Source organism: Myotis myotis, unplaced genomic scaffold (genome assembly GCF_014108235.1).
Source record: "Myotis myotis isolate mMyoMyo1 unplaced genomic scaffold, mMyoMyo1.p scaffold_m19_p_2, whole genome shotgun sequence".
Lineage (NCBI taxonomy): Eukaryota > Metazoa > Chordata > Mammalia > Chiroptera > Vespertilionidae > Myotis > Myotis myotis.
The window spans coordinates 47,492,529-47,636,707 of NW_023416324.1; the positions used below are offsets into that span (position 1 = coordinate 47,492,529).

At 41.5% G+C, this 144,179-nt stretch overlaps 2 protein-coding genes and 1 non-coding gene across 6 annotated transcripts; 1 reads left to right on the top strand and 2 right to left on the bottom strand.

Annotated features, from left to right (window-relative positions):
* Positions 1-1,906: 1,906 nt before the first annotated feature.
* IL12RB2 (interleukin 12 receptor subunit beta 2) lies at positions 1,907-67,420 on the top strand. Its single transcript, XM_036349845.1, has 16 exons — positions 1,907-2,056; positions 4,069-4,177; positions 6,346-6,633; positions 9,657-9,771; positions 10,677-10,861; positions 12,087-12,229; positions 13,416-13,566; positions 22,820-22,899; positions 34,950-35,169; positions 43,953-44,153; positions 48,316-48,414; positions 48,506-48,664; positions 56,559-56,696; positions 59,260-59,350; positions 61,344-61,443; positions 66,097-67,420. Exons 2-16 carry the CDS (start codon positions 4,105-4,107, stop codon positions 66,631-66,633), a joined length of 2,580 nt encoding a protein of 859 aa, XP_036205738.1. The 5' UTR covers positions 1,907-2,056; positions 4,069-4,104; the 3' UTR covers positions 66,634-67,420.
* A 10,881-nt stretch (positions 67,421-78,301) lies between these two features.
* On the bottom strand, positions 78,302-91,797 carry SERBP1 (SERPINE1 mRNA binding protein 1). 4 transcript variants are annotated; one of them, XM_036349841.1, is made up of 8 exons: positions 91,360-91,797; positions 87,836-87,986; positions 87,084-87,224; positions 86,883-86,954; positions 86,169-86,288; positions 83,217-83,394; positions 80,538-80,711; positions 78,302-78,910 (listed from the first exon to the last, which is right to left on the bottom strand). In XM_036349841.1, the coding sequence occupies exons 1-8, from the start codon at positions 91,670-91,672 to the stop codon at positions 78,854-78,856; spliced, it is 1,206 nt and encodes a 401-aa protein (XP_036205734.1). In that variant the 5' UTR covers positions 91,673-91,797; the 3' UTR covers positions 78,302-78,853. The 4 variants fall into 4 exon arrangements, with proteins under 4 accessions (XP_036205734.1, XP_036205733.1, XP_036205737.1 ...); XM_036349840.1 differs by having other exon boundaries at positions 86,883-86,972; positions 91,360-91,796; XM_036349844.1 differs by having other exon boundaries at positions 86,169-86,243; positions 91,360-91,795.
* A 49,259-nt stretch (positions 91,798-141,056) lies between these two features.
* Positions 141,057-141,163, bottom strand: LOC118677786. Its single transcript, XR_004974512.1, has one exon. It is a non-coding gene; the product is annotated as a U6 spliceosomal RNA (small nuclear RNA).
* Positions 141,164-144,179: the final 3,016 nt, after the last annotated feature.

The window sequence follows — 144,179 nt, forward strand, 5'->3', positions numbered from 1 at the left end:
CCAGTTAAATATTTAAATGGAATTTCAAATTAAACACCAGTGGTTTCCCATAGTGTTGAGGGTAAAATGCATGCTCCCCTCCATGGCAAACAAGCCCATGGTAGATTTGCCTCCTGCCTTCTCCAATTCACTTCATACCAATCTCCCATAGTCACTTTCCCTAGCCACTGTGACCTTATTTCAGTGCTTCATCCACAGCAAGCTTGTTCCCCTGCCTCTGGCTCTGCAGTCACCATTTTCTCTGTCAGGAAAATTCTTCCCGAGCCTTCACTTGGCCTACCCCAGTCTCAGCTCCAGCCTCACCTGCTAGAAACATCTCATTGACCAGCTGCTTTTCTCCCCAGGCTCTCTCTCCCTTCAGCCTTGTGTTCTTTCTTCTGTCATTATCTGAATTTGTGATTTATCTCTTTGTCTTCTACCTTTCTACTCCAGGATGTTGGTTCCTATGGGAGCCAAAACTCTCTCTGTCTTCTTCTCCACTCTGTCCCAAACTCCGGGCACATAGAAACTTAATACATATTTGTTGAATGAATGAATGAATGAATGAATGAATGAATAAAAGGTGTCTGGGATAAGTAAGACTCAGCCAGTCTAAGAACAGAAGGATGAGTTGGCATGAGCTGTGCAGTTCAGTCTCACTAGAGAGCTGAATGTCAGCAGAGAGGCGTGGAAGACATGGCTGGTGGTAAAGACAGGAATTAGCTCACAGAGGCCATTGTAGGCCATGAACTTGTACTTTATGGTTTAGAGAGAGGGACACTGTCAGATTTCTATTTGGATCAGTGTTTCTCAAACATTTTTAATGCAGACCCAGAAGAACTACATTTTATATTATCTGCACATTGAGATCTATTCCTAGACTTCAGAAGCCACCATATTTCTTGGCTCTGGCCCCCTTTCTCCATCTTCAGAGCCAGCAGAGGTGGGGAGAGTACTTCTTGCATTGAAGCTCTCTGCCTCCTGCCTCAACTTTTATGAATTCATGCTCTTATGAGCCCATTTGGTCACCTCCTGGTCCTTAATTTTAAAGACATCTCCAAAATCCCTTTGTCATGTAACCTAATATATTCATGGGGCCTGGGGATTAGGGCAGTAGTCGGCAAACTCATTAGTCAACAGAGCCAAATATCAACAGTACAACGATTGAAATTTCTTTTGAGAGCCAAATTTTTTAAACTTAAACTATATAGGTAGGTACATTGTTATTAACTTAATTAGGGTACTCCTAAGCTGGCCTTTGCTAAAAACGTCCTCAATCTGAGGGGTTGACCTCAGCGAACGCCACTTCTTCAAAATAGACTTTCCCAGGCAGAAAACCGACTTCTGCGCATGGGCCACGAAGTTTCAATCGCACTGTACATGCGCGCCCGCACATGGTATTTTGTGGAAGAGCCACACTCAAGGGGCCAAAGAGCAGCATGTGGCTCGTGAGCCGAGGTTTGCCGACCCCTGGATTAGGGCATAGACATATTTTGTAGACCATTGTTCTGCCTGCCATAGGAATGTTTAGGGAGTTTTCTATAGCTTATATTCCTTGTCCCTCCCTCCCTCCCTCCTTTTCTCCCTCCCTCCCGTCTTTCTTTCAGGAACCATTTATTGAGTATTCTTTCCCAATGCTAAATGCTGGCATACAGCAGTGAGCAAGACAGTTAATGTTTCTGCTCTCATGGTGGCTTAAATTCAAACAAGTACTTACAAACAAGTAATGAAGTAAACAAACAAGGTGGTTATAGATTGTACCATGAAGGCAGTGAGTAGAAAGTAGCTAGCTGGGCAAGACCACTTTGGCTAGGTGGTCAGGGAGGGGCTCTCTGAGGAAGTGACACATGAGATGAGATCTGAAGAATGTAAGTCAGTCAGCCACTGAGAACAAGGGAAAGAAACTTCTAGCAGAGGAAATGGAAAGTGCAGAGTCCCCTGGGCAGCAAAAGGCATGTCTTGTTTAACGAACAGTCAGAAGGTCAGTGTGAATGGAGCAGAGTGAGCAGGGCAAAAACGTAAAGCAAATGGTGGTGGAGAGGTGAGGCCATGCAGTGGCTGAGAGATCCTGTGTGTGGTAAGGACTTTGAATTTTATTCTAAAGCATGGGGGACCCATTTAAGGGTTTTAAAAAGTGGTGGTGTAAGAGGTAACAGAATCTGATTTATGTTTTTATTTTATCTTATTTTTTATTATTATTTATTTTTTATTTCTTTTCTGATTTATGTTTTTAAAAGGTAGTCAGCTATGTGAAAATGACTTAGAAAGGGCAAGATGGAGTAGAGAGATACTTTAAGGGGCTACTTCAGTCATCTATGAGAGAGATGACAGTGGTTGGGATTAGAGTGAGGATGGTAGAAAAGGAGAGAAGTGAATGATCTGTGATATACTTTGGAGGTAAAATTGATAAGACTTAGTAATGGTTTGGTTGTAGGGGATGAAAAAGAGAATGGAATCAAGGATGACTTCTAAGTTTTTGAGCAACTTCAGGGATAAAAATGTTATTCGCTGAGATAGAAAAGGCTGGGGGAAGAACCAGTTTGGAGAAGGGAGCATGTTAATATTGAGTAGTCTGCTGGACATCCAGGAAGTGATTCCAAGGAAACAGACATGTGAGACTGGAGCTCAGGGAGAAGTAGAGTTGAAGATATGCATCTCAGAGTTGTTAGCATACAGATGATATCTAGAGCCAGGTGATCAGATGAGATCTCCCAGGAGAAAGTAGAAATGGTGAAAAAATAATGCATTAGGTGAGCTGAGATCTTCCAAGGATTAAATGTCTCAGGAGGAGACAGAATTGCAACCAGCAAAGACTATTGAAAAGATAGTGATATTCGCCCTAACTGGTTTGCTCAGTGGATAGAGTGTTGGCCTGCAGACTGAAAGGTCCCAGGTTTGATTCCAGTCAAGGGCATGTACCTTGGTTGTGGGCACATCTCCAGTAGGAGGTGTGCAGGAGGCAGCTGATCGATGTTTCTCTCTCTCATCGATGTTTCTAACTTTCTATCCCTCTCCCTTCCTCTCTGTAAAAAAGTAATAAAATATATTTTAAAAAACAGAAAAGATAGTGATATTATTTGGGGCTACCCTGAGTGTGACTAGGCATTAAAGGAGCAAGTAGGCATAGGGAAGCCCATTAGGGCAAGACTGTTGTTTCTAGCAGTTAACACTGTGGCTGGCATCATTGAATGAAGAAGTGAATTTTTCTGAGGCTCTATAGCATGCTCTGGCACGTTTCTAGGTATGGGGATAAGAAGTGAACATTTGGAATGGCTGTTTCCCGGTGGCCTGACATCAGGGAACTTTCCATCTTACTTTGTGAAAGCCCACTTTTAATAGAATTTAGATAATTTGCTAATGACTAGTAGAGCCATTCCTTAGATTTACATTTGGAAACAATCAGAAATCACCAGCTTGCATTTTCCAAACCATTCAAGATGAAAATACTCCATAAAATAGTAATATATGAACAAGCAAACACACAAGTAAAATTGAACTTTTATAGAAAACCTCAACAGCCCTCTTTAGAACCCATAGACTTTTTCTCCTACTGTCAAAGAGATCAATCTTTTACAAAGTTCCAAGCTGTGTGGGTGCGCGTGCGTGCGGGGTGGGGGGGGGGGTGGGGGGGGGGGGAGGGTGGGTGTTATGAGCTACTTTTAATCTCTTCCAGAAGTAGGTGACTAGGTCAGAAATTCTCATTAGTCTTGGAATTTCACACTATTGTGTTTGACTGTGATGAGGCAACATGTTTGGAAGAAAAAAAATGTGTAGGATTGAGGCTTAGAAAGTTAAGTGACTTGCCAATAGTCGCAAAGTATTTACACCCAGTTCTAAAGGACTCCAAAAGCCACGGCTCTTCTCCCACCCTTTGCTGACCCCAAGAAACTTAAATGACGTGGGGGTTAGAGATGACTAAGATTTTTCAATTTACTAGTTTTAAAGATACACTTCATTATTTAAAAAATAACAAGCAAAATCTTAACAATATGGAGAAAATTAAAAGGCCATTTTAAGCACTTCTAAATGATGTTGGTTCTGGTATTTTTTAAATGTCTTTAACATGAATGAATCTGTCTTCTTTTACAGGAAAAATATAGAGGTGTATTCCAGAGGTGACAGTTCATGGCACATATAGTTAGAACATGCTATTTGGCACTTATTTTTGTCATGTCGCCATTGGTTAAAGCAACAATAGGTAAGATATTCCTGTAATCTATCTGTGGAAGGATTTGTGGTTTAAATTCTCAGTTACAGATTAAAAATATGCACTTGTGGTAAATGTTCTGGTAGTTGGTCTTTTGTAGTCAATCTACCATGTAAGTGGATAATCTGGTTCTATGTATGTAACATGTATTTTATTTAATTTGTACTAATGATTAAAAGTTCAGTGATAACATTTCCTCTTGAAAATGGCTAGGTAGCCAAGCTCAGCATCATGAACGAATGTTTTACCTTATAATGTACGAGAGGCCCAGTACACAAAATTCGTGCATGGGGTGGGAGATCCCTCAGCCTGGCCTGCACCCTCTCCAATCCAGGACCCCCTGGGGGATGTCTGACTGCTTGTTTAGGCCCGATCCCTGCAGGATTGAGCCGAAACCGGCAATGGGACATCCATATCACAATCTGGGACCACTGGCAGCTCCTAACTGCTCACCTGCCTGTTTGCCTGATTGCTCCTAATCACTCTGCCTCCCTGCATGATCACCCCTAACCACTCTGCATGCCTGCCTGATGCTCCTAACTGCTTCCCTGCCTGCCTGATCGGCCCTAACTGCCTCTGCCTACCTGCCTGATCACCCCTAACCTCTCTGCCTCCCTGCCTGCTCACCCCTAACCATCTCTGCATGCCTGCCTGATCACCCCTTTTTGTTCCCCTGCCGGCTTGATGACCCCTAACTGCTCTCCTGCCTGCTTGATCGCCCCTAACTGCCTCTGCCTGCCTGCCTGCCTGATCACTCCTAACTGCTCTCCCCTGCTGGCCTGATCACCCCTAACTGTTCTCCCCTGCTGGCCTGATTGCCTCTAACTGCTCTCCCCTGCCAGCCTGATCACCTCTGCCCTGGCCCCCATCACCATGGCTTTGTCTGGAAGGACATCCGGAAGATGTCTGGAATCTATTAGTATAGATTCTAAAAGGGTATTTATGGTTGAAGTCAGCTATTTTCTAAAAGTGGTGGCTGGCATTTTCTTTGCTTCTTTCTATTGGGAGCTTATTTTTTACTTTCTGGCCTATTAGGATCAAAGAATATCAAACAAGCAGAAAACAAACATAACTAAGATAAGAGAAAGATGTAGTTTTAGTTCTGTAAATAGAAGTGAGAACTTTTTATTTTAAAAGAATTTTCAGTACTTCCTTTATTTGATTTAAATAACATGTTTTTTTTACATCAATTTCTATTTATGGTAGTTGATCCAAGAAATCTTACAATTACCTCCCCTGCCAAAAATAAAAGACTTTCAGTGAATATTTTATATCACATCTAAAAATTCAGGGCGAATCTATAATTCTGAGGGTTTTTTTTTAAATTGGCAATTACTAAGTACCACCAAAAACTGTTAATTCTGAATAGTTGTCATATTTATTTATACAAAAACTTCAGTAATAATAATGACCTCTCTTTTAAATAAGAGTTTAATGTGGTAACTGACATATAGTAAATAATATGGAGAACTCTTTTTTTCATATTAGCTGTATTGGGTAATGGTTCATCTAGCCCAAGGTCTTATATCTTAAAGGAATATCAAAATATGGCACTGTAAGACCTAATTTCTATCTTTGTTGCCAACTACAAATATACCAGAGCCCCTGAATATTTTCTGTTATAAAATAATGTTATAGATTACACATACTTTATACCACTAATATAATAAAAGAGGGAACTATTCCAAAATCTGTCCCTAAAGTTTGTAATAGCCTTTTAAAATTGTCTCTTTTTGGAATGAGTATTTAAGTAAGCATCATAAATCATAAATGGGAATGGAAACAAATGTGATTTATTCTGGGAAGTACTTTTTAGTAGTCTGGTGAATAATTTACATACAGAGAGATTGGCTTTTCCTGGAACTGTGTTCTTGAATGTTCTTCCAACCCTATTTTCTCACCACTTTCCTATTTATAGTTCTGGTTCTAATATTACTGTTTTGAGAGGAATGCATGTTTTAATTCAGTTAGACTTTAATATGGTGGCCTTCTGTTCTCATTGTGCATCACCAATACAGCCAGAGCAATGGAGGTTATTTATATTTCCAGGATTTGGTGGGGTTCATTTTGCCCTGCATTTGGGGAATTAATGAACCCTCCATTTTGGAATGGGTTGCTTATATGCCAACGAAAGTATTGCGTTTTGTGTCTCACAGCAGATGTGTGCAAGAGAGGAGATGTGACTGTGGAGCCTTCCCGTGTCCTCCCACTTGGATCTGCTGTCAACATGTCATGCTCTTTAAAGCCCAAGCAAGGCTGCTCTCCATATTCCAATTTTAACAAGTTAAGCCTCTACAAGTTTCACCAAAAAATAAAGTTCCAGCATGGCCACTCCCTCAGTTTGCAGGTCTCAGGTCTTCCTCTGGGCACAACAGTGTTTGTCTGCAAACTGGCCTGCGGCAGTAGTGAGGAGATCCAGATATGTGGGGCAGAGATCTCAGTTGGTGGTGAGCATTCCATTCTGAATTCCTAAAAATTGGTGATCGTTTGGTATTTGTCCTGTGTTAAGCAGAAAGCCCAGTATAGGACTGTGTTCTTTCTTCTCCCACCATGTGGATATATTTTATCTTGATAGAACATGAGCACCTCAATGTGAGAAGTCCAGAAATCTATGAAATTGGGGTCTCGTTTCGTAAGGCTCTATTTCCTCTCTCTCTTATTCCTTCCCTCCGTCCCTCTCCTCCCTCCCATTTCTGCCCATTAACACCATTTACCTGTTGTCCTTGGACGGCAATGGCAGGAAAATGGATCTCTGCAACCTTCATGCCTTCTTGACTTTGAGAATTTGTTCAAAACTACAACCTCCTGAAAAGAAGAAAGAGATGTCTCTTTGGACTTATGCAGCCCAGGCTGCCTACCCAAGGCTGAACACTTCTCCCCTCTCTAACTTTATGTACAAAAAATAGTTCTTCCACCCATAGTCACTCCTGACCACTGATCATCATACTTAGCAGAGGTTAAAAGAAAACTATCATTATATTTATCTTTCCTTGAAAATTGCCTAGGGTAAACCTGACATGCTAACACTCCCTAGGGGGAAAAGAGTTGGATAGTTCCAGGGAAGCAAGAGTAAGGGAGCCAGGAAAGTAGCAAAGCAAACACAAGGTGGTTAAGTTCCTGAGCTGGTCACAGAGGCATCAGAAAATACAGCTGGTTGCTTGGTCACTAGGAACATCCCCAGAAAGAGCATATGGAAATGCAATGACAGGAGAAAGAGAGAAGACTTTAAGTGTCTGCCTGTGGTCAGAGCATCAACTGCCCCTTACTGCTGGCTTACACAGCGGGTCCCTCCAGGCAGCTGCTGGGAATAAGAGCTAAGATGTCACAGTTGGCATCTGTAGCATGAGCCACAGTGCACAGAGTGAGCCAGCAGAAGACCTACCTGCAGCTTGCAGTCTGCAGCCTGCAGCCTTAAAGGCCCACCCAGACAAACCAGTGAGCATACATGGGTCCTGAGAGATCCTGTGGTGCTTTGTGCCCCTGTGGTTCCAGGGAAGGTCCAGAGTAGCAGGTGAGAGGCATGAAGAGAGTAGGAGCAGTTGCTACAGCAGGCTGACCAAATGCAAGGACAGGGTCTCCGTCATAAAAACAGTGATATAGACCTCAATAAGGCTCTTTCCTGCAAAGGTGAAGCCTCTTCTCTGTGACCTATAAAGATATGGTTGGTGCCAGGCAGTCTTCCTGGAGGGTCCCCAGAAGCATTGAGCGGAACACCAAGCAATGGCCAAACAAATCACTGGGGGACAAAGAGACATAAACTAGGCCCAGTGCTCCTCTTTCAGTTCAGTCTCCTGTCCCCACCCTAATGGATCATGTACTCTCAGCTCTGACAGCCTGTGGTGTCATAAGAGGAGCCTGGGCTTTGAATTCCAACCTTGCCACCAGCAATGTACCCTTCGGCAATTTCAATTCTCTGAGCCTCAGTTTCTCCCTCTGCATTATGGAGATACTACCACCTATCTCATAAGATGGTTTCAGTGATTAGATGACACCTTGTACGCAAAGTGCTTCATCTAGTACCAGGCACATAGGAGGTACATAGGTCATGAGTGCGGAGATTGCACATCTGTCCAGTTTTACTCTCTCCTTTCCCTTAAGAGAAAGCATAAGCATTGGTTATAGACAAAATGAAAATTTTTCTAAAAAACGCCAATGATCCTCACCTCCCTTGTCTTCAGAACTCCTGAATTTTTCACCCAAGTAACTTGCCATCTTACAGACTGACATTCCGTATTTGTATTAGACATTCCCAGCTGTGATGTCAGTTCCAGGAGTCCGCAGTGCTGCTGTGTTGTTGTTGTTTTTCTTTTTGGTGGCCTAACAATGGCCTTGGAAGTCGGTATCCTTGTCGATATCCTTAGCCACTTTGTTCCATTTCCTGTCTTTGCTCAGATACATTGGAGTGCTGCAAGTCCTTTTCATATTTTACTTTTCCATCCACAGCATGCATTTGTGACAGTCTGCAGCAGCAGCGGATCTAGGGAGGTGGGGAGGAGATCTGTCAGGTGCAGCTCAGTTGGGTGGTGCTGCCTGCCTGCCGGAATGTTGCTTGTGCAACGCGCTCAAGGCGTAACCACACCATGAAATGGCTGCTCTTTGAGCAAGTTTAACACCTTTGAGGTCAAGGACTGACTGGAAGCAACACCTTTTTCTGAATATAGCTAGTCATTCCAAGAAAAGACACAGTGAATGTTGGTTTCACCGAGTGTAGTAAGAGTAACCCTACCTAGTGAGAGAGTAAGCAGCCTAGCCCATGGAAACTACTCAGTGTCTATTTAAATAATTAATTTATAAATGTCCATGAAGTATGTACTCCAAGTAAAGCTGCAGAAATTAGATTTAGGTGGTACAGCTCAGAAGGACATGAGTAGGGCCAATGGATAGCAATGTCTTGGCAGTACATTTCAGTTCAATGGAGAAAAAGAGCCCCCGATTTGTAAAGATTTGTCATATTAAGTGGACTTTATTCTGGAAAGGTAAACTCATCGTCACTGGGGCCATGGAGGTAGCATTGGGTATTCACCTGCCAGGGAGAATAGTAAAATGTGGTGAAAGGCTTGGACATAAGTCAGCCACTCCTAGGCTGGAGCCCTGCTTCTGCCACTTCATAGATTTGTAATCTTTGGCAAGATACTTAACCTCTAAGTCTTAGTTTCCTCTTCAATGAAGCGAGGATAATAATAGTGTAGCTGCTGTGACGTCTACTTGAGAAAAACCGCACATAAAACACTTAGCATAGGACTTGGCATATAGTGTTTGCTCATAGCCACTATTATTACTATTGTTAGTAGAAGAAATTCATGCCTCGGAGGCAAATTTGAACTTGATGGGATCTAACATAGCTACCAGCTTGTCTGGGATGGGATATAGAGAGAAAGTATTGTTATCTTGTTGACAAATAATAACAATGTGATTGAATTATCACTTGTGTGGCATTTCAAATATATGGCTTTGCTCTTTATTTTTAAAGTTGTTCCAGAACAGCCTCAAAACTTATCATGCACACAGAAGGGAGAACGTGGGACTGTGGCCTGCACCTGGGACAGAGGACGAGACACCCACCTACCTACTGCGTATACTTTACAGTGAGTGAGAGACTGTTCTTGCAGGTTTTTGGGGGTCTCTGTATGACATTGAGAAATACCTAATAGTTCTAGTTTAACCGGTGAGAAGAAGCAGTAGACAGCTCTAGGTCATTAGATGTTTTTTTAAAAAATGCTAGCGTTCATAAATGAAAACTGGTTCATTCATCTACAGTGTGGGAACTGATGCATGGGTATGAGGTCTAACTCAGAGCTCTCTTCAGGGCATCCAAGGCCAATTTTTTGCACATTCTTCCCTGCTCTAGGAGGGTTAAACTGGCTGCCTTATATACCTTTTCTCGCAGACTCTTGTGGTCATGATATATAAATAGGCTCTTCCTTGTGGAGCTTTCCATCAGCCTGGGAGAGTTTCTTTTCGAAGCACCTTGACCTGCACGAGCGCTCCACAGAGAGAGTCTGGGAGTTTCTGTTTCTTGCAGTTGATTCCATAATCCCATCCAAAGATCCCGCTGGGTTGCACTGTGCCTAAGTGAGCAGCAGATGGGGAAAGGAAGTGGGCCCCAGGGTTCTGGTCTGTACTAGAAACTGGCACTTCTGTGCAGTAAATGCCAAGGTGGACCATGGATCCTTTGGATCTGACCTAAGGAACCAAGACATCAGAAAGGGTTTGGGGAATTCGGGTAGTGTAGGGATGCTTACTCATCTCTATGAATGTCAAAAAAAAAAAAAAAAAAATCTCAGTCCTACCAAACAAAGGGAGAGGGGGAACTATGGTCCTATTTATGATCATAGAATACAAACATTTCCATAGTGTACCCTCTAGTAATAAGACTGACCCTAAAAATATGTCTAGAATTTTAAATATTTGAAAGTTTCGTTCTTTTGTGTTAAAAGGGGGAAGTAGCACATAACGTATCCTGCTAAACACAGATGTCTCTTATTCACAGGTTAAATGGACCAAAAAATTTAACTTGGCAGAAGACATGTAATGATTATTACTGTGACCATTTGGACCTTGGAATCAACCTATCCCTGGAATCACCTGAATCCAGTTACACAGCCAGGGTTACTACCATCAGTGATCTTGGAAATGCTTCTTCATTTCCATCCACATTCACATTCTTGGACATAGGTACATTTTATTTCACTTTTTATAGGTGTCATACGTTGGCACATGAACATTATTTCAAAAATCACTTGAATGTCCTATATGTGATTGTTTCAAAAGAGGCAGTGGTTGATGGAAAGTGACCAACAGGCATAGGCATAGGATAAACATTACTTTGATGCAGGTAAAAGGGTGCATGATCCTGGAGCTATATAGAGATGGTTGTATAAAAGTCAACATTATTCTCTATATTGGACAAACAGGAGCCCCTGGTTTCAATCCCACGAAGGCACCAGCTGTCTGAGAGAGGGTCCTGTGAGGTTATCTCAAGAAGCTCAGTGTAGGCCATTCTTGGTAGAGATGTCTTTTTACCCCCATGGCTGTTCCACTCTTCTGAGTTAGGCTACATGTAGGCCTGCAGCTCTGGAGCAGCTGGTGCAAACTATAAATAAAATGGATCAAGGTTTATGTGCACCTCGCTCTGTGAGTACTTACCTCTGCTCCTCTCTGCGTGGTTGCTGGAATGAGCTAGTCCCAGCACATTTCTGAGCAAATATAATTGGCCCAGATGAATCAAAGACCAATCCCAGGCATTCCCAGATTCTGCCCATCCCAGGTAGAACTGGGTTTCTGGCCTGCCTGAAGTCCCAGCCTCACACTATGTGTTTCTCTTCTCTCTTCCCACAGCACCTCTTTGCATACACACTGCTAACTATAAGTCTGAACATAGGCATTTAATATGCATTTTCCTACCACACTTCTCCCCATCTACTTTGCATCTCTTTACATAGGTATCTCTAAGCCACCTTCTTCCCTCTTATTCTTTTCTTCTGTTCCCCTGTTCTTATATCCCCTTCTGGTGACTTTTCTACCAACATTTCTTCTCTTCCTGAGGGGATCACCTCTAACCACCTCTAACTCAGCATTGGGACTCTCAGATTTGGCACATTGTTTGTTTTTTTTAAATCATTGAATTCAGTGGAATCAACACTATCGTTGCTGTCGGTGGTAGTTTATTTGGTAAAAATGAGGGCAGATTAAGAGGAATTATTTTAAAGATTTAGAAGTGAATCAAACTTTTTCTTCTTTCTAAAAGCCAGGGACTTCTCTCTTGTTTATTTCACCAAATTGGGTGGTCATGCATCTTAGAGATGAATTTTGTTCAACTCTTTATAGCTCATGTGAATACATAAGACAACTTCTGATTGTGGAGCCTGAATCACACCTTTCTGTTTATCCTGTTTACCAGTGAGGCCTCTTCCTCCGTGGGACATCAGAATCAAATGTGCAAATGATTCTGTGAGCAGGTGTACTCTTCAGTGGAGAGATGAGGGGATGGTGCTGTTTAATCGACTCAGATATCGGCCCAGTAACAGCAGGTCCTGGAATATGGTAATGGTTTTTGGAGTGAAAGGGGAAAACAGGGAGGGGTTCTTGATATTACTGCACAGACCTCTGTCTTTTCATACCAGCGAAATATGTAGTTTAAAGTATATACTTGAGTTATACCAGAAAGCCAGATATACCTCTATTTATCAAGAAATATCTTGAATTCTGATCACTGATTTTTTAAGTGGCAAGCTTCTGTAGACCAGTATTAATTTTCTATATTTTGTGTCTAGTAAAGGGCTCATTTCTCCTTGAGTATTTTTTTTTTAACCCCTGCCCTATTATTACTTTTTAGTAATTTTTTAACATATTAGAAACAGAAATATTAGGGTCTGTCCACAGAAGTTTATGTGGAATTTAATATTCCAAAGTTAAAGCCCCACACTTTGATATATTAGGCATTATTTTTTTTTTTACAATAAAAAGTATAGGATTATAATTTCTTCCAGTATTTTTATAAACTATAATGTCTTTTTTAAAATATATTTTTATTGATTTCAGAGAGGAAGGGAAAGGGAGAAAGAGATAAAAAAAAAAACCAAACATTAATGATGAGAGGGAATCATTGATTGGCTGCCTCCTTCACACCCCCTACTGGGGATCAAGCGCTCAACCCAGCATGTGCCCTTGACAGAAATTGAACCCAGGACCCTTCAGTCTGCAGGCCAACACTCTATCCACTGAGCCAAACCAGCTAGATCTAAACTATAATGTCTTATAATGACAAAGGATCAGTTTCATATACAGCTGATATTCAAGAGAGGTACAGTAACTAAATTTCTTAAATATTTTTATATAATTAAAGTTTTCTGTTTGAACCCAGTTCTATGTCTTTATAAGTATTAAAATATGCATCACATTCTAATTGTGATCAAATGTAGAAAATTCTCCAAGGCCTTTATGAAAATTGGTAGTTTTCAACTTATACTTCCTTTTCAGCTAGTTTTAGGAATCCTCTTGGAACTTACATAGATAGGTTCTTAATATCAGGAGATATTTTTGTTTTGTTTATTCTAAAACAGTATTATTTCAGTGTATTCAATAACCCAGCCATTGATATATCTTCTCATTGAATGACAGATCTGAAAAAAAAAAATGAGTTACCTGGTCTAGTTTTTTACCTTTTTGTTAAAATTCTTTAAATTAATAGAGTATTAATATGCACTTTAAAAATCTTGTCTGTTTGAAGGTTAATACTACAAATGCCAAAGGAAGACATGATTTATTGGATCTGAAACCATTCACAGATTATGAATTTCAGGTTTCCTCTAAACTACATCTTTATAAAGGCAGTTGGAGTGACTGGAGTGAATCATTGAGAATGCAAACGCCAGAAGAAGGTATGTGTCAAAAAAACAAAAAACAAAAAAAACAAAACAGGAATGCGGTGGGGTGGGGGCAGAGAGAAAGGATGGAGGGAAAGAAGAAGATGCAATGATTTCCTTGGAATAGAGTCGCTAAAGTACTGATACTGAGTCAAAGAGTATGATTGCATTAATTAACAAGTTAATTTCCACATGAACTTAAGTTCTGAAACTGTCAGAGAGATCTGTTTATATTGCTAGGAAATATTTAACATTAGGTAAGTCCTACTCCTGTTTGGCACATGTCATGTTGGTGACAAGCTTAAGCCTCAGTAATCTTTGGTTATAACTTCCTATTTTTATTGCACTTATTATTTTTTTACTTACCATCTCAGTAATTCTCTCTCTCTTAAGTTACAGAGCTAAACCAGTAATTAATTTCATTCTTTCATAGTTAAACCTTGATTCAGTTTACTGTTTGGATTCTATGAAAATGAATTTGGCTCTGTGAGCCACTAAAAGCTTGAAAGAAGGAGGATTCTGGACACATAATATTTTAAAGTAAAATTTAACATCCAGCCATCTTTCTCCTTCAAATACTGCAGCATTGTCCTTCTTCCAGGCTTTGACTCCCTGCTCAGATGAGTGCCAGTAGACTGTCCATAGCTATGAAAAGGATATCAAATGTATTTTGCAGTCTTATGGGCTTTTATATTTGGTAATCATTGGGAAGGTAATTTTACTGAAATATAATAAAAATATTTTTATTAGGGCAAAAATGCTTATATGAGCATTATTTCAGTAATTAACAAATCTTGGGAAACAAAAGAAATAGCCACCTGAATATTAGTATTCAAAAGCTCTCAATTAGTTATATAGCATGGACTTTTCATAATTTGTGTACATTTGGCTCAGGAAAAATTATTAGCATATAATACACTGCTTTATTATCTTGCGGTTTTGTAATATTAATACTTACTTGTGGAAACTTACGGATCTGTGTGCATATGAACTAACCTTGTGATTAAGTTACATTCATTTTCTGTGAGCTAGTAATGGCTTTTGGTAATTGATGACACTTATCAATGATTCTTCAATGACATTCAAGCACCTAAAGGACCTATTAATAAAATATAATTCTTGAGATAATTGTATATTCTTCCCCTCTTCTTGTATGAATCGCATTACTTCTATTTTAAAAAAATGTTTAAAAATGAAATCATTCAACAAGTTAGAATTTATTTCCTCTCATTTCATAATAAAAATCTCGTAAATTAAATCTCGTTGAGCCACTTGCTGTCTGCTTAAATGCTTGCCATTTTCATAATCCAGAGCTTATTTTTATTATCCTTGCATTACACATAGTCAATGAATTTTTTAGAAGTACTTCATGGAGTTGATTTTATTTATACACAGTACAGATAAAATTCTTGAAAATGGGCCATATTTTCTAAGTTCAAGGTAGTAAATATTTGTTATATTACATGAGTCTAAACTATAAACAAGGGAAACTCTGGGTTTGTGAATTCTTGTCATTCTTACTCACCTTTGGTAATGACCTGTTAAAAGGGTTTTCTTTTCTTGTGTTTATATGTTGAATTAAAAACCCTTCAAGGTAGGACAGTAGTAACTTTCTCATGTCTTATCAAATAAACCACTATCATAACAATGAGTGCAGCAACTTGTTATGGTTAAGAATTTGTGGATGGTTGTGAATTGAACCAAGAAAGCTGGCTCTTTCAGAGTAATTGCAGGCATTCATAAAGAGAGAAACCTATACTCTGAGATATACCACGGTTACCAAGCTCTGTTGGCTTCCTTTCAATGTCTGAATCTCCCTTTTTGGTGTTTGATCTTTCTGTGGGTTGTTGTAGGATTTCTTTTCTCTTACTCTAAGCTGCATGGTTTTCACCTTTTACCACTATTTCTGTCATCAGTTTCTTTATGAAACACCAACTGATGTAAACCTAAAAGGTGTGAAATTTTTTTAACACGCCTTCCTTTTAACCCTTTAAATATAGACTCATATGTAACTTGGCATTTAAAAAAATTACTAGTAAGCTTTTTTTTTAAATGTCACTCTAAAACCAAATAATACTTTGCTACCAAAACTGAGAGCAAAATGTTGTCTCCTGGTGGATTGGGCACAGTTATTTATATCATATCAGCAGGAAATTAGGTCGTTATTTACTCCGTATGGCCTTTTCCTATGTCATTCAATTTAACTCCAGTAATGGTCCTCCATGAGAAACACTTTTCAAATGACCACTAAGTAAGGTGTAGGAGGAAAGAAACCACTTTCTGTGTCCCACAATCATCCATTAAAGGCAGGATTGATACTGGGAATTGAGCAACCATATTTTGTGTCTAGTGGAAAAACACTTTGAATTTGGGCTGCATGGTGTCCAGACAGGCCTGAGAATAATATGCTCAAGCTCCGGGGGGAAGTGATCCCTCACCACTCAGAACACCCAGGAGGAATTTTATATCATTTTCATGTCACTGAAAATGATTTTTTTTATATTAAATCTTTATTGTTCAGGTTATTACAGTTGTTCCTCCGTTTTCCCCCCATAGCTCCCCTCCACCCGGTTCCCACCCCACCCTCCGCCCTCACCGCCCCCCACTGTCCTCATCCATAGGTGCACGATTTTTGTCCAGTCTCTTCCCGCATCCCCCACACCCCTTCCCCCCCTCACCCCCAAGAATAGTCAGTCCACTCTCTTTCTATGCCCCTGACTCTATTATAATCACCAGTTTATTCTGGTCATCAGATTATTTATTCACTTGATTTTTAGATTCACTTGTTGATAGATGTGTATTTGTTGTTCATAATTTGTATCTTTACCTTTTTCTTCTTCCTCCTCTTCTTAAAGGATACCTTTTAGCATTTCATATAATATTGGTTTGGTGGTGATGAACTCCTTTAGCTTTTCCTTATCTGTGAAGCTCTTTATCTGACCTTCAATTCTGAATGATAGCTTTGCTGGATAAAGTAATCTTGGTTGTAGGTTCTTGGTATTCATCACTTTGAATATTTCTTGCCACTCCCTTCTGGCCTGCAAAGTTTCTGTTGAGAAATCAGCTGACAGTCGTATGGGTACTCCCTTGTAGGTAACTGACTGTCTTTCTCTTGCTGCTTTTAAGATTCTCTCCTTGTCTCTTGCTCTTGGCATTTTAATTATGATGTGTCTGGGTGTGGTCCTCTTTGGATTTCTTTTGTTTGGGGTTCTCTGGGCTTCCTGGACTTGTAAGTCTATTTCTTTCACCAGGTAGGGGAAGTTTTCTGTCATTATTTCTTCAAATAGGTTTTCAATATCTTGCTCTCTCTCTTCTTCTGGCACCCCTATAATTCTGATGTTGGTACACTTGAAGCTGTCCCAGAGGCTCCTTACACTATCTTCGTATTTTTGGATTCTTTTTTTTCATTTTGCTTTTCCGGTTGGGTGTTTTTTGCTTCTTCGTATTTCAAATCGTTGACTTGATTCTTACGATCCTCTAGTCTGCTGTTGGAACTCTGCATAATATCCTTTATTTCAGTCAGTGTATGCTTAATTTCTTGTTGGTCCTTTTTCATAACCTCGAGGGTTTCACTAGATTTCTTGAGGGTCTCACTACATTTATCGGCAGTCTCACCAGTCTTTTTGAGGGGCTTACTACATTTATCGGCGGTTTCTAGAAAGTTCTTGAGAGACCTTAAAAGTGTGGTTTTGAACTCTATATCCAGTCATTTGCTTTCCTCCATTTCTGTCATTTGTGATCTGTTTCTTTGTCTCCACATTTTTTATGCTTCCCTGTGTTGGTAGAGTGGCTTTGTGTGCTAAGTGTCCTATAGGGCCCAGTGGCTCAGCCTCCCCAATTACCTGAGGTGGACACTCTTGGTGCACCCCTTTGTGGGCTGTGTGCACAGTCTTGTTGTAGTTAAGCCTTAATTGTTGTAGGTATCACTGGGAGGACTTGACCTCCAGGCCAACTGGCTGTGAGAGTCAGCTGTGTCTACGGTGGGAGAACTTCTGTGCTGAAGACACCCTTATGAGGCAAGACTTGCTTCAATGGGGCTTTGGTGCTCACTGAGTCTGCCCCCTGAGTGTGTCCCTTATAGATCTGAGGAGTTGTAATTGGATGGTCCCACTCTGACCACTGGGTACACTGGCTCTTGGATCTAAGGAGGTGTTAATTTAGCCTCTGCCTGAGGCTACCCAGCAGGAGCTATGAAGAGATTTGCAGATTCCCCTTCCTTGTTTGGGGTTTGGAGGTGCCCAAATGAGGCCCAGCTGTGAAGCAATGCAAGCTGCTGTGGGGCCTTGGGCCTCCTCTTGGAAGTTCTGGGTCTGTCTAGCCCAGCTTCAGTTTGTTAGGTAATTTTCAGATTGCACAGGGCCAGGGCATTCATATGCAAGAGTCTCTGCTGCAGCTTGGGTGGGGCGGGGTCTCAGGGAATCAACAGGGCAGAGCAAGAAGCTATGGCTGATCCTCAGATCTGCCCTAAGGGGCCCCGCGTCTCAGTGTCCCGGTAATTGCTGCAAGCACCTTTGAGAGAAAGCCGCCCTCGAGTTCCAAGTTCTGCCTGCTGCCAGACAGTCCAGTTTCTCCCTGTATGAGTCTGGGTCCCCAGAGACTCACCCGGAACTGGAGTTCAGAGCAGTCAGGGGCCTGTTACTCCCTCCCGATTTAAAAAGACAGCCACATCCTCAGTTGCCAGCCCTTGCTGCATGCGCCTCCGTACCTCTGCACTTCCGCACCTCCTCTGAGTCTCAGTGTGCTTTTCTCTTTTCTTCTAGTTGTAGAATTTACACTCAGCCAGCCTTCCTGTGGTTCTGGATGATGTCCGTTTTGTCTTTTAGTTGTATTTTTGAATTTGTTGTGGGAGGCAGCAATTTCTGGTGTTTACCTATGCCGCCATCTTGGTTTCTCCCTGAAAATTATTTTTTAAAATTTGTTTTCAACCATTTAAAAATATAAAAACCATTATTATTAGTTCACAGGCTGTACAAAACAGGGAATGTGCCAGATTTGGTCCATGGGCCATAGTTTGCTGAGTCCTAAACTAGCTAAACTTGAAAGTTTCATACTTGTGCCTTCTTGCTTAAAACTTGAGGAAATGAGAATGAATGGCTTTTTACCATCTAAAGCAGTGATGGCGAACCTTTTGCATTTGGCGTGTCAGCATTTTGAAAAACCTTAACTTAACTCTGGTGCCGTGTCACATATAGAAATTTTTTGATACTTGCAACCATAGTAAAACAAAGACATATTTTTGATATTAATTTTATATATTTAAATTCCATTTAACAAAGAAAAATCAACCAAAAAACTGAGTTCGCGTGTCACCTCTGACACGTGTGTCCTAGGTTTGCCATCACTGTTCCTAAAGGACTTACGTGCAAACATTTTCATTAGAAAGAAAATGTTTTGTTTGAGATCCAATGCCAGTCCCTACCCTTTTGTCTTCTTTTGGTCTCCTTTAAGCCCAACATGTACCCTGGAAGAAGTGAATGCAGGCACAGCAGATGATAACATCTGAAGGCAAGAACCTATCACTGAGAATTTGTTTAATCAAGTAGGCACTTGTACGTTCTATTTGAATTGAATTGTTTGAAACTAAATTTTAGATAAATGAGAGAAATGTAGCACAGCCTAACGAGGGGACATCGTGAAACCAAGGCAGTGAATGACTTCTCTCTCTTGCCCTGCTTAGAAAATGACTGGGATCAAAAAAATTTTGTGCATTTCACTTAGTCCACTACCTGAAAGTTGAGATATGTCTTTTCTGTATTTACTGTTTGTCAAATTCTCTGTTTTCACTGTTCCTGATTCTTCTCTTCACTGCTTGCTAAAACCTCTGTGGTCGAACTGCTTTCCACCCGATTCAGTTGCTATTGTCCCCAGCCCTGCACTACCTTGGCTTCAGAGATAGATGCTGAGCTGAGAGGAACAATGGCTTGGCTCTGATTTGGTTGCCACACATACAGTTTCATAGAACCCTAGAATCCTGGGATTTAAGAGTTGAAAGAATCCTTGAGGTCATTTAAGTCATTTAGGCCAATCTCCTGCTTAATTTAGGATCTTTCTTTTTATTTCATATTGGTGACTCTAGTTAACCCTACTATTTTCCCCTTTATATTGGAGCTAGTTTTATCTCAGGAAAGCTGACTTCCATTTCACAATATTTGTATATTAATCATTTGTACCCATTTGGTTTTTTTTTAAAGATTAATCTAATAATTGTTTACAATCATTTGTTTGTTGATTGATGATTGATTGATTTCAAAGAGAAAGGAAGAGGGAGAGAGAGCTAGAAACATCAAAAATGAGAGAGAATCATTGATTGGCTGCCTCCTGCACACCCCCCACTGGGGATCAAGCCTGCAACCTGGGCAGGTACCCTGACCGGCAATCGAACTCGGGACCCTTCAGTCCACAGGTTGACACTCTATCCACTGAGCCAAACCAGCCAGGGCTGTACCCATTTGTTTTGAAATCACTTTGATATATGGGCCTTTGACTTTCCTCTTCCCACCTGCCTATAATATCTTTAATATGTCTTTTGCTAGATGACACTGTGGTTAGAATTTTAAGTGATTTTGTGAAAGTTGACTATCAGAGATTCTCTTTAATATTAGCCCTTACATTGCATTAAACAGTAGTGGTTTGACACCCTTGGTCATGAAATTCTACACTTTGAAATTCATATAGATTCAACTAATGATTTCTCTCCCATAGTGACTTACACTGCAGGTGGCCACCATTAAAATTTCAGTTTCACTTGCAATTTCTCCTTTGAAGAGACTATGATTCTAGAATTTGGGTTTTGGCTCTGTAATAATATGGAAGGTTGTAGATCTTTAATGAGGCAATGAGTTTTCCTTTAAATTTCTTACCAATATGTAATTAACTGAAGACATTTAGTGCTTCGGTACAAGTCAGTTGGCTTTGCCACTGAGCACACCCAAGTGACCATATCCTGATTATGTGTCAATGTCCAGATTACCTGATTTGTGAAGTGTTTATATCTTTGCTCCACATAATGAGCTGTAATGGAAGAGCAGGGTCTTTGAGGACCTAGGCTCAGCTCTCAATTTTGTCATTTACCAGCTCTATGTCTTTCGTAAATCATTTAACCTTTGTCAGTTGTAAAATATGCGTAATCACAAGCACCCCCTGCAATGTGTAGGATTCAGTGAGATAATGTATATAAAGTGTCCAAATATTACCTGGCACATAGTAATTTAATACATGTCAGGTTCTCTTTTCTTCTGTTGCCTGTTCATTTTTCTCTTTGTGCATCTGGGCTAGCAGGAATAAAAGTCCTGGCTTGATTCCTGGGTTATTCTTTATAACCCTAAAGCATTGAGAGTTTCAGGATGTCTTATGCATATATTTCGTTTTTTAAAAAAATATATTTTATTGATTTTTTACAGAGAGTAAGGGAAAGGAATAGAGAGTTAGAAACATTGATGAGAGAGAAACATCGATGAGCTGCCTCCTGCACACTCCCTACTGGGGATGTGCCCGCAACCAAGGTACACGCCCTTGACCGGAATCGAACCTGGGACCCTTCAGTCCACAGGCCGACGCTCTATCCACTGATCCACTGAGCCAAACCAGTCAGGGCTTATGCATGTATTTCTTACTGCTAAGTCCTCACTGGTGGAAAGAGGGGGAAAGTAAAAGAAGTGAATGTTTAGAAGAAAATAAAACAGAAAGAAAAGAGGGCAAGAGAGGCAGGAAAAGGAAGTGACAAAGGAAGAGAATAAAACATGAAAGAGGCACACCTACTGGGGAATGGAAGTGTTGTAGAGAAATCATCAGCCTTCTCAGAACCAGGCCACTGCATGGTGCAGAGTGACGATCACAGGCTCTGAAATAAAACAGACCTGTGTTCAAAGCCCGGCTTCTCTGCTGATTAGTTCTGGGACCTTGAACAACTCCTTTACCTCTCAGCACTTTAGTTTTCAAATGAAGAAAAAAACATCAGCTAAGTTTTATGAGTGTTTACCATGTATCAGCACTCCTCTGTGCATTTAAATTCTCCAACAGCCCATGTGGTGTGCAGAATTGTGATCCTCACTTGACAGATGAGGAGCTGGCTTAAGGACATAGTTAACATGTGTTCAAGGTCACAGAGCTGGGATTTGCCTGTAGATGATCTGGCTCTGGAGCTAACACTTTAACTGCTGCCCTGAAGCTACCCACTTCGCGGTGGTGAGGAGGACATGAGATCTAACTGTGGATGGGCCCACCCAGGATCTGCCCCTAGTATGTGCCGGTGCCTGTGCTCCCTTCCTTTCTCTCTTTCTCTTCTCTTCCTGGCTGCTTGTCTTCTGTTATCCAGATGGAACTTAATTTTCTGGAAATTTCCATCTGGTTAAAAGGAACCTGCTACTCCAGAAGGAACCCTATGGTAGCCTCACCTCAGGTACACTCTAAGTGTCACTGTTAAACAAGTGAGGTTGGTCCACTTACACACACACACACACACACACACACACACACACACACACACCCTCCCTCTCTAATACACAGGAGTTGATTATTTCGTTTCTTTTCAAGCATGTTTGATTAACTTTCTCACATTAAATTAGGTCATATTTGACCATTGTCTTATAGATTGGTAGATATTTCTTCTATTAGTTCAGCCTGTGTTTTAGCATCAAGTAGATAATATTGCCTGCTTTGTTCATTCATCATGTAACAAAGAGTTATTGAGAGCCTATTACATTCTAAGTATGGTGCTAGGTAGGAGAAATATTAGAATACATGAGATAGGCCTTCCTTTCAAGTAGATCTTTGTCTAATAGTCATAAAACCAATTAATTATACTACAGCATTAGGTCAGGAATGGAGATTAACACAAAATTTATTATTTGTATTTTGTACTTTTACAGGGTTAAAAAATGTGTTCGTTACAATTTCTGTCTTTGTTTTTTGGCTGATAATTCCTTATGCATTCCAATAAAAAAGAAATAACCACACATGTTTTGAGTTATTTTATTAATATATATTTTAAGAGTAAGTTAGGAATCTAATTTCCTCTGCATTATTTTATTTTACTTTATTTTATTTTATTTTATTTTTTAAGGTAATTGTGAGGTTTCTATGGCCAAAGATATACATGCTCATTGTTTAACAAAAGAAGAAGAAAAATACTGGGGCACAAGAAAATTGAAAGTATCTTATAATCCTACTCTCCCAGAATCATTTATAAAATAAGCCATTGACTTTTAAAGGTTTTATAATGTATGTACATTTATATATATGAAAATATGTTCTTTCCCTTTCAAATCAGAGCCTATGGGGACATTAGATGTCTGGTACATCAGACAGAACACTGACTACAGGAGACAACAGATTTCTCTTTTCTGGAAGGTAAGTTTTCAATGTCAACTTAAAATTCAAGGGAATTGCCTATTTGTGTTTTTTTGTTTTATTTGGTTCTTATTGAGCTATAAATAACATATAAAGAGGATTCTATATTTGAACAGTATGTTTCAGGATGGAAAAAGGCCCTTTTCACACAGTGAGGCTTCAGAGACTTTGTTGGTGCTCATTATCTCAACCACATCTTCATGGTACTCAACTCAGTGTCATTTACTTCTGCCAGATAAGGGTGGGAGCTCTGACTCCACACAATCTCATCTTTTCCTCATCCACTTCTTCATCTTTTCCTCATCAAGGTCCCTTTCACCCCTATGCATGCCCACCCTCGGACCCTACTACATCATCTCTTCTGGCTCTTGCCCCCTCTATCACCTTTCTCTCCTGCATACAGTGTGCCCAGCAGTGACCAGGCCACCAGACTTATGCACTTTTGGGGAAATTAAAGCTGGAAATCTGTGGATGTGGATATTTAGGACTATATTTTCTATAGTCATTGAAAAGGGAGAGGGAAAGCTGCCCTACCTCAGGAACACAAATAATAGCGGAAAATAATAGGATCAGGGAGGGAAAGCAGCTTTCCTCAGGAATAGTAGTAGAACAGCAGGACGTAGGGTAACCTTCCAGAAGACATGTGGCTAATGTTATACAGATGTCAAAGTTCCTCAGGGTGCTGAAAGCTGGCGCTGGCGCTTCATGTAGTCCTTACCCAAACCCTGTGAGGTAGGTGCTAGGCATCCCCACTTCACAAATATAAAAATGGGGGGTCAGAGAGGGGAAGTCCTTCCTAAAGTCACCCAGCTACTGAGTGCAGAGCTTGGATTAAAACCTGATCCAGAACACTTTCTGCTACATCCTGACTCTTTCTTTGTTGAAAGAAAATGCTCTTTGAATTGAGCTACTAATTAGCATGCTCATAATAAGAGGTGTTCAGGTGCACTGTACTCTTCCTTTTTTCCCCCAAACCTCCCCCAGATAAGGGTAAATAAACAGTTTTGGAATTATGAAGCTGGTGAGCACAAAACCAGAAAGGGTCAGAGTAAGGAATAAAAGGTCCCCTGATGGAGTTAGCATGATCGATCTGGAGAGTTGCAATCTTCTTCAGATTTAAGGAATGAGCCAGGCAATCAATAAGCTCTTTATCCCTCTTTTCTGTCCTCTCTCTCTCTCTCTCTCTCTCTCTCTCTCTCTCTCTCTCTCTCTCTCTCTCACACACACACACACACACACACACACACACACACACACACACAATGTCTGGTAGAAGAGGGGACTACTATAAATAGCATGGTGAGTCATAATCAAGCTCTTAACTTTGAAACTAAAACCAAAGCTTAAAATTCATTTTAAAATAAAGCCATTTTGTACTAGCAAGACAATTCTCAAAGCAAGACGTTTAGAGCAGCCATATCTGTGCCTATGATAGGAGAACCCAGCTCAGTTCTTGGCTCGTGGTTTTCATTTTCACAAGTAAATGACTGGTTAAACCCAAAATTCCTCTTCCCATAAAGATTTCTCCTCCCAAAAGGTCTTCAACATACATATGCAAATTCTTCTCTGCTTCTCGTTCTGATCTTGCCCCTAATCCTCACAAAGTAGAGGTTATAAAATGAGGCTTTGGAATTCAAAGGGACTTTAATCCTCTCCCAGTCCACCCTTCCTCTCACGGACATTGCTCCCGTGTTAGCCGGGGCAGACAGATGTCTCTCTGGGACCTCCGACAGGGAGCATTCCACTCTGTCTGCAGTCCATGCCAGGGTAGGCATTTCCTACTGTCAGAAAATCTTCCTGTAGGTGGGGCCAGAACTGTAGATGCTTGGACTGGAACTGGCTGGAATAAGAAATCAAAAATGCAAACACTGGGAGCTTCTGTAACTTGACTGTGGCAGTGACAGGGCACCCACAAAGCCTTCACTGGCCATGCAGTCTGAGAGGCTCCTTGGAAAGTTGGGTCTAGTCCTCAGTCTTGTAGGGCCATTCCCAGCTAAGTCCTTTTGTGCCAAGTCCTGGGCAGCTTCCAGGGCCCCAAATAGACCACTCACCTGAGGGTGGGAATAAAACACTGGCCAGAGTCACGAAGGTGAGCAGGCCTGCTTTGGACCACAGAACCGCCGAGTCACAGGCTCTGGCGTCAAAGGGAATTTAGCCAGCATGCAGTCCCACCACCCATTTTACAAATGTGGGAATAGCCGTGGCCGGTTTGGCTCAGTGGATAGAGCGTCGGCCTACAGACGGAAGGGTCCCGGGTTCGATTCTGGTCAAGGGCTCATACCTCGGTTGCAGGCTCCTCCTTGGCCTGGGCCCTGTTTCTCAGACATCAGTGTTTCTCTGTCTTTCCCTCTCTCTTCCACTCTCTCTAAAATCAGTGGAAAAATATCTTCGGGTGAGGATAAACACACACACACACACACCACACACCACCACCTCGCACCCCCCCCCACACACACACACACCACCACCTCGCGCACCCCCCCCCCTCACACACACACACACACACACGCACGCACAAACCAAACAAACAAAAAACTGGGGGGGAATGCGGGAACAGCTCTAGGGAGGTGAAATGATTTCCAATGAGAGGGCCTATGGTGCTTGTTCCAGGGAGCCTTTCCCGGGCAGAAACCACTGCCCCTTCTGTCTGGACCACTCCTGTCCCACTCGTCCCACCGGGGACTCCTCATGCGCCCTCAGGCAGGCTTGGGAATTGACCGGGTGGCGCCGCAACACAGGGGACTCAGACTAGAAAGAAACGCTGCAGCCAGACCAGGTGCTTTGTGGTGGGGCCCAAATTAGACTTCACTGAGGAAAGGAAGCACAGACATGCAGGCGGTGGGTTGGTTTTTTTTAACTGTGATTAATACTGGGAAACCCAATGAGGGGACACCCCACCACGGCAGCGGGGGGTTTTCGGGTGTTGGAACCAAAGGAAGCCCCAAGTAAAACCCCATTGGTCTGTGAACAAAGTGAGAGCACGTTTCTCTTGCAGTTGGGGAAATGTGAGGTGACCTTTCATTTTTGCAGGATGTTTACATTAGAGGAGAACAGCCAGGTGTTGAATGGGCACAGTCCCTGTGAGTGTGGGTGTGAATGTATGTGAGTGTGAGTAGAGGTGGGTGTGTATGTGAGTGATGTGGGTGCATGTGTGTTATATACGTGTGTGAGTACAAAGGGTATGTGTGAATGTGTGTATGAGTGCGTGTGAGTCTTTCATACGTGTGAGGGATATGAGTGGGGATGTGGGCGTGGGTATGTCTATATGAATATGTGTGTAAGTGCATGTATGTGAAGGTCTTAGTCCATTTAAGCTGCTATAACAAAATACCATAGACTGAGTGACTTATAACAACATAAATCTATTTCTCAAAGTTCTGGAGTCTGGAAGTCCAAGGTCTGGGTGCTAGCATGGTCGGTGAAGGGTGTCCTCTGGGTTGCAGCTTTTCTGTTGTGTCCCCACAAGGTAGAAGGGGCTAGGGAGCTCTGTGGGGTCTCTTTGATAAAATCATTAATCCTATTCATGAGGGCTCTATCTTCATGACATAATCACCCTCCCAGAGGCCCCACCCCCTGACACTGTCACCTTGGCATTAGGATCCCAATTTGGGGGCACACAAACATTCGGACCATAGCAGTGAATAAGTGTGAGCGTGTGGAAGGTGTGCATGTGGGTCTGAGTGTGGGTGTGAATGTGTGTGAATTTCATCTATTTCTGTGTGAATGTGAGTGTGTGTGTGAGAGTGAAGGAGACCTTTGCTTTGTTGTTCTGGTTCCCACATAATTACTTATTTTCCCAGACCTTGGTTTCTCCTGAAAACCACATTTCTTCAAAAATATCCTGTACTATTTTTTGCCATAGTTATTTTTAAGAGAAAAAGTATTTTCTCTGTTGAAGCCAAAAAGTACCACCTAATCCATGGAATGCAATAAAAATACCAGGTATTGTTAAAACAAATGCAGTAACATTTAGAAACTCTTTCTCTGTCATAAGCAACCTGTTTTGTGTGAGAGGCCTTCACAGGAGGCTCTTAGCAATCCTGTCCCTCAGATTCCCTTTGTCATTCTCTGTGCAAAGTTTCATACTGTTTCCTTTGCTTAGATTAAGCATTTCAGTCTGTGAGTCCAATACACTGTTCTCCAAGTTAATACAACATGTATCCTTTAAGAAGAAAATTCACCTTTTAAAAAAATTATTAAACTGGAGTGACATTGGTCAACATGAACATATAAATCACCTTTAATATAGATATAGATATGGATATGGTTATAGATATGGATATGGATGTGGATGTGCATATGGTTATGGATATGGATATAGATATAGACAGATACATATGTAGATACAGATATAGATACATGTGTAGATATAGATAAGAGATAGGGGTATAGAGATACAGATAGGTAACGTCTGAAAAGATGATGGACAAAGCCACATTAACCTTTGTAGTTTCCTCTGTTACTTTCTTCAGAGACCTCTCACTATCTTGATCATAACAAATTAAAAACTTTCTGAAATTATGAGGCCATGAGTCTGGAAGAAAAATATCTGAGTGTATATGAAGCTGAATTCATTCCATTAATTCATTCAAACAAGTATATGAAAGCCAGTCGTTGGTACTGGACACTGCATGTTCTTCATGCCAGGGATATGGAAGTGAACAAGATCAATCCAGTCCTCATGTGCTTGACCTCACAGTCCAGCAGGAGGACAGGCAGAGGAGTGGGGATGATGATGCACTCAGGCATTTAGGAGGAGTTCAGGGTTCAGCTGGGGGCGTGATGGTTGGGCTCACACAGGAGAGCAGGGGAATGGATAAGGAGTCAGAGCAGACCTCTCAGAACATAATGCCTGGAAGAACGGGAGAGCCAGGACAAGAGGAAGCACATTCGTCAGGAGACCCTCTGGGGACCATGGATTCAGCATAGAAATGATGCATCTCTTCAGTGAAGGGCCATCCCATGGAAATATAAAGCGGGCCACAAATGCGAGCCAATCACGGGTAATTAATTTTTTTCTCATAGCCAGATTTTTTAAAAGAAAAAGATAGAAGTAGAATTAATTTAAAAAGATATTTAACCCAAATATATCTGGAATAGTTTCATTTCATTATGTAATCAATATTTTAAAGTTATTAATGAGCTATTTTACTTTTTCCCCTACTAAGTCATTGAAAACTGGTGTGTCTACTAAGCATCAGTCCAGTGCAATGGCTGAGGGTTCGCCTCCCCCAGTCAGCAGCAGCACACCCCATGCAGGCTGGCCACACTGCCAGGGCTCCATGCTTTCCTGCAGCAAAGGGCGCCCTCCTGTAATGGACGGTGCAGCTAGGGGGCTCTTTTTTAAAAATTGATTTGAGGGGAGTGGGGGGAGAGAGATGTTGTTGTTCTGCTCATTTATGCACTCTTTGGTTGTTTCCTGTATGTGTCCTGACCCAGGATTGAACTCGCAACTTTGGCCTCAGTACGAGGCTCTAACCAAATGCGCTACCCGGCGAGGGCCAGCTCGAGGGCTTTGATAAGCAACACTGAAGAGAGTGAGAGAGACTCCTGGTTACAAACGTGGGAAAATATTTGGTGTTTTTTATTCATTTGTTAAATGAAGCAATTCATTTTGATAAACAGCTGCCCTCAAACCACAGGAGGGGAGAGAACAACGAGCCCCAAACGCCAGCCTCAGAGGCTGGGGACCAGCGGCAGCTTCCTCAGTGCACTCGCTTTGTCTATTTCCCCTTGTGTCTCTCAGTATCATGTGAAGAACATCCCAACCTGTATCACATTGCACTGAAGGGATGGATGCTTTGGTCCGCTCCTAGGAAAGAGATTCAGTGAGAGTAGACTGTATTATTTGTAACCTGATTTATTTATTTATTTTAAATATATTTTTATTGATTTCAGAGAGGGAGAGAGAGATAGAAACATCAATGATGAGAGAGCGTCATTGATTGGCTGCCTCCTGCACGCCCCCTCCTGGGGACCAAGCCCACAATCCGGGCATGTGCCCTGACCAGGAATTGAACCATGACCTCCTGGTTCATAGGTAGCTGCTCAACCACGCTGATTTCTTGATGTAGGACAAAGGCCTGTTGTAAATCCCCAGAGAAGACTGGCTGCCAGGAGCCCGAGGGCTTATGTAATTATAGGATGTGTGCAATCTCAGAATCCATACTTAAATACAAAAGGCACCAGATGGGAGGATTTCAGTAATTTGTCACAATATTCAATTCTATCTCTTTCCTTTCCCCAAACCTGCCCCATCGCAGGCTGGCACAGCATTTCAGAAGACTGTTTTGAAAAGAATAGGTTGCTTTCTTTCTTTCTTTCTTTTTTCCAATGCAAATATCTTTACTCCTGCAGGAGGGTGCACGTGCACATGGTCTGGGAGCACACGCACACTGAGCGGGCAGTCGCTCCCTTTTTAATCCTGACGCACGTGACCTGTTCCTCAGCCCTGATTGGAGCGCAGGCGCACAGTCTCTCGTGATTGGCTAATTCAAAGGGAGGGGTTGACCTTTGCGGTTTCAAGATGGCGGCCCCCAGGGGAGCTGCAAGCCGTGAGGCCACAATGGAGGCTGCCTGAACTGTTCTTTGACAGAAAAGATGACTTGGTTATTCTCACAATTCCCCCCTTTTCTTTATTTAAACTCTTTCCTTCAAACTCGGCTGGCATTCATTGACTTTCCTGCTCCAGGAGGAGACTAATTTGCTGTTTGGCCCATGGGGTTTCAGTTAACCTTTGGATCATCCTTGGGAGGATGTCGCATCCCACCACTGTAGCTCCTAGTCGAAGGGGTGCATGTGGACACCATGGCGCCCTGCCACTGTCCACACCATCGCTCTGGTGGGTCGGAGCCGGGAGCCTCGACCCCGGGTTCCAGCTCACTCGTCACCAAAGCTGCCATGGCCTTAGCAGCGGGCGGCAAACTCACTAGCCAACAGAGCCAAATACCAACAGTGCAACGACTGAAATTTCTTTTGAGAGCCAAGTTTTTAAACTTAAACTATATAGGTAGGTACACTGTTATTACCTTAAGTAGGGTACTCCTAAGGCTCAGGAAGAGCCACACTCAAGGGCCAAAGAGCCGCATGTGGCTCGCGAGCCGCAGTTTGCCGACCACGGCCTTAGGGCCTCAGGGATGGTCCGCCTGACCGTGTTATCAGGGGTGAATGTACAGCACTGGCCCCAACATTACACATATTCCCCCCTTTCCTGCCAGAATCCCAGCCAAGGCCAACCTGGTCGCTTTCCCTGGCTTTCTAATCACACATATGAGACCAGCTGTAAAACAGGGATTTCTCGTTGGGTAGCAGAATGGCGTCAATGACAAAAATAAGAGAGTAGGTAGCAGAGAATGAACAGAAAATAGAAAACCCAGGTGGAAAGGGGAGTTAAAGTTCCACTCTTATGAAAGTTCCCATTATTTTTCTGTTTTTCTAGCTGCAAAACAGGATAGAAATTATGTGGGGTAGCTACCGTGAGCTGTGACTGGAATTAAATCGGTTCAGTGTAGCACAACACCTGGGCAGTGTCTGCCAAGTGCCAGCTGGCACCACAGCGGAGAAGAGCTCATCCTCTCGCCCGGCCAGTATGCTCAGTGGTTGGGTGCCATCCTGTGCACCAAAAGGCTGCCCATTTGACTCCAGGTCAGAGCACATGCCGAGGTGCAGGCTTGATCCCTGGTAGGGGGCGTGCAAGAGGCAGATGATTGATGTTTCTCTCCCTCTCTCTCCCTTCTCTGGAAAAAAAAAATCAATTTAAAAAATCTAAAAAAAAAAAAAGTTCATCTTCTAGCTAGAGCTATACTACCTGACTTCAAGTTCCAGCTTTACCACTTAATGGCTGTGTGTTCTTGAGCAAGGTGCTTAACCTCTCTGTGCCTTATTTTCCCCAAGAGTAAAGTAGATAGCCCTGGCCAGTTTGGCTCAGTGGATAGAGCACCAGCCTGTGGACTGAAGGGTTCCAGGTTCAGTTCTGGTCAGGCACATGCCTGGGTTGTGGGCTCGATCCCTCGTAGGAGGCAGCCAATCAATGATTCTCTCTCATCCTCTCTCTCTCGTTCTCCCTTCCTCTCTTATATGTTCTTTGTAATCAACTGTGTGACATTGGTGAGACTTCCTTTATAGAGCTCTGGTATAAGCCAAGTCAAGATGGCTTGTCTCTCCATAAATTGACAGAAGAGTCATATGACTATGATGGGGAAAGTGCCAATTATGGTGATTTTTATATTAGAGTAGGTGAGAGAAGGGAACTCACCCAGTATTTTTACACCTGCCATGTGCCAAGCACTTTTTGAAACAATTTACTTCCTTTAGCCCATCGAATCCTCCAAAACTCCTATGCTGTCCACAGAATTATCCTCATTTTACAGAGGAGAACATTGAGCCTCAAGGAAGTAAAATAACTTGTCCAAGGTCACATAGCTGCTATGTGGTGGGGCAAGAAGGCAAAGGGTCTGCCCAAAGCAAACAAAAAAAGTCTTCCCAGAAGTTTTTATTTTTAAGTCCTAAGGAGAAATAATTTATCAATTCAGAGAAACACCCTTCCTCTAATGTACTTGAAAACAAAACAAAAAATAAGGGCCCTGAATTTGGACATGTGTTAGGTTTTGTCCGCTCATGGGTTATGTTCATCGAGCCGTTTTTGATGCTGAAAGCCTTTTCAGGCAGCAGAACTCTCAGAATAGGTTTATGAGGGCGCTGTTCACTCTGCTTCTCAGTCAAAAAGGCTAAGTTTACTAGTTAAAGCATTTCCCACTGGACAGAGCAGGAAGAAGCTGCAGGAGAGGGGCACTAGGACAGCGTTTCCTTTTTTAGCTTACTCTTACCAATAGGAGAGTGACAATGGCAACACTGAAGTGAGACCAGCTTTGGCGCTGCCCAAAAGGGTACGAGAAGTACCAGGTCTTCCAGACACTCTCAGGGATGCCAGGAATGGTCCAGACATCCCTTCCTCTCCCACAGCCACCAGGGGGCGCACTAAACTCTCACGTTTCTGTGGGGACTACTTTTCTGTGGGGAGTCAGTTTCTTAACCATTCGGAGCTTCAGCACCCTCATAGGAACTAAATGCAACAACAGGTGTAAGCTCTTGCCTCATGGTATGGCCCATAAATGATAGTTTCTCCCTTATCACTCACCCAAACAAACTAATACTGAAATAAAAAGAAGTTCATCTGGAAAGACCCAGCTGGCTCCTCAGGTAGTAGTTCTTCTGGGTTCCCAGCTGGTCCCCTTGTGACTCAGGGCCACTGTCTCTGGGGGGGAAAGAATTCTGGATCCCCACCTCCCCCAAATTGCTGACCTCATTCCACTGCTGATGCTCCACAACCTCACAGTTAGAGACGCTGCTTTGCAACTTTAGGGCAGACGGGTGGCTGGGGATTCCAGCTCTGACACATGGCGGCCCATACTTACAGTTCATCACTCAGACTCACCTGTGTGGAGCAGACGTCAGAGTGGACAGGTCACTAGTCTAGAAGCCAGGAGCCCTGGATTCCACACTCTCCTCCTCCATTGATCTCTTGAGTGGCCTTGAGTAAGTCACTTCCTCGCCCTGGGGCTTAGCTTCCCCATTGACAAAAGGAAATGTTGAATTAATTGTGAATCTGTGGAATCCCTTCCTGTTCTGTTGTTCTGTGATGATATTCCATTCCATCGGGGCCACGTGTGACTTAAGGGTGATGGATGGCATCCATTTTTTGCAAATTTTACGTTGCTATTAAAAAAACCTCAACTAATTATCCTGTTTTAAGCTGCTGCTAGCCCAGCTGGATAAATACTTGTTTTCCATTGGCTCACTGAATTTTTTGTTTCCAAGACCCTGTCAGACAAGTTAGGCTCGGTTTTTAATTTGGTTAAGGAAGCCAGTTACCCGAGAGAGATTAACCTTTATCCCCAAACTTGAGCTTCACATTTTATAAAAGCACAACTCACGAAATACATATTTATTTGTCTAATTACCTCAACCCCGCCCTCACCTGCTCACTGATCTTTTCCACTCTAAGATATGGGGTATGGAAGAAAAATGCCAAGTATGGTCCAGGCCCTTTACTGCCCTCTGGGAACCGTCACTCCTTTTCCAGACTCGCACCTCTGGTCACTGGATCACTGTGATCAGCTAGATTTTCCCAGCGATCACTGGGCAAGTTCAGTAGATCCAAGATTACTTGACATTTCCCCCCGTCTTTCAGCATTCTACCATAGCACTCTGAATGAGAGTGTTGCGGTGTCTGTGCAGGACAATGAGAGAGACGATAAAGGCTGGTTTGCAAGGTGTTTTTTCCAATTAAGGCTCTGTTTGCTTAGTTGTCAGGGTGGGACGGAAGCCTCTGTGTCCGTGGCAAGAATGGAGAGCTTGGTGAACTTGGCTAACTATGGGGATGCTGTAGGGTGGGGTAATAATCATATCTCTGGACCTCAGAGGAAACAGATAGTGAAGGACAGAATGAGAGATACTTGAGGGAATGGTCTTCCCTAGCCAGCTTTTGCCTTAATTTACCCTGTTTCTTTACTCTCTTTCTTTCTCTTATGACAAAGGGTATGTTTATGAATAAGTTTAGAACACCATAATTTCTAAAGCATTCACTTATTTTAATTCACACAACAGGCCTATGGGAACAGCTGTGGCAGACATTTGGAATGATGGACATTTTCTTGGTTCTTGCCCAAACACAAAGATGTCTTCTAGGGAGAGGCTGGACGTGCACCCCAACGAGCCCTCAGCAACATGGTATTTACCTGGTGCACAGACCATGGTTTAAGATCCAGTCTCAGGCCTTGTGGATCCAGAGAGGCACCTAGGACAGGACCTGCATTAACCACGCTCTCAGAGACTAAAATATAATAAAAAGCTGCATGTTCATGATGAATTTATAGTGAAAAATTCAGCTGTTGGGCAAACCAGAAGGCTTGAGTCAGCAGATAGGAATATTCTTTCTCAGTATGCTAATTATTTTGGAAACCAAATTATAATCAGAAGGGCAATTTATTCACTTAAAGTGAAAAACACAAATTTTAACTGAACCAGATGTTCATGCTAGCCAAGTCTCTCCTGACAGATAAACTACAAATTATTAGAAGATTGCTTAGGGAGTGGAGAATCAGAGAAAGGGGCATTTGACAATTTTAAGGTGTGTCTTTCAGCAGCTTGAGGCCACCCTGCACCCCATGGGAGGAATAGCCTTGCCAAGAAAACTGTAATGCTTACGTCTGCTGAGCTAAGCCTTCCTCTCCATGCAGTAGGCATGGACGGGCACTGCCAGTGCTGACCTTGGCGGCTCTCCGCTCTCATTGCTTCTGTTTCTCATGGTCCTTGTCCAAACAGGGCTACAATACAAATAATTAGCTTTCTGCTTACTTTCTGGGATTGCTCCCAAGTGATCTCAGTTGGAATTTTTGCAGTTCCAAAAACTCATTGGGTACACATTTAAAAAGAGTGTCTTCATCTCCTAGCACAGACGGCTCATCCAATTCATCCAATGGGTTTTACTAGTTTAGCTCTTGAAAATCTTGTTTTTTATTTCATGAGCAGCATTGTGCTTTCTATTTAAAAAGGTGTGTGTGTGTGTGTGTGTGTGTGTGTGTGTGTGTGTGTGTGAGAGAGAGAGAGAGAGAGAGAGAGAGAGAGAGAGAGAGAGAGAGAGAGAGACAAAATTAGAAATGGAGATTCAGAGGAGCTGAGTGTCTTGCCCTGAGTCACATAGCTGGTGATCGGTAGAGCTAGAACTCAAATCCAGATCTTCCCAGTTTAGATCCTGCTCCTGTTCCATTGAATGCAATTGAGTTTTCTACTGGTAGGAAGTTTCATTTTGAAGCAAGCAAGAAAAATCAATGTTCTGTTAAGAATTAGCTTTAAAAAATGTTAAGTGATATTTTTCTCTAAATGGTGGGGGTGGGCAGCAGCATAAAGTGTGCAGTTGAGGAGCTGAGAAGATATAAATAAAAAGGTCACTCAGATGTAGCCATCTGCTTCAGGGGACCATGAGGTCCAGCCATAGAGCATCCAACGACCTTGTCTGAGGCTACACAGTAAGTGGATGCGTTTTGTTGCAGAATCTGAGTGTATCAGAGGCAAGAGGAAAAATCCTCCACTATCAGGTGACTTTGCTGGAGGTGGCTGGGGAGAAAGCCACACTACAGAACATCACAGAACATACCTCCTGGACCTGGGTCATTCCCAGAACTGAGAACTGGGCTGTGGCTGTGTCTGCAGCTAACTCAAAAGGCAGTTCCCTGCCCACTCGTATTAACATAACAGACCTGTGTGGGACAGGTAAGTACCAACTTTTCTTTAATATTGCCTGTGGGAAACCATGTCTTACTCACCTCTTATCTTCCTCAGGCTCAGTTCAGGGCCTGGTGTGGGTAGCCCTGGAATTTAGACTTCTGAATCAACAGCTTTCAAAGGTTGTCTTTTTCACTTAGACTAGGAGTGGCCGTGGACAAGTGAGTTAACACTCTGGGCTTCAATTCCCCCGTCTTTAAAGTGGGGATTACATCATCCACTTTGCAGGTCATTGTAAGATTAAACACAGAGACTAGTACATAGCAGGTGCTTAATAAGTGTTAGTTAAGGAAATATTAGTTGCATTAAGTTGAACATGAATATCTGGCTAATTTTTCCAGAAGCAAGAATAATATAGGCTGTCAAATTCTAGAAGAAAATATTTTACCCCTATAATCAAAACATATTTTAAAACCAATCGTATTAAAATGAAATTCTGGCTGTAATGAAACTATAGTAAAAAAAAAATTTATGTTATAGTTCTTTATATCACAAATTTAGGTGTGATCCCAATGATCTAATTGAAAACCTCCCAACTAGCTATACACATTTCATAGTTGCATTCTCTGAAAACTAACTTCTTTGGGTAAAAACCTATAATTAGTATTAAAAAAAAAGGTAAAAAAAGAAAGAAAAAGAGGGGGGATAAAAAGGATGCTAATGCTATTTCTCAGGGCCTTTTTCCAAAACTGCCTGATAGAATAAAACTCTAATAAGATCCTTGCTTAAAATTCAATGTAACAATTTTATCTATATGTGAGTCTAGCAATCATCATTTTGAAGAAGGGTCTACCAAAACATGATTATTTTATGTATACTATTAAATCTGTGTTATATAACTTTTCAGTCACATACCTATAAATATAGAGACAATAGAGTAATAAAAATAAGTAGAAGAAAATACAAGTAAATATTGATAACCTTGGATTGGTATATGAGTTAGAAATTGCTCTTAGGAGTAAAGGGTTGCTCTTAGCAGAGGCCTGAGCACAGTGATTTATTTATTCTCACACATTAAAGAAGTCAGAAGTAGCCAGCCTTCTCCAGGACTGGTGTGGCAGCTTTGTGACATCATCAGGACTCCAGCCTCCTCCTTCTGTTCCTTCTGCCAAGTTGGCTTTCGTCCTCAAGATGGATGAACTCCTGAACTTCAAGACGGTTGCCCAGAGTTCTAGCCATTTCCATCCAGGCAGCAGGAGAGATGGAAGAGAGGAAGGCACACCCCTCTCCCTTGAGGAGCTTTGCCCCAAGTCACACACAACATACTTGCAGCCATTGACTCTAATTGGTCACCAGGCCACACCCAGCTCAGAGGAGGCTCAGAAGTGTATTTCAGGCCGCAGTGTTGCCTCGCTAAAGAAGATGAAGGCGGGTGGGTATTTGATAGGCCGATGGTAATCTTGCTCACGTGTATTAGGTACCTAAGGCAGAAACCTGATGGAAGAGATGGATTAACTATGGGGAAAAAAGCTTAAACTTTCTGCATAGTGAAATTTAAAAAGTTGAAAACACCAAAAATAAAACTTTAAAAATACGAGTAGCAATTTTTCTCAGAGTAACATAATAAAACCATGTTCCCATTTTCAGATCTAACAAATGTTAACAGTTGGCCAGATTTTCTTTTCTATTTTAAAAACATTATTTATTTATTTCAATTACAATTTACTTTCAATATTATTTTGTACTAGTTTCAGATGTATAAATAGAAACTTAAGAAAAGTATATATCACATTTTTTACAAAAAGAGGATTATCTGTCTAACTTTTTAAAAAATGTATTTTTATTGATTTCAGAAAGGAAGGGAGATGCAGAGAGAGACAAAAACATCAGTGATGAGAGGGAATCATTGATTGGCTGCCTTCTGCATGCTCAACACTGGGGATCGAGCTGAAACCCGGGCATAGGCCCTGACCAGGAATCCAACTGTGATCTCATGGTTCATAGGTTGAAGCTCAACCACTGAGTCATGCCAGCTGGGCCTATCCAACCTTTTAAAATAAGAAAGCAGGGATATGAACAAGCAACTCAAATAATAAATATAAAAAGAATAATAATGATATAAAAATATGTTCAGTCTAATTACTAATCAATGAGATGCAAATTTTAAAAAACCATGAGAAACCAAATCAGACTAAGAGTAAAAAATTAGTATAATCCACACTGGTGAATGATTAAAGTATTCTTGTACCCTGCTAGTGGGTGTGTACACTGGCATACCTTTCTTTCTAAAGAACAATTTGGCCAAATGTAATAAACTTTAAAGATAAACATATCTTTTGACCAAGAAATTTTAGCATTATAAATGTATCCTCAGCAAATAGTAAGTGCTTAAAATAAATAGGCAAAAATATGTTTGTTGAAAAAAAAAAATAGTGAAACAGTACAAATAACCTAAATGTAAAATAATAGAAAATGAACTGGGTTAATATATCCCGACTCTCACTGGCACTGATTTCATGCTAGCATTAAAGTGATGTTGTAGCTATGTTTTTATTGCCATGGAAAGATGCACATAATAAGTACAATGGTGGGCTTCCAATAGTGTATATGGGATAATGTCATTTAAAATATGTATTTACATGAATATACATTTTTCACAAGTTAAAAACATTTAGTGGGATATAATGGAAATGTTAATAGAGATCATCATTGCATCATGGGATTGCAGGTGATTTTTCTTCCCTTTTGCTTGTTATACTTTTTAATTTTTTTTCTTCGATGAGTAAGGACTACATATGTAACTTTTTAAAGTGAATTCTGTGGAAGAAGAGCTCATACCATTGTTTATATCCTGTTGTTGTTAAAATGCAGTATGTCAGAATACCTTACTTCTTCAGACCTCACTGCAGAGGAGCCTTGGGGTTATAAACCTCATGAATTTTCTGGGCCCATTCCAGACTCTTTATTTAGATTTGATAACAACTTCTCAAAATGACACATTCTTTATTTTAGAGTTGGCCTCTACTTTATTCATCCAGTAGTCCTTTATTGAGCATATACTATCTAAGTCAACTGGACTCCAGCAGTAGGTTAAAAGATAAGATCCTCCAGTTATATTTACTCAGGTGGAAGGGCAGACATATAAACGAGTGAACTGTAGTGCAGTATAGTAAGTGTGAGGCTAGTGGTATGCACAGGTAGCTCTAGGAACCGAGAAAAGCCCAAGTATGGGGCTTGGAGAGGAGGCAACATGGGAACAGGGTATGGAGAGACCACTTGGTACTAGCCAGGTGAAGGGATGCAGGTGTGCGGGCATGAGGGTTTGTTTTAAAGAGGGATCCGAATGAGCATATAAGTAAAAAACAATAACAAACAAACAAACAAACAAAAACAGAATCAGGGGTAGGGAAGAGTTGAAAATAAAGGGGATAATTGATGGAAGGAAGACCCTGGGAGCTGGAAGTTGATGGAACCCAGTAACAAAAGCAGTTAAAGGAACATTACTTCCTCTCAGAATGGACAGGTGTTAAATAAGGATGAGGCTCAGTAAAGATGAGCATGCCGAGAAGGTAAGGAATGACACTGAAGTAGTTCTCTACAACTGAGCTGTCTCTAAGAAGGTCTCAGAAGGTGGAAACCTTGGATTCTCAAGAGTCTTTACCACTCCTAAGACCACACCTGACCCTTCAATGCAAAGTTGTGCATCTCAGAGTGGCCAGAGGACAGATTGGCAAATTACGTAATCCCATTCTTGATGGCTCTTGTCTCACACATATTCTGAATAATCTGTAGAAATATTGTACCATAATTTTGTGTGTCCCTCTCGTTCAGAATGTGTTCACACTACTCACAATAGGTAGAATTATGTTGATTTTGAGAAAAGTAGGGACAATTTTATTATCAAAGGCACCTGCCATCGCATTGCATATCAAGAAGCACTAGAACATTTTTGTTGATTTATCATGAAAATTGAATGTGTGCCAAACCCACAGTCAACAAGTAAAACATATTTCACACCAGTCCTTGTGCTCAAGAATTATTGAAACTTTGGGAAGAATCAAAAGCCAGTAGAGTCATAAACAGGCTCATACAGCTGTCAAAGACTTAGGCCCCAGGAGGGGAAGTAATTAAGCCAAGATCATCCAATTAGTGGCAGAGCTGGACAGAAAAACCAGGCCACCTGTCTCTTTCCAAATATCTCATGAACTTCATAACTCTATTCGGAAGCTCTCAGTGGAAATGGGGATGGGAAGTTGAATGATTGAGGCTAAAGGAATAGTGTGAAGGGTCACAGAGAGGAAGTGAGGTGTGAGGCAAGATCTGAAGGAGAGAACAAGCCCTGGCAGCCCTCAGCGGGAGGACATCCAGGCTGGTTCCTGGCAAGTGTAGTGACTCAGAGGCAGGGCAATGCCAAGTTGATTTTTTTAGCTAATTCCAGAGAAAACAGTGGTCAGAAAGGCTCTGGCTGTGTTAGCCCATCACTGGCAAAGGGTCTTGTGAACCATAGGTGCTCAATAAATATTTACTGAATGAATGCATTTCATTAAAAAAAAAAAATTCCTGGCATAGGAAGTCAGATACGAAGGCAAGTGAAGATAAAGGAACCACAGCTGCGGAATTCCAGCTTGTAGAATTATGCAGGTTACAGGCTCTAACTACCACGCCCAGCCCTGAGGGTGCCAGGGGAGGCAGAGGCTGTGCGAAGGGGAATAGTGATGAAGGGAAGGGCGGAGGCAGCGCTGGAGGAAGCACTCCTTTTTCTTGCCGGTGTTGTTCTGAGATGATCATCGCCTGGGCATTTCTACTATAGGGCAGGGAAGTCCTGAGAGCAGGGCAGAGTGTCTTGTAAGGAGCCCTGGAACCTAGCCGGGGAGAGGAGTTGAGAGCAGAGAGTGCCTGTGAGCTGGCTGGCTCCTGAGATTTCTGGTGCCATCCACCCTGTGGGCCTGGCAGTTAAGAGAATCAGAGCCCCACTCCCCCATAAAGGGAAGTGCCAGACATAAAAGCACAGGTAAGTTCTGGAGGTGCCAGGGACACCTGAGGGGGGCCTGTGGACAGGTAGAGCTCAGTTGGCATCACTACAGGCCCTCTGACCTCGAGCTCTCCACCCTGAAAAGCTCCTCCTTCTTACCTACACTTACCTGTAGGAGCAGGAGCTACAGCTAAGCTTTCACTCCTCCTCCTACAGGAAGATGAAGGTCAAGGCTGTTGATCAATCCAAGAAAAATAAATCATGATCCCAAAGGAGAAAATTAGGAGAAATTGGAGGGGCACACGTTTGGGCGGGGGGGGGGGGGGATAGGGGAGGGGAGAAGGCAACAAATAGAACAACTTGTGCCATAGGAAATATAACGAATGCACCAGAAAGAACAAGAGTTTAGAATAAGCATAATAAGTGTCCTCAGGCAGGAAGAGAAGAGAGAATGATAGGAACAGGTGGTTGTGAAGAAGCCTGCAATAAAGAGGTTCGGAATGGAAAGTCTAATTGCTGAAATAAAGAGCTCAGCCAATGGGTTGAAGAGCAAAAAGGGCTCATTGGGAGACGAGCGAGTGAGTGGAAGATTGGGTAAGAAACTCTTCCAAAAGGCATCGGAAACGGGAAAGAAGATGAAAAACAAACAAACTTAAAACACTGAGAGCATTGAAAGGGAAATAGGATGACTGCCTAAAAGGAGTCCCAGTGAGAGAGAAAGTAAGTGAAAGGGAAAAAATTATTGAAAGTATTTATCAAGAATTTTACTGTAGCCCTAACGGGTTTGGCTCAGTGGATAGAACGTCGGCCTGCAGACTGAAGGGTCCCGAGTTCAATTCCAGCCAAGGGCATGTACTTTGGTTGCGGGTACATCCCCAGTAGGAGGTGTGCAGGAGGCAGCTGATCAATGTTTCTCTCTCATCGATGTTTCTAACTCTCTATCCCTCTCCCTTCCTCTCTATAAAAAATCAATAAAATATATATTTTCTAAAAAAGAATCTTACTGTATACTGATATGTACCACTCTGGTGCAGGATGTCGGTAGTAGGGGACGCTCTGTATGAGGGGCACTTGGAAAATCTCTGTACCTTCTGCTCATTTTGCTACAAACTTAAAACTCCTCTAAAAAATAGTCTATACTGTTAAGTGTCTGCAAAATGTAGTGCAGGATGACCAAGCAAGGTTAATCCTAGGAATCTAAAGATGGAGGAGTATCAGAAAAATGTATCAATGTAATTCATCACATTAATACTGAGAGAGAGAGAAAAAAGAGATATGTTCTTCCCAGATATAGAAAAGCATTTAGTTAGAAAAAGGTTTTAGTAATATATTATTTTTTAAAACCTATAGAGAAACTATGAATAAAATAAAACTTTCAGTGTTGTAAGACTTTCAACAAAAACATGCAGTAGTAAATATCATCTTAATAAAGATATGTAGGCACCTTCTCTTTAAAGTTAGCAACAACATAAAAACCAAAAAAATGAAATAAAAGATTTAATTTAAAGATTGGAAGGAAGAGATATTTTAAGTATGCAGCTAGTAAGATTATTATATGAAAAATTCAACATGGGCAATAGATAAATTATTAGAACTAATTAGAGAGTTTAGCAAATTTGTCAGAAATAAGAATAACACACACAAATTAATAGTAGAAAATAAGATGTCATTTACATAGCAAACTAAAAGTATCAAATGTCTAGGAATTAAACTAACAAAGAATCCATGAAAACTTTAAGGAGGACTTTTTAAAACTCCATTAAAAGATGTCAAAGGAGAGCTGAGTAATCTTCTAATGGAACGATTTAACATTGTAACAGCATCCGTTTTCCCTGAATTAAACTATATATTTAACTTAATTCCAGTAAAAACTACCAGCTGGAATTTTGGGGGACCCTAATAAAAGGAAGAATAACGTTTTATGTATAACCAAGAGTATTTTGGAAAAAGAACAGCAAAAGGAAGAGGGGAGTTTACCAACCAAATAGTCAGACATCACAAAGCCTGGTAATGAGAACAGTGTGTTCTGGTGACGAAGCTGACTAGACCCAGACCTAGTCATATATAGAACTTTTTGTATGTTAGGGATGGTGTCACATTTGAAAAAACTTACTGTGTGGGAAAAATAATAAAATTTAAAAAAATAATGATAATAATAAAATTTATTCCCTTAAAAGAAAAACTTTCAGCTAGATTTGGATAAAAAACAAACAAACTTGAGTGTTAAACGTAAAACCAAAAGTCAATAGGAGAAAATGTGGTTGAGTATTTTCATGACCCCTGGATGGAAGGATTTCATAAACAAGACTCAAAATGCACAAACCATACATAGGTTTACCTACAGCAAAGTAAGTATTCATGGGCAACAAACACATCATAAAGGTATCAGAGTCGAAAGACGAGAGTAAGATATTTTTAGAGTTGAAAACTGACAAGTGATTAAGATCTAGACTATGAAAGCTATTTCTGCAAATCAGACACAAGACAGGAAACTCAGAAAAAATTAGCAAAGTATATGAACAGGCAGTTCACATACGGGGAAAAAGTCAGATGCTTAGTAACATATGAAGAGAAGCTCAGTCTCATGAGAAACCGGAAAATGAAAACAAAACCACAGTTAAGTACCACTTTACACGTGCCAGACTGGCAAAAGTTAGGAAGCCAGAAAATACCAAGTGTGGACAGGCGGGGAAATGAGATCTCTCAAGCTTTTCTTTTTGGAGTGTCAACTGATTGGCTATTTTAGAGACCATTCTGGCCATCTTTATAAAGGGTGTCCCAAAATTCACGCAAGAAGTAATTTTGATAGAAAACACAGGTTTATAATTAAAAATTGTAATTTTTTTATTGATTCATAAAGTACACAGTATAGGGTTATATATGGAATAGCATATCGGGTAAATGGCCTCCACAGCTTTGCTGGCACATATGCACTCTTTTTTTTTTTTTTTTTTTAATATATTTTATTGATTTTTTACAGAGAGGAAGGGAGAGAGATAGAGAGTTAGAAACATCGATGAGAGAGAAACATCGATCAGCTGCCTCCTGCACATCTCCTACTGGGGATGTGCCCGCAACCCAGGTACATGCCCTTGACCGGAATCGAACCTGGGACCTTTCAGTCCGCAGGCCGACGCTCTATCCACTGAGCCAAACCGGTTTCGGCCATACGCACTCTTTTGTTGAAATTTTCCATGACCGTTTTTGCATAAATGTGGCTAAATTTCGATGAGGCTCATTTTCATCTTGATAGCTTGGTTAATCAACAAAATTGTCGCATTTGGGGTTCAGAAAATCCATGAGTGATTGTTGAGAAACAAATGCATCCACAACGTGTCACTGTTTGGTGCGGCTTTTGAGCTGTAGGCATCATCGGACCATTCTTCTTCGAAAATGCGCTGCTCAGGCAATAACAAAATGTTGTATGGGGTGGGGGGAGGGGTAGTTAGAAAAAACATTAGATTTACTCCCAACACAGTTCATGAAATAGCAACTCACAAACACAAAGCAGCACTAATTTCCAAGGATCCATATATATCTGAAGAGACACTTATATAAGCTGGATTAGAAGGATTCCTATTACATTCACTAGAGCAGGTACCATTGGGGACACAAAATGAAAAGTGAAGTGAAATATGAAGGGGAAATAATTCTATAAATAACTCTACACAGGGTCCTTGTCCAAGCTGTTGATGCCAGATCTCCACGAATTGAGAAGTACCATGAACTTAAATCTGTGAACCTGAAGACCTTAAAAAGAAATCAGTTCTTCTAAAACTTTGCTAGGATGAGTTGTTATGTTTTATATCTTTAACCACAGTGATTTTTGTTTTTGTCCCTCCCCACTTTCCCCATAAAGGGTTGCTGGCTCCTGGCCAGGTCTCTGCAAACTCAGAGGGCATGGACAGCATTATGGTGATCTGGGAGCCCCCCGGGGAAGCCGCCTCTGCTGTCCAAGAGTACGTGGTGGAATGGAGGGAGCTCCATCCGGGGCGCGGCACGCGGCCCCCTCTGAACTGGCTACGGACTTCCCCCTACAACGTGTCTGCTTTGATTTCAGGTACTTGATTGTTCACCTGCCTTCAGGAGGGTTTCTAAATTCACATTTGTTTGAGGTAATTGCAGGTGAGAACCCAAAACCCTGCCCTTCAATTACGAGTGGCTACATGAGAATGTGGGACAGTGATCACCTAGGGTCCTTCAGGACAGCACCCCAGAATACACCACAGCAGCTATAGAAGGCCAACCAACTGGTCGCCTAAAAGCTCTAGTATCTATGGAAAACCCACGTGCCTGACACGGTGCCATATAAGTGAATCAACCAAATGAGTGTGGCTGAGAGCTAAGTAGTAACCAGTCAGTGTGATGGGCAACTTACATTGGGGAGTTCATTTAAGTCTCAGAAATATCATGTGCAGCCCATTATATAGACCAGGATTCCAGGAAGTCTTTCATGCTCAGGTCTGCTGCCTATTTTTGTGATAATAAATTCAGAATTATCTATTTAATTGGTGTCTCTAATCCTCAAATTTTTCAAATCTGTCAGTGGTTACAATCAAGTGAAAGAAAGCATCTGAAGGCATATTGAGATGGTTGGACAAAACTTAGGCAATGTCCTTTTTAAGTGTAAGTTTAAGTACTAGTTCTACAGCCAGACTATCTAAATTTGAGTCCTGGCCCTGCCCCTTTCTAGGTTGGATAATCTAGGGAAAATTAATTTCTCTGTGCCTTGGTTTGCTTATCTATAATATGGGGATATCAATATTATCTACCTCATTGGGTTATTGTGAGGATTAACTAAATTAATATAAAGAAAATGTTTGGAACAGTGCCTAGCATTTTTTAAGTGCTTGATAATTTAGCTAGCTAGCATTATTATTATTATTATTATTATTATTATTATTATCATTATTATTATTATTTTACAGAGCTAAGATTTTAATAGATTTTCAAGCTCTAAATCCCATAACACTTCCATCACATCCTGACAATCATTGCACCTGCCCAGGAGGACACACATGCACTGCTTAAGGCAAAAAAATTTACACAGATGAAATAAACAGAGCACACTGCGTGATAATACATGAGCTGGTCCTTACCTGGGTGCCCTTCTTTATAGTCTAGCTGCTCAGATTTTTAGTGAGTTGTGTTCAATTGTCATCACTACACGTAAACAGAATGCTGCCCAGTGAGCCACAGAAGGTGAGCAAGTCCCTGGGATTCTGGAACTTTTAATGTGGAAACTACTTAGCACATGGAAGAGAATTCTAAATGAGGGTGGAGTGGTTTGATGGCTGCTGCTGGCTTTGACATACATGAAAAGGAGGATGCATTCTTTACTGTTTTGGAGGGCAAAACGGAGGCCTCTGCATGGAAATTATAAGAAGGCAGATGCCCGCTCTCTTTTGAGAAGGAACTTTCCTTACTTGTTATGGTCTCTCGCAGGACAAGTGATTGTCCCTGGAGTTGTCGCAGTAGCACCAGTTTACGTTGAGGGCTGCTTTGCCTATCAAATCAGATGAAACAGTGCCTAGAGCAGGTGCTTAGTGAGCTCTGAAGTGCTGCAAAATTGCAAATGCTTATTGTCAACTGAATTAGGATTTACCCCTGCAGGATAGTTTAAATCATATAGTCCCTACAGTTCCTTCCTTTTATGATTCTACACAAATACCATAAAGTAGATGAAAAGAGAGAATGGTTTCCATATTTAGGAAACTAAAGTGTTTTTAAGCATTTTAGAAATATTCATTTGAATTAGATCCATGTCCTGGTTGGTAAAATAACTTTAATAATGGTTTTCTTGCTACTTGAAAACACTTGGTGAGCTATTAGTTTGTATTGCTGTTACGTTATGAAAATAAACTCTTAAAAAATTAAGTAATTCACACCACGAAATCAGAGGGGTCCTCTCTCCTCAGTGAGATGACTCATGGCCTTCGCATCCTCAGCTTCTGGCTGGGGCTCTTGTTTATAGTGGGCCTGAAGACAGTCCAGCTCCAGGACTGTAGGTCGGTGAGACTAGGCGAGGGATCGTCAGTCCCGCCCTGTCTGCATAAAGATGGTTCAGGCCATACAGAGCCACACCTTTTACAATAGGTGGCCATCGCCATGTCCAGAAAACCTTCCCTGATTCCTAGGCTATTTCGGGCCCCCCTTCTGCATGCTCCCTCATTCTTCCTCTAGGTCAGTGGTCGGCAAACTGCGGCTCGCGAGCCACATGCGGCTCTTTGGCCCCTTGAGTGTGGCTCTTCCACAAAACACCACGTGCAGGCGCGCACGTACAGTACGATTGAAACTTCATGGCCCATGTGCAGAAGTCGGTATTTTGTGGAAGAGCCACACTCAAGGGGCCAAAGAGCCACATGTGGCTCACGAGCCGCGGTTTGCCGAGCCGCAGTTTGCCGACCCCTGCCCCATACTTAATAGGGGAAATTAGCTTTCTGCAGAAAATCCACCTAAAAGAGTATTTATAAACATGGACACCAGGTATATAGGTGTGCTTGCCAGTATGAGGAAATGAGCTGGTAGTTGGGGCCAGGATGAAGAAATAAAAATCTTAACATTGTGGGGAGCAGGGCTAAGGAATTTTCGAGGTGGAAAGCAGACATGATTAAGGAGTGTTTGTATAAGATTTAGCCAGTTCAACGGGAGTCCTCAAGATCAGAACCAGGGAACTAGCTTGCTAGGCCTCCACGCTTCACGGAAAAGGAAATGTCACCTGAGCTAAGGAGCCACATTTTCTTCCCTCCTCCACTAAGGGTAGGCTCTTCGCAAGCAGCAGCCCACAGCTTCTGTAGAGCCATTCCCAAGGCTTCTGCCTTAAACACAGTTTGCATGGCAAAATGTAACAAAAGCATTTGCCGGCTGAGCTCATCTCGAAATCCCATGCCTCTGTGTGGCACCGTGGTTGGTTGGCACCTTCCTCGACGAGTAGCAGAGCAGCCAGGCACTAGCCACTCTGAAATGAAATGTGATTCCATTCTCCACGGTGCCCTTGGGGCTCCTGGGTCTGGATGCCACCCACATATAATCTTTGGATTACAGGGCTGAGCTGACTGTGTCCCTACCTCCATCTCACTTAGTTCATGAATACAAATGGGAGCTCACCCGTGGCTTAGTCTTTTCTCTTCATGGTCATTCTGACAGAACTGGGGGTGTGTTCGAGCTTTATATGCTGCGTATTTGCTGGAATATTTAAAGGACAGCGAGTTTTCTTATAAAACACACAGTTTAGTAAATTATTCAGTGGAATTCTTCTTCCCCAAACAGGAAATGTTAAATCCTAATCAATCGCCCATGGTAGGGGACCAGATCTACCTATGGCAGGGCTTTAAACAGTAGGGGAGAGAGCTCTGGTTTTGACCACATGATACTGTCGTTACCTAGTAGGGATTCTCTCTCTTTTTCCTTTAAATTTTAATGGGGAATTTAAAGATATGTCATGGGCAGTAATACGAGAGGGGCCTTTTTCTTTATAACAAGTAGAAATCATGGAAATAAGGAGCTTGGGCAGGAAAGAGCAACTTGCCAATAAACTTTGTAGCTGATAGAAAACTGCAAAGGGTGGCAGTTTAAAAGCTCCGAAGGTGTATTAACATTCCCGGGAATCTTCCAAATCTTCCACGCTGCAAAGCAACTGAGATCTAATTGGATCATGGTTCGGGCAGGTAGGAAAGGAGCAATGGGTCGGATTGCACTGAGTGTGCCCTGGTTAACCACACCCAAACGTGTCACCCCAAGCTCCCCAGTCAGATCCTGATAAGCGTCTGTGGAATTGAAGAGCCTTCCAGGTTCTATGCCTGAAACACCCAGCCTCACTTTTTGATAAATGGCAAATGATTTATTTGCAGAAGTCAGTTGTTTTTTTTCCGGAAGGAAAGTTTTGTTTCAAAAGCGGTCTGTGTGGTTATATTTAAATCCTGGTTGAGACTGGGCTAGCTTTTGTCTCCTTAATCACGATGACCCTCAAAAGAAACTCAGGTTTGCTTAGTTGTTCACTATGAGGTAAACTTTGGAGTTGGGAGCCGTGGCTTCTAGGAGGCGGTTCCATAGCAAATAGGAGGCTGAGATTTTGTAACAGGTCATTCCTTTACCCTTGAGCCATCTTCACACTAAGAAAAGGCAAGAAATGCCTTGAATGCGTCTGTACAGATATGGAGGCGGCTCCTTTAGTGACTCACAGGTGATACCGCCCCTGTGATAAGAGCTCTCTTTCCTTGCAGAGAACATAAAACCTCACATCTGCTATGAAATCCGCGTGCACGCACTGTCAGGGCACCGGGGAGGATGCCACTCCATCTGGGCTGACTCTGCGCACAAAGGTGAGTCTTGGGAACCTTTGGCAACGTTTTGCTTTAGTTTCATGATTTGGATTTAGAGGGGTGACGACGCCTCCTGTGCTCTACTTTACAGCACCACTGAGTGGCCCCCACATTAATGCCATCACAGAGGAAAAGGGGCGCATTTTAATGTCGTGGGACGAAATTCCAGCCCAGGAACAAATGGGCTGCATCCTCCATTACAGGATATACTGGAAGGAACAGAGCTCCACTTCCCAACCTCGATTTTGTGGTACGTGTGAAAAAAGAATGCTGCAGGGCCTTCCTTGTTCAGATGCCAGGAGAACACAAGCACATGCATGTGCATACATACACAAAGTGCTAGTACCGTGCCTGGCACTTAGTAGATGCTCAATAAATATTGTGAAATTAACTGAAGGAAGGAAAAGACATCTAAACTTATAAGCACAGTTACTGGATATATGTTACTGGATATATGTTATGTGCCAAGCAAATTAAAGAAATGAAGATGATAGACCAGGCTCTCAAGGAGCTTATTCACATGGGGAGGTAGCATTTCAAAAAGCAATAAAGACACTTTAGTACTATTATATAGACCCTTAAGGTTTACAGGGAATGCATTTGGAGAACTTTTTGAGTTCCCATATTTGCAAATACCATTATAGCATACTATTTTATTCTCAAAATGGGTGAATTACAACTTAATTCCTTATGACCTATAATCTATCCTATCTAATAAAAGAGAAACATGGTAATTAGCGTATGACCACTACAGTTCCCATTGGCTAATCAGGGCAATATGCAAATTAACTGCCAGCCAAGATGGCAGCCGGCAGCCAGGCAGCTTAAAGCGAACATGAGGCTTGCTTGCTTCAGTGACAGAGGACTCCCACGTTCCCCGCCTGCCGCTGTAGGCCTCTGAGCTGCAACTCTAAGCAACTATGTTACAAATATAGAAGCTAAACAAAACCTCAGAAACCTGCTTTAGTCCGCTGGGCTTCAGCCAGCAGGATCGCAACATTGTTTCAAATACAGAAGGTAAACAAAGGCCAGAAACCTGCTTTCAGCAGCGGAGGCCTAAGAGCTGGAGCCAAGCCTCAAAGCTAAAGCTGGCCCAGAATAAAAAAAAAGAAAAGAAAAAAAGGAGTGGTTGGGAGCTTCAGTCACCCGCCAGCCTGAAAACAGCCATCAGCCCCTCACCCAGGCTGGCCAGGCACCCCAGTGGGGACCCCCTGATCCAGGACACCCTTCAGGGCAAACCAGCCAGCCCCCACCCGTGCACCAGGCCTCTATCCTATATAGTAAAAGGGTAATATGCCTCCCGGCACCAGGATCAGTGTGACAGAGGGCAGCGCCCAAACCCCCTGATCGCCCTGCAGCTCTGTGTGTGACAGGGGGCAGGGCCAGAACCTCCCTATCCGCCCTGCTCTGTTTGTGACAGGGGAAGGTGCCCCAACCCCCTGATCAGCCCTGCTCTGTGCCTGATAGGGGGGAGCTCCCCAACCCCCTGATTGCCCTGCAACTCTGTGTGTGACAGGGTGTGGCGCCCCAACCCCCTGATCGGCCCTGCTCTGTGTGTGATGGGGTAGAGCCATAACCTCCCCATCGGCCCTGCCCTGAGTGTGAGAATGGCGGCGCCCCAACCCCCTGATCGGCCCTGCTCTATGGGTGATGGAGGGTGGCGCCCCAACCCCCTGATCCGCCCTGCTCTGTGTGTGACAGGGGACAGGGCCCCAACCCCCTGATTGACCCTGCTCTGTGCGTGACAGGGTACGGAGCCCCAACCCCCCTGATGGGCCTTGCTCTGTACGTGACAGGGGGCAGTGCCCCAACCCCCTGATTGGCCCTGCTCTGTGCGTGACAGGGGGTGGCGCCGCAACCTCCCCATTGACCCTGCCTTGAGTGTGACAGGGGGCGGTGCCCCAACCCCCCAATCGGCCCTACCCTGAGCGTGACTGAGGGTGGCATCACAACCTCCTGATCTGCCCTGCTCTGTGCATGACAGGGGGCGGCGCCCCAACTCCCCAATCGGCCCTGCTCTGAGCCCGACCAGGGGCTGCACCTAGGGATTGAGCCTGCCCTCTGCCACCCAGGAGCAGGCCTAAACCAGCAGGTCGTTATCTCCCGAGGGGTCCCAGACTGCGAGAGGGCACAGGCCGGGCTGAGGGACCCCCCCTCCCCCCCGAGTGCACAAATTTTTGTGCACTGGGCCTCTAGTATATATATAAAAGGCTAATATGCTAAGTGTCTGACCCTCCGACTGGTCGCTATGATGCGCACTGACCACCAGGGGGCAGATGCTCAATGCAGGAGCTGCTGTGATGCGCACTGGCCATTTACAGAGAAATGGCACCACGGACCTGGCACTGACAAAACAACACTCGGCTTCCCCCAAGTGGGACACAGGCCCTGCCACCACCCCGGATCGACAGCCCACCAAATTGCAGCTGACACTGCTGAGACCCCATGGTGCAAAATGCGGCCCACAGCCCAGCTCAGCCTGGAAACAGTGGCTGTGGGTGCCGGGTAATGACATCACGTAGCAATGGCCAGCTACGTCTCCCTAGCGACTAGCCTCCTGGGAATTTCTTCAGCCCAGGAACCCAACTTGCTTTATAGCCAGGTGCAAACATTTTATAGTAGAAGTCCTGGAGTAGGTAGCTAGGAGACCTGGTGGAATCCTATTTTCTTTTCATGAGCCAGAAAATGGAGATTTACAAAGTTTAGAAACTTGACCTAACTGAAAAGAGGAAATGGTAGAACTTGAAAATGATTTCAGGGTTTCTCACTGTGCAGAATATAGTCAAACACTGCTATAGTTAAATATTTTACCCTTTGTTCTCCCTGCATGATCTACAATAATAGTCTGCTTCATGTTGATATTTACTGCTGTGTTGCTGACAATTACCTGAAAGAGAAGTTGAAGTGCTTCACTGGGCTGGAAAAAGTTTTCAGACATGGTCAGTTGTATGTTGCGTTCTCTTGAGACCAAAGAGCATGTGATGTTAAAGTTAAAGTTGTAAATACTTCATCACAAGGGAAATTAGTCAAGTACTCTGAAAGTGTTTTTACTCTTAATGTGGTATACAGGGAGATATTAGAATAAGTTTAATCAATTTATCAGTCATTGTTTTTATCAATGTTGTTTTTATATCATGTTTTTGTTTTCATGTCTTTATTGTTATATCATGTTATTATTTATTTCTTAATCAATTTATATATTATTTTCATGTACATTTTACTAATTCTTTTCACCTCTGACACTTCTATTATAGAGAAAGGGTGAATAGTGATATTAAAATATTTCTTCTAATTAATTTCCTTTCAATGTGCACTAATCTGTGCACTGGGCCACTAGTTATTCTATAAGACTAAAGCAATTAAAATAAATTCTGGCTGGAGTATAATCTTGAGTGACTTCATGGATCACTTATTTATAGCAGCTCCAAGGCACCTGCCAGACTTGATGTTCTAATTTTGATTTATTCTGGCTTGCCCTTCTCCTTATTTCAAAGGCAGCTTTCTTTCAGGAGAATTTATCATAAAGAAGCAACTTTTTTGTTCATTCATGAGAACTAGTCGGTCCACGAAGAATGTAACAGAGCCACCCTGAGATGTGGGTGCCAGGGTGCTGCCTGCAGGAGGGATTTTTACCTGGGAAACTTGAGCCGTCGGTCCTCTCTCTTGACTTTTCAAGACCTGGTGTTGCTTTTCTGAGTTAGGACTTTTGAAGCTAGTTAATTTTTATTATATAAGTAATACTTGCAAGTGATAAAAACATTTAAGTAGTTCAGTAAGACATAAAGTCAAAATTATCCCTTTCTTTATAAACTATTAGCAGTTCTTTGTATGCTCATCCAGAAAAAATTTTAAGCCTATCTATATATATAAAAGGCTAATATGCAAAGTGTCCCCTCGGGAGTTTGACCGGGAGAATGGGAGTTCGATCGCTCGCTATGATGTGTGCTGACCTCCGGGGGTGGCATGGAACATGGTGGGCGACCAGCAGCGGTGGGGCACTGAGGGAGCAAGGAAAGGAGGAGGCAGGGAGGCGGGGAACCTGATCAGCCCTGATGACCCGCCAGGCCTAAGGACCCTACCCATGCATGAATTTCGTGCACCCGGCCTCTAGTGTTTTGAATAATCATCTGTATTCTGATCTTTTTTGTTTGTTTTCATCTTTATTGTGGAAAGTATTACATACGTCCTCCTCCCCACCCCCCATTATCCTCTTCTAACCCACCCCCTATATTCTGATTTTCATTTTGCTTTTACTTCTCAATAATAAATACTGGAGATCTTTCCACATCAGTCCAGATGGATTTGCTTCATTCTTTTTAATAGCCCTCTAGTATACCACTATAAGACTTTACAGTCATTCACTTAACTAACCCACCATTGATAAACAGGATGTAGCATTGAACAGAACTACTTTCCACTGGGCCAGCCAGGGTCAGTTCTGAAAAACACCCCAGAACAGTGATGGCGAACCTATGACACGCATGTCAGAGGTGACACGGGAACTTATTTTTTTGGTTGATTTTTTTTTGTTAAATGGCATTTAAGTATATAAAATAAATATCAAAAATATAAGTCTTTGTTTTGCTATAGTTGCAAATATCAAAAAATTTCTACATGTGACACGGCACCAGAGTTAAGTTAGGGTTTTTCAAAATGCTGACACGCCGAGCTCAAAAGGTTCGCCATCACCACCCCAGAAGGTGATGAATCAATTGACCTCCTCCTGAGCCATTTTTAAAAATATATATTTTATTGATTTTTTTACAGAGAGGAAGGGAGAGGGATCGAGAGTTAGAAACACCGATGAGAGAGTGACATCGATTAGCTGCCTCCTGCACACCCCCTACTAGGGATGTGCCCACAACCAAGGTACATGCCCTTGACCGGAATTGAACCTGGGACCCTTCAGTCCACAGGCCGACTCTCTATCCACTGAGCCAAACCAGTCAGGGCCTCCTGAGCCATTCTGAACTCTTCATGTGGAAATTGCTCCCCTCCACCTTCCAATTTTCATTTTGGCAGAGTTTAAACCGAGAGGCCTATTTACAACCAGACATATGCATGGTCATTTGGTTCATAAAGCTGCTGTTGTAGATGTAGAAGAAAATACCTACTTTATTTTGCCACAAATCTGATGACTCTAAAGTCTATATAAGGGTATTTAAAAATACATCAAAAGGGAAGGAGGCCCAGATTCAAAGTCCTGTTTTATACCTGTTTAGGTTATACTAGTATTCCTTTTATTCATGAAGCACATATTGATGAGTAAGACCCATTCCCTGTCTCACAGAGTTCACAGTCTATTGAAGGAGATGGAAAAGCACACACAAAAAAATGATGTAACTGCTATGATCAGGGACTGACAACTGTCTATTGCAGGGGTCCTCAAACTTTTTAAACAGGGGTCCAGTTCACTGTCCCTCAGACCGTTGGAGGGTCGGATTATAGTTTAAAAAAAAAACTATGAACAAATTCCTATGCACACTGCACATATCTTATTTTGAAGTAAAAAAACAAAACGGGAACAAATACAATATTTGTATTTGTATGTGGCCCATGGGCCATAGTTTGAGGACCCCTGGTCTATTGCATTTGATAACCAGAAATCACAGGTGAATTCACAAGTGCAGCTTCTAGAGAGTGACAGAAGGCAGGAGGATGAAGGAAAAAGACACCAGGATGGAGGCACCACAACAGCAAGAGCAGGATGGAGACCGAGGGGGAGGGCGCTGTCTAATGTGTCTTGTGGCGCTGCCCACCACGCCCCAGACTGACAGACATGCAGGGTGCGGTCGGAGCACTGAGCCCTGCTGGGCAGGAGAGGAGAGGTGTGGACCTGGGCTGGGCCCCGGCATCTGCATGTTAGTGCAATCCCAGTGGAATATGGTGCGAGACTTCTCCTCGGGAAGTTGGTTGGTACCGCCATGTGCACCAGTGGCAGGTGCTCTTCTGTACTGGTGCACACACTATGCTTTGTTCTACTTGGTTATTTTTGCCCACAGACCCTAAGCATCATGAGGGCAGACACCATGGCTGTTTGCTTACCATTGTCTCCCCTGTTCTTACAAGACAGCCAGGCACACAGTAGGTGCTTAATAAAAACAGTATTTGTTGAATAACAAATGGGTGATCACCACCCTCCATGTTGTTAAATCAAGGTAGACCATTAGGGAAAAACTAATTTTCAGTAACAGTGCAGCTGTTTTGCCGGAGACCACTTGACCTTCTTACCCACTGCCTGTCAGATGATTGGCAACTATCACATCTTCCTAAACTGGTGCCTTTGTCTTTTAACCACCTGAGCTTAAAGTTTCAGAGGGCTAAGGATCTAATGGCCCTTTTATCTGTGCCTGAGATCACAGCCCAGACCCAGGCAGCAGAACCAGTATTTCCTGCATGATTTCTTTCTCCCATTACTCAACTCAACCTATTTTGCCAACCAAACTGCTAACACCATCCTCCTCCTTACTACTCCCCCATAGTTTCCTATTTTTCAAATATATTTATTTTTTAAATATACGTGTGTGTGTGTGTGTGTGTGTGTGTGTGTGTGTATAAACCTTTTGGCCCAGCACACCATTCAAATTTCTTCTCTTATGTTCCGACATCTTATTTCACTCCCAGAGCCAGGGATGCCCTCACACAATCCAATGGTTGACTCACTGATGCTCGCTGACGCTTTGCTGCAGCAAGATGAGCAGAAGATTGCTTCAAAATTAATTTTTTAATCCCCTGACTTAGGAAGAAGGAAAGAGCTTTTTTAGTTTGATCTCAAAGCTTAAGTCTGTGCAAGCAATTTCATCAGGTTAGAGTAGGCTTGGGAATTTTCCACAGGGTACTTTTTCTCAACAGGATGTAAAATGCAGAAATTGCTCTGATAGTCACAGCTCTTAAATGATCTGCTCCAACCTCAGCCCTTTGGGTGGAGTGGATATAATATTAAAGGGCTCCATCTTGCTGGGCACCCACAGTGAGCAGGAGTGGGGAGTGTAAGGGGTCTGTTTTCCTCATTGATGGTAAACTCTTTGAGGCAGATACAATGCCTTTGTATACTTGGTGCCTTTTCCAGAGCAGATGTTCAGTACATATCTGTGACTGTTGAAATAATTTCAGCAAATAGGGTCATGTGACTTGTCCTGGGCTTTGTGAGTTAGTAAATGTGATGTTGAGGCACAAAGTGCTGAGTTCTAGTCACCAGCACAGGGGCAAGTCTGCTGAGCAAGCCAGCAGGCTGCTCCTGCTCAAGTTCTGCCCTTCATTGTATGTCCCCCCACCCTAATCCCACCCAGAAGATCGCTGGAAAAGACCGCCTATTTACTGAAGGCTACCTATAAACAGCCTCAGTGCATTGCTCAAAAACAAAATCTCCCCTGCTGAGAATCTGCAGGGGTGTGGAGAGCATAGGGAACTGATGATTTAGGCTTAAACTGCCAAAATAAATCTAATCTTAAATACCGCTGCGCTAGGTTTTAAATTTTACATCACATTGTAGCAGATCATCATATTAAGCCTACGAAGCCTACTCAGTGGAAAATCAAAATTAATAAATGTTGCTTAAATATCTGTTTCATTAATTGCTAAACTTAGCTTTCTGAAAGGTTAATTGAAAACAATTTGTATATTGAGTTTCTTTCTCAAAGATTCTCGAATATGCCTGGTAAATGCCAGAAACGTTACAGGACATAAAAGGAGTTAAGCACTATGGCTCAGTTGGTTGAGTGTCGTCCATGCACCGAGGTCGCTGGTTTGATTCCTGGTTGCAGGCTCCATCCCCAGTGGGGGCATGCAGGAGGCAGCAGATCAATGATTTTCTCTCTCTCTCTCTCAAGTCAATAAAAACACTTTTTTAAAAAATAGAAGTTAACTACAACTAAGTAATTTAAAAGACAAAACGATAAGAATTCTTTCAAAAGATTTTGCCCCAGAAAAAATAATTACTACTTCTAATATCCTGGAAAGTGAGACCTCCATAAATGACTGCATGTAGGGCCTACTAAAGTGTTAAGTACTAATTAATTAAGACTATTTTAAAACAGAAATGTGCTTTTCTCTTTCAAATTAAATGAAGCATTAACTAATGAGTAAAAGCCCATATTCAAATATTCCCTTTAATCTGTACCTTGCTTCCTTTATCTTCCTCTCAGAAATTCCCTATCGCATCTCTGAAAATTCACATCCAATAGACAGTCTGCAGCCCAGAGTGAGATATGTCCTGTGGATGACAGCTCTGACAGCAGCTGGCGAAAGCCCCCAAGGAAATGAGAGGGAATTTTGTCTGCAAGGTAAGAACAACTTCAGAGGTGGAGAGTCCACCCTGGGTTCCCACACAGGTGTACAGTCCCACGGCCTTTGGCATGGAGATTATCAGATTTTCTTTAAGTTGCTCATAGCTTTCTTACTGCTACACCTTTGCACTTGTTTCCTATAACTGGACTGCCCTACCATGCTATTGTCTGCTTGGAGACAGTGTCTACTCAATCTTCAAAACTCAGTGGAAATGTTTCCTCCTCCAGGTAGCCTTCCCAAATGCACCTCCTATTTCCCTTATAATGTACTATATTTGACCCATATTCAAACTCCAAATCCAATGGGCAGGGACTGGTATCTGTTTATCTCTATCTTCAAGGTCTAGAATGGTGCCCACCACCTCGTACTACTTGTTCACTAAATATCTGTTTAATGAATAATGAGAATAATCTCAACAATAGCAATAGCAGCTATTGCATATCAGATAGTTATGTACTAGTCATGTGTTAAGTGCTTTTACACCATATTAGTATGCTGGGGCTCCTGTAACAAAGCACCATAAATTGGGGGTTGCTTAGACAATAGAAATTTATTTTCTCTCATTTCTGGACGCTGGAGGTCCAAGATCAAGGTATCAGCAGAGTTCATTTCTTCTGAAGGCTATGAAAGAATCCGTTTTATGCCTCTCGCCTGGAGTCTGGAGGCAATCTTTGGCATTCCTTGGCTTGTGGATCTCTGCCTTCATCTTCACGTTGAGGTTTCCTTGTGTGTCTGTGTTCAAACTTTCCCTTTTTATAAGGACGCCTGTCATATTGGATTAGAGGCATCCCTACTGCAGTCTGACCTCATCTTAACTAATTACACCTGCAACAACCCTATTTCCGAACGAGGTCACTTTTTGAGGTACTGGAGATTAGGACTTCAACATATGAATATTTGGTGTGGGAGAACACAATTCAACCTACGTAGCACATACTTTTGCTCATTTAATCTTGACCACAACCATGTAAAGTGCCTGTTTTACATGATTATACCTGGTCACACTACCAGGCACTCAATATGAAATAAATAAAGGAATGAGGGATTAGGATGCCTTTTACAAATGTAAGGTACAGAAATATTACCCAAGGTCACAGAGGTGGTAAATGGCAGAACTACAAATCAAACTCAGATTTGAGTTACTTAAGGTTGAATATGTAAAGTGACCCAGCTATCCTGTGCTTCCACAAGCTAAGTTACATTGTTCTCTCTAGCATCACTAGTTTGCATTTGCCCCAAGAGTAAAACACACTGTTCTTGCTTTCTGACAGGGAGTATCCAGTTGGTTATTCAGGACTTTGTTGTTCTATGCCAGGTACTTCTCCACTGGGAAAATTAAAAACCCATCTTTTCATCTCCCAGTGACCCCCATGAAAGTTAACTGTGAGCAGTTAACTAGATGAAGAGCTCAGCATCATTCTACTTGTGGTGCTCCAGACCGTCCCATCTGCCCAGGAAGGAAGGCAGATGCTGAAGAAATGTCAGATTGGGCTGGTTGTATGGGGTGGTAACAAGGCTGCCTGTGATAACTCCCCCATTCAGCCCTGGTAATACACCTCTCTCACTGAACCTAGCAGGTCTCTGGTCCCTACTTCCCCTGCTCACTCTCCCTCCCAGCCTGTCCTTCATTCCATCAGAAGAATCTCTCTGCAAGACCCCTAGTGCTGACATTCCACCTCTTGCTGCAACCCATCAGTGGTTCCCCAAGGGCTGCAAGCTAGGATTCAAACTGTTCTGTTACCAGGACCTGCATGACTTGGTCCTACTCACTCATCTAGCTTCATCCTCTGCCTCATACTCATTTATACTCCAAAACAGGACCAGACAACCTTAGTCCCCTGAAAGTGCTAAGCTGTTTCATCCTCCCATGGCTTTGCATAGCTCTCGGTCTAGTCTGCGCTTCCCTAACTTGTCTGCTTAGCCAACTCCTGTCCATCCAACTCTGCACTTTTAACATCATGCCTTTTGGGAAACCATCCTGAGCTTCATGTAGACATCATCACTCACCTTTTATGGATCAAGAACCTGAAGTCCACAGATCACATATCAGTCAGTAGAAGATACAGTACTAGAATCCAGAACAGTTCACAGCCAGTGCATTGTATATCAAGCTCTTTCCCCCCACCCATAGAGGAAGGAGCCCTTGTAGGGCTGGAGCTCCTCCCAGAACTACAGCATTGGCTCCCTGAGGCCCCTCCACTTCAGTGATTCTCAACCTTCTGGCCCTTTAAATACAGTTTCTCATGTTGTGACCCACCCATAAAATTATTTTTGTTGCTACTTCATAACTGTAATGTTGCTACTGTTATGAATCGTAATGTAAATATCTGATATGCAGGATGGTCTTAGGCGAATCCTGTGAAAAGGTCGTTCGACTGCCAAAGGGGTCTCGACCCACAGGTTGAGAACTGCTGTGACTTAAATGAATGGACAAAATGACTCGGCCTATTCCTGGGCCCAGCTACCCAGGAGCTGTGGTAGGGCCGAGTTTCCACTGTAGAGAGTATTTTGAAATGTTCACTGAAGATAACTCAATCACAGGGTTTGCTATCTTTTCAGGTAAAGCCAATTGGAGCACATTTGTGGCACCGAGCATTTGCACTGCTATCATCATGGTGGGCATTTTCTCAATACGTTACTTCCGGCAAAAGTGAGTTGGGTACACCTGCCAGTTTTGGTAACTGTCTTTTTAAATGATAATTGTTATCATTGCTATGAGTCCAAGAAATGGACACTCTTATACATTGCTGATGGCAGACTAAATTTATTTCTTTTTGGATTGGCAATATATATTAAATTTTAAAAAAATGTTCTATCACTGACCTAGCAATTTCTAACTAGAAATTTATTCTAAGTATATCATAAGGGTATGCTAGAGTATTGTTCATAAAAGGAAAATAATTTGAAACATAAAGACCCAATGACCTGGGATTAACGAAATCATGATATATCTCATGCTATCTAGCAATATTATGTGTCCATTAAAGATGTAGAAGAAAATGAAATCATGAATATTTGCTGTATTTTAAAAGCAGCTTGCAAAAGATGTACTTCCATTTTTTAAAAGCATAGTACATACATACACACAAAATATTATCAGTTATCATTAAATTTGGTTGTATATAAGATAAAAATCCAAAATAATATGACAAACTAGCTAACAGCTTCTCACCCAGGTAAGGGAAATAAACTCAGGTCAAGGGTTGGTGAATAGTTCCAATGCATCTTTCTGCTCCATTATCCTGACATTGGCTTCCATCCATTTCACCTCATGGTCCAATGGCTACAGGAATGATAGCCATCATGCCTGCTTTCTACAACTACAGGGAAAAAGAAGGTGCCTACACTTCCCTTTTAAGAAGACTTTACATGAAAAAGTCACACGGGATACTTTTGGTTAGATTTCATTGGCCAGAACTTGGTGAGGCAGGGAGGTTTAGAATTGTGGCCTTACAGCTGGGTTCATGGTTGTCCCAATACATTAAGGTGTTCTTCCTAAGGCAGAGAGAAAAACAAGTATTGGGCAGCAATTAACACTCTCTGCCCCAAGAATATACACCAAAATATTAATGGTGGTTATATCAGGGAATAAAATCATATTAGGTGGTTTTAGTTCTTTTATTTAGCTATACTTTCTAAAATTTCTTTAAACATACTATTTTATTGAAAGAATTTTTAAGGAGGTAGTTACTCAATACAAAGCTTTCTTCAGATGTTGTATAACGTAAGAGAAGAGGTAAAAATAAAACTACCTCAAAGTCATTCTGCCAGCTATTGAACTTGTCTGAAAGGCTTTACATTTATTGAAACCCTGTATGTGATAGGTACTTCAAAGCAGAACTCTCTTTAGGTAGATTTTGAAAAAGTTTAACTAAAAAAGAGTTAACTAGGATCACATGTATCCTCTTTAGGGAAATAGTATCAGTGAGGGGCAAAGCTTCTGCTGTTTAAAAAATGAAGGAAGGAAGGAGGGAGGGAGGGAGGGAGGGAAGGAAGGAAGGACTTTTTCCCTCCTACATCATAAAGGTGATATAAAATCATTTAAAAATTTTTAAAAAAACCTAGAGATGTAGAAAAAAAGACCCATATTTCCTCTGATCACCAAACACAAGTACTCTTTTAACAGTTTGAATGTTTCTCTACGGTATTTTTCTTGGCATTGTTTTGCATGGTCTATGTTTAAGTTATTTATATCATTAGTATCCTGTTTGTTTTCTTACTTTTAGCATAATTTACTTGTCATTACAAACTCTTTATAAACATTGTAGTCTCATGATTAGAAAACTCCCAAGAGTAGGGACCATGCCTTCTTGTTTGCTGTCCTACCCCAGCACTGTGCTGGTCATACCTGAGGGAATGTTTGTTGAATAAGTGCATGGCTGCATAGTGACAGCTAAACATTACACTGAGCAAAAGTGCCATCATTTATTTAGCAAACCCCACGTGACTGCATTGTGACTCTATCACCTATCCAAACTTCACAAAAAACTAGTCCATCCTTAGATGATGCATCATCTTTCTCCTTCAGTGTTTACATTTCACTTATTTGCATACCCCTGCACTGAAATCACTGTGCTAAGAACCCGTGCTTCCATGTCACGTGTACTCACTCAACCTCATGTCAGTGTTTTCTGTATCTATAGGGTATTTGTTCTCCTGTCAGCCCTCAGACCTCAGTGGTGTAACAGAGAAATTCCAGACCCAGCGAACAGCACTTGGGCCAAGAACTATCTCATTATGGAGGTAAGGTATAAAGCCTCAGTGGTCAGTTGATGGGGTTCCAGACATGAGCATATCTAAGTTTCCCATTGTAGTTAGGAGGAAACCTGGGTACTTGGAACCCATGAATAAACTGAAGTCATTCACACTAGGTTACCATCTGAGTCATTACTGCCCTGACGGGAGTTTTCTGAAGGTTATGACCTCGACTCAGGCTCATCGCTTTTCACTCCTCTCTATGCCTATGTTCCCCTCCTCCACCTTAACTTACTTTAAAAGAAATTTAAAAAGCAAGTATTTTTAAATTTGCTTACCCCTAGCCTGACACTGACTCATTCAAATTTGAGATTTGAAGCTTTACCATGATGTTTGTTCCCAGCCCCGTCTGAGCATAGAACAGATAGAACCCAGACTATTTTGGTTTTAGCAGGAAGCCAGTAAGTCATCCCACTGTGTATGGAAAGGGTTTTAGAGGAGAGGTTGCTCAGCTGGCAGATGAGAGAGGAAGCAAAGGGAGGCGCTGCTGTGCAGTCTGAGGAGGTGAGAACAGCTCACAGTGGGCCAGATGGTCCATCTCTGGTGGAAGGTCTGGAAGCTTAAGACATCTGAATGTGGAGCAAGACTGTGCATTTATGGAAAGCAGAGGGGAGGAAAGCGGTATGCAAATATTCTTCCCAAGCCCAGGTTGTTGGCAGCCCCACACTCCCTTTCTCACACCTTATAGCCCTTCTCCTCCAAGATTCTTCTCTTCAGATGCCCAGTGTATTCTATTAACCACACCCTTCCTCAGGCCAGAAGCCAATGGTACAAGCCACTGCTTGGGGAAAGAGCTGGTCTCAGCCATGTCTGCCCCAATAGGATTTCAGTCCCTGCAGTTTAGTGCCTTTGAGATAAGGCTGGGATGCAACCCCCTCCTCTGCCCCTTACTATGTGGATAACCCTTGGGCAACTTGCCTAACATCTGAGCCCTAGTTTTACCCTCTGTGATGTAGGAATTGATGTAGTATCTCCCGTGTATACTGTTACGAGGATTAAGAAAAGTAAAGATTATTCTTAATGTAAAGCACATGGTTTAAACAAAACAAAGATCGATCACTTTCTTCCCAGGAAGACTCATACTTGATGTTTCTTCTGCCTGTTTAGGGGTTTTATCACTGTTAAGTTATCATAGCAAGAACAGTAATAATAGTAGCTTATGTATACTTTTAAATTTTATGTATATATTTTTCATATATTACATATCTGCATGATATATAATTATAGGGTATATAATTATATTGTTTATATACACACATATGTTACTTTACATATACCAGGCACTTTGAAAAAAACATTTTTCATGTGTTAACATATAATCCATACAATAGCTTTATGAAGGTGTGCTATTATCCTCATTTTTTAGATGAGGAAACTGAGGCACAGAGGACTAAGTAACTTGCCCAACGTTAGTCAGCTAGTAGATGGTGGATCCCAAGTCCACATAAGAGCAGGATGTGCCACCCACCACTATACCGTTCCTTCTGAAGGATCTGTAAGCACTGGGTACGAGGGGTCTTTCTCAAAGCCAGCGCCTCTGAGCCGAACAGATTGAGAGGCCCTCACTTAGCGGCAATACTGTGATGACCTGTGGCATGCACTCTGTAAGGATGCCGCTGCCAGCATTAGAGGGGATTCAAGGACTAGGAGCTGAACCAGCTTAGCTTTAAGATCACTTTCTTCCAATGCTGAGATACCACTGTCTCATCTCCTAAAAGCCTGGAATAGCATGGTGGGAAGCAGCTCCGGTCAGTCACCGACACCTGGCTTCCGAGCTGGTAGCTTTGGGGGTGTGGGCATGACAAGAGCCCATAAAAAGCATACAAGAAATGCTAAGAAAGACACACAAAGGGTTAGAGAAAATAACACAGAAAAAGGGTAACAGAAATTGCCACACACATACCCAAAGTCATATAGTATAAATATGTTCATTAGAGCACTATAAATAGAAGCCAAAAATTGGGCATAATGTAAGCTGCCACTAGGAGGACAGGTTGAATATTTTGAGTATATTCATACAGCAGGATATTATACAATTATTTTTTAAAAAAAGATATGTGTCTAAAAATCTCTAAGATATTTAAAAGTAAAAAAAAAAAGTTTGCAACAGTTTCTAAAGTGGGTTTTTATTTGCATAAAAAAGAGAGAGATTTTATACACACAGCCCTCCACACGCTCACAGATATTTCTGCAAGCCTACATGTAAAATTGCTAACTGGAGTGGCCTTTGGGGAAGGGGTTGGAGATATGAGGGCGACTTAATTTTCATCATAAGTTTGCTTTGAATTTTTAAAATTTCTTACAAAACTATATATCTTTTGTAAAAATAACTGGTAAATTAGAAAACTGTAAAAATTTAGCTTGGACATGGAATCTGTAATGAAGGCCTTGAGACAGCCTTAGACCCTGTGTCGCTTGACCTCTGAAGTGAGTAGTCTGGCGTTAAAGACCCAAACTGCTCTCCTGGTGACAGACCAAATCCAGACCAGATCACTCTGGCATTTGGCAGATTTGGCAGATGTCAGAACAACAATAGTCTTACAACTCCAACAAAACGTTTTCTGTTCTCAGGCCCTATGTGCCCCTACCATTTCTTAACATGTGGCTAAAAAAACATGTATCTTAAAGCTCTGGAGGAAAAAGCCAACCCATAAAGGGGATCACTGGAATGCTAATCCATTTTGAGCTTGTAAAATCTTAAAATAGTGTCCATGAGGCACAGGAGCTAATGGTGGTGTAAAAGGCCCTGCCCCAGGACTGTCCGCCACAGGGCCTGCTTTATCAAAGAAACAGCTCTATCAACACTGCCCAAGCTTTTAGGAAGGCAGGTGAACACCTCACCTTGTGATAGGAGCCATTTCCACACCCTGAGCCACCAGCCATGTTCCAAGCCACACCCACACACCAGCACCACTGTGGGCAGGTATCCAGAAAATAGAAACATACACATACCCTCCAGCTTGTGGGCCTTGGCAGAAGTCTGTCCTGAGACAGCACCATCGTTCACTTTTTAGAAACTTTTCATGCTCCAGGCAAGGCAAGGGACATCAGAGCCAATCCAGACCCAATCACTCTTGACATCTGACAGATGAGGGGATCAAAGGCCACAGAGGTTGTTTTCCCAAGCGGTAAGGTGTCAAGACTTGGGACTAGTCCTGAGGGTTTGCGCTGTCCCAAGGCTATCTTTTATCACCTTATGCCTCCCTTAAGACATGGTCCCTGTTTACAAATGGCTTTGACATGCTTAGACATGTTTCTAAAGAGTGACATTATAAAGCACCATGTGCCAATAACCTAACAAGAGGTTGCTTCCCTACTGTAGTTCAGTGGAGGCAGCAGTCATTAGGGGCTTCAAGAAAGGGGAATGTACCTGGCTGGTGTGGTTCTGTGGTTGAGCATCAACCTATGAACCAGCAGGTCACGGTTCGTTTCCTGGTTGCAGACTCGATCCCTGGTCGGGGGTGTGCAGGAGGCAGCTGATCAAGGATTCTCTCTCATCATTCATGTTTCCACCCCTCTCTCCCTATCCCTTCCTCTCTGAAATCAATAAAAACATTTGAAAAAAGAAAAACAGAAAGAGGAAGGTGTCAAGCAGGGGATGGTACCATAAACAGAAGCCGTTCGAGGTTGGCAGTGGAAGCAAAAGTGTGGCATAGAGAGAGAGAAAAAAACTGTGTTTAATAAGACTAGGATGGTGTGCCTGGAATAATTTCTGAACAAAAACATGGGGAGCGGAGGAAGGAATCTGATGGATAAGGTCAGGGCTGGAGCTTTACTCCATATGGAAGTCCAAGCCCTGAAAGGCTCCGGAGCTTTGCTTGATCAGTCAGCGTGAAGGTGGTTTCCAGGATGCAAGGAGAGCCCAATGAAGCCCCTTACAATAAATGCTAATAAAGTGCTGGGACTTGGAATCAGGGATCAGCAGCAAGTTTGGAAAGGAGAGATAAGACATTGAAGAGTTGGTAACCAATGTGCTGTTGAGAAGGTAAGCAAGAGAAAGTTAGTTACAGGGGGAAAAGAATGAAAATCTCTTCCAAAAGTTATTCTAGAAGGGTCATTCATTAGAGTAGAACTGATAAAGATATTACCTAAAACCTTTCAGTAGTTGTATCAAAACCCAAACTCCTTAGCATCCCTGAAAAGCCCTCTATGTGACCTCCTCCTAATTCTGAAGCCTCAGTTTGCCTGTCATAACAACTAGCAGGTTCCAGAATAGACCAGTCCTCTTGCTCACAACCTATCTGAAAAAATCCTCTGCTTCTCAGGATTCAGTTCTGGTCTGACCCTTTTGTAGTTTTCCCTGCCTCCTCCCCCAGACAGAGGCAAGCTCAGCCTTTCCTTTGCACGCAGTATGCCTCTATCCCAGAGGAAAAGCAGTGAGTGCAGTTTGACTCACCAGAAACAGTCTGGTTGAAGGTGGAGCAGGGCGGTGAATCACTTATTGGCTGGGGGTGGAGAGGACCCCAGGACTCCTGCTGTCTTCCTCCCTGACAATGTGAACTGCTTTCTTACCTCGCAAAGGGCCCGGTGTCCACCTTGAGCTGACTAGGTATTGCTGGCCGAGGCCTTTTGGAACCTGGAGAAGTCAGTTGTCCAGGCTACTCACTTAGCATAGCCCTGAGTTTCTTCCTCCCATCTCAGGAGGTGCAGCTGCCCGTGGAGAGGCTCCTGACAGATGGGCCCGCTCCGAAAGAACCCGAGCCCCTGGTCATCAGCGAAGTCTTGCATCAAGTGACCCCAGTCTTCAGACAGCTCCTTCGTGCCAACTGGCCAGAGAAGGGAAAAGGAGACCAAGGTCACTATACCTCTGAGGAAACAAGGTACAGTGCCTCGAGATTACCACCTCCAAGAGCTCTCACGGCAGAGACAGGGCAGCTAGTGGATCTGTACAAGGTGCTGGGGAGCAGGAGCCCCAACTCAAAGCCAGGAAACCCAGCAAGCCCCTCGCGGGTCCTCCCAGGGGACTACCTTCCCACCCAGGAGGGCTACTTACCCTCCAACATAGATTACCTCCCTGCACACGGGGCTCCTGGAACTGAGCCCCCGGAAGAACTGGAGCCTCAGCACATCTCCCTTTCTGTGTTCCCCTCAAGTACCCTGCAACCACTCCCCTTCTCCTGTGGTGAGAAGCTGACTTTGGATCGGTTAAAGATGGGGTGCGGTCCCCTCATGCTTTGAGTGAAGCTTGAAACTTGGAAAGTTGAAGTGCTCCCAACCAGCGCAGCAGGCCCATCGACCCAGCCCTCTGCTCACTGTCATCACCTCTGGTGCTACCATTAGGTCTGGTTGCAGCTAGAGGGCAGTCAAGCCGGCTCAGGGTGATCTCAGGAACTGCGAGTTGGCTGCAACCCAGATACTTCACCTTGCCTTCTCTGGAGGCTTGATATTACATCGTTCACTGCGTGGACCTACAGACTCCAGACTAAGTTCCCACAACTTCCTTGGCTTTGCTGCAGAGTGGAAACCAAAGCTCTTACTGGCAATGGCATATAGTCCTGAGGACTGTTCACACAACTGTTTAAAAATCAGCTACTACATACCAGGTCTTATGTCTCACCAGCCTAACTGCACTGTTCAGTACTGGCTGTTGACTCTTTGGGATGTGCCAAATATGACTGAAGAACTGAATTTTGGTTGTAATTATGTCACACATGGCTAATGGCTACTGTATTCAGCACAACTACAGATAATGGACACATTGGTGAGAAATACAGGGGGAGCCTTCAAAACAGATCAGCCTAGTTTTGCAATTGACATAAAAGACCCTGGTAAACACCAGTATAAAAGGATTTCCAAGATGGTTCTGACTGTCCTTATTTGTGGAGGCCTAAGAATGCATTTTTCCCCCTAGCTTTGCTAGTTTGGTTTGTTTTGCCTTCATCATGCAGTGAATCCAGAGCAGCCTGATGGTGGGAAAGCTAATGTACACCCACCTTAGGACCTGAGCAAACAGCCTCCCCTCTAACATCAGGTGTCTTAAAAGGGAGTGGGCTGCCACACTCCCGTCATCTTTCCTGCTTTCCTTTTTGGGAGAAACTGCACTGGTCCTCAGAGTTCTTTTCCTCAGCACAAATTCGGAACATGAGCCATACTTTACTGTTAGATCTGTGGCCCTGGCCTGTCACCTCCCCTTACCCATCACTGCCTCTATGCAGTCACTGTAGGCATTTCTATTAAGCTGGTGGTCCAATTGCTGATAGTAACTTTTAGGTCCAAGACTTCTTTTTCTTAAATCTCTGTCAAGCATGGGACCTACCTGCTACCCCCATCCCACCCATTGGAACTGAGGCATGTGTCCCTCAGAGCCTCAGCAATTGAAGTAACAAACACTGGTCTGTTTGTTCATGTTGTTAGACATGTCTAACTCTTCACCCATGCTCTTGCCATTCCAGACTTAACGTATTTTCTCCCAGGCTTTTCCTTCCTTACATCTCTGTTCAATTCTCTTTAGCCGCTGTGTGTAGTTCCTTGCATCTCAGCAGCTCCATAATTGGCTGGCTTGCACCCAGGATGTGGTGCCTCATTTGGCAATGGGCCAAGACAAGGATACCTCCTTCCTTACATGGCAGCCAATCTATCACCTCTTAACAATGGAAGCCAACTTTTCTTTCTTGCAATACTTGTTTTACAATCCTTGATCTCCTTGTGATTACCTTTCCATCTTAAGTCACTCTGCCCTTCTCCACTTGGTCCCAAAGATAACTAGCTCCCAGTCTTCCTTACACCCTCATTCCCCCTGCCCCCCCCCCCCCCCCCCCACACACACACACATCCTTTCTGTTCCCTTAAAACCCCAGGGGATAATGCAGTCCTCATTTGTTTTCCTAAAAAAGTAAAAATAAATATTAAACAGGGAGACTTCTCGGACTCCTAAAGGCTTCTCCTTCTAAGGATGCAGAGGCCTCCTCAGTGCTCCCCTAGCATGATGCCTATACAGTCTACTTCCTCTGGACTGTAAATAACTTGAAGGTGGGAACATGCAATCTTCTCCAGCACCATACCAGGTACAGGATAGGCTATCAATAAAGAGATGTCACCGGCCACACTTTCATTGTGTTCCTTCTGTCCCAGCAGCCAGTCTAGCTGCGTGTGCTTCCTCTTTATTGGGACAACTGAGTTTGCATTTGTTGATCCCCAATGCCTCCTCTGCCCTGCTGTCCACTGGCAGTACTGCTGTTACACATGTAGCAGAATTTAAAAACATATCTGAGGAAGACACTGGCTGCTCACATCGCCAGAGAAAATGTCCTCTTCCCATGAATGACAGAGGACGGGTAACCCTGTTCTGTCCTTGCACTAAGTAGTTTCACACACCCCCTTTCTGCCCACACAAAATCTCAAGTCAGGTTGCTTAATTTACCAGGACTAGGTGGAGCTCACCAAGATCCATACAACCAGTTTCATTCCTCAAGAAAATCAGCAATGATTTAAATCCTCACTCCCAATATACATCCAAAGCCAATCCAGGAATTTCTGCTCTATTCAAACACATTAAATTTCTCTGTTTTCTGTGACTGAAATATTATAAAGTCCAAGTTCAAACATACTGGATACATGGGACTCTCCACCAATCCTTGTGCAGAAATCCAACTCTGAATTGTTCCTTGAAAGGGGCCTTTCCTAGGAGGCAGAGATTCTATTTCCTGGGCTTGTCTTAAACAAACTAGTGCTATCTAGTTCTTTTCTTTTACTGTCTTTCCCCTCCACCCTGTCCCAATTTCCCAGTTTCCATTAATAGCCTACAGCTGCAAGTCGCCAATGCCTGAGGCCAGTGAAAAGGCGCCAAGCTAGGCATTCTACTCCGGTGTGTCCATTTGATTCTCGGTCTCTCTGAAACTTCTCCCTTCACATGACACACTGATCGTGTAGGAGCCCTGCTTCTCTCTTTCTAATGTGCAGGACTCATGGGTGTTCCCATTACCCAAGCTTTGGGACAGGTCAGTCCTCAAACTACTCTCTAGAACAGGAGTGGAGAATGTCCAGCCCCATGGGCTGTTTAAGGCCCAGGAAATCATTTGATCTGGCCCTACCCAGGCATTAAGGGTAAGTTAAATGTTTGACCAAATATAGTAGGTCAATCTTTAAGTTGATAATTTTGCTTGGCCTCCAAACGGTATTATAAATATCCAAATAGCCCTTGGCAGAAAAAGGTTCCCCACCCCTGCTCTAGAAAGGTCTCTTCTTTTCCCCGCCCCCCCCCCCCAAAAAAAAGATAATTCAATCAATTGGCTAATGGACAACTAAAGAAACAAGTCATATCTTTACATCAGCCTATTCTGGAATAAATTTCCAATTAAAAATTTGCAAAATCCCCACACCAAGTTAGCAAAAAATATTTGCAACATGTGCCAAAAATAACACATTCTTACAGATCATTTTGAAAAAAGCTAATACTTCAAAGAAAATAGATTAACAGAAAACATTAAATGCTCAACAAGCATTAAGAAAACAATTACCTGCAATCAAATAAATGAAAATTGAACACCACTTTTCACTTACCAAATTAGCAAAATGTAAGGAATAACCAGAAACTGGGTGTTTGTAACCAGGTATGCTAGCTAGCTTCTTTCTGGAGGCTGGGCAGTATTTTTTTTAATGCTTTTATTCATTTCAGAGACAGGAAGGGAGAGGGGAGAAAAATATCAATGAAAATCGATTGACTGCTTCTTGCACACCCCCTACTGGGGATTGAGCCTGCAACCCAGGCATGTGCCCTGACCTCCTGGTTTATCAGTCGATGTTTAACCAGACACAAAGGCCAGGCTGGGCAATATTTTTTAAAATTTGAATACACAACTCCACTCCTACAAATGTAGACTAAAGAACAGATTTTATCAATAACAAATTGAATAAGACTTATCACAGCATTGATTAAACCAGAAGGGCCTGTTAGTAGGAACTTGGCTAAATCATCTATACAAAACCATTACCCCTATTTCATTATGCTCTGAATAAGAAAAAATGCTAACTAAACTAAAATGCCTCAATTTCTATGGTGCACGAGCCCCTAACCCTCTGAAATGCCTGAAATTGGAATGGATCTTAGAATTGAAAAGCATACTATGCAATCTTTCAAAAAGTGTAACAATATTTGACATAGAAATGGTCAGCTACAAAAAAATGAACAGAATGATCACATCATCTTTATAAATCAATGCAAAAGTTTTTGAAATATACACAAAAATGGTAATAGTGGTTTCTAGCCATAGATTTTTAAATCACACTTCTACATTCTTTTCATTAAATACTCCTTACTCTGGTAATTGGATTTCCCCCCAAAGACCTGACACAAGGGGTCGAGACACTACCAACCATTTTCTTTATGATCTGTATCTCTTTCATCCTCCACCTGACACCTTCACTGACCTTTAGCTCGCCTGTCAGTTGGTAGAAAATTCATTATGACACCCTAGGTGAGAGTGGGGATTGGGGACGTTAAGGTAATAACTGAAGCAATGCATCTTTGAAATACAAAGTTTATATAACAAGCCAAATATTGCCAAATTCCCACTCAACATATAACACAGTATATTCGTTCCTTGGTATCCTCTGTGGTTTGGTTCAGGACCACCCCTGTTCAGATACCAACATTGTTGAATGCTCAAGTCCCTTGTACAATGTCAGCAACAATGTATTTTTTTTTTTTTTTTGGAATACTTTTAATCCTCAGTTGAATCTGTGGATCTGGAACCATGGATAGAGAGGATCATATTCAGTGCATGCTGTTTTTAAGATATGTAACTCAGTTCTCACCATGGCTGGTTTAAGGTAGACCACTATTAAGAAAAAGAAACTGAAACACAATTAGCGAAAGTCACACTAGTACCTAATACAGGACAGTCTAGTTTCAGGGCATAACTTTTAGCTATACAGTTCTTCCTATGCAAATGACTGCTCTACAAACTTACATCAATTGGGGTTAAAACTGATGCCATCTTTGGAGCTGTTTTTACTAAATAACCAAAACCTGGCATTTCCATACTTCCAAAGTCCTAGATCACTCTTGGTTCCTAAGAAATCTACCTTAAAAACAAACAAACAAAACCACACAGGTAAATTTTTAAGTTGACAAACCTGGTACTCCTGAATTTGTTCATTTATCTACCCAGCTAATCTAAATCCTACAAGGCACAGGTAGGCAAAGAAAGGAGAGAACACTCCCAAGAAAATCCAATTATATTAAGAAAATTATAAATGGAAATTTCAAGCTATAAATATCATTAAGCCTTTTAAGTAGAAAAGTAACCAGAGAAATTGTGCTCTTTAGTTATAATAGCTATAACCCCATTGGATTTGGCTACTGCTTTTTTCCCAACACGAAGGCTATTATTTCCTAAGCAAAAAGGAATTAGGACTACATAACTCAATTTTGTTGCTGGTATTATTAAAACATAAATGCCTGTCCTTTATGCTATGGTAACTGGCTGCACATGTTGTTAGTGGTCATTTACTTACAAGGGATTAAGTAGGTTCTGCTGAAATTTCAGTAACATCTCTAAGAAATATACAAACGCATTATTTGCTACAATGGGGTCCCTTTAAGTCAATTGGGGCCACTTTTCAAATTCCACAACTTTAAGGTATTCCATAAAACCCTGGCCTTGTCTAGGAAAGAGAATGTAGGCAAGGTTCAAAATAGCTTTTCCTCCCTTGCCAATTTCAGACATTTTACTACTTATAGGTCATAGGAGCCAAGGAAATACTGTAAAAGCTGTTATAAGATTCTCACAGAGAATAAGCTGTATTGAAAGGCCCTAAATTACCACTGGACAGGCAGGCCCACCCACAAACAAGAAATTTTCACTATATTCAAAAGCTGCAAAAACATTAAAGAAAAATTTGTTCCTTTACTAAAGAAAATCACAATTCACTTGCTAAAATGGCTTACACATCTCCCTGCAAAGTAGGTGAGAATGTGGCCTGTGTTAACGCGAGGATAGTTCTTGTGCTGTACCAAGTCCAAAAGGCGCCCATACCCAGCCTTCACCAGTCAAAAATCCCTCCAGGTGAAAACAGGACACCGCAGGATTTCATTTAGAAACAAAAATCTCACTTTATTCCAACACAGAGAGTAAAAGACCATTTGCCTTCTTTTCTCAACACTGTAGAAAATAAAATCTTCTCTCCTGTGGTTCTTCTTCTCATACTTGTGCTGCAGCTCCAGATTCCTCTGCATTCCTACATACACTTCCTTTAGTTTACCCTCTCCTGTCTATGGCAGGGTAGCTCTCATTGCAACTGAGTTGTTTTTTTAAAACACCCACTTTAAAGTGTAATAACTTAGTAGCAAGTGATGATGTTGGAAAAAAGGGGGGGTGCACATTCATGCTCTCCTATAATCTGGAGGTGCTAGTTATGTTCCTCAATCAACAGTACAGGTTTGTTTGTTTTTTGTTCTTAATAAACATTACCATTTTTTCCTGAAGAGAATTTATTTCTCACATGCCAAGTATTTTCACTTAGCATTCATTACACAGCCTCCAAACCACTTCTCTGCTTCAGTCAGCATGACTTCCAATTCTACTTTTTGGCAAAAGGCAGGGAGGTCAGTCCAATTGTTAAAAACTGATATACTGGATTTTGTCGAGAAACAGTGACAAAGTGCCACTCAATCTTCAAAGAATACTGTAATGAACAAAATACAGTGGTCTGAGGTACACACTATACCTGCTAGGTATGTGATTTTTCTCCTATGCTAGTGACCAATGAACATGTCTTAAAAGTAGCTTTATCCAATCCAGTCTTCCCAAGCACTCCTCGGGAACTCCTAAACTATAGCATCTAAGTGAAGCCTTGTACATGTAAGGTTTGTGTACACAAGACCAAGTCGAAACCAAATTATTTGTAGTTTGTAAGAAAGGTTCTTCCTTTTTTACTGAGAAAAAAAAAACAACAGTGGAAGCTTCACTGGAAATTCAGAATTTCCAGGGAGAAGACAAACCAACTATCTTTGAAAAGCTATCTGCAAGTGTTTAGTTCAACTCACCAATTATTAAATCCTAAACATTTTCAGGCATAAAATTAGAAGGGGTAGAGGGGAATCTACCAACTTCTCTGATGTGTTTAAGTCATCAATTTCCAAAACAGCCCCTGGCAGTCTAAGCACAAAATGTCTAAATGCTGGCCTATTATTGTCAGAGTGTGGTTGCCAAACAAAGCAACATTTCACCATGGGTTATTACACCCAAGGCGTGAAACAAGGAATTCCAACATGCAAAGTTCCCCAAGTTCCTGACATTTAGCTAATAAAAAAATTTAATGCAATTTGACAAAATTCTATGCAGTCAAATGTCAAGAACCAAGTTCAGCTGGATCACTTTATACAGAACCATCATTCTAGATAGATAAAAATGCTATCTCTTCCAATTAGAGGTCTTTTAAAGTTCCTAAAGTCTGTTAAATCAACTATAACTGCGATTAGGTGATATAATAATGCCTAAAGATAAGCTATTTCCCATTTTCCCTACTCAGTTCACCAAATAACAGGTATCATAATCCTGAATATTAACCCTTCACTGTTCACATTTCCATACCAGTAATGCAGCTATTATAAGTAATCAAAACCACAGCAAGATCTATTCAGAGCAATTCTCATTACCTGATATGAATCCATTATCTAAATAGGTAAAAAAAATCCATAATCAAAATTCTCATAAACGTTATCACCAGTTATCTTTTGTCTTGAATGCACAAGGCTTAGAATAAACATACAATGCACCGGGAACTGCTACTCTCCCCCAAATGGGCAGCAAAAGGGACAAAGGTAACTGATTTAAAGCACTAAGTACCTAAAACTAACAATTTGGTAAATTATTTTCTAACTTGTATAGACCATTTCTCACCTTTTCTTTCCTTCCATTTAGAAGTGAACAACTGACTCGTTATTCAGTACAGAAGTCATCAATGGCACAAAATCTAAACTCTGCCCAAATGAATATCCTAATAAAGTACTCCTCAGAAGTCATTCATTCTTGTCCTAGCTCAACCTCTGAAGTTAACAGACATGATTTCTTACCCATTCAGAATTCTCATCTCATGGAAAAATTAATCACAATAGAAAGATTTCAGCACTGAGTGACAAGTGTCACTAAACATGAATCATGAAACTATAACCATGGCATTAAGCTTATTTTTATAGCAAATTTATACTTTCCTTAACAGCTTTTAGGGTAACATATTTAAGTTACAAACTACATCTTTTCTTAAAATAAGATCATCTTTACTAAGTGGCTACCGGATATTTTGGCCCTTATCCTGAGTATAGAAGAGGCAAAAAAAAAAAAAAAAATTGCTTGAAAATACTTCTGATTTCACAACTTCCCACAGGGTAGGATGATTTAATTTGTAGCTAAAAATGACACTTTTATTTAAAAGAACTCTTATATGTGCTGACCTAGGAGTGATAGCTTAGATCAGGATTCAGCAAACGTTTTCTGTTAAGGGCCAGAGAATATTTTAAGCTATGTGGGCTACATACATCTTTGTAGAATAGTTTTGTTTCTAACCCTTTCAAAACAAGCCACAGGCTGAAAATTTGCAGACCCCAGGCTTAGACATAGCACTTTATTTAAATGACACTTCCATACTATTACTTTTTTCTGTAGCCAAAATCTTGATGGCCATAATCATTTATCTTTATACCCGAATTACTTTCTGAAATTAAACTTCTAATTCTTTAGGACACAACCTTTCACTATATTCTTCTCAGACTGAAACAGACCTATTCCAATCATTTCTCATATAAACTTCCTATTTGCATAACTTCAAAATCAAGTAAGAGTCTCAAATGGAGAGAACATATCCAAGGTAAACCCAGGCCGAGCAAAAAGTAATTGAACCCAAATTTCTGAAAGCTGATAATCTATAGCTCAACTATAAAACCTGACAATTTTGCAAATGTTGTTAAATTTGGTCTGAAGCTTGATTAGCGATTTTACTGCTCTGTCACTAGATATACTCTGCAAAGTATAACGGTAATTAACTTCTAGGCTTTTTCCACTTAACTTGGAGATCTGGCTTTTATAAGGTTCAGACTCAATAAACACTTATTTACATGTTAATCTCAGCATAATTACAAATGTTTGGGTTAGAATCTATTTTCTAAGCCTCTATTTCAGTGGTTCTCAACCTTGGCTGCACATTAGAATCACCTAGGGATCTTTTTAAAATCCTGATTTCTGGCCCTCATCCTCCGGAAACTGTTTGTTATGGGGTGGGGCCACAACATTAGTAACAAAGAAACAGAATTTCCGGAGGATGAGGCCCAGAAATCAGGATTTCAAAGATTCCCAGGTGATTCTAATGTGCAGCCAAGGTTGAGAACCACTGCTCTATTTACTTTAAAAAATAGAATTACATGCACCTGAGAGCCAAGGATTTGTTATACCAGTTACTTAAATGTTGGGATAGATGTTCATAGTATTAGGTTCCAGCAGTTTCACATTTCTCTTTAATTTTTTTTAACCTTTAATACTCGTTGGTTCCTTCAACACAAAGCTAGTGCTCTTAAAGATTATTTTTGAAGTCCAATATATAATATTTAGACTTCATATGCAACTCCCTAAGAATATAAGATTTTTTCTATTTCAGTGCAATCATCACTAGCGATTAGAAAAATAACACATTCAGAATGATTACTTAATATACTCCCTCCAAACCCATACCAAAAAATAAGCCCCAAATATATTTAAACCCTGGAGATGATGTGTATGTCCTACTTCCACTTTTAAAAGTGAGTAAAGTTAACTATATGTATAATACCTAGCGACACATTTAAAAATCTTTCCTAACTCCACACAGGTCTCAAACAGTATTTAAATTAAGAAGAAATCATACTCCTATCATATCAATGCAAACTGAAAATATCTTAATAAATTCTGGCATTACTTCCAATTAAAAGCATCCATAAAAGTTCACTAAAACATTCAATCAGCCACAATTGTTATTTATGGATCTGTATCAAGGGATTTCTTTAGAGTATTATATCCAGTTTAATACTCCCTTCAAAAAACAGTGGTGCTCAGTATAACTAACCTCTGCATTCAAAATAGGATATGCTAAGAGAAATGCCAATGTAAAGTCAGTCCTTCAAATTCATTTTATAAGAATTCAACTTTCTAATTATAATACTCATTAAAATAGGCATCCCTCCCAGATAAACAAAATCTAAGCATAAGGTAAAAAATGAAATATGAGCATTATCTTTGGGGTGCACACACAGGCCAGAAAACACATGACGATAAATGGGTTCCTATTTGATTGTTTTTATGACTTTTAAGAAGTGAGCATGAAAATAAAATCTTTATTTTCAGTCATTACCCACCAATAAAAGAAAGTTAGGTTCACAGTTTTAGCTTGACACAAAGTGAACTAGGAGGCAAATTTACATCCATCAGATACAACTAATGGACTAACTTTTTAAAGTTCAGGCTATTGTGAAAGCTTGCAACATATCAGATATTGCTGTGTATTCTCTACTGACAAAATGCCAGCAATGGCTGACAGAGTGGAACTTGTGAAGTGTTAATAGCAGGTGTTTTCTTTATGTCGCTAGAAATCAAGAGGTTTATAAGCAGGTTGCAAGTCCAGAAATGAGTTCAGATGAAAAGTCCAAACACACTAACTTAGGAGGGATCAAGAGTCCATATGGACTAATTTAACACTTGCCTCTGGGTAGCAGTTATGTTGGTAAATATAAAATTATATTAGACATTAGCACCAGTACAGAACACACTCTGCATAAGATTCAAATCATCAGCACAAGTTATTCATCATTAAAAACCAATTACCTCCTTCCTAATAAGATGTCAAACTAGTAAGTAACTAGGTTAATAAATGTAATTCAAATGAATAACTTTTATACTGTACATCTCTTTTGGAAGTATATGGGGGAGCTAATCAGCAAACAGCAGACATTTTATGATTTTAAGATTTTCAATATTTTAAAAACTGGACATTACTACACATAGGTAGAAAATTACTGAAAATGAGTGACAAAAATTTTTTAAAGCTAAATAAAATTCCTTTTCTGCTTAAAAATAAATATGGCAGAAGGTTTTAAAAAAAATCCTAGAAAACCTGTTTATTGATCATTCTCTACATGTTTACTAAGTGTGCTGACACTCCCATTCAGTAATCCATTATTAACCTACTTTTCTAATATAGGAAGAGGTAAAAGATATTTTCTGTGGAACAGTCATTTATCAACTTAAGACCAAAGCTAACAGCAATGTAGGAAATTAGGCATCAATAAGATTTTTGGCTTATATTTCATGGGTGGTGCTGCTGTTCCAACCTTAGAAAGTAAAGCTGTCTGCTTTCCAAATTCCAAAAAGTAACACACTCCCACATCTTACCATACTAACCAGGCCCTTTGGTTTCTTTAGAACGGGAAGGGATAAAGGATCATTGATTATGGGTATATAATTTTGATTTGGAACCTTTCACAAACAAATCATATCGAGTGGCCAGAAGCAGTTTATGAATTAACCAAATCAACTTTGTTATACCCACCCTGTTGGAGGGTGAAAAGCCCAACACCCATAAAACTATTTCACCTGACAGGAGGTGTTTTTCAACAATAAGTAGTTTAAACAACTTTCTATTAGACCGTAAGGTGTCTAGTTTGGTTTTTGAAATGGGAAAGTCACACACTTTTAAATATAGTTGAAATTGTCAATCAATTATAAATTGAACTTAATGAACTATGCAGGAGCGAGGATTAATAAACCAATGTGCTTTGAATTTGTTCAAGTCTGATATTTCTGTATATAAAGATTTAGCATATAACAGCTATCATGAGACGTGAAAAAGGATTTTCCCCAGAAATAAAAATATTAAAACTAAGTTAAAATATGTAAAGTCATTAGTATTCCACATAGCATAAATTTTGACAATCAGAGTTTACATGTCCCAGTTGACCATATGTGTAAATGCAAAGCAGGTACTAAAACGGATATTATGTCCAATATTTAAAACCGGTCTGTAACTGGGGGAACATCTAAATCCTTAATTAAAAAACACAAATGAAGTGAAAGCTTTAAACTGGTACACATGTTCACACCTATATTTCAAGTTTGGAAATGCATATTTGCAAGCAGCAATACAAAATATCCATGAAGTAATGCATAATCTCTGAAAATTATGAAAACATCCCTGCTACCAATACATTTCTAAATACAAAACTGACTACCATATTTGTTACTTCTGTGTAGCGAGAGAAGTTCATTTTCAAAACAGATAAAATTCAGTCTGTAGGTGTGAATGGTATGAATGACAGTCTTTTTTTTTTCTTTTCTTTTTTTTTTTTTAATTTCTTAGACGGTTGGGATCCTTAAGCATGCAAAACCTCAGAGAAGTAGGGTCCACAAAGGAACCAGGGTTATCTTATGGCATCCAGTTAAGCCAGAGCTGGGAATGCCTCTGGGTCATCTACATCAGGAGCAGAAGCACTTGACTGAAAAAGAAACAAACCAAAATTAATAATGCTCAAACCCTGAAAATAAATTGCCAGTGTCTACATGTAGACAAGAACTCTAAAATACCTTGAAGTTAAAATACTAATTAAATACTCAAATGTGTCAAACCTTTTAAAGGCAAAATTATGGATCAGACTAGGTTCACAAATATTTGCAATGAGTCTTGCCCTAAATTTCTATCAAGATCTAGGAAAATTCCCTAGTAATAGCCTGGGTTATTTTATTTTTCTAATACTCATACAAGTGGATTCACATGGGATATGTGTGGAAATTCTTACTTTGTTAAGCATTTCTGTATTTTCTCCAATTGCTAAATAATAATGGCAGTAATGTGAAAGCAAACCGATTACAATTATTTAAGCAGCACATTCATCAATGTTAGAATGGGACCAAACTGCCAAATGCTATTTATAACGTACAAATAACAAAACAAAACAAAAGAGTATTGAAAAGGTCCACATACATAACATTGGCTTGAAAAACACCTGATATGAGGGGAAGAAACAGAAACAAAATATCACTACACTGGTACTGGTGACCATAAAATCTGTAATATTTAAATTGCCACTATAATCAAACACTGGCAGACCCAATCAAGCAAATGGGTCCTCCAATTTGTGTATCAGTTGTTCAAAATTCAGGACATTATGATTGCATCCTAGATAGACAATAAGAGACAATGAACTAACTAAAAGGTTTTCTCAAATAATTTAGTTTAATAATACCTAAACATTAAAAGCTTGAACTATGACATCAGACAGATCAGAGCTCAAATCTATCAATTACTAGGGCTTATATCAAAATATTTCATAAGAACTTGTTTTGTGTAGTACACTATATGCAAGGCATTGAACATGACAAAAATTAGGACAAAAATGAATCCCACCTCTTACGTAACAGTCTAGTTAAAAAAAAAAAAAAGAAAGAACTAAAAAGGTGTTCACTAGACCATCATCTAGTGAGTTTCACACAATAAACAATAGACACAAAGGTTATGTTAAACTGAGACCTAAAAAACCAGTGAAGGCAAAGGATATAGGTTGGCATTTCAGGTAGGCCCTGTCAAAGGCCAAGAGTTAACTTGGTTCCCTGTACTGAATTCCTCTTCTGTAAAATGAGGATGTCAACATAGTAACATGAATCAAATGACGCAGCACATAAAATGCCTAGCATAGCACCATGACCAGCACCTAATTAAGTGCTCAATAAAGTGTGGTAATTTAATTCTACTGGCACCACTATTTAGTCATTTAAACACTTTAAAAAATATATAACCAAAAATGTAGTTTCTTTAAAAAAAAATTCTTTTTTTTTACTTACTGATTTTAGAGAAGAGGAAGAGGGACGAATGGTGAGGGAGAGAAACAGATAAACACTGACTTGTTGTCCTACTTATTTATGCCATTCATTGGTTGATACTTGTATATGCCCTGACTGGGGACTGAACCCAAAACCTTGACATATTAGGACAACACTCTAATCAAGTACCCAGCCAGGGTCTACCTTTTTTCCTTCCAATATGTCCCCCAAAGGACTTTAAGCAGTGATTTACCAAAAGAGGTCCTTGAATTACTTAAAAGAACAAAATAAATCTTTAAAACTTACCTTGTCAGTCCTGCTGCCTCGGTTTGGCCGTCCTCCACGCCCACGGCCACCTCGTCCTCCCCTGCCACCACGTCCTGGGCGGCCAAGGTCTCCAAAATTGATCTCCAGCTGAGACGTGATATCATTTGCTGGCTTCCGGAAATGATGGTCCATAACCGAATCTTCAGCGTGAGCCTGAAAATTTAAGTAAAAGCCACTGGATGATTACTAAGAAAGTAATGCTGCAAATTTTGGAATGAGCTTTCTTCTGGGCCTAGCAGTTGATCATCAACCTATGAACCAGGAGGTCAAGGTTTCATTCCTGGCCAGTCAGGGCACATGCCCAGGTTGCAGCCTTGATCCCCCGTGGAGGAGGCAGCCGATTAATGATTTTCTCTCATCGCTGATATTTCTATCTCTATCTCCCTCTCTGAATTCAATAAAAGTATTATTTAAAAAAATTACAGGTGATATTGGCAAGTCTCAATTAAAGGTATCTAATCACAACCACTCAAGTGAGTGGGCCTCATCTCAAACCTAATGAATCATAATCTTTACCAGTACATTTAAAAGATGCCTTCAGATTAGGATTCCCATCAAGGAACCCCTGATAAAGACATGGATAGCATGTAAGGCTTCTATTATTAACACTAAATCTATAAGTTCTAAAGAAAACTTTATATTCTTCCAACCACAGATTAAGAAATTGTGTACAGACTTTTGTTCATACACTTTCATATGTTCTTTCATATAAACAGGAGAGCTACAGATTCAAGTGAATCACAACTTTACATAAGGGAACCTTGCAAAGCTGAACCCAAGTAAAACTACGCCTTAAACATATTAAAGGAACCATCTTAAAAATGAAAATGTCATGTTTGTGAAATCCAGATCCTTTGTATTTATGTAATAAGCTACATGACCAGGTCTGCAAAAACAACAACAAAACAAACAAAAAATATATTACAAGTGTCAATAACTACCCTTAAAGTACAAATAAATGTTATATTTGTATCCATGCTTTCATCCCTTTAATCATATAATACCAAATTAAGTGTCAGACCAACCTAAAGGCAATAGAAGTCTTTGTAAAGAAGCCTGAGAAGTAAGTCCAAAAAATTGCTAGCAAATTGAAGTCCATTATATATACTGTCTAACTTTTAAATGTTTGATATTGCAAAGCAATATCAATCTATTAAAGAGAAGCTTTTACAATTTTCTAGAGCACAGAAACAAAAAAAGTCCAAGTTGATATACTACTGAAACAATCTAAAAGGTTTTACTACAATATAAAGTCTGAATGTTGAGGGCATATCCCTAAACTTTGAGTAACTAGTAGGATAAATTGGCAAAGCATATGAATGTGTCTTAATAGTGAAAATGTATTAGTTTGTTATTCATAACCAATTTCACATTTTATAGTTTCAAAAATATCTAATCATATACATCACCTTGTATAATTATTTCTGAAAAGCACACTGGAAAATAATACTTAAAACTATGATACCTAACCTGGTCTATAAAATACATGAAGAGGATTCAGGATATTATTGCCTCACCTATAAAATTATATCATAATTTTGTATGTGTTTTGTTCTGGAGAAAAGTTCTATCAGGACCTCATAACAGTTACAAATAATTGTCTCAAAGGTGCCCAATAAATCTTTCTCATATTAACCTAAGTAGTTTAATAATTAGTTCAACAATCTCCCCAAGGAGAATTTTCAAAGTTCTTTAATCTGAAATCCTATTTGTTTTACCCAGATATACAACTATATCTGCAAGAACTATGAAAAAATAACCACATGTTCTGTTTTTCTGTATGACTTGACACTTAACAATGTCCTCATTTATACTATTTTTATAGACTCAGTTTTTAAAAAATACCTCTAAATCTAGAAAAATATTTAAAACTTTTCAACCTTTTTCATTTCAAAATGTTTCCAAGTTTGCTTCACAACTATTTTTTAAAGAAATTAAAATGTATTAAGATCTTATTGCATCTTTTTATTACAGGTTGGCTTCATAACATTTTAACTTTATGACTAAAATATCATACTTACACAAGCTCTAAAAGGATGTAGCAATGGGACATTCCTCTAAGAATGTTCCCCAAGGCTTAAGCAGAAGATGCCAAAGTAAAAGCCACCAACATATCTTTCTCATTAGTTTCCATGTTTTGTAAGTAAAGGAAACCTATAGATTAATTTTCTGGTCTTTACATCATTCCTCAATAAAGAAGGGTAGTACCATTTATTGAAGAGTCCTGACCATTAAATATGGCATACGCAATTTCAAGTATTAAATACTGTATAAAGGCACTCATTTTATTGTAGGTTAAGCCACATGAAAATGCCAATCTTTCAACCTAATACAAGTCCTTGAATTTAGGCATGATTTTTAAAACTCTGAAAAGACCGACTGTATTTATGAAATATAGTAATTGTAAGATATATATTGACTAACAGCTTTTGGGGATGGGGACTACCAGATTGAATATAACAATAAATAAAAGGACTAAATTTCTTAAAATATGCAGTTTATTTGGTAATGCAGTTTATTTTCCTTTTTGAACAATTTACCTAACCCAATGACACTATGCAAAGCTTTTCTTTTTTATAAAGATTATAAACAAAAATTATGTGTTGAATTGTCAAGACACACCTAAAAGTTTTCCAATACCATAAAAACTAATTTTACCTCTTCACTCTTTGACTTATGAAGAACAAATCCCTTCTTCCACTGACCATCAGCACCTTCATTTGGTTTTCGTATATTAAATTCTACTTTTGCCCGGTCCTTATTTTGAATAGCCTTCCACTCATCCAAAGTCATTTCTTTTGGACCCTCTTCCTTTACTTCTTCAACTTCGTTTTCCCTGTGAAAAGATGTTTAAGTTTTATACCTACTAGGTGGCTGACAAAAATTTGTATTACTTATAAGAAGTTAAATCTTGGTAAATCAATCTTTTAGGGAAAATTATCCAAGGGTGGAAGGATCATAATTTTTGTAACCCAATGGCTAACATTAATTTGGTAGACACCAGGTATTCAACGCTTGTTGTATTAGTGAAAGTATGGATAAGTAAGAAAAACACAATTCATCTTCATAAACTTTTAAATGCTCATCTATCAGTAATACAACCTGGAATTGGCTTTACCAAACATAAAGAGAAACATCAACTGGTTGCCTCCCATACACACCCCAATTGAGATTGAACCTGTGACCTAGGTATGTACCCTGACCAAAAATCAAACCCGCTACCTCCTTGGTGCATGGGATGATGCTCCAACCAAGCCTCCCCCCGCCGGGGCTAAAATACACATTTCGTAAAATAACACTACTTTCTCTTAAAACTGTACCGTTACAGAATTAAAATATTTGGCCTAACTTCTCCTAAAACATTTTTTTAATTTCCCACAATACATAACTCATGTTATCATCTAGAATGCCTGTGAACCACACTTCACATTCTAGAATATAAAAAGAACTGTTCCTCTATCCTTTATTTTAGGATAACGATGGCAAAACAAAAGAATCTTTAAAACCCAGGTTTATACAAATCCTAGATTCTATATATGCCAATTTTCAAACCAACCTGAGTGTGGGCGGGAGACTGAGGTTTCACTAGAAATGACTCTCCACAAAACACACTGGTTTCAATACTTAATAGTAAATTAGTTATTTCTAAATGTAATTCTTAGATTATAACTATTATATGAGTTTCCATTTTTGCAGAAAGAAAGCCTAGAAATCCATTATTTTAATCTAATATCAATTTCCAATTGTCACCAAACAAGTTGTTTGCTATTCTGGAAGCTCTGCTTTTTTCCAAAGATAGCAGATGATCAAGTTAGCCTCAGAGCTCAAATATCTCTCTCTTCTATGCTACTCTGTACTGTTTGACTAATCCTACCTTAAAATTTCAAGTTTACATTGAATTGATGAGATCTGGATATAAGGTCCAGCTGTCAGTTTACAGATGAGAAAGCTAAGAAAAAAAACTCCTAGTTACTCCTAAGTTGTGACAGAGCCAAGAATGTAATGTAACTCAGCACATTTTGTCACATGGAACCATGACACCTACCTTCAAAGATTATTGTAAGGATCAAGTGAGACAAAACAAATGCTCTGGAAACTATATATAAGGGAGTCAAAGTCAGCCAAGCACTGCTTTATAAATTTGTATTTCCATACACAAGATATAATACTATGTTCATATTCTCTCCACTCTGGAGACTGTTCTTAATACCATCATCATAATCATTAGACCAAATACCCTCAATTTCATTCCTGGGTCCTGAATTAAAGATCTGCTTCCAATACCCTATCAATAATGCATGATTTCCTTCTGGTAGACATTTATAATCTTTGCAGGTCACACTTACGGTGACTTAAATATGGACTCTTTATTAAAGGAAGAACGGTTGTATTGAGCATTGTGAAGTACTCAATATTACATGAGGCTCATTTATGCATCCACAATTTCATTGTTTACCAAATAAATTATTCTATATAGTTTCATATAAATGAATTTATCTAAGTTCAACACATCATTTAACACCATGTATTTTTTCTGTCTCCAATAATAGCAAATGTATTATTCCAATAAACCCATGGAATATGATACCCTAATCATTAGTAATAGTTCACTGTAAGAGCAATTCTTCCTTAAGAAAAAGCAAAGTTTAGAAAAGCATCTCCTCCGATTGATTTGAATATGCCCCAGTTAAGATTTAGACCTAAGTAATCTATAATGCAAGACTTTAAACCACAATACCATAAGAAATGACTGGCATATAATTTCTGCTTTGATTGATGGAAACTAGAGAAAGGCATTAAATTATTTCCACCAGCATAACTTGAAACTTTAAAACTCTCACCCTTGAATAAATAAAAACTTCAAAACCAGGTCTTCTACCTAAAAAGACTCTCACACAGACAATGAAAAAGATTAAGAAATCTAGTGAATAACATATTCTGGCATTTGCTCTCTTCATATATTTTAAAGCAAGTCAATAATGCTATGTTTCAAATCCAATGTTGATGGAAAATAAATTTCAAAGAGGTACAATTTTAAAGTCATGTTTCCTAGTTTTAAACTGTATCAAAATAAAACCTGCAGTTATAGATTCCAAAGTACTTTGAACTATGAGTTCTATATACAACTTCTCTTATTTCAACCATTTGGTCTAATTTTTAGTAACCCCCAATTTCAGATTCTAGTTCTCGTCTATTTGATGTCTCTGGACAGCTATCACTTGAATTATCCATTACTATTATCTCTATCAAGTAAGGTTAATTAGGTAAAATGCATAGCATCTTATTCTCTATTTTGAGGTTACAATAGTTAATTTTTGTGCTTGGGGCTTGCAGGTTTTACTATCTTCCCTTATTTTTTTTAAAACAGCAATGGTAGTTTTAAATAGAAATAACCATTTCCATTTTTCAAATCATTAGAGCCCAATATACCAATATATACATGTGTAAAACACTCCTCTATATAAACACTACTTGATTAATTGGGGTACCCTGAAAGTCTCTCCTGTTAAAAACCCATCAAGTAACAGAATTAAATCTATATGCTTTCTTAGTAAAAGTCCAAACTGATTTCAGTGACGGAGCATTACTACTATACATAAACCAACTTACTTATTTTCAGTGTCTGCAACTGGATGTTCTTCACCTTCTGGTGTTTCCTCAGTCACATTTGGTTGCTCCAAGTCACTGCAATTATAAGATATTTGTTTCTGAATGTATTTTGGGGACTCTCTAAGGAAAGAAAGAAAAAGAAAGGCATCTAGGTCCATTTACATGTAGCTGAAGGATTCATTATACAAAAATATTTTAAAATCCTCACATTCCCTGTGTCTTTTCCTACTAAATGTATACTCCAGTAGACCTTTAAGAGGAAATAATTTAAAAATGTATACTGATCCAAGTTATAGTATTTTACTCAAAAAGAAACAGGACGAAGTTAGTTTTAAAATAATGCCTCACTTGCTTTTCAAATTTTTCTAATAACCAGAAGGGTCAATAGCTACAAACTATTAAAGACATAGAAATAAGAATACCCAAACAACTTCAATGCAGGGTTTCAGAAAAAGCTATATATACATATGAAAAGAAAAACTGATATCACATATACTGAAATATGAAAAAATTGGTCACTTCATATAACTATAATCTAAACATATCCAACAAGAGGTTATCTTGTATGGAAGATATACAAGACATTTAGCTATAAGATAAGAGTTATTCCATTCTTGTCCCAGGGACAAATAATATTTAAGAGTTATGGACAAGCCTCTAGTAAGGTATAGGGTCAATTTTATTCAAATTATTTTAAAAAATCAGAATACCAACGTTAATTCATCTTTGACAGTTCCCCAGTTGTGAGATCCGCTACCTCCACGTTTGTCCTCGTGCTTCAGACCACTGTAATGTGAGAAAGAACTAACAAAACTGAGTTAACATAATACTCTTTAATTCTAGAAATTCAAAGTTTGTTTTATTAAAAAAAAGTAGACTCAAATATAATATAATAAAAACCAATATAAGACTTACGATCTATCACTTCCACTATGCCTATCAAATTCACGTTTGCCACGAGAGTCAAATCCATCTCCTCGGCCCATTCCGCGTCCACGTCCTCCTCGACCTCTTCCAAGACCACCACGGCCTCGGATAGGCCGGTCAATAATCGGTCTACAACAAATAAAGATTATATACATCCCAGGTTTTCAGAAAAAATAGGGAAATTCATTCAAAGACTCAAAATACAGGAATACGTTTCTTGGCTCATAAGCCAACAGTTATAAACACATGTTTTAGAAAATTCAAAACAGTCTATTTCTAATCACATAAAGGAAATAAAAACAACTAGGAAGCTACGCCCACAACAAGAACATTAATTTTACATTGTCTAAAACTCAGTAGTGCACATACTTTTTATTGTTGTTCATTTTACATAATAACCTAATAAAACTACTATTCATCAATACATTTAATAATTAAAATAAACAAATCTAACCTGCATAATGAATAATCTGCTTTGCTATAAACAATACAACTTTCCTGTTAACATCCCGGGATAGCAAGAAAAAGAAATTGTCTATCAATTCAACAAAATGTTTCACTACAAGGGATCTAAGGTTGAACACTAAAAACTGCTACTGAAATAACAATTCAGATGTTTCTTTGTAAAACTGATAAACATAACCAGCCACACTGCTACCTGGCAATTATTACCAATTTATAGCTTTGTGTTGAGACTCTATAAACTGACAAAACATGAAGAGGTTTGAAAAAAATCTTGCCTATCAACTGAAAATTCTCCTCCTTCACCCTTTTCTTCAAGTGGCTTTTCAAATCGTCTTTCACGAGGTGGTCGCCGTTCTGGTCTCCTATCAATTATTTTCCCTTCACCCTGAAGTTGTTGATCAGGTCTTCTTCCAACACGTCTTATTCCTAAAATGATAAATAACCAGCATAAGCAAATTATTTTTGCAACTCAAAAATTTTAGGCCTAGACTAAAAAAAAAAATGTTAATCTTCAGGTCCCCTAACTGGCACTTACTGCTGAAAAAGGCAAACACTGGGCATATCTAAAGTGGAACAAAGTACTTTAGAGAAACTCCTATTTTAAATAAACTTGTTTCAAACTTCTATCTAGTTTGCCAAGTCACTTTCACCCCCTAAAAGCATTCTCTGCAACTGACTTGGAAGTTACCTGGGTAGGTGGCCATTTCTCCACTCACTTTTTAAAATGCCAGTCTTACTTTAAAATTCTAAATTTAAATAAATTTTAGGCAAATGATACATTTTGGCTTTAAATACACCAACGATAACACCAGCAGCCATTCATAAATAACCAAGCAAATCCATACACATTCACATTCAACAGATAAGGACCCTAAAAAAAATTTTTTTTAAAGTAAAGGCCACACTTTTAGTTTACATAATCTGGAGGAGAAAAAAAACCTCAAGTGTAAAAAAAAAAAAAAAAAAAAAGACTGATAATTCTATGAAATTACAAAATTGAAAGGAAAACAACTAGCATCTAGAATTACATATCCAGTCTGAAATAGCTATTTAACCAGAAAAAAGTACCCCCTCTATTAGTTTTTACATGTTTTATACACACTACACCTGACAGAAAAACTGTTATGCAACCTCTAAAATACTCAATATTTTACTATTATGGATGGAGAACATTTCTTTTGGTTTGTTCTTACCAGTGCATTTACCCTGTTAGTATCTAATTCCAAGAGGCAACCAATATGCATTACTGGTGGCCTTAAGAATAAGTAGATTGATGGTTAAACTCAAGTCTGTAAAATTCAGGTATGCCATAATTCCCAAACCACAATTTCTGTCAAGGCCAAACAGCAGCCAAGGAACTGTTTTTTAACAAGATCTTAAGTTGATTTACCCTGGTTCTTTCTAAGAAAGTGGAACACAATTAAGATTCACCCAATTGTTCAGGTGCTTGTAAGTAGAGTAAAACAGTAAGTACCAAACTCTGATGAAATTTTAAAGTCCTTTCCACATAAACTCTCAGTGTAGGCACATTGTTAGATCTTACACCAAAGCATCTTAAATAAATTTCATCAGAGCTAAAGTGTATTGGGGTGGAGCTTGGAACCAGTCTTTATAATGATATCCAAGCCAAACACACCCAAATGAACAATGGCTTATTTCCCCACCCAATATTCAATATTAGGCTTACGGAATCTAAAAAACTTACCAAATATATTCAACCAATAGTCATCATTTAAAAATGCATGCTTCTCTTGATATATTTAGATGTACGTGCAAGCTCACTTGATTTTCACTAGATACCAGGCTTTTAATTAAAAACAAAAACATCACATTGGTCTATACTCAGTGATAGTCTGTAGTGTCAATTCTCAATTCTTCAAATGGAAAAAAGACTAGCTACAAAGCTAATTCTTATAATATGAACATTAAATATATATCTAGGGTAGTCTAGCACTATACCAGGACCTTTCTTCAAAAGCACAAACACAGGATCAGGCTAACTATCCTTCCCCAATGCCCACAACATCAACTGACAGCAGGATCTCAAAATGAGTTTTTTCATTCAACATTTTCCCTTTATTTATAAATGTTTTATGCAATTTAAAGTTAGGAGTGCTCTGAAATACTGATCTAAGGAAAATGTTGGTAGCTAATATGGGAGATTTCCCGAAGACCACTGAATTATAAATTTATGAAGCAATTCCCTACCTTTGTAACTTAAAATACTAGTTTCCAAGTAAGAGCTTATTTCAAAGGTGGGCTTTATGATCAAAACAACTGAGGGATTTCAAACATGCTTCATCCTTTGAACATTCAAAATGGGTGAACACACCTACCTTGCACATTTTAGATTTACGATTCAGACTCAATTTTTTCATGTGCTTTCTTGGGATTATTCTGATCAAAGAGGTAAAGATGAGCAGTTTAAATAATTACACAAGCTAAATTAAACGATTTATTCAGTTGTGCTACAGGTTGCTGTCTCAGCTGACAAAACGGGTATTTGGCTTACTCGGTGTACACATGCTTTCTAATACTCCAACTTGTGCTTCCCCCAACCCATAATTTTAGTACAGGAATTCTTTTGTTTTATTCACCACTTAGTTCTTTATGTCAAAACCTCACAGTTCTAGTTAAAACACACACACACACCCTAAACCAAAATATAATACACGTGTTTAAATTTAAAAAAAGAAAATTAGTTGAATGTTGAGGAAGAATCCAACTTAAAGCTCATGAGAAACAACTCCTTTCCGGAGCACGTGGCAGCAAAGCGAGGTTTCAACGTTGACTGTAGAAAACCAACCAAGATCCGGAGCCTGGCTATTTGCTGTGGATCCCGTATGCTTTTCCTGGCCCCCAACTGTTTTTGCTCTTCCCAGTCACCACGAAAGACAAACACGGAATGCGTGAGAACGCAACAGCCAAGCTCGGGCCGCTCGGGCGAAGCGTCCGGCGTGACCTGGAAGCAGCAACCGCCCGCCGCCAATGAGACGCCGAGCACGCTTCCCGCACGTGTGGAGGGAACGCTGCACCCGAGAGCTCCCCGCGGCCGCCGGGCGAGCGTGACAGCCCGTGCGCTCCTCTCACCACGCGGCCGGCGCGGAGCCGCCCCACCTGAAGCGCGGGGGTCGGGTAGCGGAGAAAGGGTCGCGACCCCCCGGGGCTCCCTGCAAGAGCCACTCTCCATTCAGAAGCCCCGCGTCTGCGTCATCGAATGCAGCCCAAAGCCTCCCCTTCCCAACAGCTTCACTCGCTGCAGCCACTTACCAAGTTTAAAATAGTGGAGGGTGTGTGTGTTGGGGGACGGGGGGCTGGTACAAGAAGGCGCATGGGGCACCTAAGACAGGTAGCTCACGCCGCAGTACCCGACCCCCAGCTTCTCACTCACGGGGGCCCCCCGCACCGTCGTGGGACAAGATGGCAGGACAGCAGCCCAAGCCAGGCAACCGCACCTCAGAGCAGCAGAGAGCGAGCTCTGGGCGGGAGGGAACCGGGGACCCCACGCTTCCCGAGAGCCTCAGGCCAACACCCGCCGGCGGGCGGGATCCAGCGGGAAGGCGACAGCCGCCAGGACCCCGAGCAGGCTGACGGCGGCTCGCCTCCGGGACCCGCGGCGGGAACCTTGCAGGAGGTGTTTTGAACTCGAGGCTACCACGCTCGCAGGACCGGGCTCTGGTCATGTGGGGGCAACGGGAGGAAATCGGACGCAGAACCTCCCGCGGACGCTCGGAGCCCGAGGAGCTGCCCCGCTCCTTCCCTCACGCCGGGTCTTCCCCACCTTCCACCACAGACTCACCTTCTTTCTTAAGCGCCACGGGCGGCTGCGTCTCCTCTTTCTTGTCAGCCACGCCGGGGTTGGACGGCAGCGGGTTCTTGCGTTCTTTCTGGGACTCTTTACGCAGCTGTTTGCCTGCCGCATTGGAGTTGTTCTGGGCTGCGGCCTGAGCTGCGCTCTTAGCCCCAGGGCCCCCAACACCGCCCCCGCCGGCTTCTTTTTTCTTGTTCTCTGCTGCCTTCAACACCTCGAAGGGGTCCGATTCGTCGTCAAATAACTGGTCGAATCGGTTGGTGACCACGCAGCCGAAGCCTTCCTGTAAATGCCCAGGCATGATGGTGGCTCGGCGGCGCGTTCCTCCACGGATTGCAGCGGGCCGCGCCGAGCCAGGAGCGCCTGCTTCAGCTCTTCCCACAAGATGGCCGGGCCGAGAGAGGGGGGCCGTCTTCTCTTCCGGTGCCAGGCACACATCCGGGAGCGGCCGGCGCCGCAGGGCACTATGGGGTATGTAGGCCAGAGTGGCTTTTACCGAGACGGCTCCCGACACCGGGACTACGATTCCCAGAATGCACAGCGCGACAACTCTTCGCGCGCGCCTGGGAGGCCGGACTTCAGGGAGGGAGTGGAGCTTGCGAGGTGAGGGAGGGGAAATGCGGCGATGGGCGGAGTCCTGCCACCTGCTCTCGCCACCCTTAAACTCTCGAGTCTCGAGCTGTGCCGAAAACAGGAAAACGTGTCGGCGTGTTTTGCTCCCGAAAGTATTCTGTCTTTGGTTTTACTCCCCTAGTCTCCGGCCCAAGGCGTTATAACTTTCTCCACCTCTCCGGGAGGGTCAAGGTGACTCGCAGATCTTACAACTGGAGACTCGCAAACTTCCGGGGCCGGGGGGCGGGGGGGGGGGGGGGGGGGGGCGGGATTGCGGCGGTGCCTCGCCGGCCTCACCCAGACAGGACCCGACCTGTTTCAGTTCAAGTCCCTTGCTGCACAGTTGCTGGAGTCGCCCTCCTGTATCCCTAACAATGAATCGACAGTGTGTTTAACGTGACGCCGAATACGATTCTTCTCGCAGGGACGTGAGAGCAGAATAATTAAAAGGCCAACCATCACGTGGGAGTGTTGCGCGCCTTTCCTGGGTGAGAAATACGGTTTTGCGAGGGATGCTGTCATTGCTGTTAACTCCTTACAGGGCAGCAAAAGCTAGACACCGGGCAAGCCTCGAAAAGGCACTGTTTGCAGGAACACTTTCTAGAGTCAATCCAGTTGTCCACGAGTGTCCAGCGAGCCAAGGATTAGGTGTTCGTAAAAGGTGCTCAAGAAATAACATTTTGACAGCATCTGAGCGTGCGGTGTGCTGAGAGGTACAATGAGGAGAGGAAAATGCCAGCGACTGGTCACACTTACAGCATTCGTATTAGTTGAGACTATTGACGTCTGTTAAGGTAACTGAGTGTCAATGCCTATTCAAGCATATTTGGTAACACTGTAAGTGTTTAAGTATTTCATCATAGTTTTGAAACTTTTTTCCCATTAACACAAAATATAATAGAAAATGCACCTCTATGTCCCAGGTGCTGTGAATAACCTTCACCGGGACAGCTTTTTAGATAGGTGCTTTTCCCTTTTCACTGATGGTGAAACCATTTCAGAGGTGAAATGGCTTACCAAGTTCACACCTCTGTTCAAATGCCGGGAGTTAACGCTGGCTTCTAACTCCACTAGGAGACTGTTGACATCAACTCCTTAATCCGAACTCTGCCTTCTGATAGAAGTCAGTCCATTCTTAATTTCCAGTGTTTAGTAAGACTTAAATACCGTTGGCACATCAGGCAAAGTATGTAGCGTGGCTGAATGTGATCTTCCTAATTTCTGAGCAGATTTTAAATCAGTTCCCTACCAGGGAAAATAAAAGACAGAGTCACATTACAGGCATGTGGCAGCAAGCCTGGTGGTTTTCTTTTCTCTAAATCCAGCCCCCACTCCTCAAAGTCACCTATTTCTCTGTTGCCTGAGTCCCTGCCACACACACTCCCTTTTCACACACACCCCCATCCCCACCCCCTTCTACAAGCTCTGGCTCTTGTGGATCCAACCAAGATAAAAGACAAAGGAGTTTTTGACCACATTCTTCAAGCACCTTTGAAAGTAGCTTAAGTGCAATTTGGAAGATCTCCATGCTCTAAAAACATTTTCTCTTTACCAAGGGTTAGCTGCATCCTTGAGATATATGCTACAACTTACCTCTTTCTGGCCACTGCCACAATATTAAGAGCTAAAACTTGATGTTTCACTATGTGCTTGGTGTACTTTACATGTGTGACCTCACTTCATCCTCGCATCAACTCATTCATTTCTAAGGTGAGGAAAATGAAGGGACTAAGTAACTTACCTACTTCTGCCATAGTCTGGGGAGTGGGGCTGGCCTGTTTGTAGTCATTTTTATCCTATGTACAGATCCCTGGTTTCTCCAAATAGATTTTTATGAGCACCAAGCACTATTACAATAAGAATATTTAAAGATAAGCTACACATAGAGGAATTGTATGGCTATGAATTTATGAGGTTCACTTAATGCTCTTTAGAGAATTTACCTATTAATATAGCATGAAAATATGAGTAAAATTTGGAGGAAGAGGGAAAAACTTGTAAGCACTTTCAAATTCCTTCTCTCCCTTTCTTCTTTCCTGGAATTTTGGTTAATCCAGGAAATTTTTAAAGACCATTTTTAAAGTATACAAATAAAGCTCAAAATGGTAATTCTTTTACATCTCAAATCAATCATCTATAATAATAGAAGTGTAATATGCAAATTGACAAAACGGCCAAACAGCAGAACCATCATTCGGATAACCTTCTGGACGAAGCCGGGGCTGCGAGGGCCCAGGCAGCTGGGGCTGTGAGGGCCTATTCTTGCACGAATTTCGTACATCAGGCCTCTAATTATCTTATAAGTAACTATTTTCACTAAAGTTTCCATTCTGCTAAGAAGTTAAAATAGTTTTTAAAAATATTTAAATGTCCCTGCTACTTTCATTAGAAAATAATATTGCTGAATAAACCTAAGGGAGGAAGAAAGGAGACTTCATGGCAGACTGTTATTCAAATTAAAGGCATGCATTGTAAAATGACAAGTTATACCACTGATGAGAAATGTAGCAAGCTCTCTTTAGCAAGCTTAAATCACATATTGTTTTCTGAAAAATACACTTCACAGCCTTTACCTATAGCATGCTCTCAAAACAGTAAATGCTGAATACTATCCAAATATCTTGCTTAAATATCCAATATGTTTGCTTAATGGTTATGAAACTGAGCAACAATATTATACCTCCTAGCAACCCTCACTTCCCTTTAGGATGTTAATACTCAGTTTTCAACCACTTTACAACTTGTTTTCACCCATTTCTTAATAATCTCAATCCTCCATTACTGTTACTATATTATAATCATAATTACTAACAAGTATAATTTGAGCCTTTAGTATACACTTAACGCTGTGCTAAGTACCTTACATGCATTTTTTTCTTTAATTCTCAGAACAACAGTGTGAAGTAAGTAGTATTAGTATCTCTACTTCCCTTTTACAGATAGGAAGACTGAGATGAAGAACATCTCCCAAATTCACATTGCCTGAAAGAGTTCAGGTAGTCTGATCTCACAGCCTGGACACCCAACTATTATACTTGTGAGGAACATTCTATTGCTGCCACCTATAGCAATAGAAAACTATTATTCTGTTAAGACACTTTTGGGACACTAGATATAGACACCACATAAAATGTAAATAAGAGACTCTAATTTTTAATGTACTTTAAATACATTATGCATTTTTAAAATAAAAGCAATAAAGGTGGTTCTTCTTTTAAGATATATTTTATTGATTTCAGAGAGGAAGGGAGAGAGAGATAGAATCAGTGATGATAGAGACTCATTGATTGGCTGCCTCCTGCACGCCCCCCACTAGGGACAGCCTGCAACCCAGGCATGTGCCCTGACCAGGAATCGAACCTGTGACCTCCTGGTTCATACATAGGTTGATACTCAACCTTTGAGACACACCGGCCAGGCTAAAGGTGGTTCTTGTGAAGAAAGGGCATAACATCTATGTCTCAGGATAGAATGCTAAGTATAATCTTGCAAGTCGAGGCTCTTGCTAAAGTTAGAATATCAAAGCTAAATATAGAAATATTACACTTTCTATTTTGTCACCTCAAACTTACTTTGAAGGTCGTTCCTCTTGATTTTAAACTTCCCTTTTTTTCCTACATTGTACTCTTAAAAATAAAAACAGCTTTATTGAGATATAATTCACATGTCACATAATTTACCCATCTAAAGAGTACTATTCAAAGGTTTTTAGTCTATTCACAGAGTTGTACAATTATCACTACTATCTAATTTTAAAACATTTTTACCGCACACCCCCTCCCCACAAGGTAATCCATACTCATTAACAGTCATTCCTCATTCTCTCCCACACCAGTCCTAGGCATGCTATAATCTACTTTCTGTCTCATAGATTTGCCTATTTGGGCATTTCATATAAATGGAATCTTGTAGTACGTGGTCTTTTGTGACTAGCTTCTTTTACTCAGCATATTTTCTAGGTTCATCCATGTTGTAGCATGTAACAGTACTTCCTTTTTATGACTGAATAATTTTCCATTGTATGAAGAGACTATACTTTATTCATTCACCAATTAGTGGATATTTGGGTTAGTTCTGCTTTTTTTGGCTGTTATGATATTTGTTTGCAGGGATTGTGTAGACATACAAGTGTCTGTAGCAAATGAGCTGAGTTTGGGGTGGCAAATTGAAGGACAGATCCTGTAGTGAATACCAGGTAATTCCATCTGTGTGTGTTTTTAAGTTGCTTCCAGTTTGTTTGTTTTTTTTCAAAAAGAATCCCTCAACTAACATGGTAATAAGGTTTAAACTGAAACCAGGAAAATATTCTGTAATCAAAATTCTCATTTGTTATTCTAAAAGAGGCCAGCTCAGCACATTCTTGAAGTTTTAACCTGATAGTTTATGCATTGAGAGGGCAATGACATTTCTTCCTGATCCAATGGGAACTTAAACATCATTCTATTGCTCTTTTTTACTAAGAGAAACATTACCTCTATACTGCAACTGTTTTTGGCTTCTGTGAAGTGGATTAAAGGCAACAATACCCAACAAAGATGTTGGCAGAAGCTTTCTTCACGGTGGCATCATATTATTTACCAGGAGCTACCAGAGAGCTGAGACAGAACATGTCCAGGTAGTATTCCTAAAACTGAAAAATTAGAAGAGACCATTATAAGCACAATGCTCAGACATAATAGCACTGAATAAATGGTAACCATTATCTCAATAGCTTGAACCGATCAGAGGTACTACTTTTGATTGCTGGCTGGAATGTCTTAGGTTTCTGCTGCTCCCAGAGGAAACGGATTGTAAGAGTGAAGGAAATGGAGCCTCCATGGCTAGAGGTCACGTGTAGAATCTTTGGAGCACTGTGTGTATTGTATGTGTATGCCCGCGCAGAGATCTCAGATCAGGGAGAGATACCGGAGTGAGGGCTAAAAGGGCTAGCTGCCCACCACCCCCATTGGGAGTTTCTTCCTCTAGTAGAGATTTTAGCAATTGGGTATTTCTTTTAAATTTTAACCTGGGTCTGATTTCCTTGACATTGCACACAAAATTTTGCATATTACCAGGGTAGAAGCTACTTTCATCAGACTCCTGAAATATTTCAGAGCAAATCTACAAAAACAGAAGGTAGATTACTGGCTGCCTAGGGCTGTGGAGGGGCAGTTGAGAAGAATGAGCAGTGACTGCTAATGGGTATGGAGTTTCTTTTAGGGGCCAGTAAATTGTTCTAAAATTAGATTGTAGTTGTGGTGGTGGTTGTACAACTCTGTGAATATACTAAAAACAATACATTGAATTATAAACTTTAAATGGGTGAATTGATGGTATATGAATTATATCTCAATAAATAAAAAGCATCTTTGACAATCAAAGGACTAAGAACCATTGCTGTCTGGCATGAAACTTCGATCATGTTCTATTTTCCAATCCCAGGATACTCACAGCTATCATGTACTGAGTGCTTACTATGTTTCAGCCACTGTACTAGGTGCTCCACATGTATTCGTGTATTATTATATAACAAACCTTGAGGTAGGCTCCTGATATATGAGGATCTTTTCTATAAACATGAAACCAGTAAATGGTAGAGACTGGATTTGAATTCAGTTCCACTCAGCTCCCAAAACTCACATTCTTCCCATATGCCACCAGCGAAGTACCCATAATAGCTTTAAAGATACCTCTTTTCAGTGGCAATGTACTGCTTTTCCATTCTGCTCTATTCAGTCATTACATTCTAACAATTCTTCCTATTATCTCCCAAACATCTCCTCCCTGTATCCCCAGGGCTAGCACTCCAATGCAGGCCTTCATTTCTCTCTAGGAGTATCACTGTAACTGGTGGCCCTGACTTAAAATCTGGATCATGTGATTATATCACTCCTAGACTTGACAGCTTTTCATGGCTCCCCGTTATGTAATCTGGTGCCATCTTTCCAGCCTCCTTCCTCCTGTCTCCCACCCTATGTACTCTAACCCTCAAGCCATGCAGGACTACTCACTCTACACCATGCACATGCTCCATGTCCTTCATACACCTTACAATTCACATATCGTCCTAATAATTCCTTCTTGTCTACCAGGTCTTACTTTGAGTTCACTTCCTGTAAGGAGCCCTCTCTGACCCTCAAACACCATGACCTCATTCCCTCCATGTGTCTAATATTACTCATTTCTACCCCATTTGCAATACTTACCACGCTGAAATGTCATTGTTTGTTTATTTACCTCTTCTAGTAGTTTGTAAATATTTTGCAATGAGGGTGTTTTGTTTAGCACCTTCGCACCTCCCCCACCCTGGTGCTTAGCATGTAAATGGATCTATTGGAGGACTGTGCCTCTTATTTCCCAGTAGATTACAAGTCCTTTTATTTCCAGTGCTTAGCATATTTCTATTTTCTAAATATCTGTTTAACGATACTTTATACTTATTGAGCATATACTGTGTGCCAGGCACAGATCTAAGCTTTTAATACTCATTTAAAGCTCATAATAACTGTGTGAGATCAATGTTATCATTAACCCATTTTACATAAGGGAATTGAGGCACCAAAAATTTCAATAACAAGCTGTGTGACCTTGAGCAAGTAAATGGTAAAGTTACAATTCAAAGTCTGGTTCCAGTGTCTGCACTCTGACACTATGCCTTTTTGCCTGTGTGTGTGAGTGTCTGTCAAGTGAAGGAATAAAGAAATAGAATCCCTTCCAACCTCTAGGAATACAGCCCAGAAGCTCTGAACCTATTGAAGGAGGGAGGATAGAAAATGCATTAGGGACTGGAACAGACTTAATTTCTCATCGGCTTAGGTCATAGATTTCACTGGGGTCAGTTGAAGTACATACTGTGAGAACTTCAGGGACATTACAAGCAGCATAAGCAATTGTGAGTTGAGGGGTAGCAGAGCCTGGGCTTCATCTCCAGCTGTGTGAAACTGATTCCATTGGGATGATATGAAATAAAGCCTGCTCTCCACCTCCCATCAGTTACCCCATGCCTTGGTCAGTGTTTCTCAGTGGTTAGAGCATCGGCCCATGCACCGAAGGGTTGCGGATTCAATTCCTAGTCAAGGACACATACCTGGATTGCAGGTTTGATCCCTGGTCCTGGTTGGGGTGTGTGTGGGAGACAATCAATTGATGTGTCTCTCTCACATCAATGTTTATCTCTCTCCCTCACTCTCACTCTGTGTCTCTCTTCTCCCCTCCCTCCCTTTCCTCTCTCTCTAAAAAATTGATGGGACAAATATCCTCGGGTGAGGATTAACAAAAATCAAAATCTAACCATCACCCCATTTAATGGCCATGTGACCTGGGCTCATTTCTTAACCTCTCTAAGCCTGTTTCCTTATCTGTTAAATAGGGTTGTAATTTTTAGAGATCTTTTAGGATTTTGAAGATTCAATGAGTTCATACATGTAAAATACTTAAAGCAGAACAGAGAGTGCTAAAAAAAAAAAAAAAAAAGAAAAGAAAAAAGAAAAGAAAAGAAAGAAAGATGAGGGAAAAGTGGTTTCCTCTTGGGGAGGATCACTAAAGCCCAGTAATCATTTCAGTGGTTTGTAAAGAGCTACCAGCACCTTTTCTAAGTCAGTAGAAGAGGAAAGAAAAAGGATCCAAACTTAAGCCAATCCTGCTACTTTACATCAAGTTTAGAAATTAAATGTTTGGAAAGAGGCCATTGTAAATGTTTGTTAAAGGGAAATACTGAGGACACAATACAAATAAATAATCATCTTAGTGATTCTCCATGGCTCATTAAGAGGTTCCTAACCACATATTTATACTTAGAGAACCTCTCTTTTGAGGAATTTAAGTAGCTTTTAAAATTAGACAGAACCTTTATAGCTCAAGTAGATTTTGAATTCTGTTAATAAGTTTAAGGGCCCTGTTTCCTTCTTTCCCTCAATCATTTTTTTCCCTTTCCCCTGTAGCTACACATTTCCCCCACAAGTTTTTTGAAATGCATTTCCACTAGTAAAATCTCTGAGTTCCCTTTTGTTTATGTTGAGAGGAAATGGTTAAGAATTAAAGTAAAAGAAAAACAGAGAAATACTCAGTTCCTTTGGCTGCCTGCCAGGAAAAAAATGCCAAATGGCAGAGGCCTCGCTGAAAGCTACCCAGCCACAAACATGAGGGATTGACCCACCACAAGATAACAATCCTCCAAGGGAATTTATACCGGCAGCCTAAAAATTGGATGGCTTTAGAAACTTTCCTCAACAAGGTCTTACAACCAGACTTAGTAAAATATTAAGTTCTTAAGCTCCCAAATCAGTCACTAAACAAAGCCTCAGGTCACATGTAAAGGATTCAGATATGTTAATGCTTTAATCTATCTGGGAGGCTAGATAGCCAGTTGGTAAAGCACGTTGGGGTCAGAGAAACCTCAGTTTGGATCCTGGCTCACTGTTTACCACCTTGGTGAATTTGCACAAATTGCTTATTCTTACCAAATTACTATTTCTTCATCTTTAATATTAGGAATAAAACAGTAACCACCTCACAGGGTTGTAATGAGCATTAAATCAAAAGTTTCTAACACATTTAACCTGCTCAGTAAATGTTAATTACCGCCACTACTAATTTTGCCAGTCCTCAACAAGTGAGAACCAACACCTTATACTACACCTTCTAGTACAGAGGCTTCAGGACCATGCCATTCTTTGTTTACTTTCATTATGTCTATACCAGTAAATCACCCAGAGGATCTGGGTGGGTCTAAGAACTCAACTATGAGTGTTCAGGGCAAAGGAAATTTAAAAGGTAGTGACTTGAATCAAAGACAAGTGATATACTTATTAATAACTACCTATTTGAACACTTAATACATTATCCTACTTAATCATCACAATAGTCCCTATGTGAGTATCATTAGTCCTACTTTGTAAGTAGAGAAACTAAAGTATTCAGAGGTTTACCTATCTAATAAGTGTGGAATTGGTATTTATTACAGGATTATCAAACACCAAACCTTCTTCTCTTTCATCTCTAAGGTCTTAGATCTGAAGGCTTCAAGATTTAGCAATGTAATCTAGAAAAGCTTAATATTTTTATTCAACATGAATTGTGGCAAAAGGTAGTTCCTCCCAGCAGTCCTTACTCCACCTTAAGATCAGAATCCCTCATAAGCACACTTCTCATAAACACATGATTGGTTTGAAGAGATTCGGAGCAAGACCCATTTTAATCATATTAGAAAGACACCAAAAGACAGGGCTAATACCCAGAAGCTGTCTTTTCTATCCACATTCGGTAATGCCTACCAACAGGGTAGAGCTTGCAGGGAAGCCTGAGTGAGGCAGAGCACCCAAACAAAGCAATGCCGTGCCCCAAATAGCTCTGTGGTAGAGTGTATTTTTCCAAAGATGAACACAACAATATCTCATCCCACAGACGCTTCTGCAATGTGATCTTGCAACTCCCCACCAAGAGGTGGAGTCTGTTGCACTTACCCTTCAGTCTGGGCTGGTCTTAATGACTAGCTTGACCAATTGAATGTCGCAAGTGACAAGATATTCTGTGTGTTCTGAGGCGGGGTCATAAGAGGCATTTCAGCTTCTGCTTGTGACTGTTGGAGCACTAGCTCTTGAAATTCTCCGAGAAGCCCAGACCACACAGAGAAGTCATATGTGGGGACTGCAGGTGACATGTCAGTGGAGCTCCCAGTCAACAGCCAGCATCAGCTGCCAGCTTTGTGATGAGGCATGTTGGACATCCAGCTTAGTAAAAGTCTTCAGTTGACTGCAACCTCAGCCAAGACTAGCTTCATAATTTATAGGACCAAGTACAGTGATGGCGAACCTATGACACGCGTGTCAGAGGTGATTCGCGAACTCATTTTTTTGGTTGATTTTTCTTGTTAAATGGCATTTAAATATATAAAATAAATATCAAAAATATAAGTCTTTGTTTTACTATGGTTGTAAATATCAAAAAAATGTCTATATGTGACACGGCACCAGAGTTAAGTTAGGGTTTTTCAAAATGCTGACACGCTGAGCTCAAAAGGTTCGCCATCACTGACCTAGTATAAAATGAATATTTTGGGTTCCCTGTTTAAAAAGTATTAAGAAATTAAAGACAGCAACAGCAGGTATTGAATCAAGTGTGAGGTTCTTCTAAACAGCGGGCCCTGCGTGACCACACAGGTCACATGCCAGGAAGCCTGCCCTGACCATGGTAGACTCACTGCAAACAGTTGAGAGACCCCCCCAAGTGAGAACTTCCCAGCTGAGTCTAGTCGACCCACAGCACTATGAGACCCAATGATAAATTGTTATTTTAATTCACAAAGCCTTGGGGTGGTTATGCAGCAATAGAAAGTCAGAACAATTCCACAAAACAGCTGCAGGTAACCCTAACCAGAAAAGTGTTAAAGGCAGCAAGTCTATAAAAGGACCTACTGCTTGATTTTATACAATTAAACACATAAATCCCAGATCTAGGAGTAAGGCTTCCTTGGGGTCAGAGAGCTTTTTCTCATCTGGGCAGACCCTGGGAGAAAAAGGCAGTCAATACAGCTGCTTCAGTAACAACTAAGGGAAGAGGTAGCTCCTTTTAAAAAACACAAACAAGTCAAACAAAATATGCATGAAGTTGTATTCTATTAGATTTGTTGGAGTGATGGGAAGAAGTTAAAAATGAGGAAGCCAGCCCACTTTGGTCATCTTTCTGAGGTATCAGGGAGGATGAGAAAGTTTTCTGTAGATGTATAAATAGTTTGATTTTCTAAAAAGGTGAAGAACTTGAATTCTGCAAACTTAGTTACTTCAATATGCATCCTGGGTAGATTCTTGAAATAGCAGGTTAAAGGAATCATTTATGAATTACTAAGAAGAATTGACCAGTAGGATCCCACATTGATTCACTTGGAATAAGTCATGGTAGACAGAGGGCTTGGTACACAGTAGGTAATCAAGAATTAATCTTATTTTTTAAAGGAATTACCAGACATTTTATAAAGAATTCAAGGCATTTAGAAAAGCATTTCATGAATTCCCTGAAGAAAGAGAGAGAAATGTGGGCCACAGAATAGTGGAGTTAAGTCATTAACTTTATAGAAGTCAGAAGGAATAAACCACCTGACCTATCTAGGGTAGTGGAATAAGGCATGGGTTTTTTGGGTTTTTTAATTTTATTTTATTAATTTTTCACAGAGAGGAAGGGAGAGGGATAGAGAGTTAGAAACATCAACGAGAGAGAAACATTGATCAGCTGCCTCCTGCACACTCCCTACTGGGGTGACTGCAACCAAGGTACATGCCCTTCATGGGAGTCGAACCTGGGACCCTTGAGTCTGGAGTCCGATGCTCTATCCACTGAGCCAAATTGATGAGGGCAAGGCATGGGTTTTGATGCCATTGCTGCGCCATTTGCTAGCAATAAGACCTCGGGCAAATTACATAACTTCTCTCAACCTCTGCCTCCTTGCCTGCAGAGAGTAAATAACACATATGTGATAGGCGTGAAGTGGTTAATGAGAAAAACTCGCGTCAGTTGGCTACATTCAGCTCCCAGAGGACCAGAGCAGGTGGTTCCTCTGCCAGGGAGACAATTACAGTGAGAGGCAGGAAGCAACCAAAGAGGAAAAGGTTTTTGAGTGAGAGGAGAGTCTTCCAGGCAATACTTGGCTCAAAAGTCAGCCTTTTTTTCAATAGACTTTTTTTAGAGACTTAGGTTTCTAAGCCTGTCCTTTCACTATAGGACTGAGAAGGGTGGCTGACATTCTAGAGCAGTGGTTCTCAACCTTGGCTGCACATTAGAATCACCTGGGAATCTTTTTAAACTCCTGTTGTGGCCCCACCCATAACAAAGAAACAATTTCCGGAGGATGAGGCCCAGAAATCAGGATTTTTAAAAAGATTCCCAGGTGATTCTAATGTGCAGCCAAGGTTGCGAACCACTGGTTTAGAGCCTTCAGATGGATTTTAACTGGAGGGAGTATCATGGCTCCTGATATATGAGGATCTTTTCTATAACTATTAAGTACAGAATCAAAACATAAGAATAATATAAATCCAGCAAAAGAAATATATAGTGGAGGGAAACCCATGCTTGAAAGACCCAACTTTGGGCAGCTTCAGACACTGAGAGTTTTGTGCAGTTGGCAGATAAGCCTTAAAACATAAAAGTGAACAATTCAGGGACAGTCCAGAGGGCTGGACACAAGGCCTGGACCTCACATTCAAAGCCCCTCCAGACTTTTGCTGTTATCTCCAAAAAAGGTTATATAGTTGGCTGTCTTAGAAATACACTTCCAGACTTGAAAGAAGGTCATGCTCATTATACAGTTTTTAAAAATATATATTTTTATTGATTTCAGAGGGGAAGGGAGAGGAAGAGACAAACATCAATGATGAGAGAGAATCATTGACCAACTGCCTCCTGCACTCCATACTGGGGGTCAAGTCCACAACCCGGGCATGTGCTCCAACCGGGAATCAAACCATGACCTCCTGGTTCATAGGTCAATGCTCAACCACTGAGCCACGCTGGCCAGGCCATTATACAATTTTAAACATGCTTTTCAGGGCTGGACGATAATACCTATAATGTTTTATCAATTGATATTTGTAATAATATTAATAAGTTTAGTAAGATAATCCTGTAATTATTTTGTGCATAGCAAAAATACTGTATATTGCTTTTATCATATGTTACTAAAAACCTCTTAACATAAGCATGACAATTTTTGTAATCCTGTTTTAGCATTTTAAAAAAACATACCAAGATTCTCAAAAACCATGCATGGCCTGTGCTTCTCTCAGCCTCTGAGAGAGGCAGATGAAAGCCAGATGCAGAATCATGAGAGTGAAAGTAGATGATTCAGGCCCAACAGCACAGGAGCCCCTGGCTGAATTTCTCCAGAATCAGAGACAGGATTTGGCAATGCTGTTCTAGCTTTATGAGTTACCATTTGTGTGTTTGAAAGTACTTCCTCTATATACACTAGTTTTCACTTTTATAAAAGGGGAAGATGTTGGACTGAAAGATCTCTAAGATATTTTCTTTCTTTAACATTTTTTATGCAGCTATTAATACCCGAGTTGAGAAAGGTGATCCTCAATTCCTTATCCCAAACCTTTGGAACCACAGGTTTTCAGAATTCAGAACTTGTCAGATTTAAGCAAAATAATGTGTTTATTTAAGCAATCCTATCTAATAAAAGACAAAAAGGGTAATTGACTGTACCTTTGCTATCCTTCCCATTGGCTAATCAGGGCGATATGCAAATTAACTGCCAAGAAAGATGGTGGTTAACCACCAACAAAGATGGCGGTTAATTTGCATACGTAGGTGCCAAGCAACAGAGTGAAGACGGCTGGCCCCGGGCAGGAGCAGCGAGCGAAGGCTGGCATAGCGAGCGAAGAGCAAAGAGGGAAGCCCAACGCGCCGGCCTCCGCCACACCCCCAGGGCCAGCGTGCAGCTAGCAGCAAGGAGCTAAGCCCCTCGCCCTCCGTGCCGAACCCTCCCGGCGAAGAGAGATGGCCTGGGTTCCGGGCGCCAGAGGAAAACTGGTGACAGCAGCCAGGGGAAGGGGCCCCCAAGGGGCCCCAAACTGTGAGAGGGCACAGGCCGGGCTGAGGGACCCACCCGAGTGCACAAATTTTTGTGCGCCGGGCCTCTAGTATCCTATCTTCTAATAGACAAACATGCTAATTAACCATACCTTCGACATGCTTCCCATTGGCTAATCAGGGAGATATGCAAATTAACTGCCAACCAAGATGGCGGCCGGCAGCCAGGCAGCTGAAGCGAACAGGAGGCTTGCTTGCTCCAGTGATGGAGGAAGCCAAGGTTCCCTGCCTGCCACCACCCAGCTCTAAGCTGCACTCTAAGCAACTATGTTGCAATTATAGAAACTAAACAATCCCCAGAAACCTGCTTTCAGCCAGCCGGGCCTCAGGGCTGGAGTTGCAAGAGTGTTTCAATTATAGAAGCTAAACAAAGCCCAGATACCTGCTTTCAGCAGCTGAGGTCTCAGAGCTTGAGCCGAGCCTCAGAGCTAAAGCCGGCTCTCAGCTCCAGTGACATCCATAGAAGGTAAAGAAATCCCAGAATAAAAAAAAAAAAAAGAAAAAAAGGAGAGGTTGGGACCTTCAGTCACCTGCCAGCCTGAAAACGGCCCTCAGCCCCTCACCCAGACTGGCCAGGTACCCCAGTGAGAACCCCCACCCTGAAGGGGGTGTGACCAGCTGCAAACAGCCATCAGCCCATCATCCAGGCTGGCCAGGTACCCCAGTGGGGACCCAACCCTGAAGGGGGTGTGACCAGCTGCAAACAGCCATCATCCCCTCATCCAGGCTGGCCAGGCACCCAAGCATGATGCCCACCCTGATCCAGGACACCCTTCAGGGCAAACCAGCCGGCCCTCACCCATGCACCAGGCCTCTATCCTATATAGTAAAAGGGTAATATTCAAACTGACCCTAACAGCAGAAAGACTGGGAATGACTGGTCACTATGACACGCACTGACCACCAGGGGGCAGACGCTCAATGCAGGAGCTGCCCTCTGGTGATCAGGGCGCTCTCACATGGGGGAGCTCTGCTCAGCCACAAGCCAGGCTGATGGCTGCCAGTACAGCGGTGGTGGTGGGAGCCTCTCCTGCCTCCTCAGAAGCGCTAAGGATGTCCAGCTGCAGTTTAGGCCTGCTTCCCGCTGGCAAGTGGACATCCCCCAAGGGCTGCCGGGCTGCCAGAGGGATGTCTGATTGCCATATTAGGCCCAATCCCCCGGGGAGCGGGCCTAAGCCAGCAGGTGGTCATCCTCTGATGGGTCCCAGACTGAGAGAGGGCACAGGCCGGGCTGAGGGACTCCCCTCCCCGAGTGCACAAATTTTTGTGCACCGGGCCTCTAGTATATATATATATAACATATATAACACTTTGGTGGGGTATACAGCACACCTGTAATTAAACATTATTTCTTCAGAGAAAGATATGAATATTCACACTAAATGGAAAAGCCTATATAATAAAGAGGTAAAATGCAAATTAACCCTCACTCCCTCACAAGATAGCTGCCTACAACCAGGCCAGCAGGGGGGTTAGTGAGGGATGACCAAACCACTGAACAGCAGGCTGCGTGGGGTGACCAGGCCCACAGGGAGGTTATTGAGGGGTGACCAGTCCATCAGGGGGAGCAGTTGAGGGTGACCAGGCCGGCAGGGGGGCAGTTAGGGGTGACCAGATCAGCAGAGGAGGGAAGTTGGGGGCAATCAGGCTGGCAGGTGGGGCAGTTGGGGGCGATTAGGCTGGCAGGGGGGGCTGTGAGGGGTGACTAGGCCGGCGGGGGGGGGGCAGTTGTGGGCGACCCCCCAAGAGGTCCCGGATTGGAGAGGGTGCAGGCTGGGCTGAGGGGATCTCCTGCCCCCTCCCCCCTCCCCCCCCCCCCCCCCCTTCGTGCATCAATTTCATGCTCGGGCCTCTAGTAAAGACTATAAATAGACACATGGCATGTGAGCTCAGTTCAGGTTTTGCCACTAAATAAATTCAGGTCAGGTTAGGTCTTACCAGGAATGAGCTGCAAAACAAAACAAAACACCACCAACTTTTAGCTTTTAGAACTTCTCAAAAGATTTCTGACTTATGTAGTTAACCCCAGAACTACTCAAAGGTGCGTCTTCATATTAAATGAAATTGATACATATCTAAATATGTTTCAATAATTCTTAAAAAAACTTTAAATTGTTCATATTAGAATATACCTTGCCCTTTGCTTTTTCATCACTGATCATTTTTCTTTCAATTAAGGTCCCAAGGTAAAAGAAATCCTTCAGATATGGAAAAAGAAAGCTAACTGGTAATTGTGAAACTAGTTTTCCATATATAACAATATTATGTTATTTTAAAATATCAAAACACTAGTCTATTTTTGTTGGCTTTTAAAAAAAACTTTCAGGTTTTAAATCCTCTGTTTTGGTGATGTATCCTGAGAATTATACACTGCATTAAAATATTGAGTCAAACAAAGGTGCATGTTTAAAAAAAATGTTCTCACCATATTCCCTCCCCTGTTTAAAATCTCCCCCAACGTTTGTTAGCTTTGTTTTCAATTCCCTATGTTTGCAGAGAGATTGGCAGCTTTTCTTAAATGTATTAGGCATTTGTACTTTGCTCAGAACCTGTTTCTGTCTGAGGGTGTACATTTATAAGGAAAAGTGGGACATAGAGAGGGTGGGGAGGTGGGTAGGGAGTGGTACAGAAAGTGTGTAAGATGGTGGCCAAGGGAATGAGGGAGGAAGGAATTGAGAGAGGAGATGGGGAAGAAAGTAGAGAGAATGGGGGAGGAAACTGTCATATCCAATTCCAGTCCTGTTCCTGGAGCCTAACCACCTTTCCTTCCTCAGGACTGCCTTCCCTCAACACTCCTTCCCTTCTGTCTCCCAGATTAAGATCCATTTTCTCATAGCCTGACTACCATACTTCTAGGATAACATATTTTTAACCACGATCTTCTTTCCTAGGCATAAGCATCCTATCCGGAGAAAGTAAAGGCTCAAGGTTACAGAATGCCCAGCCCTGGCCCCTGGTCTTTCCCACATAGAATAGCATCCTAGGACCAAGTATAGAGGACAGTGAGAAAACATCTCAACCAAGTATGAAGGTACCAATCTTGTCATTTTGCATTGAGGTTATAGTCCCTGCAATCTTGAGAGTATCCATCATTTCAACAACTGGTATTTGTCATCAATTTCCTAGTAGAACAAACACGATTTTAGTCAGAAAAATCCAAGTGGGTTTACTCTAGTTTATGTCTTCACTAATCTATACAGATAAAGAACATGAGCTTTGAAGTCAGGCTGAGACAACTTACAGTAGATATTTAGCTTTCTTGAGAATCAGTTTTATCATCTGTAAACATGGATTTAAAATACCCACTGCCTGTAAATTGGTGTATAGAAGAGATAAAGAATGTAGCATTCCTAAAGCAACAGCAATGCATTTTAAATGCTTAATAAATGTTATTTCCCTTTTTCTCTTTATCGGAGCTTGTGGCTCCAGCACACTAATAGAGAGGACGTTGAAGGTAGACAAGAGAGGGGAGAGGTGTGGGGCCTCTGAAATGACAGGTCTTCTTAACTAGACCTAAAGAGAAAGTTGATTGATATATGTTTTTTTAGATATGAATGGTGTTAGAATGGGAAAAAGGAACAATTTACTAGAATCGAATTATTTTCCCCAGTTTATCTAACTCTTTAGACACATCCCTTTCCTTTATCTCATTTCTGTTGCCCTCATGACTCTTCTGGCAGAAAGGCATCACAGCAATAGAGTATCATCTTTGTGATCATCCCTGAGGGCAGTAGGGCATGAGGTCGATGGATAGTTAGCAATCACACTAAAATCAGATAGACTTTGTTTCTAGTTCCAGCTCTGCCATTTATTGTGGCCACAGGCAAATCTTGAAGTCTCTGTTTCATCATCAGCAAAATGGTATAATCTTATCTTATTCAAAGGATCACTAATTTGCTCACAAATATTTTTGAGCACTCATCCTTGTGCCAGGCACTGTCTTAGGTGTTGGGGATAGACAGATCATAAAACAATATCCTGCCCTTACAGACCTTGCATTCTATTGGGAGAGACAAGAGAATATACAAAGAAATGTAATTATGTCAGATGATGACTAGTCAGATGCTTGACTATGGAGAAAAATAGAGCCAGGTAAAAGGATTGGGGGAGAGGGAGCAGGTTACTCTTTTATACAGGGTGGTCTGAAGAGCCTCTCTAAGTAGGTGCCCTTTGAGTAGAGACTAAAGAAAGCAAGAGAGTGAAGAGCGTTCTAGGCCAGCGGTCTCCAACCAGTGGTCCGTGAGGTCCGAAAGGTTGGCGACCGTTGTTCTAGGCTATTGTAATATATGAATGACATAATGCAGATAAACTCTTAGCACAGTACCTGGAATACACTGGGCACTGTACTGCGGTATATATCTATATATATAAAAGGCTAATATGCAAAGTGTCCCCTCAGGAGTTCAACCAGGAGACCAGGGGTTCGATCACTCACTATGACATGTGCTGACCACCAAGGGGTGACGTAGAATGAAGAAGGGCCCCAGCCAGCAGCTGGAAGGCCCTGATCAGCCCTGATCGCCGGCCAGGCCTAGGGACTGTGCGAATTTCATGCACTGGGCCTCTAATATATATATATATTTATATTTATAATAGAGGCCCGGTGCACAAAAATTTGTGCACTTGGGGAGGGGGGCATCCCTCAGCCTGGCCTGTGCCCTCTCGCAGTCTGGGACCCCTCAGGGGATGACCACCTGCTGGCTTAGGCCCGCTCCCCGGGGGATTGGGCCTAATATGGCAATTAGACATCCCTCTGGCAGCCCGGCAGCCCTTGGGGGATGTCCACTTGCCAGCGGGGAGCAGGCCTAAACTGCAGCTGGACATCCTTAGCGCTTCTGAGGAGGCAGGAGAGGCTCCCACCACCACCGCTGTACTGGCAGCCATCAGCCTGGCTTGTGGCTGAGCAGAGCTCCCCCATGTGAGAGCGCCCTGATCACCAGAGGGCAGCTCCTGCATTGAGCGTCTGCCCCCTGGTGGTCAGTGCGTGTCATAGTGACCAGTCATTCCCAGTCTTTCTGCTGTTAGGGTCAGTTTGAATATTACCCTTTTACTATATAGGATAGAGGCCTGGTGCATGGGTGAGGGCCGGCTGGTTTGCCCTGAAGGGTGTCCTGGATCAGGGTGGGCATCATGCTTGGGTGCCTGGCCAGCCTGGATGAGGGGATGATGGCTGTTTGCAGCTGGTCACACCCCCTTCAGGGTGGGGGTCCCCACTGGGGTGCCTGGCCAGTCTGGGTGAGGGGCTGAGGGCCGTGTTCAGGCTGGCGGGCGACTGAAGCTCCCAGCCTCCCCTTTTTTTCTTTTCTTTTTTTATTCTGGGATTTATTTACCTTCTATAATTGAAACATTGTTGCCGTCACTGGTGCTCCCAGCTCTGAGGCCTCAGCTGCTGAAAGCAGGTATCCGGGGTTTGTTTAGCTTCTATAATTGAAACATTGTTGCTTCCAGAGCTCAGAGCCAGGCCGCAGCAGGTGGGGAACCTTGGCGTCCTCCATCACTGGAGCAAGCAAGCCTCATGTTCGCTTCAGCTGCATGGCTGCCGGCTGCCATCTTTGTTGGCAGTTAATTTCCATATCACCCTGATTAGCCAATGGGAAGGGTAGTGGAGGTATGGTTAATTACCCTTTTTGTCTTTTATTAGATAGGATATATATGTAAATATAATAAATATAATAAATATAATATTATATATATATATTTCAGAGAGGAAGGAGGAGAGAGAGAGAAACATCAATGATAGAATCATTGATTGGCTGCCTCCTGCACACCCCCTACTGGGGACCAAGCCAGCAACCTGAGCATGTGCCCTTGACCAGAATCGAACCTGGGACCCTTCAGTCCACAGGCTGATGCTCTATCCACTGAGCCAGACCAACTAGAGCAGCTGTTTATATTTTTAAAGAAGGTGTTATGTTACAGTGAAAGATACAGGAAGGTGAAATCTTTCTAGTTCCTCTTAAAACGTGCCAGAAGCCATGATGATGGCTCAGGGGACTTTTTTTTTTTTTTTTTTTTTTTTTTTGCTAGCCAATAAAATGCCAATTCTACAATCAAAAGTACTTCTGTGGGATTGGGATGTTTTAAGCCAGCAAAAAGAGTGGGGAAAGACATCCTCCAAAGGAGAGTCTTCACTTCACATTCTTTGTGACAAATATTCCCAACTCTGAAGTTTGCATGTGTGAACTGTTCCCCATCATCAACAATAATCATGGTGATAATGACATTTAATTACGCATTTATAGGTTTGTAAAAGCTTTTCTTTCAAAGATCTAAAGAGTATTTATGGACGTGACCTAATTCACCCTCACAATTTCCTAAAGGCTTGTCTAGTCCCATTTATTAGATGAGGAAACTGAGGTATAAAGAAGCTAAGTAACCTCTTCAAGGTCAAACAGTTATCTAGACAACTCCAATCTGGATCCCAGACTTAATTTTCAGGTCAGCTCTTCTTTTGCTTGACTCTTCATCTCTCTGGATCTCAGAGAAGACAAGATGGATGCATTGAAAGGAAGCCATGATGTCAGATGTCAGAGTGCCCACGCCCTGTTCATCACATAGTCAGTGATCAGTAAATGTGTTTTTTTCAAAGCTCTTTGAGAAGGGGCTTCTTTAATACTACCAAAATATTAAAAATTAGAATTCCTTTCTGCTCTCTGATTGCCACCTTGTACTTATATGGCATCAATTGTCACAATGGCATCACCAGATACAAACTGGCTTAGTTGATGAGAGAAGCCTAGTTTGGAAACTTAAGTACAATTATTTGGTTTTTCTCTGTGAAAATTAATAGGAACAGCCAGGAAACTCATCTGTGTTGATCACCTGCTCTAGGCTAGGCCTTTTACAAACATTATATGTTATTTAATCCTCACAACAAACTTTTGCAGTAAAAGTGATTGACCACACTTTACAAATAAAAAACACAAAGGTATTCAAAAAGCTAAGTAATTTATTTAATGTCGCATGGCTTATAAATAGCAAAGTTGGGATTCAATCCTGTATCTCTATCTGACATCCAAGTCTTGACATCTACCAGTATAAGGTCAAACCGCCCATTCATATTACCTCATTTAAAGTCCATGCCTGCAGCCTGATGACCCAATGTCAGTCATTTATGACCCATTTCTCTCTTTATGTTAAATATTAGCAAAAGAATAAAATCAGCAGTTGAAATTTGAGTAATGCAATTTTATTATTTTTAAACTTTCCTCTTAAAAGTTTAACAGGTTAGAATATACAGCTAACATTTGGAATTTTGAAAGTCAATCTGGATTTTAACATCTAGTCTATCCATTAGCTCATCAGCATGGACAATTGGTAACTTTCTAGGTAAGCATTTCAGGGAACTTCTTTTTCCTATAGAAGTGACAGCCTGGATTTCACAGGTAAGCACCTCTAGAGACAAAAGAGGAAGATCTGAAAACTTGACCTCAAAGACAGTAAGAGCTTCTCAGGTACCAGAAATAATGTCTTATAGTTAAATGTTACAGACTTTGGAAATAATTTCAGTATTCATATCATCTAAATTGGTAAAGTGATGACACCAGTAGGTAAGTTATGGGTATGTAATACCTTAAGCAACCACCAAAAAGCTATACAAAAATTATACTAAAAAACACTATAGATAATCAAAATGGAATTCTTAAAAATGTCAAGTAACTCAAAGAAGATGTAAAAAGAAAAGAGAGAAAAACAGAATAAATAGAAAAAAATAAAATGGCAAATTATGACCTCACATATTAATAATGACATCACATATAAATGATCTAAATATACCAATCAAACGACAGAGACTGGTAGAGTGAATTTAAAAAACATTACCAACTATATGTTGTCTATAAGAAACTCACTTCAAGTATAACAATATTGACAGGTTGAAAGTAAAGAGAAAGAAAAAGATATGTTATACAAACATTAATCAAAAGAAAACATGTGTGGCCATACTTATTCTATCTAATAAAGAAGTAATATGCAAATTGACCATCACTCCATGACAAAAAGATGGCAGCGCCACAGCCAATAAGGAGAAAATATACAAATTGGCATGACATAGATGGTGGCAGCTGGGCCAGGACGCTTGCTTCATCAGCATGGCGACGCCGCCAGCATTCTGCCTCGCCCTGCCTGCGGAGGGCCTCTGGGCAGGAGAAGGGTCTTTCAGCTGAACTGAGAGAAGAGCATGAAGAGGGAAAATAGAGATATGAGAAAGTTTTCTTTTATAAGGAAAAGCTTCCCATAACAAAACTAGAAGACTGAGGCAGCGGAGAGCCTCTGGGCAGTGGGCGCAGGGCAGCCAGGCCCTGCAGAGAGCAGAGAACCACGGGAAGTAGGCCTAAGCTGTCAGGGCTCCCGGATTGGAGAGGGCTCCCCTGAGGGCTCCCAGATTGGAGAGGGTACAGGTTGGGCTGAGGGAACCCCCCGCCCCACCCCCATGCATGAATCTTCATGCACCAGGCCTCTAGTCTATAATAATAAAAGCGTAATATGCTAATTAGATTGGACAGCCAAATGACCTTCCGGATGAAGCCAGGGCTGCAAGGGCTAAGCCCCTTGCATGAATTTTGTGCATCAGGCCTCTAGTATCAGATAAAGTAGACTCAAGTTAAAAAGAAAACTACCAAAGACAGAGAGAGAAAATATATAATGATGAAAGATACTATACCGAAAGGACATAGTAATCCTAAATATGTATGCACCAAACAACAGAGCTGCAAAATATGTAAATCAAAAACCAAAAGGAGAAATGGGCAAATTTAAAATTATAGTTAATATACCTCTCTCAACAATTATAGAACTAGACAAAAATTAGCAAGAATATAGAACTCAGCAATACCATCAACCAGCAGTATCTAATCAATAGAATATTCCACCCCCACAACAATAGGATGCACATGTTTTTCAAGTGCCTGTGGATCAAATGTCAAGATAGAGCATATCCTGGGCCACAAAACAAAACTCAACAAAATTAAAAGAATTAAAAGCATACAGAGTACATTCTCAACCACAATGATGAGATTAGAATAACAGAAAGATTACAGCAAAATCTTCAAACACTCTGTAACAAAACAAAAATCATCTAAATAATCTCTGGTTTAAAAAGGAAGTATAAAAAAAGTAAAAATAAAAAGGAAGTATTAAGAGAAATAAAAAAAAGTACATTCAAATAAATGAAAATTCAACATATCAAAATTTGTGGGACACAGCTAGGAAGTGCTTGCAGGCACTCCTTCTGTCCTCTGAATCCACCAGGAGAGCCTCCTTGAATTTATAGTTGCCAAAAGTGGTATTTGCTTATGACTATGAAAGTAGAGAAAATTCAACAAACATAATTTCACATCTCTGCACTCAGTAAAAACAATTTCTTTAGTTAATTAACTCAAAATTGGCCCTCTTCTTATTCCTCCACCCCAATTATCCAATTTCTCCCACTCCTTGCTTTATTCCTGAATTAATAGATTCATAGAACCATAAAACCAGAGTTCAGAAGGACCATAAAGGTCATTTACTAGTAGTACAGCCTTCCATTCAATAACTGGATATGCTATAGTCAATACAGGAGTGAGCTGCCAGTGTTTCCCACAGTTGACTCAACTCAGAACTCTGAGAAGAACATTAGTGAAAACAAAATGTAAGGCATAATCTCGTAACTAAGGCAATGACATAAGAGAGCGTTTGTAAATTCACCCCTTCTAAAACAAAAATTTCTACTAACCACCTAAAGGCAGACCTATTCTTGAAAATTAGCTAAAGTCAGAAGTTGAGAGTGCTAAAAATCAGTCAAAAGTCTTACATGTTATGAGGCTGAGTCTATTCCTAGAAAACTAAAAGTATGATAAAATTCTTAACTATAGTCTTGACGGTGTATTTTCAGGATTCTGTCGATGTGTTTATATATTGTTCTTTTCCCTCACAATTGATAACACAGTCAATTGGTTGACATATCCAGAATGTGTCTAGTTATATTTCTCAATGGCAAAGAGTAAGTGGCATATATATATATATATATATGTCTCTTGTGAGCTTGGCAAATTAGTCTCTTAGCGTTTGGTCATATCTTAATGCACTTGTCATTCAGTTTATGAGCCTTTAAAGGGGATAAGCCTTCCTGGAAATCTGGTGACTATACCTAATTATACTCTGATCAACTAGCTTAAGTTGCCCGAGTCAACAACTAACTTTATCCCATGCCTTTCCATTCAGATGACAACTTCCTAACAAAAGGTCACACTGCCCAAGCAAATGCTCCTTGGATTTACAATGCCCTGATAACCCCATTGTAAACTGACAATATCATTAAGTCAAAATGCATTTAATACACCTAAGCTACAAAATATTATAGCTTGACTTAGCCTACCTTAAATGTACTTAGAACACAATATAAAACAAACAAACAAAATACGCTGGCAACACAGTACACTGCAGAGTATGGGTTGTTGATTCTCCTGGTAGAATGGCTGACTGGGAGCGGTGGGCTGGCTGCTTGGCTTCTGTTAAGAGAGAGGGAACACAGTATTGATGGGGCTGCTTTTCATTCTTTGCTTGGTGCCTTTAGAAATGCTAAAACTTGCATCCTTTACCTTTTCTTTCCCCTGATGCTTGTTCTGTTCCTTGGAACTATGCTGAGAAAATTTAAGCTTTGTTTTAGTTAAACCAACGTTAAAAGCCTAAAATGGCAAAGTAAAATTAAAGAAAATAATCAAGTAACAATGGCAACAAACAATATTATCTCTGCACTCTTATGTTTCTTTTGTGATAATGAAAGAGAACAAGAAGTACTGCTGCAGCAATCATCACCCCTATGGAAATCCCAGAGAGGAGGAGCTTCTGAGAATGTAAAGCTGCAAGTCAGCTGCAATTACCCTCCCACTCTGAAGTCAGCAGGGCTAAGGGCTGACTGTGCTCACCTGCCTCATTCAAGGTGCATAAGAACTGGCATTAGGATAGCCTACTTAATAGCGCGTGCTTTCTGTCAGGATACTGGATTAAGAAGGGAAAGACAAGTGGGACCTGTTTGTCAAGGTCCTAAAATGGGAATTTTCCTGGTTATACACATCACATTGAGTATCAGCACCAATAATAGTGGCTACAGTGACAGGATCAAAAGCTTGGCTCTTGGTCTGCTGTTAATTATTAGATAATGTATCCCCAAAGCAGGCTGGCAGAATTCACATTTCTAACTTAGAAATAGCCTACATCTTATCTAAGCCTTTAAGATGGATGTTTGGCTCAAGTTACATTTTGTTGAAGCTAATTTTGTATTAGAGAGTGTTTAAACCTTGAGGAGGTTATGGGTACGTTTACCAAAAAATGTGGATTCCAGAGCTAAGATATTCTGAGCAACTGTTTGGAGGTGATAATTGAAAACTAGGATCATTAAATAAGTGAGTCAATCTTTTCTACATTTGAATTTTTCTCCTCCCTCCTTCTCAGCTTTTAATTCCTGTTGAGATGCTGAAGTAGTCTGAGTTGGGGCTATTAAACAGCACATCTGGAAGGCTAACTTTAGACTTTTAATCATCTGTAACCGTGGCTCCTAAAATGATGATAATAATTGATAAGAGGACCAGCAAGGCCTAACAGAGTAAACATCTTTGCTTGTTCTTTTCTTCACCCTGAATCCCCAGGGTTAATCTATGAGATACCTTCCTTCCAGTCATCCAGGCTGAAAGACCAGTTAATTTTCTTCACCTTCTTCTTTTCCCTCCTCCTGTTGATTTTGCTTTGAAACATTTTTTTTAGTATGTTTGTTTCTGTCTCCTCCATACATATCTACTATTTAGTACTCTACTTTTCCCATGAATCATTGCAAGAGCCCCCAAACTAAAAAACACAACTGTTAATACTTGCTATCTCTGGGCTAGAGATTTAGAGGTACTTTTACATTTCTAGCTATACATTTACATACTGTCTTTGAAATTTGTATGTGGCATGGACTGCTTTTGTAATCAGAAAAAAAATTGTTTAATTAGAAAGGAATGGGCGAGGGAGCTGTTACTCAGAGAGGCTTCCTGGTGACAATGGGAAAGAAGTGGGGTAGGAACATAGGAGAACAAGCACATTTCTGTAACTTTTTCATGCGTAGCATACCTGGGAACCAAACGTTAGTTCCTGCAGCAGCTAAAGCTGCACAGCTGTCTTCTATAAATAGTTAGAAAAACTCGGTCTGGATTCTTATACAATATCATCTGACAGACAGGATGGAAAAGCATGTTGGTCAGGACTGACAGAAAGAGAGGGGAGTGAAGGAATGAGGAACAGAAAGTCCTAAACAACTCATAATACGGATTTGTTCTTAAAGGGACTCCTCAGTGTTTGACCCATATAATAGGAATTCCCTTTTTTCCAAGACTCATCATTTAGACTTAATGGTTTACAATCACCAAGGAGAGTCAGCATGTTTTCCTGACCCACCTCCCCTTCCACGTATCACAGGTGCTATTTATGGAGCTGCCTGGATGAGCTGCCTGTCTCAGGGTCCAGCCCTACAGAGGCCTTGTATACTTTGTGACATGCTCTCTCTAAGGCTGGGCAATAGTCAAGCCTAGCCAACAGCTACTACTAGTTTTTAAGAAAAAAACGCTAACAGGGGAAGGGAGAGGACAACACAGAAGACTCCTGGGGAAAAGGAGTCTTTGTCTGGTGTCCTCACTTCCAATTAGACCCAGGCTGGTAGTGTAGCCCACCAGCTTCTTTCTCACAGCCAAAACGAAGCCTGAAGACTGAGGTTGTCCTTGGGCTGTGTGTCAATTTCCTTTTGGTTTATCTTCCCTGCAATCAGTGCTTATGGGGACTCTGGAATTAGGCCATAGGCTTGTGTTTGCTGAGGTAGGGAGAGGGTTCTGAAAGCCTTACCAAGCAAGCCTTCACTAAGGAGTACCTGCTCAGCAAGGGCACATGGATTATATTTACAGTGAGCAGGAAACTAAGGAAATGAGACACCCTTGCTCAACAAATGTCTGTTGAATGAATAGTAGAAGGTGGTGGTCAAAAGCATGAGCGCTGGAGGCTTCACCGGGATTCAAGTCCTATTTAGCTGTGTGACCTTTGCAAAGCTCTCTAAGTAAGAACAGCTGGTTTCTAGTCCAGACTCTAATAACTGAACATGCTGGCCAAGTAATTTTACTTCTCTAACTCTCAGTTTTCTCATCCATAAAGTGGGATAATTATACCTGCTTTGTCTACTTTACAGGATTGTCAGTGGGATCAAATGAGATAATGTCATAAAAGCCTTTTGTAAATTAGAATATACTATGCAAATGCAAGCTATTATTATAGTTAATTCTAGTGACTACTAAATAATAAACTGGTAGAACCAACAATCCTATTGTCATCAACCTGAATCTTACAAAGCAATTTCCCAATTCTACCCACTCTACCTTCTAGGCACTTCCACCTACCTTCTCCCATGACTTTAGTAAAAGACAAGAGAGAGTAATAATTTTCCTAATTAACTTTCTCAGTTAGAGTCCTATGAAAATGTCTCCAAAGAAAGGGGGAATGCATAGCAGAGTGTGTACTGTTCTGTGTAGGCCTGCTCTCTATTCCCCAGATATTTTTGGTTTTGTTTGTTTGTTTCAGTGCTCTAAGTTTATTTTACACTGTCATTTGGGTGTACATCAGCCGGCTAGGATCTGGCCTTCTGTTTGCCACAGTTGGCCTGGTGAGCATACAAGGGTTACATTCCCCTTGTGCCCTCATTTTCTCCCATCTGTAAGTTTAGGAGCTAAAGTAGATGAACTGTCAGTCCCTTCCAGTCGTAAGGGTCTCTAATTCATCTGGAATTGGGTTCCCTGACTCTGCCCACTCATGACAACTTTCTTTATACTTTTTGGTACTGGGCATGTGCAATTTCTGTTGGGATGAGTTAAGAGACAAGGAAAAAGTCACAAACACAGTAATCACAGGAGGTAGCTGTTAAGCTTCTTTCCAAATCCTTTTCCCATCCCCTCTTCTCTGGAGTGGGTTCAAAAGCCCTTTTAAAAGAGGTGGACCATTGGTGGGAGTTGGGAGGTCAGAGTAGATTTGAAGTGAGAATCCTCAGCCTCATTTATGTTTTCTGCAACATAGGCAAGTTAATTAGCTCTAGTCTCAGTTTCTCCATCTTTAAAATGGGGCTAACATTTGCCTTATTTACTTTATTAGGTTTATTGTTGAGACTAAAGTAAACTGCTAATGTCAAAGTGCTTCATTGTTATTATTTACAATACAACAAAGATGGATTCTGGAACCTGAGGGCATAACCAGCACTTAAATCCATGCAGACTGAAACCCCAAAATCCTACATAATAAAGAGCTAATATGCAAATGGTCCTCACGCCCTCATGCCCTTGAGCTGGAACTGCTCAGACACTCAACACTGGGGAGAGAAGGAATGGGGGTCAGCCAGGCACAAATGAGCTCTCAAGAGAGGAATGGGGACCAGCCAGGCTTCAGCCTGGAGAGGGACAAGCTGCCTGGCCTGCCATCCTGGGCACCAGCAGCTGTGCCTGTGGCCCGGGGGAGGGACAAGCTGCCTGCCACGCGGTCCTGGGTGCCTGCTACTGCGGCCCAAGTGAAGCCACCTGCCCATGGTCCCCTGCGGCTGCGGCCAGCCTGGGCGAAGCCGGCCCAGGTCCTGGGTGCCTGTGGCCGGCCAGAGGGAAGGAAACCCACATCCCAAGTGCCTGCAACCAGCCAGAGAAGGGAATCCTGGGTCCCAGGTGTAGGGTGAGGCAGAGGCAGTTAGGGGCGATCAGGTTAGCAGGGGAGCAGTTAAGGGTGATCAGACAGGCAGGCAGAGGTTCCTGATCATTAGGGGCGATCAGGCAGGCAGGCAAGCGGTCCCCAATTGTGAGAGGCAGCCAGACATCCCCCGAGGGGTCCTGGATTGGAGAGGGTGCAGACCGGGCTGAGGGACCGCCCCCCCCCTCCTGTGCACAAATTTCATGCACTGGGTCTCTAGTAGAATCATAATTGCCCAGAGCCTAGAATAAAAGCATTTCTAGCTGCCTATCCACCCTTTCCATCAAATTCTTCTCAGGACCTTTGTATTGAGTTAGTTATCGAATGTTCCCATTCTCAGATGATTCAGGCTTACTTTCTTTAGAATGCCTCAGATATCTAACACATAACCACCACTATATTTAGAAACCCCTGAGCAGAGCCTGGAATTTGGAACTGCTTCCTGCAGCTGAGCTCCATAGGTGCAAGGCACAACTCTGTGAGTCAGCTTGACCCAATAGCATCGGCACAACAGGCTGACTGCAGGTCTATAGCAGGAGTTCACCCTGGCTGGGGTGAGCCAGCTCACCTATTTGAGGAGGACTAGCTAGGTAAGTCACATCACCATTCAGCCTAATTACCCTTAATGGGTTTACGGCTGCCTACCTGGAGGAAGAGAAGAACTTTCAAAATTCTGTGAATAAATGTTCCTTTTCGCATTCCATACTCTCTCCCTGTGTGATCTCATTTATTCCTACTCTTTTCTGATGTCTTTTGCCTGAGGTTGGAGCTATCATCTGTTTACTGCACTGGCACCTCCTACTCAGCAGGTGCCAGGTGGAGGTCCTCACCCATGCACCCACAAACCAGCTGCTCCTCTCCTGGTGCTGCCCAGCGGTCTAAAATTCCAAAACAAAGCGATGGTCCTTGACATCTCTTCCCCACCGCCAATGTTTCATCAAGCCCAGCAGCTCTAATATCTCCGAAATTCATCTACTTCTCTCCATTCCTGCTGCCACTCGCCTAATTCAGGCTGTGATTATCTTTTGCCTGAATTAATGCAAGAGCCTCCCAACTGGTTTTCTTACTTTATTCCTGCCTCCTTCTGATCCAAGTTCCACAACAGAGATGTTCTGAAGTCTGCAAGCCTGAACATGCCACTTGTTCCTTGCTTAAATGTTTAAATGGCTTCCCAGTGCTCAGAGAAGAAAACTTAAGCTCTCTGACACTGTCTTCCAGGCCCTGTGTGATCTGGCAGAGCTCACATCTCTAGCCTTACCTCTCACCACTCCCACCCTTTCATCCCATGTTCTGGTCCAGTGGCTTTCACCCCTGGCTACACATTAAAGTCACCCAGGAAGCTTTTACAATATACCCGAGGCTGGGCTCTATCCAACACCAATTAGATTAGGACCTCTGGCAGTGGAGCCCTACCCGACTGCTCCTCAGTTCCTGCAGAGCACCATACTCTCTCCCATCTTTTATCTTTCCCACACGCTTTCCTTTAACCACTCCTCCCCTCCTGACACCTAGCTGACTCATTCACCAGGAGGTTCTCTCCAAATCCAATGCTTCAGGTCTGGGTTAAGTGTCCTCTCCCATGTGCTTCCAGATCAATCATCCTGTACTTCTCCTCTGGCAGTAGCACCCATCACACTGCTGCATCCTCACCTCTACACTCTGACTTTGAGCAGGGACAGGGCCTGCCTTGCTTGTTGTTGTATCCCAAGCATCTAGGACAGTATCTGACACAGTGACTTTATAAAGTTACCCTGGGTATTCCAGACTTGCCCATCATAGTAGCAGGGGCTCTGTTCAGATCCATTTCTGAATTCCTTTACTCAGTCATTTGTAAATTCTTCCAGCAAATATTTGAGGATCTGGTATGTGATTGGTCTTAATTGTCCTGAAATAAAGTGGACTTCCTCAAATAAAAATTCCCCACTACTTGGGCCTGAGATATACAGTGGGGCCTTGACTTACGAGTGTCCCAACTAACGAGTTTTTTGAGATACCAGCTGTGTCTCTGCGGATATTTTGCATTGAGTTGACAGAGTAATTTGAGTTAACCAGCTCCTTAACGAGCTCAGTCTTGGAACGAATTAAACTCGTAAGTCAAGGCCCCACTGTATCTGAGGAGAGGCAAGGAAAGGGTCTCATAAAGTTTGCCTGGTTCACAGGACCTGGAAGCTTCCTCTGTGCTCACTCCACCCCTGTTCCACACAGGGAACCAGGCCAAGACGTATTCATGATCCTTTCCAAGGATTGTTTCTCTGGATGCCAAAGACCTTGAATGAGTAAAAAATTGAAGGGATTATAGTAAACCCTGAGTTGATGACCTCAAGGATAAAAACTGGCTCCTTAAGCATCTATAAGTGAAAGCACAGGCAAGTATCACTCAGCGGGCCTCTGTCCCCTGCCCCCAACAACTTTAGGGGTCCACCGGTGGACAGCAGACAGCCAGAGCCCAGCATAGCCTGGTGTGCAAGTTCCCAGGCAGCCTGAGAAGTTCTCAGCTCCTCCCCACCTTGCACTGGGCTGGTTCTATCCAGTCAGAACTCTGCACTACCACCTGGAAGACCTGGCAATGTTCCAACTTCACCTCAGCTAAATGAACCACCGAGAGTAAAACTAATCAAATGGGAGTGCAAGGGAGGGAGAGACGAAAGGACAGGAGGCAGAGGCAAAGAAGAAACTTTCATTATAGCAGAGATAGTAATGAAACTGGATAGCATTGCTTGAGTGTTCTTAATGTGCCAGGCATGGTGTTGAAGTCATTTAATCCTCAGAAAAAACACCTTGAAGCCCTAGTCACTGGTGTGAGAGCAACCCTGTGTTCTTAGCCATGATGCCAAAAATCTGTGCAGGGAGTCAAGTGAAAAGGAAGCTAATGGGCTTGGGGCTCTGGGAAGGGCTGAGCAATTGGACTGCCTACTTTCCTGAAGGTGATAGAGGAGGCTTGAAAGATATGGAGGTTTGAAGAGAAGAGAGTAGTGCCAAGCTGGAGATGTTTGAGTGGGAGCCCCAGGGTATAATGATGGCCTAAATATGGCTCTGCTGGTATCTGAGTGGTGTAAAGGGGAACCGAGGAGGAATGAAGTTCCATCAAATTTATCAAAAATGGCAGAGGGGGAGAGTAGGAGTTACGAGCTTCCACAAATAGGTATTGAGCTTCCTATGTGTTAGGCAAGACATTAGACTCTGTGGACACAGTGGTGACCAGGACAGCTAATGCCGTGTGATCACAGAGCTTATGTCTCTGTAGGAGTGACAACAATCAATTGGCACGTACACAAGAAAAATGCCCTTAAGTGACAAGTGCTGACAAGTGATGGAGAGGCTACTTCGGATTGGGCAATCAGGAAGGTCTCCTTGAGACAATGCCATTTGAGTGGGATGTGAAAGGCAAGAAGCCGTCAGCCATGCGGAAATCAGGGGGAAACAGCATTTCAAACACAGAGGCCCTAAGTGGGAACAAGACTGGAAGAAGAATGAGGCCAGGGTACCTAGCACGTATGACCAACCAGAGAGGGGTGTGGAATGAGGTTTACAGGTGGGTAAGGGTGGATCATGTGAGACATTATTGTCCACAGTTTGCTCTTTAGATTTTAATCTTGTATAGTGGGAAGCTGTGAGGGTTTTAATTAGGAAAGGGATGATCTGGGGTGTGTGTGTGTGTGTGTGTGTGTGTGTGTGTGTGTGTTGGCAATGGGTTAGAGAGGGGAAACGGGTCCCAGCAGAAATAAACCATCTTTCCCAAGAGGTTGTTGGGTTTGATTTTGTTTTTTTTCAGATCTCAAAGTAGAATGCATTTCTAAGGGTCAACTCCCAAGGTCAAGAGTAATCTGAGGAGCCTGTCAGCTCCCTGTGGTTGTTTGTGAGGAAGCCAGAGAGGCACAGACTAAACCTCTTATTATGGAGAGGAGGGCGTGTGTGTTTTTCATTTACACTGAATCACAGACCACAGAGTGTATTTGTTTGAATCTCTCCCTGCGGAGGGTGTGCCTCCTGCTGTACCCCCTCCGAAGTACCAGGACCTGCTTTCCTGTATCTATATCCTTCTAACAGTTTAACAAATTAAGCCCTGCATAATTTCCTAAGCTGATTTCCCCAGGGCTCTGGCTTGGGGAGTTCCCTTTCCTGTCATAGGAACCAGCACTGACTGTTTTCCTTTCCTGCCCCCAACACTAGGGCAATAGATATGGGAGTCACTTCCCTGACTCTACACTGCTCCCTCCGTAGGCCTGAGATTGTCCCTGTGTGGACTGGATTCCTCCTGTTCCTTTGGTTGTCCAGACTCCTCATTTTCACCAGATTTCACTTGGACAACATGCTGGGGTGAGGGAGGTGATGACTTGGGTGAGGGCAGCCCACAGAGATGCCTTTGCACCCTGACAGCCACTTAACTTCCCAAGCCCAGAGCAGTGGACAGGCTGTGCCTTGTCTCAGCCTGGGTTCCATAAGTAGCCTATCATGAGGTTGCCAGCAGAGCCCCCGTGACTGTGTTTGATTCAGAGCAGGGAGCCCACTTTTTCTGAATCCTCCTTTAGTTCTGGTTGCCATGGCACTGCACTGGAAGCCATCAAACAAGAGTGGGTTATGCTGAGTGAGGAAACCTTATGTGCCTAACTCTGTGCTAAGACTCCTATAAACCCATCATTAAGATCCTCATCATCTTCCTACAGAGGAGGCATCTTTATCTCCATTTTTATAGAGGAGGCTCTGAAGTCTGAGTAACCTGCTTGCCTAAAGTAACAGAGACAAGATTCTAGCCCAGGTAGCCAGGTTCCAAAGTCTCAAGGAGCTTTTCCATGATATGCCTACCATGGCTTAACCTTCATTTCTCCCTCACTATGATTTCAATCTCAAGGTGACATTCTGACACAGTTTACTTTTTGAATCTCAATTCCAAAATTTTCCACCATGGACTCAACTATCTACTCTAAGATTCTTTCTCAATATGGGCTCTGAGAAGATGTGGAGGAGGTTCTGATGGATGATGTTGAATCTGAGGTTCTAAATTGCTCACAAACAACCTTGCCCAATTAATGGACTCTTAAGTGCCACACATGGAAGTGTTACCAATGTTTAGAATTATAGATGTAAAATTGACAATACTTAACTGTTCTATCCATTTTTTTTCCTCCAAACATTTTACTATCAGGAAGGAAGGAAAGAAGGAACAATGGGGAATAAAACAAAACAAAACAATGGGTACTAGCTGGTTTTGCTCAGTGGATAGAGCATCGGCCTGGGGACTGAAGGGTTCGCTGGTTCCATTTGGTCAAGGGCACGTACCTCACTTGCAGGCTCAGCCCTGGTTGGGGCATGTTCAGGAGGTAACCAATGGATGTGTTTTTCTCACATTGATGTTTCCCTCTCTCTGTCTCTCCCCCTCCCTTCCACTCTCTAAAAATCAATAGAAAAGATATCCTTGGGTTAGGATTAACAACAACAACAATACCACCCCCATACACACACACACAAAAAAAACACACAACAGAAACAACAACAACAAACCCACAAAAACAACCCCAAAACAATGGAATAGGGAAAAAAAAGAAGAAGAAGAGGAAAAGAAAAAAAATGTTTAGCCTTGTCTCTGGCCAACTAAGCTAATAAGTGCTCTGTGCTGAGGACCTCACTGCAGTCACATAGACCATCCTTAGACTTGAATTCTTGTCTAGCTAAAGCTCAAGACTTCATATCTGTAGTGCATGGTTAATTTAACAAAGATTAATGGATTGAATCAAATATGGTCCAGGATACACAAGAAATACCAATATTTGGCCATTGTGAGGTTGACAGTCCCACAGATTTATTCCCTGTTGAGGTGTGAGATCATTTTTAGTGAGACAGATTTTAGAGACTTGAGAAGAAAACTGATGTCATGATTCTATGAGTTCTTGAGGAAACATATGGAATTTTTTGGCTATATATTCTTGGTTTTATGGTTCATTTGGCATCTCTCCATGCTAAATTTGAAAGCAAATGTCAAACTTAATTATTATATATGTAAAAATTCATCTCTCAGGGCTTTCATTCCTCATCTGGAAAATGCGAGGGTAGACCAGATGCTCCCTAAAGGGCTTTCTAGCACTTGTGTCTCTGGTTTATGTATTTTGGACATTGCATTTCACTTTCTGTTTACTATAAACTGAAAAAAGTGAAAAAGGATAATATCCAGCCTTCAGTTTCTCAACCACCTTACAGTTGACCAACAAATTGATGTCTAAAGGATTATGTTACTTTAGAATAAATAAAAAGAACAGAAGACACCTAGATTATGGCCTTCTTGATGAAGTTCATGCCTAGGTATTTACAATGACCGCCCTCTGTCACAGACAAAAGGATTTTTCCATACCTTTTATTTTAAGGAATTAAAATAAGGTACTAAGCCAAAGACAGCTATGGTATTTAAGCTTTATTTGTGTTTTCACCCAGAATATGTATTGGTTTTTGGTTCTTTTTTTTTTTTTTGAGAAAGCTATCTATAAATGACAGTTACATAGGCCTCTTTTATTTTTAAAGTCGTGCAATATTGCAAATAAACTCTCCAATGCTGAAGTGTGTGTGAGGTGATATTTAGTAACAGCACCATTTTGTGGTTAAGAGCAGAAGTCTTAGATCTCTGTTTTGCCACTTAATTAGCTGGAAAACCTTGAGCACATTATTTAACCTCTATGAATCCTCATCTGTGTAATGGGTTATATTATCCTTCCTTCCTTCCTTCCTTCCTTCCTTCCTTCCTTCCTTCCTTCCTTCCTTCCTTCTTTCTTTCCTTCCTTCTTTCCTCCCTCCCTTCCTTCCTTCTTGTTTTCCTTCCTCTCATTTTTCCTTCAACAAGTATTTTTCTGAGCACCTGCAATATGTGACTCAGGCTCTGGGAATAAACACAGCAATGAACAAAGTTCCCTTTCTTCTGTACCTAAGAATCTAGTTGAGTGAAATAGATAAAAATAAATATGGATGGCAGGTGGTGAGTGCAATGAGCAGAGTAGGGATATGAAGGATGGAGGGAAGCTATTTAGAAGGTCTGGTCAAGGATGGTGACATTTGAGCAGAGGTGTAAAGTAAGTATAAAGAAGAAGATTGCAGGTGGGAGGAACAGCAGGTGCAATGACCCTAAGGTGGGAGGTATACTTTGAGTGACTATTTAAGAAGAATAAGATGGTCAAGTTGGCTGGAACATTACCCCATGTAAAGTCTTTCGATTTTACTCTAAGGATTTGGGAAACTACTGGGGGGTTTAAGCAAAAGAATAGTAACATAATCTGATGTATGTGAAAAGAATCAACTTTCCAGATGTTTTAACATTTGATTTGACTATGTGTTTAAGGATTGACTTCTCAGACATGTGGTAAGATTGACATGAGTTAATGAGGCAGTGTATGTGAATTGCTTAGCTGAGTGTCTTGGCAGTAGACTCAAGAGGTAGCTCTTATTATTATACTAGTAGTGAAGTTAATAGACCATTACTACTAGTAAGGTTCTACACTGATGATGACAGAGCATCTATCTGGGGCCCAGGGAAACAGGGAGAGAAAACCAACATTTCTTGAGCACTCACCCTGTGCCTAAGCATGTTTAGCCCAGATACAACATAGAACAATGCAGCAAGCTTTGAGGAAGGAAAAGCAATGGCATCTAATAAAAAAATAGTTTCTGTACCTTATACCAGTCTTGTTATAGACTTTGGGTTGAGGCCACTAGTAAGTGTACATTTTAAACTGGAAGAGTAGCATCAGGACCTATTCACCTTGATGTAATTTTATGGACCAGATAAACTAGCCAGCAATCCCAATGACTCTGGAATCTGATGGCCGGTCAAAGTTCAGTTCAACCAATTACTAGCTGTGTGGCTTTGGGCAAGGTACTTAACCTCTCTGTGTCTCGAGTTTCCCATCTCATGGATGATAGTGATAACTATCAGTGTTTTTGTGAGCTAAAAACAAAGAAATGCATACATAATGCTTTATCTGACATAATTATATTATTTGCAAAGTGAAGTTAATTAGTGAGCCAATCAAAAGCACTTTGAAGGTGTGGAACCCAGGAATGGTAAGTTTTCAGAAGAAAGCAAAGGGCCCAAAATGGTATGGTACACAGAAAAAGCAGAGACCCCTTCAGTCCGCAGGTGACTCTCCACTGAGCCAAATCGGATAGGGACCCAAAACTTAATTATTAATGACCTGCGATTGACCAGAAATTTTACTGATAATATAAACAATCGATTAACACATATTTTGCATGTTATATGTATTAAATACTGTATTCTTACAATAAAGTAAGCTAGAGAAAAGAAATTGTTATTAAGGAAATCAGGAGGAAGAGAAAATACATTTACAGTATTTATTAAAAAAACATCTGTGTGTAAGTGAACCCATATAATTCAAACCCCTGCTGTCCAATGGTCAATAGTAACTGAAAAGAAGTGAAGAACTCCCTTTTAATCTAGGACAAAGGAAGGATACAGGACATGTGTTGAAAGAGTAACAAAGGCACATTCCGCCTGCTTCCCAATGTTGCCACAGACCCTGTCTGGCAAAAATAGTGTCTTCATGCTTGGGCACCTGGGTATGGCACAAGGCCTTTGATTCTCTGAAGGAAGACGTCTCCATCCATGCTGTGTAACTGCACCTTGCTTTAAGCCAATCTAACAAAGAAATTAGGTAAGACAGGTTAGAATGTAATTGTTGGTGCTGAGGGCCTTTAGAGTGCATTTATTTCAAACCCCTCATGGAGCAGATGCAGAGCTTTCTATCCAAGAGACTTGCTCTTGGTCACACTGACAGTGGATGGCACGGCAGGGACCAAACCCATCCGGCCTTATTTCTAAACCAGTGTTAGTTCTACCCTCCTATTCTGCCTCTTCCCCAAAGGAAAATTAGTAGGTAGAGATTTGATTGTCAAAAAGAGTCACAATAGAATTTATTTTAAATTGTCAGTTAACTTGGAGCCGAGATATCTGTTAGAAATATAATGCAAGCCACATATGTTTGTTAAAATATTTTAGTAGCCACAGTTTAAAGAAGTAAAAGGAAACAGATGAAATTAATTTTAATAAAATACTTTATTTAACTTAATATATATCTAAGACATTATCCTTTCAACATGTAATAAATATAAAATTATTAATGAGATATTTCACATTCTTTTTGCATGCAAAGTTTTCAAAATCTTATGGAGCCATTTGAACTAGCCACATTTCAAATGTTTAATAGCCACACCTGGGTAGGTCTACCATATTGGACAGCAGAGCCCAAAAGCATAAAGATTATGGCTTAGTTTTTGTCTTACAATTTAATTTTTAAAGCATTCTTGAACACCTCTCTACATTTATTACAGAATGGGTGATTCAATTTAATTTTTAAAAATTCCATTTAAACTCAATGTTATATATTTATTACATAAAATGAACAAATATCTATAACTGTGTTTCATTTATGTAGTCATTTCTTCATTTAGTCATTTATCAAAAACATTAATTGAGCATCTCCTGTGCCAGGCACTGGGGACAGAGAAATGAATATTACAGACAATGTCCCTACACTTAGGGAGCTTCTACTTTAGGGGAGAGACAGTCAAACAAATAAAATAATAAGGACGCACAGGCAACAAAAGAAAAAGAAACACATTTGTGTTTCAAAGGACACCATTAAAACAGTGAAAAGACGATCTACACTACAGAATGGGAATAAATATTTGCCAAACAAAAAGAACTTATATCAACTCAAAAAATAAAAAGAAAAGTAATGTAATTAAAACATGCACAAAGATTCTGAATAGACATTTCTTCAAAACAAGTATAAGGGTGGCCAATAAGCATATAAAAGCATGCTTAACATCATGAACCACCAGGGAAATACAAATCAAAACCATAATGAGATACTGTGTTATACCCACTAGGATAGTTATACTAAAAAATACAGATAATAATAAGTGTTGACAAGAAATTAGAACCCTCAGACACTACTAGGGGGTTATGTTAAATGGTCCAGCCACCTTGGGAAATAGTATAACAGTTCCACAAAAGGTTAAACATAGAAATATCTTATGACCCAGCAATTCCACTCCTAGGTATACTCATAAGAAATAAAAACATATACTTGCACAAAAATGTTTAAGCAGAATTATTCATAATGCATAAAAAGTGGAAACAAGCCTGGCTAGTGTGGTTCAGTGGGTAAGCGTCAACCTAAGAACCAGGAGGAGGTCATGGTTTGATTCCAGGTCAGGGCCCATGCCTGGGTTGCTGGCTCAATCCCCAGTGGGGGGCTTTCAGGAAGCAGCCAATCAGTGATTCTCTCTCATTTTATTGATGTTTTTTTCTCTCTCTCCCTCTCCCTTCCTCTGTGAAATCAATAAAAATATATTAAAAATAAATAAATAAAAATAAAAAGTGGAAACAACACAAAGGTCTATCAACTGACAAATTGGTAAAGAAAATGTAGTAGATCCATATAATAGAACTAGAGGCCCAATGCACGAAATTCATGCAAGGGGCTTGGCCCTCGCAGACCCAGCTGCCTCAGGCCCTGGCTGCCTCCTGGCCCCTGGCCCCATGGACTTGCCCACTGGTAGTTCAGGAAGCATTCCACCGTCTGGTCTAATTAGTATATTAGCTCTTTATTATATAAGATTTTATTTGGTGATAAAAAGGAATGAAGTATTGCCCTAGCCAGTTTTGCTCAGTGGATAGAGCATCAGCCCGAGGACTGAAGGGTTCAGTGTTTGATTCTAGTCAAGGGCGTGTACCTTGGTTGCAGGTTCCCTGGCTCTGGTTTGGGTGCATGCAGGAGGCAACCAATCATTGCGTCTCTCACATCGATATTTCTCCCTGTCTCTCCCTCTCCCTTTCACCCTCTCTAAAAATCAATGGAAAAATATCCTTGGGTGAGGATTAACAAAACAAAACAAAACAAAAAGAATGAAGTATTTATACACACTATAAGTGAGCCCTAAACTATTATGCTAAATGAAAGAATCCAGTAATAAAAAAACATATAATTCAATTTATATGAAATGTCCAGAATTGGCAAATCTATAGAGACAAAATGTGGCGAACTGGCACGGCCATGGCATACTCAGCCCCAGGGCACCTTATGTGCCATGCCAGGTCAGCCTGGTTCAGTGACCCTGAGTGGGGGCGGTGAAGGATTGAGAAAAGACAGACAAGAGAATGAGCTGGGTCTGGGTGGGACACTGCTCCCGGATGGAGAGACAGCGCCACGGACTACAAACCGTATCTTTATTTTATAGACAGATTCCACAAGGCAAAGTAAGGGTGTCGTCAAGATGTTTACAACATTCTCGTGGGTTTCAATCCTACTCAATTACATGCACCTGAACTCTATCAAGCCCATATCACTCAGGCACGTGGGGCCACGTGTTCGGACCACAGGTTCAAGCTTACCACTGTAGCTGTTGGCTATAATTGTGCTGGGAAGGCTCTGCCCTCCAAGCTAGGACTTGCACGTGGCAATGAGAGGACTGTGCCCTCTCATCAGTCCAAGGCTTGAACCTGTCCAAAACGCTGTAGCCGCTCTCCACAACAAAAAGTAAATTAGTAGATGCCTAGGGCTGCGGTTGGGGTGGGATGGTAATGGAGAGTGACTGCTAATAGGTACAAGGTTTCTTTTTGGGATAATAAAAATGTTCTCAAATGGTGGTTGTGCAGTTCTGTGTATATATTAAAAAAAAACATTGAATTCTATACTTGAAATAGGCAAATTATATAGTATGTGAACTATGTCTTAACAGAACTGTTAATACATTTATGTGAAGTATATATCAATGGAAGAAATGTTCATAATATGTGTGAATATTTTGGAATTTGTAAACTATATTATAATTATTTGGAAAAGAAATGAAAAGCTCTGACATACGTTCTGTTAAGAAATCCACTGACTGCTAATGAAGGTTGCCTTTAGATGGTGGACTGTGGTTGATGTTTTGTTTCCTTTGATGAGCAAGCCTTAGTTTTATAGTACGGGGAAATTTTTTAAATGAAAGAAATGAGATCTTACTTCCAAAATAGTTGCCTCATTAAATATTGTCAAACAGAAAGCAACTGAAAAGAGTTTCCACTGCCATTCTACAGAAAACAAAGTCTGATTGAGACCAGAAATGTCATTTTCCATGCTCCCTCCTACCTCCTCTTCTTCCACCCCTCAAGCCCATAAAAGAAAATGAATCAGAAAGCCCTGAGCAAGTGAAACCCAGAAATGTGCTGTGCTTACATCTGGCAGCCTCATGCCCTGGAGGTGAGGGACAGATACGCCTTCTGACAGTGAAAGTGGAATGAGGGAGGCCTCTGCCCCACTTGGAGGCAAGAGTTAGGACCCATGCCAGGGACAGGGAGAGTTTTATTTTGTCCCCGGGCACATACTGTATGCTTATTTCTACTGAGGAAACCAACTTTTCCTTCTTACGCCCCAAGAGGTGGAGCCAGTGCTGGCTCAGGTCCCCGGACGGGCTTAGGCTTCCCAGCTGGCCAGCCTCCAGGCCAGCCAGTTGTCCATCTCTCTCTTAGAGGCACAGCTTTGACAAAGTCCTTGGCCAAACTTTGGAAATCCCTTTTCTTTTGCTCTCCCAAACAAAATTAATTTGAAACGCTTGGGTTCATCTGACATTTTTTCTCATGTGTTCATTTGAAGGGGGAAGGTCTCCTGGAGACAGTCCCCAGGCTGTTGCTTGGATTCCACATCGCTCCCCAACACTGAGCCTGCACTGCTTCCAGAGGCACACACCTGGGAGGGAGAGTTCTCAGAACCAGTCTGAGAATTGTCTAGTGAGCTGTTAGCATGGGAAAGTTTTATTTTGGAATATCTCCGAGAAAAATTGGACTCAATGCAGAGAAGTTGCAATGAGGCAAATTGGGGGCTTGGGGAAGGTAATGGGGGGGGGGGATGAGGACAAATATGTAATACCTTAATCAATAAAGAAATTAAAATATAAAAAAATGAGGCAAATTGTCCTACCATCAGAAAGAAATTTTAGTAACTGGAATTTTCCAACGTGCAACAGGCTCCATGGTTGAGGAGGTGTTTCATCCTAGGAAGTTTGTGTTACAAGTTTGTTTCAGGCATTATCAACTTATGAATGCAAAAAATTTTCCTCAACAATTGTATGCCTGCCACTGTTCTAATTTTTTCTCAATAATTATATTACGTATACTAAAGTTCCAGTGCACGAAATTTGTGCAGGGGGGCTCCCCTCAGCCCAGCCTGCACTCTCTCCAATCCGGTACCCCTCGGGGGATGTCCGACTGCCGGTTTAGGCCCAATCCCTCTCACAGTCTGGGGCCACTGGCTCCTAACTGCTCACCTGCCTGCCTGCCTGATCACCCCTAACCACCTCTGCCTGCCAGCCTGGTTGCCCCACACAGCCTGCTGCTCAGCCATTTGGTCGTCCCTCACTAAACCCCCTACTGGCCTTGTCGCACCACTCAGCCTGTTCGGTTGTCTGTTCAGTTGCGATGGCCCCTGGCTCTTTATATATATAGATAATTATTGGAATACAACAACTTTATGAATTAAGTGTAATGTTATCTCTAATTTATCAATGAGAAAAATAAAGCTCAGAGAGGTTCATTAACTTGCTCAGGGTCACATTGTGATTGAAACCTCAGTAGTCTGGCTCCCAAATTCATACTCTTAGCTACTATAGTGAGGTCATATTTATGTTACTACCCCAGGATATGACTGTAGGCCTCTACATGTCAAATTATAAGACCATAATTCCCTCACCCAGAAGTGCCTGGGTCATTTCCAGGAGTCCCCATGAAGTGCCTACCTACACCGACAACCTGGTGGATAAGATACAGACACCTGTCATGCACCATGGCTTCCCTCTCAGGGACATCTTAGCTGTCAACACTGTTGAGGCAGCCTCGCTGCTGCCTCTGCCAACGATGCTGGTTGTGAGAACACCAGTGTCCATGCCAAGGGGCTTCCTCGCAATGCACTCTAGTCCCTACACCTCAGGGTGCCTGTGTATTTCTGGGTTCTAAGCAGAATTGTGGAGAATGGTCCCACATTTCTATCACAGTTTGTCATCTGAGTCCCCAAGAAATAATATTTTTGGCCAGAGTCCACTATGTCTCAACAGCAAGATGTCTCTCAGCTACTGACCCTCATCTTCTGGGTTACAGAATTTCAGAGACAGTCCAGCAGTTGGAAGTGGGTCATCTGACATACTATCCCTCTCTGTCACCTTTACTTCTTTCTCAGCTGTCTCCTGTCACCTAGACAACCAAAATAAATAAAACTCTCTTTGCCCCAGCTATGAAACACGGAGCCTCCACACACCATGCAAAGAAACACTGTAAAAATGTCACCTAGCGTGTTCCCAGGCCCTGCCTAGTCAAAAAGGACTGTGATACTTGTGAGAAGAAGCAGGATTTCTTGGTCAGGGGTGCTGGGGAAGGGGAGCTAGATCAAGTTGGAGGCTGGAGAGCATGTAAGGTCTCTTCAATTTTAAAATATTAGAATCCTGAGTCCCAAATAGTATGATAGGAACCAAGTTGGTTCATCCTGTTTCCTCAAAATAGCCCCCACTGGGTAACATAGTAAGCTTTTGTTTCTAGCAGTTTCTAGATTCTACTTCATTTATGGAAGGTAAAGAGTGAAGTAACTGCCTATCTAGTGCAGCTCATTTTGGGGCAAGTGAAGAAGTTGGAATAGGGAAGCCTGGGTCAATTTATTGATGGGGAGCAACTAATGGCTCTGTCCAGTAAGCCATTTCCTTGAGGGAAAATTTCAGAAATGAGTTTCCTATGTTTGTACCCCAGTCTCTCTCATGCTTTTCAGGAGAGCAAAGGTAGCAAGGGTTCATTTAACTTTTTAATGTCTCCATAGTAACAAGAGGTATTCTTATTGTCTTTTATGATTAATGTGAGAGGTTTGGGGCATTCAGATTCTCTTGAAAGTTCTGTGATAACATTTGACTAAAATAGGGAAGAGACAGAGATAAGAGTGAGGCACATCACTGTGGTACACACACCCTCCCCACACAAGATCCTGAAGTGCATATGTGCTGCTTCATCTGCCTGGAGAGCTCTCTGTACCTTCTTTTAGAAGCCTAATCAATCAGAGGATGGGGTTTTACTTAATGTAGCCAGCCTCAATTGTCCTCCAGTAATCCTTGCTTCCTGGTATACTTGTCTTGTGTAGTGTCTGTCCCCACATTGAATCTATGGACAGTAAAATATGGCAAAAGTGACAGTGTGTAACTTCCTAGGCTAGGTAATAGCTTCCATCTTGGTCTCTTAGATTGTTTGCTCTGGGGTAGCCAGCCCCCATGTTGTGAAGGACACTCAAGCAGCCACGTGGAGGGGTCCATGTGGGAAGGAACTAAGACTTCTGCCAAAACCAGCACCCGCTTGTCAGCCAAGTGAGTGAACCACCTTGAAAGTAGATTCTCTAACCCTAGTACAACCCTCAGATAATTGCAGCCCTAACTGAAATCTTGACTACAACTTCCTAAGAGATCCTGAGCCAGAACTGCCCTGTCAGAATCCTCCTTGTCTACAGAGACTGTAACAAATATTAATGACTTAAGCCACCAAGTTTTGTGATAATTTGTAACATGGCAATTGATAACTCATGCAAAGTCTGATTACGGGAAGGCCTCTGAGCATAAGCTCTGTGGTTTGGCCACCTTTGTGCACTGTATCCTTGGGAAGCCAGAAGGGCAGTTTTCTCATTCTGTATAAAGGAGTTGGCAAACTAGAGCCCATGGACCAAATCCAGTCCTCTTCAGGTCAAATATGCCCACACCATTTGCTTAAATATTGGCTATGGCGGATTTCTTTTTATTTTTTAGAAGTATATTTTTATTGGTTTTTAGAGAGGTAGGGAGAAGGGAGAGATAGAAAAATCAATGAGAGCCGAAACCGGTTTGGCTCAGTGGATAGCGCGTCGGTCTGTGGACTGAAAGGTCCCAGGTTTGATTCCGGTCAAGGGCATGTACCTGGGTTGCGGGCACATCCCCAGTAGGAGATGTGCAGGAGGCAGCTGATCGATGTTTCTCTCCCATCGATGTTTCTAACTCTCTATCTGTCTCCCTTCCTCTCTGTAAAAAATAAAAAAAAAAAAAAAAATCAATGAGAGAGAATCATTGATCAGCTGCCTCCTGCACACCCCCTACTGGGGATTGAGCCTGCAACCTGGGCATGTGCCCTTGAGTGGAATCAAACCTGGGATCCTTCAGTCCGCTCTATCCACTGATATGGCAGATTTCTTGCTACAGTGACAGAGTTGAGTAGTTGTAACAAACTGGATGGCTCAAAAAGCTGAGAATATTTACTGTTTAACCCTTTATAGAAAAAGCTCTCTGACTCCTGTCCTAACGGAATCTACAGTCTGATGGCAAAAGGTCTCTCATACACATGAAAACAGATATACACATCCTCCCCACACAAGATCCTGAAGTGCACACATGCTACTTCATCTGCCTGGAGAGCTCTCTACCTTCTTCACCTGGCCAACTCCTACTCATCCTTCAAAACTCAGTTCAGATGCCATCTCCTGCCATCCAATCTTTTCCTGGTGAAATCGCTCTTCAAGGTTGGCTTATACATCACCTCCTTCTCTTACTCCCGCAAGGTAGGCAAATTCTAACAGCAATCTTTCAGAACTCTAACCAATCACAAGATGTGGTTTTACTATTGTCTTTCTCCATCCCTAGGCTGTGAGTTCTATAAGGACGAGGACTGTGTATTATTCATTTTATAACCTCGGAGCAATATACCTTCATTTATTCACTGCAGAAGCTTATTGAATGCTTATTGTTTGCCAGATAACTTACTGACACCAGGGTACACAGAGAAAGAGACCTTGCCCTTATGTTGCTCTAGAGTGGAAGTGGAAAAGCAAACTGGCATCCTATATAATAAAAGGCTAATATGCAAATCAGCCCAACGGCAGACTGGCCAGGAGCTCTGATGCACACTGACCACCAGGGCGTAGATGCTCAATGCAGAAGCTGCCCCCTGGTGGTCAGTGCGCCAGAAGCTGGGCTCATGGCTGGCAAGTGCAGCAGTGGTGGCGGGAGCCTCTCCCGCCCCCCTGGCAGGAGCCTCTACTGCCTCCCTGGCAGCACTAAGAATGTCCGACTGATGGCTTAGGCCCACTCCTCCCTCCCCCCGTCCAGGGGAGCGGGCCTAAGCCATCAGTCGGACATCTCCTGAGGGCTTCCGGACTGCAAGAGGGCACAGGCTGGGCTGAGGGACAACCCGCACCCCCCTCCCCCCCACGCACGAATTTTGTGCGCTGGGCCTGTAGTTAGGATATAATGAGATAGGGATGAGTGTAAGCTTCACTGTGAGCATATTTGCTGTTACCATGTAAACAACTGCAAAAAATGGTTTTTCAATATTTTTAGCATTTACTATATGATAGACACTGCGTTAAGCACTTACATATATTATAATTTATTTAATATTTATACAACATGAAGCAAGTACTACAATTCTTTCCATTCTATAGGAGATAGAGATCCATAGAGGTCAAGTAACTTACCCAGGGTCACAGAGCTAAAATGTCTTGAATGAATTTCAGAGTAATTATTTAGTTGAATAATTAATTCCAAATCCCAGAAACAACAAAGTATAAGGAATTGGGATAATGCTGTTCTTTTCCCTTTGAACACTAAGTGGATGGTTTCTGTCAAGTGGGAAATTCCTGCTTCGGAGACTTTTTGATGACTTGTGCTGTGTTTGGCATTTTATTTCTAGGAATCTCCATCTGGAAAATGCTGCTGTTTTAATGATCAGGAATTCTGTTTTTCTCATTGAATTGCACCATTTGCCAATTTGAAGTCATCCCGAGTTATCAGTTCTCCATTCCTAGGGTCCTGGGCTGGGGAAGGTGGGGACACATTCAACAGCAAAGTTACTCTCCTGTCCCCAACTGGGTTTCCACCTGATTCTTGCCAAAGTCAATAGGAATATGGATTGTCTCAGCTAGGACGTGAGATGGGGCCCTAGTGGCCTCTTTCTGCCATCATTAGTCTCCAGCTGTGATCTCAGCTGTGGATTAGTTGGTTCAAATCTTGGGTGTCATTTAAAGAATTGGTTTAAAGAGATTGTGGTAGTGACTAATGATGCTGCTTCAGGCTTAAGGAAAACCACTGCCCCCTGTAGTAGGAATCACTTAATTGCATTCTATTTTCCTTTCTAGGAATGAAGACGATGGAGCTCAAAGCTGGTTCCTTTTAACAGCATATAAGCGGTATTATGAACCACTTGTCTACTCTGTTCAGGTAGCTCATGTGTGCTTGGTTCAGCCTTTCTCCCCAAAGATGTAGTTGCTTTGTGGTAAAGACGGGGGGTGGCGGAGTGGGAGAAATCCCCTGCTGAGGACAGTGACAGGTGCTGAGAGCAGGTGTGTCAAGGGTTTTCGCTCAGCAGTTCCATGCAGAGGGACAGGCACAGGGTGAAACGATGAGGAATGGGTGTCAACGTAGGTGGGAGAGGGAAAGGCTGGTATAGCCCCCATGTTTTTCTGCATACTCACCCTCATTCAACAAGTCCTGATGGGATCAATTATGTGCCAGGCCTTGTTAGCAATCAGGTCCTGGAGTTTGCAGTGGCGAATGAGACAGGCATGGTTCCTAAAATAGGGGAGAGACAGGGGCAAGAGTGAGGCACATCTCACTCCTGCTGGAGCAGTGGGGAAGATCAGAAAACAGAAATCGGTAACTAAAATGATTGCAAACTGTGGTAAGTGCTAATAGGAAAAAAAAAAGTGGTATATTATAGAGAATAATGGAGAGTAGGGATGGGATAGGACATTTACTTTCAACGGGATAATCAGAAAAGGCCTCTCTAAGGATGTAAATCAGGGGTCCTCAAACTTTTTAAAGAGGGGGCCAGTTCACTGTCCCTCAGACTGTTGGAAGGCCGGACTATAGTTTTAAAAAAAACTATAAACAAATTCCTATGCACACTGCACATATCTTATTTTGAAGTAAAAAAACAGAACGGGAACAAATACAATATTTGTATTTGCATGTGGCCCGCGGGCCATAGTTTGAGGACCCCTGGTCTAAATGATTAGACTTAAGGGACACTGGACACAGTGATAAAGAAGCCAAGAGAGAATTCCAGGCTGAGGGACTGAGTTATGCGAAAGCTCTAAGCCCGAGGTCAACGCAGGCAAACCGAATAAGCTAAGCTGTTCTTGGGGGACCTCCAGGCTCCCTGCCTGAACTGCTTTCTCCAGAAAGTGTCCACCTGCCCCAGGCCCAGCACCTTCCATTGCTTCCCTTTGTTTTATCCAAACGCACTCCTGGTGGGAGCTTGAGAACCAACTTCTCCAGGATCCACAGCTTCTCTGGGGCCTCAGCCTTCAGCTATACATAGTTCTGAGGCAGACCAGCATATTCATTAAGAAAGGGGGACACTTATGGACTTGGGTTCATTCTATTTTATTTTAGGGTGAGCGACATTGGTAAAACTCACTGTTACAAATTACTTTGAGTCTCTGAATTCAAGAGCTAACTTTGCTGCATAGGAGCTGTAACTATACATGTCACTTAACTGCTCTGTGCTTCACTGTTCTGATCTGTAAAACAGGTCTTAAAAAAGCATCTACCTCATAGGATTGTTGTGAGAATTTAATTAGTTAACATTAGCTAAATGCTTAGAATAGTTACTGGGCACATAAACACTTAACAATCATGTTGTGACTATTACTAATATTATTATTATTATTACACCTAAGCTGTTGTACCCCCTGACACCTCAGATGGCAGCGAGGGTGATGTTATGCTTTCTCCAGGTGCTGGTCTCCCTGAAGTCAAGGGATAGCCTGGATTATATAATTTAATTCAGAAGTCATTTTTATACCAGGTACTGTGCTGGACACTTTGCTACATCATTTCCTTTGATCCTCCCCAACAATCTTAATGAGCAGGTAGTATTATAATCCCCATTTTATAGATGTAGAAACTCAGGTTTAAAGAGTTTACTTGACCTACCTAGCGCCATGACGCTACTATGATTCCTCGGTCCACTGCTGAGATTCTACCTCAGTGGCCTGGTAAGGCCTCAGGATCCGCAGGGCAAGTACCTTTCCCAGGCTCCCCAGATCTGAGGAGTGTGACCTCTTCACTGCCCTTCACTTCAAAAGACTCCAACCCAGGTGATCTCTAGGGCTCCCTCTGGCTGCAAAGTCCGTGAAAATAATAGTCCATACATGCTGAATACACAGTTTAGTAAGGAAGGCAGTTTGCTGTTGTTAATATTGTTTTATAAGAGAATCAACTCAGTTCTTGGCATTGGTCCCTGCTATGGTCATTGTCTAGCAGGCACACTGGGGCTGAAAAATGTCTTCTGAGTGTTTTGCCTGCTGTAATTCCAGATCACAATTTCTCATTTCCAGTTCCATAATAAAATAAGATAACCAAAAGTCTTACGTTTTGGGCAACTCATTTCATACTCTCAAACCTGACTGAACTGAAGTGAGGTTATTTGCAGAGGTCATTGGAACCACTTGCTGTGAGTATTTATACATGGCCCTGCAAAATTTTCAATATGCTTGGTTAGGGGTTGTATGAATTATCTTTAGTTACATAAATCACCCCAATACTTAATGGCTTAAAACAACAAATATTTATTATCTCATAGCTTCTGTGAGTCAGAAATTCAGAAATGGCTTAACTGGGTAAATTTGACTCAGGGACCTGCAGTCAAAATGTTGCTGGGGCTGCAGTCATCTGAAGGCTTGACCTGGTTGAGGGGCTCTCTTGAAAGACAGCTCACTCATATGCCTTTTATAGTTTCTTTTTCTTTTCTTCTAAAAACTATGGAACGCTTCATGAATTTGTGTGTCATCCTTGCGCAGGGGCCATGCTAATCTTCTCTGTATCGTTCCAATTTTAGTATATGTGCTGCCGAAGCGAGCACTCATATGCCCTTTATGACCTAGTCTCGGAAGCATCACACTGTTACTTTTGCTTTGTCCCATTTCTTAGAAGAAAGTCACCGGAAGAGGAGAATTCAGTTCTACCTCTTGAAGAGCATCAAACAATTTGTGGATCCATTTTTTTTGTCTTGTTTTGTTTTTGTTAATCCTCGCCCCAGAATACTCCCTCACCCACCATTGATTTTTTTAGAGAGGGTGGAAGCGAGGGGGAGAGATGAAGAGAGACACATCAATTGGTTGCTTCCCATACCAGCCCCGGAATCGATCCCCAGACCCTTCAGTCCACAAGCCAATGCTCTAACCACTGAGAAAAAACCAGCTAGGGCTGTGGACCCATTTTAAAACGAGCACAGGAGTGCTACCCGTATGTATTCTGTTATATACACAATATGGAACAGTATTATCATACTAAAGAATTCAATAAAGCGTACTGAATAATTATGAGTTGCATTTGGCACCATTTTGTATAACGGGTGATGGTTCTGTAGTATCATCACAAGCCTACCACTATAAATAAGGTAAAGAAACAGAATGTTTTAGAATATTTGCAAGCTGGAAGGAACCTCGTGGGTTATCCAGTAACTAGAGTTCTGCTTCAACTCCTTCACTCTACAGATGAGTAACTTGAGAGGAAGAAATGTTTGCTTAGAACATAGTGAACTATGTTTCAGACATTGCTAAATGCTTTAGGTATGTTTTAAAAATATATTTTTTATTGATTTCAGAGAGGAAGGGAGAGAGAGAGAGAGAGAGAGAGAGAGAGAGAGAGACACCAATAATGAAAGAGAATCATTGATTGGCTGCCTCCTGCACGCCCCACACTGGCGATTGAGCCCACACCCAGGCATATGCCCTGACTGGGAATCGAACCATGACATCCTGGTTCATAAGTCGATGTTCAACCACTGAGCCATGCCCGCTGGGCCTTTAGGTATGTTTTATTAAGTTCTCCCAGTTTTACTACTAAGGAAAGTAAGGATAAAGAAGTGGGAATTGTGTCCTAGATTATACAGCTAAACCCCCTGTCTCCCAAGCGCCAGCTAGGGCCCTGCTGCACATGTAACATCCCCACTCATGACCCCCAGATGTGAGAGTAGAGCTGGCAAGCCTAGGCACCATATCCCTGGAGGGTCAAAGTGAAGATCTTCTGTCCGTACATCCAAAGTTCTCTCAAGTCTCTAGGTCTCATCTGCCTTTTGCTTCCCCAGCTAGTGTCCTGCCTAAGTTTCTCCTCCAGGAACCAGACAAGAGCCCTAGAAGTTGCAGAGGCAGTGCCCCCACTGCCCATTACCTCACTCTCAAGTTTGGATTCTGAACTTCAAACGGGGTGGGTGCTGCTGAGCTGTGACCTTGGGATGCCCTCTCAGAGTCCCTTGGATACATGTCATGTTCACACTGTCACCTAAGGGACAGGGCCTCATCCCAGGGGACCATCACTAGAGAGAGTCTTCCTAAGGTCTGCCAGTTTTAAACTCTACGGATATGCCGTCATTAGGAATCTGAGTTAAAAAGTCAACAGTGGTTGTAGTTACAAAGTCAGCTAGAACTCTTATTGAGACATATCAGAAAATCGAATCCAAACGAATACTACCTACAGGGGACTTAACTGCAAAGTCAGATGTAGAGGCGATTTCAGGTGTGGCATGTTACAGGAAATGAAACGCTCCAGACGGGCTCTGTTTCTTTCCTCTCTCAACTCTGTTAACTGTTGACTCAGACCATCTGACCTGGTCCCTGCATCCATCACTATCACCAGAGGAATGCAATTTTCTCATTGGCTAGGGCTGGGTCACATGATACTTCTGGACTCGGGTTGGGCAGGGGAGGAGTAGAGAGCACCAAATAAAAATCTGGAGGCTCTTACTGGAAGTAAAATGAAAGGATGTTCCCAATAAATGTGACAAACATTTAAGCTCTTATTATGTGCCAGGCTCTGTGCAAAGCACTCTACATGCACGATCTCATGTAATCTTTATAAGCAACTCTATGATATGTATTGGTATTATCCCATATAATAGAGAAGAAATGGAGGCTCAGAGAGGTTAAGTAACATGCTCAATGTCACCCAGGTCTTAAGTGATGGGGCTGAGTTTGAACTGGTTCTCTCTGATTCAAAAACCATTCCTTTTTTTTTTTTTTTAAAAACAGTTTATTTTTTATTTAAAAATTTTTTTAAGATAGAGGAGGAGGGAGAGAAAGATACATCCATTTGTTGTTCCACATTTATGCTTCATTGGTTGTTTCTTGTATGTGCCCTGACCAGCAATCCAACCTGCTCTTGTTGTTAATCCTCAGCTGAAGATATTTTTCCATTGATTTTTTGAGAGAGTGGAAGGGAGGGGAAGAGACACAGAGAGAGAAACAACGATGAAAGAGACACATCGATTGGTTGCTCCCACATGCACCCTGACCGGAGCCAGGGATAGCGCCTCCAACCAAGGTATGTGCCCTTTCCCGGAATCAAACCCGCAGCCCTTCAGTCTGCGGACCGACGCTCTATCCCCTGAGCCAAACTAGCTAGAACCATTCTTGTTCCATTTCACGATGCTGCAGGTTGCATCAGTGTCCTCTACTCATTTAGGCTGGAAACATCAGTCTTTTCAACATCTCCTATTCATTGTCGACATTAATTAGTCATCAAACCCTACCGCAGTGGATCTCAGCTGTCTGTTCCCATCTTCTATACATATTGCCCCTCTCCTAGGTAAGGACTTGATCACTTTTTTCCTGAATGATTACAATAGCTTATAACATACATTTGTAAATTAAAATGAGGGCCATTTTAACTTACAAATTCATATTAAAAGTTAGAATTACATATAAATCTATATCTCCTGACATTCTTTGAAAATTAGAAAAATTTGGTAACAATGGACCCACAACCTACATGGCGACAATGGCTGAAATTGAGCAGCATCTGTGCACTGATGAGAAGAAGGCATCAGTGGTTCAGTTGACCAGGCTCCTGTTGCTTCTTTGCTCCTCCTCCCTCATTTA

What these genes read in the sequence shown, in the direction of transcription:
- IL12RB2 (XM_036349845.1), top strand. Translation starts at nt 4,105, where the DNA reads ATGGCACATATAGTTAGAACATGCTATTTGGCACTTATTTTTGTCATG. An exon ending in ATTGGTTAAAGCAACAATAG is followed by an intron (nt 4,178 to 6,345) that starts GTAAGATATTCC and finishes GTCTCACAGCAG; the next exon opens with ATGTGTGCAAGAGAGGAGAT. An exon ending in GGCTGACTCTGCGCACAAAG is followed by an intron (nt 48,415 to 48,505) that starts GTGAGTCTTGGG and finishes TCTACTTTACAG; the next exon opens with CACCACTGAGTGGCCCCCAC.
- SERBP1 (XM_036349840.1), bottom strand. Translation starts at nt 91,672, where the DNA reads ATGCCTGGGCATTTACAGGAAGGCTTCGGCTGCGTGGTCACCAACCGA. An exon ending in GGAGAATTTTCAGTTGATAG is followed by an intron (nt 87,225 to 87,835) that starts GCAAGATTTTTT and finishes TATTTGTTGTAG; the next exon opens with ACCGATTATTGACCGGCCTA. An exon ending in ATAAGTCAAAGAGTGAAGAG is followed by an intron (nt 80,712 to 83,216) that starts GTAAAATTAGTT and finishes TTAAATTTTCAG; the next exon opens with GCTCACGCTGAAGATTCGGT.